At 36.0% G+C, this 103,048-nt stretch overlaps 9 protein-coding genes across 12 annotated transcripts; 7 read left to right on the forward strand and 2 right to left on the reverse strand.

Moving 5' to 3' along the window:
- The first annotated feature begins 1,329 nt into the window (after nt 1-1,329).
- LOC130463655 (uncharacterized) lies at nt 1,330-6,994 on the forward strand. Its single transcript, XM_056832851.1, has 2 exons — nt 1,330-1,624; nt 6,591-6,994. The coding sequence occupies exons 1-2, from the start codon at nt 1,330-1,332 to the stop codon at nt 6,992-6,994; spliced, it is 699 nt and encodes a 232-aa protein (XP_056688829.1).
- A 3,879-nt stretch (nt 6,995-10,873) lies between these two features.
- On the forward strand, nt 10,874-13,367 carry LOC110784910 (uncharacterized). Its single transcript, XM_056833019.1, has 3 exons — nt 10,874-11,292; nt 12,414-12,656; nt 13,035-13,367. The coding sequence occupies exons 1-3, from the start codon at nt 11,118-11,120 to the stop codon at nt 13,109-13,111; spliced, it is 495 nt and encodes a 164-aa protein (XP_056688997.1). The 5' UTR covers nt 10,874-11,117; the 3' UTR covers nt 13,112-13,367.
- A 7,580-nt stretch (nt 13,368-20,947) lies between these two features.
- Nucleotides 20,948-22,809, reverse strand: LOC110784909 (uncharacterized). The gene is made up of 4 exons (XM_021989354.2): nt 22,453-22,809; nt 21,738-21,977; nt 21,332-21,611; nt 20,948-21,203 (listed from the first exon to the last, which is right to left on the reverse strand). Coding segments are annotated over exons 1-4 (831 nt in total). The 5' UTR covers nt 22,763-22,809; the 3' UTR covers nt 20,948-21,202.
- Nucleotides 22,810-49,912: 27,103 nt separating this feature from the next.
- On the forward strand, nt 49,913-50,603 carry LOC110805585 (uncharacterized mitochondrial protein AtMg00810-like). Its single transcript, XM_022011205.1, has 2 exons — nt 49,913-50,207; nt 50,275-50,603. Exons 1-2 carry the CDS (start codon nt 49,913-49,915, stop codon nt 50,601-50,603), a joined length of 624 nt encoding a protein of 207 aa, XP_021866897.1.
- A 1,112-nt stretch (nt 50,604-51,715) lies between these two features.
- LOC130463414 (uncharacterized) lies at nt 51,716-53,037 on the reverse strand. 2 transcript variants are annotated; one of them, XM_056832543.1, is made up of 3 exons: nt 52,639-53,037; nt 52,157-52,229; nt 51,716-52,025 (listed from the first exon to the last, which is right to left on the reverse strand). In XM_056832543.1, coding segments are annotated over exons 1-3 (384 nt in total). In that variant the 5' UTR covers nt 52,949-53,037; the 3' UTR covers nt 51,716-52,024. The 2 variants fall into 2 exon arrangements, with proteins under 2 accessions (XP_056688521.1, XP_056688522.1); XM_056832544.1 differs by having other exon boundaries at nt 52,157-52,217; nt 52,639-53,035.
- A 4,986-nt stretch (nt 53,038-58,023) lies between these two features.
- On the forward strand, nt 58,024-58,773 carry LOC110805591 (ubiquitin-40S ribosomal protein S27a). Its single transcript, XM_022011212.2, has one exon. The coding sequence runs from the start codon at nt 58,113-58,115 to the stop codon at nt 58,581-58,583; it is 471 nt and encodes a 156-aa protein (XP_021866904.1). The 5' UTR covers nt 58,024-58,112; the 3' UTR covers nt 58,584-58,773.
- An 18,582-nt stretch (nt 58,774-77,355) lies between these two features.
- On the forward strand, nt 77,356-79,367 carry LOC110805600 (protein ROH1). Its single transcript, XM_022011222.2, has 2 exons — nt 77,356-78,092; nt 78,542-79,367. Exons 1-2 carry the CDS (start codon nt 77,520-77,522, stop codon nt 79,265-79,267), a joined length of 1,299 nt encoding a protein of 432 aa, XP_021866914.1. The 5' UTR covers nt 77,356-77,519; the 3' UTR covers nt 79,268-79,367.
- Nucleotides 79,368-83,194: 3,827 nt separating this feature from the next.
- On the forward strand, nt 83,195-96,347 carry LOC110805587 (monodehydroascorbate reductase, chloroplastic/mitochondrial). Its single transcript, XM_022011207.2, has 17 exons — nt 83,195-83,421; nt 83,507-83,699; nt 83,802-83,901; nt 85,909-85,986; nt 86,191-86,262; nt 91,357-91,475; nt 92,101-92,185; nt 92,885-92,974; nt 93,319-93,420; nt 93,562-93,651; nt 94,113-94,193; nt 94,627-94,698; nt 94,774-94,868; nt 94,994-95,082; nt 95,183-95,245; nt 95,361-95,401; nt 95,891-96,347. Exons 1-17 carry the CDS (start codon nt 83,412-83,414, stop codon nt 96,002-96,004), a joined length of 1,494 nt encoding a protein of 497 aa, XP_021866899.2. The 5' UTR covers nt 83,195-83,411; the 3' UTR covers nt 96,005-96,347.
- A 3,080-nt stretch (nt 96,348-99,427) lies between these two features.
- Nucleotides 99,428-101,806, forward strand: LOC110805601 (heavy metal-associated isoprenylated plant protein 39). Of its 3 annotated transcripts, none has more exons than XM_022011223.2 (3): nt 99,428-99,591; nt 100,197-100,272; nt 101,219-101,806. In XM_022011223.2, the coding sequence occupies exons 1-3, from the start codon at nt 99,580-99,582 to the stop codon at nt 101,563-101,565; spliced, it is 435 nt and encodes a 144-aa protein (XP_021866915.1). In that variant the 5' UTR covers nt 99,428-99,579; the 3' UTR covers nt 101,566-101,806. The 3 variants fall into 3 exon arrangements, with proteins under 3 accessions (XP_021866915.1, XP_056689374.1, XP_056689373.1); XM_056833396.1 differs by lacking the exon at nt 99,428-99,591 and adding an exon at nt 99,738-99,788; XM_056833395.1 differs by lacking the exon at nt 99,428-99,591 and adding an exon at nt 99,751-99,815.
- Nucleotides 101,807-103,048: the final 1,242 nt, after the last annotated feature.

Below are 103,048 nucleotides of genomic sequence, written 5' to 3' on the forward strand. Positions count from 1 at the left end.
TTCAACTCATTTTATTTAATAACACGGGGAGAACAGAATAAGTAAAACATTTAATAAAACATCATATTAAATCCATTCATAAACTTTTAATAAAAAATGTCATTCATAAACTTTTAATTAACATGCTAGTTGTCGGCAAGTACAAACCGTGAAGGAATTCTCCACTGGGCCTGGGCCCATAAGAGCCTGGGCTCATCATCGTAACATGGGTCTGGGCTCATAAACCATGGGAGCCTGGGCTCGTAATCCATGGGTGGACAGGTGTCCGTGGTGCATGCATGACCGATAGATAGGAAGATGGTAGTTTATATACCGCCAGACAAACCAGGTCTTTCACTTTCATTTATCATGTTGTATGTAATTTTACCAAGCCTTGGCTTGTATTTCAGTTGAAATAACATAACTTATTTTATGTCATAAATCATCATTTTGATCCTGGGATCAATAAAAAATATCATTTCTTTCATAGCATTGCATAAACATCATTTTATGAGAAAACTCAATCAAATCATATTATAGGAAACAATTCAATCAAATCATATTTCATCCCACAATCCATAAAACACATCAAAACATTTAATTCATAAATTCAATCATAACGTCATAATTTCATAAATCATATTTATAAGGGGATTGCGGGTACTAGCAATAGTCGTTACCTCAACTGTAGTTTTATACTTTCCTTTTGATGGATCGTTCTTCCTGAGCTCCAAGTCCGATTTCTTTCAGAATATTAAATTTATTGAATTAGTATTAAACGATAAATAATCTAAAATTAATATTTTATAAATAATAAATTTATAAGTAAATGGTTTATAAATAAAGAATTTTTAATAATAATATAATTCCATAATTTAACGAAAATATTAATAATCGAAATTTTAATCGAAATATATATATTTATATATTTCATAAATCGGTTTGCATGAAAACATTATATAAATTCGATTTTTGTTACATAAATCTATTAATTTATTTAATTTATTAAAATTGATAATTAGATATAATTTCCTTTTTGAAAATAACAAACAATTTCATTAAAAACTAACTAAATTATCAAATTTATTAAGACATGCAAATTCATAAAGAGAAAATCTGAAAATGCAATTCAGATCTTAACTTACCAAAGGCCCAACTCAATTGGCCCAACCTTAATTTGGGTTTGAGGGGAAAATAGAAACCAAAGTTTAATATTCTGAATTTTGGGTTTTTGGTTTTCTGGAATTAGGGAGCACGAACAGGGAGGAGAGCAAGGCACGGGGGGAGCACGAAGGGAGGAGAGAGGGAGGAAGAGGGTGGCGGCTGGCTGGGAGGCTCAATGACGTGGTGATGGCCGGTGAAGGCGACGGTGGTGATAGGTGGTTGGTTTGCGGCGGCGGTACAGCGAGGGAGGGAGAAAGAGGTGCGAACAGGGGAGGTTCGAGTGTGTTTCTGGGCGGTTCTGGGCGGCGTCTCGCCGGAGATTGGGGACGGTATTTGGGTTTAGGAGGTGGTGAGGTGTTCGTGGGGTGGTGGCGTGGCGTCGGTGGCGCAGGAGAGGAAAAGAAAGAGAGGGATACAGGGGAGTGGCGAAGGAGGAGGGGAGCAGGGACGATGGGTGTGGCGGTGGTTCTGGGTGGACGTGGTTGCTGATGGTGATGGTGGTGTGGTGGTTGTGGCCCTGGTGGCTCGGCGAAGGAGAGAAGAGAGGAGTAGGGAGTTGCGTGGAATGAGAGGGCAGGGGAGTTTGGTGGGGTGTTGCGGTGGCCGACGGAGGTTAGGGTGGTTTTAGGTGGTTGAGTATGGGTGGTTGGACGGAGGTGGCAGTGGTGGTGATCGGTGGTCACGGTGGTTGTAGTGGTGGTGTTTGTTGGTTCGAACAAAGGAGGCACAAGGGGGGAAGGATTCTCAGTTTAATTGATTTATTTTGGCTAGGAAACAAGATACAATTTGTGTCTGATTATAAAACTCAAAGGGAGTGAAGAAGAAGTTCATCCCTTGGGGATCAAGCAATGAACCAGGACTGATGTGAGGGAAGGGGAGGAAGTTTGACTTCCTGGTTTATACGTGGAGAGCAAGGGAAGAAAAGAAAAGAGAATTTTGGTTACTTGAGGGTATTTTCGTAATTTCACATGGTTGGACTAAAATTCAGAAATTTTGTTGCTATTTAAGGAAACTACTAAAAATAGAAATGTTTTGCTAAATTAATTCTCTATATATAAAAAAAATATCGTTAACGAAAAATAAATTTAGTTTCCGAATAAAAATAAGATCGTTAAATAATTAATTTAGTTTCCGAATAAAATAAGTTTAGAAATCCGAAAATAATTAAAATTTAAAAAAAGGTCGTTAAGCTCGTAAATATGAAATTAAATTATAAACTGGAAAAAAAAAATCGTGTAGCAATATTAAAAATTCAAGCGAAATAAAACTTCGTTAATAAAAATAAAGTTCAAATTTAGGATTTAAAACGATTTTAAGCTAAATAAAAATAATTAAGCATAATTAATTGAGTTTTAAAAATTCGGGGTATTACAGTCGTGAACCTGAGTGAAAATGGAGCTTTTTTCATACTCCGACAACGGTTGCTCTAGTGTTGTTTGATAAATGAATCAAGGAGTGTATCGCACTACAAGAATTTGTATCTTTAACGACAACCTAATTACGACGGGTCAAAAATTCCGTCGCAAAAGCCCTTTTGCGACGGGCTAACAACCAAACAAAGACGGGAACAACCGTCGCAAATGTCTTTTACGACGGGTTAACGACGAGATTTTCCATTAACGACGACTTCTTTTTATGACGGGTTTGCCGCAGGAAATCCCGTCATTAATCAACGATTATTGGCCTTTAGCGACTGGATTTCCCGTCGTTAGTGGTACAATTTTTTTGTAGTGTCGGCTATTTGTTTGGAAGAAAACAGGGATTTTGAAACTAGGCTAACTTCATTTTTTCATTTTTATTAAATAAATTGTTTTAAATTTGATATTGTTTCATAGGATAAATTTGTATTAAATTGTTATTGAGGAGAAGAATTTAAATAGTATTCAAGTAATTTTTTTTAATGTAAAACTAAATTAGTTACATAAAATAAAATTCATTACAAGAGTGAACCAAATACTAGAAATAGGATATAGGACCCATTTCAATGTTGAATCAAACAAATCCATATTGACAAGGGGTTTTCAATTCATATATTTCAATCTATTCCATTTTGTTGAACCAAACGACCCCTTAAATATCTCTTGGATATAATCTAAGTACCTCATAATATAATAATATTTTGTACTTCTCATTCCATTTTATACTAATAAAGTTAAATATTTTAGTGCAACAACTTAGGTTATCAGATTGAAAACTATATCGATAATCTAAAATGCATTAATTACTTTCGTTCACACTAATACGATGTATGGATTATGATGTATCACTTTCGTATAAATATAAAGATAGACACTATAGGAAGTCAATATATTAAATGGATTCCAATTGTCAATATGTATGTTTTTTATTATATTTTTTTTAATTTTCTGGTAAATGAGAGGGACATATCCCCAAAGAAATAGTCAATATAAATGATAATTATCTACTATCACTACAAGAAACTGTATCATTAACGACGGGAAATTTCGTCGCTAAAGGCCAATAATCGTTGATTAACGATGGAAATGCTTTTTGGTACTTATCATTCAACCTTATTGACAGACTAATTCTTGATAGCTTATTTTGGAAAAATCCTCAAGATCTTATCCATGTGTCAACTCTAATGGGTATGTTATCATAACTCATGTTGGGTTCATACTTTTCTGTATAACTTCTTAGCTTCCTTAATAGAGGCATATCAATCATTTTCTTGATAATAGACTTTAGTACTTATAAACATCAAAATGTATTCGTCATGACTAACACGGGGAGGTAACCCTAGAATCAATATCATTCATAACTTGAACACTTTAAACCTAAAATAACCTCAACTTAATTAGTGATCCATCACTCATGAAATACATCCTTGGTCTCGTTTGGTACTATAATATTTATTCTATCCTTAAAGATTTCATAACCATAAAAATTCCTCAAAACAATTCATATCCACAAAATCTTTGAGTTTGCACCGTGCTTAACTTAAATTCTTCCAAGGAAATGCTTAAACTTTGCCTAGTCTATCTAGGGTAGAAAACTCATAACATGACATGAAATCAAGGGAAGTTCGACTCTAAAGCGAGAGAGAGAAAATCAGAATAATATCAGCGTTGGCGTCATCTTTGTCCTTTATCATGTAATCTCTTCCGTATGTTGACGAGCGTGATGGATTTAGCATTGTTGTTGTTTCGTTCACGATTGGTCGAGGTTAATGTTCCGGTATTCGTTGGAGGTGGTTTAGGACAATCTTTAACGAAATAATATTTTCCTCGACATAAATAACAAGTATTCGTTTTTCGCACGATATTCGCTTCCATTCGTTAGAGCATGTCGAAAGTTTCGAGTAGTTGATAAATATGATTGATCTAGTCTTTTAAATTCCATCGAATTGGCTTGCGATCATAGATTGGTGGATTCGAAGGTGAAAACTTCTTAAATAATGACGCTTTTCCGTTCGTATTAGTAACTTTCATTTGCCGAGAATCTTTGACTAATTCAGTTGACAACGTACGTGCAGTTCCTTAATCGTTCCATCATCTCCTTGGGGTCTTCTATAGGTTGGTCGTCATAGAAATCATCATAGGAAACATCATTGTGGGAGACGTCATCGTGAATGTTGCGCTTTGATGTGAGCTTCGTTCGTGGCATCGTTGGTAAGTTCGATAATCGATATTTCGCATAACATATTCAATCAAGAAAACATCAATAATATAAGAAATGAATCCCTTTTATCCCGTGCGTTCCTACGCTCACACTCATTTCATTTTAACTTGACTTGATTTTAACATATTCTTTTTAACTTATTCCTTAAAACTCTTTGCTTAAAGCCTATTGAATTCTACTATGCGCAAAACCCGTAAGGTTTAGCACTTATGGTCCATAACCATTGCTCTGATACCAAACTGTAACGCCCCGACCTCTAATTCAATTATTAAAGCATAATTAGCAGCGGAATTAACCTAACTTGGTCGGGACATTACCTGCTGTAATCCCGTTTTGGAAATTACAAGGCAACATCATACATAAGCCATAAAAACCTCCAATTTACCTAAAATACAAGTTCATAACTTACTAAAAGTCTTTAATTAAACTATAAAAGTATTAAGCATAAACTAGGTGAATATTAATAAAGTGAAATTCCTCGCCACTACTCGTGTCCATCGTTGCCAGCAGTACCTAAAACGGAAAACAAAACGGTGAGCCGAAGACTCAGTAACGACTACCCTAGCAACGTAAAATTCATTTCAACTCATTTTATTTAATAACACAGGGAGAACAGAATAAGTAAAACATTTAATAAAACATCATATTAAATCCATTCATAAACTTTTAATAAAAAATGTCATTCATAAACTTTTAATTGACATGCTAGTTGTCGGCAAGTACGAACCGTGAAGGAATTCTCCACTGGGCCTGGGCCCATAAGAGCCTGGGCTCATCATCGTAACATGGGTCTGGGCTCATAAACCATGGGAGCCTGGGCTCGTAATCCATGGGTGGACAGGTGTCCGTGGTGCATGCATGACCGATAGATAGGAAGATGGTAGTTTATATACCGCCAGACAAACCAGGTCTTTCACTTTCATTTATCATGTTGTATGTAATTTTACTAAGCCTTGGCTTGTATTTCAGTTGAAATAACATAACTTATTTTATGTCATAAATCATCATTTTGATCCTGGGATCAATAAAAAATATCATTTCTTTCATAGCATTGCATAAACATCATTTTATGAGAAAACTCAATCAAATCATATTATAGGAAACAATTCAATCAAATCATATTTCATCCCACAATCCATAAAACACATCAAAACATTTAATTCATAAATTCAATCATAACGTCATAATTTCATAAATCATATTTATAAGGGGATTGCGGGTACTAGCAATAGTCGTTACCTCAACTGTAGTTTTATACTTCCCGTTTGATGGATCGTTCTTCCTGAGCTCCAAGTCCGATTTCTTTCAGAATATTAAATTTATTGAATTAGTATTAAACGATAAATAATCAAAAATTAATATTTTATAAATAATAAATTTATAAGTAAATGGTTTATAAATAAAGAATTTTTAATAATAATATAATTCCATAATTTAACGAAAATATTAATAATCGAAATTTTAATCGAAATATATATATTTATATATTTCATAAATCGGTTTGCATGAAAACATTATATAAATTCGATTTTTGTTACATAAATCTATTAATTTATTTAATTTATTAAAATTGATAATTAGATATAATTTCCTTTTTGAAAATAACAAACAATTTCATTAAAAACTAACTAAATTATCAAATTTATTAAGACATGCAAATTCATAAAGAAAAAATCTGAAAATGCAATTCAGATCTTAACTTACCAAAGGCCCAACTCAATTGGCCCAACCTTAATTTGGGTTTGAGGGGAAAATAGAAACCAAAGTTTAATATTCTGAATTTTGGGTTTTTGGTTTTCTGGAATTAGGGAGCACGAACAGGGAGGAGAGCAAGGCACGGGGGGAGCACGAAGGGAGGAGAGAGGGAGGAAGAGGGTGGCGGCTGGCTGGGAGGCTCAATGACGTGGTGATGGCCGGTGAAGGCGACGGTGGTGATAGGTGGTTGGTTTGCGGCGGCGGTACAGCGAGGGAGGGAGAAAGAGGTGCGAACAGGGGAGGTTCGAGTGTGTTTCTGGGCGGTTCTGGGCGGCGTCTCGCCGGAGATTGGGGACGGTATTTGGGTTTAGGAGGTGGTGAGGTGTTCGTGGGGTGGTGGCGTGGCGTCGGTGGCGCAGGAGAGGAAAAGAAAGAGAGGGATACAGGGGAGTGGCGAAGGAGGAGGGGAGCAGGGACGATGGGTGTGGCGGTGGTTCTGGGTGGACGTGGTTGCTGATGGTGATGGTGGTGTGGTGGTTGTGGCCCTGGTGGCTCGGCGAAGGAGAGAAGAGAGGAGTAGGGAGTTGCGTGGAATGAGAGGGCAGGGGAGTTTGGTGGGGTGTTGCGGTGGCCGACGGAGGTTAGGGTGGTTTTAGGTGGTTGAGTATGGGTGGTTGGACGGAGGTGGCAGTGGTGGTGATCGGTGGTCACGGTGGTTGTAGTGGTGGTGTTTGTTGGTTCGAACAAAGGAGGCACAAGGGGGGAAGGATTCTCAGTTTAATTGATTTATTTTGGCTAGGAAACAAGATACAATTTGTGTCTGATTATAAAACTCAAAAGGAGTGAAGAAGAAGTTCATCCCTTGGGGATCAAGCAATGAACCAGGACTGATTTGAGGGAAGGGGAGGAAGTTTGACTTCCTGGTTTATACGTGGAGAGCAAGGGAAGAAAAGAAAAAAAAATCGTGTAGCAATATTAAAAATTCAAGCGAAATAAAACTTCGTTAATAAAAATAAAGTTCAAATTTAGGATTTAAAACGATTTTAAGCTAAATAAAAATAATTAAGCATAATTAATTGAGTTTGAAAAATTCGGGGTATTACAGTCGTGAACCTGAGTGAAAATGGAGCTTTTTTCATACTCCGACAACGGTTGCACTAGTGTTGTTTGATAAATGAATCAAGGAGTGTATCGCACTACAAGAATTTGTATCTTTAACGACAACCTAATTACGACGGGTCAAAAATTCCGTCGCAAAATCCATTTTGCGACGGGCTAACAACCAAACAAAGACGGGAACAACCGTCGCAAATGTCTTTTACGACGGGTTAACGACGAGATTTTCCATTAACGACGACCTCTTTTTATGACGGGTTTGCCGCAGGAAATCCCGTCATTAATCAACGATTATTGACCTTTAGCGACGGGATTTCCCGTCGTTAGTGGTACAATTTTTTTGTAGTGTCGGCTATTTGTTTGGAAGAAAACAGGGATTTTGTAAACTAGGCTAACTTCATTTTTTTCATTTTTATTAAATAAATTGTTTTAAATTTGATATTGTTTCATAGGATAAATTTGTATTAAATTGTTATTGAGGAGAAGAATTTAAATAGTATTCAAGTAATTTTTTTTAATGTAAAACTAAATTAGTTACATAAAATAAAATTCATTACAAGAGTGAACCAAATACTAGAAATAGGATATAGGACCCATTTCAATGTTGAATCAAACAAATCCATATTGACAAGGGGTTTTCAATTCATATATTTCAATCTATTCCATTTTGTTGAACCAAACGACCCCTTAAATATCTCTTGGATATAATCTAAGTACCTCATAATATAATAATATTTTGTACTTCTCATTCCATTTTATACTAATAAAGTTAAATATTTTAGTGCAACAACTTAGGTTATCAGATTGAAAACTATATCGATAATCTAAAATGCATTAATTACTTTCGTTCACACTAATACGATGTATGGATTATGATGTATCACTTTCGTATAAATATAAAGAAAGACACTATAGGAAGTCAATATATTAAATGGATTCCAATTGTCAATATGTATGTTTTTTATTATATATTTTTTTAATTTTCTGGTAAATGAGAGGGACATAGCCCCAAAGAAATAGTCAATATAAATGATAATTATCTACTATCACTACAAGAAACTGTATCATTAACGACGGGAAATTTCGTCGCTAAAGGCCAATAATCGTTGATTAATGACGGGATTTCCTGTCGCGAACCCGTCATAAAAGGGGGCCATCATTAATGAAAAATCCCGTCGTTAACCCGTCGTAAAAGACATTTGCGAAGTTTTTTTCGTATTTGTTTGGTTGTTAGACCAATCACAAAAGGCTTTTAGGACGGGGTTTTTGACCCGTCGTTATTAGGTTGTCATCAAAAATACAAATTCTTGTAGTCTACTTTTGTTTTGAATGGAACTATGCCAGACGCGTTCCATTCAAAAAAAAAAAATACGTTAATTTAGACATATGGGCACGGCGAAGTTGAATAATTTGGTGTGAACGAATTAATTTTTATTAGACATGCATACATTTTTGTTGGAAATAAGACACAAGGGCAACAATAAATTACAAATGGGTAAGAGAATTCGAACTTGAGACCTATTTCATATAGACCGTTAGTATTAACCAATAGGCCAAGACATTAATAGATACGCCATACATGTTATTTATTACTCCCTCCGTCCCGGAATACTTGACCTGTTTTCCTTATCGGGCCGTCCCTTAATACTTGACCTGTTTCTAAAAATGGAAATATTCTAACAATATTATATTATTTCTCACTCCACCTTTATTAACCCACCTACCCCCTACTCCATACAAAAAATAATTAAAAATTCAACCCGTACTCTCCCCCAACCCCACCTCTTAACCCACCTCCCACTAACTACATTAAAATAATACCCCACTATCAACTACTACCTATTAAATTAAATAAGTCAATCTAAGTCCCTTAAACTCTGTGCCGGTCAAACCGGGTCGAGTATTCCGGGACGGAGGGAGTACTATCTTAAACCATGGACCCCTTTTTCCTAAAACCACTACAAGTGGTTTACTCTTTTCCGTTCTTTTTATCAAAACTATTAAAGATCCGTTTTTTTTAAATTATATTGCCGAACTAATTTTTTTTTTTTTTTTTAATAAAACAACCGAAACCGAGCAAACTTTAACGGTGCCGAACAACACCTTAGAAAAGAAATATGTTTAAGGGCGGTATACTATACCTACTTACCACGTTATATTCAACTTGATGATTACTTTAAACTTACCTCTTTAGTCTCATTCATAAGTGATCAGCTACTAGTTTGTGTTTTGCAAAATTTTATATGGTGGAACAAATAGTTTAATTATCTAAAACGCTCTTTGTTCTTACATATTACCAAGTAAAATTGACATTATACTAACCATTTTCCATCTACTTTACCGTTAACATTTTAGAAAAAATGTTGGAAATTTGTAAAAGGTCTTTAGGAATTGAAGCTTGTGAGTTGTAGTTTGCAAAAGTCTATTAGAGTACAACCCTCTCGTGTTTGACCCATCAACCATTGAAATAGTTATGTCTAATCAAATACAAAATAATCATTTTATAGAGACAAGGAGGGATGAATGAGAGGCAATTGAGTTAATTAACGGCAAATTTTACTCTGTATAAGCAATAAGGATCACCTAATGCTTGAAAATGGTGACTTTTGTGTCTGTTACATATTATTGGGTCGATCACTTTAATGGTATATATGTGGGTGACTTTGTAATAAATTTTTTTTTGTGGCACGTGTGAACAAAGCGAGTATTTTTTAGGCTACCTTTGACACAAATGCATGCTAAAGTTGAATCATTCATAGTGAATTTTTGTTAGTCACGTCATGTTCTTGTTAAATTGTTATGTTAAAACGCGTAAAATAAATTGGTTATAATAATGTATATTAACTAGCTTTTGATCCCGTTTAAAGAACGGATGATTGTATAGCGGTTATTTAGTTGTCTTTTTAAGTTATAATTTTATTGAGCCTGTGATGTTAGTGAGAACCTATGATTTAAATAGAGTCGGAATTTAAAGGTTCAAAGAATACATGAATTAAACAATGAATTAATATCGAGGGTTAAAGGGGGAGACAGAGCGGAAGATGTTGAATGAATAGGTTGGTGAATTGATGTTGTATGAGGAAGATGAAGTAGAAGATGTGGTTGAATTTGTAATATATACCAAATTGATGCAGGGAAAAAATGGATGACATGTGTCATATACTCATTTATTTGCATGTAATTTCATTTTTTAAAATAATAGGCACAGATGGTTAACAAATACTTGAATGAGAGAAGTCAATGAGCAATGTAATAAATATACTATATAAACTCGAGTGGCTTTAATCTTTAGTAATTCATAATCTAATCTTTACCCTATATTTCTTAGTCTAACTGATAATCTTTACTCGATCATATTTCTTAGTCTCATTCAATTAAGTTGAGTAAAATGAGGTCAACAACATTAATGGTGGTGAGAATCCTACTATTGATGTCATTAACAATTATGCCTTCATCAGCTCAACAACCTGCTCCTTGTTGGGCGAGCATTGCACCTTGCTTAGAAACTGCTAAAGTTGCAAATTATGCAGAGGCCGACGGTAGCGCAGTGCTGTCCAGCTATATCAAGCGCTAGGATCTTCGAGACGGCGTGCTTCTGTTCCGCCAAGGCTGATATACTTTCACAACATGCTCAAGTTTTCTTTGATAATGTTTTGGCATTTTGCGGAATTCCTGCTACTTTGGAAACAATATGTCCTGGTATGTATATATCAACTACTCCGTACTCCGTATATGTTTACTTAATACTTCACGTACTATATGTCTATATAACGAACAACACTTTCATGTGATTGATTTACTATAAGTTGTATTTTGTATGTTTTGATAATATTTTAAGACCATATCGAATTATCCATGGCGGTGCCAGAAAATTTATAGTAAACATATATAAACATCTTTTTTGCAAAATATTAATGATATGGTAGTATTGGTATAAAAGATACATTAAAAATTTAGCAACACACAAAAATATTAATGAAATTCTATTAATTAAAATTGGGGTGTAATATATTACTAAAATTAAAGGAAAAAGTTGTTATATCCTCTAAAGAATTTTCATATATATTGTACAAGTGATTTGGTATATAGGAATGAATATAAAACAAACTATTGCTAATTATGAAATTTAAGTGGAAGGTATATGAACGTAAAAAACATCAAAAAGGGGAAAGAACAAAAGAGAAATCCGTAGTAAATAGTTTGTCAAATAAAATGATATTTTGATTATAATTTACTACCTTTTAAGTTTCAAGTTTTTGTATTTATTACCTTATAAATTTATTTTATATTTACCACCTTTAATTTTATGAAATGTTTTAAATTCACCCCATTTTAACGATTTTAATCTAATTTTTGGTCCATGTAAACCCTATTTAACTAACTGCTTTACTTGAGAACCTATTGAAAAAGGGAGAAAATTAAAGAAATCTTCTTTAAATTTATTGGATTAGATTAGATTAGACTAGACATGTATCATTCATATTATATATATGTGGGCTGCTCTATACAACTCTGCTCTAAATTTAATAGATCAGGTTAGACTTAGTTAGACACTAACATGTAACATGTTCCTGTTATATATATTGTTATCTTGAAATGTAAAATCAATTAGTTATCACTATTCTACTACGTACGTACTTGGGCTTTAACTTTTTGGTGTACCCTGTGAAATACCTATCATAATTTTATTAACGTGTTAATTTTTTTTAAATAAAAAAACTTAATTAATGTATTTCTAGAAAAAAGGTTATTCCAAATCAAAAATATAGAATCTTGTATCCTAAATTCCTAATGTTAAGAATTATGGGTTCATCGATCAGCTCAACAAGCTGCTCCTTGCTGGGCGAACATTGCACCTTGCTTGGAAGCTGCTAAAGTTCAAAATTATGCAACGGCCGCAGTAGAGATGTGTTGTCCAGCTATATCAAACATTATGATCAACGACTCGTCGTGCTTCTGTCTCGCCAAGACTGATGTAGTTTCACAGCATGCTCAACCTATTTTTAATGACATTTTGACAACATGCAAAATCACTGGTACTACTTTGGACGCACTATGCCCTGGTATGTACTCCGTATGTATTTAAACATACTCCCTCCGTCCCATAATACTCGACCTGTTTTGACTTTTTGCACTATTCACATAATTCACTTTGACTCTATTTTATTTATAGTATATGAAAAGAAATGTTAGTATATAATATATTGTTGGCTTCATCTTAATATATACTTTCAAAATATTAATATTTTTATAAGTTTTTATTATATGTAGTTAAAGAAAGTGGTGGTCAAAGTTGTGCATTGGCAAGCGTGTCCGGTCAAAACATGTCGAGTATTAAGGGACAGAGGGAGTAGTATAAAGAACAACAATTACACTTAGTTATGTCATTGATTTACTATATATATAAGTGTTCTCATCAAATTGGAAATTTGTTTTCGCAGATACTCCTTCGTCACCCTCAAGCACAACTCCACCAACCCCCAACACAACTCCATCAACCCCAGGTACACCTCCATAAACTACGGGCGGCACACCAACAACGCAGCAATGGCATCTACAACTTGATATTGTATATAATATAGTTGTGGACATAAATAAATGACATTGCAATTTCCTCATTCTCGTCATCAATCTACGTGTGGAATACTGGAATGTATCCTTGTGGTGAAGTATATCTGTTTCCTTTGAGTTTGTTTGGCTTTGTAATAAATAGTGAAGCCACGTTCTTCGCTTCTATTTTTCAATAAAATTGTGTTGTTTTTTCTTATGTTTTTGTTTCGAAAGTGATAAAGGTCGTAATTTGTGTCAAAATAATGAAAATATTAATTTTGTAAAGGGATAGTAAAAATAAGTGAAGTTTAAACGAGAAATTTAAAAATAAATACACTAAGTACATTTGAAAATAACATAAAAAAAAGTTTGTAAAATGCAAGAAGTAAACTAAGAGAGTAAATAGAAGATGAATAAGTATCCTATCCAACGCCATATTTTCCTCAAAATTTTCTTAGGTCTTCCCCTACCCCTTGCAATCCTATGCCACCCTAGCTTCTAGCCTAGCTCCTAACTGGGGAATCACTTGATCTTGATCTTCTTACATGTTCAAACCATCTTAAACAATTTTCGATCATCTTAAACTCAATCGGTGCAACCCCTACTTTCTTCCTAATAATCTCATTCCTCAATCGATCCTTTCTTGTATGGCCACACATCCAACGTAGCATGCGCATCTCCGCCACATTCTTCTTATGCACGTGACAATGTTTCACTGCCCAACATTCCTATCGTATAACAACGCCGGTCGAATTGCCATGCAGTAGAATTTTCCCTTCAATCTTTGGGACATGCCTGAATCACATAGAAACCCCGTGGAACTTTTCCACTTCAACCAACCTTCTTTGATTCTATGAACCACATCCTCATCCAATTCCCCATCCTTTTGGATAATAGATCCTAAATAGCGGAACATCTCAGAACCTTGGACAATTTTCCCATCTAAGGTAATCGCATATGTCTCCCCCGTCTTTCTATTTTGGACTCCACTAAACTTACACTACATATATTCCGTCTTGTTTCTACTCAGCCTAAAACCACGAAACTCCAAAGTTTGTCTCCATAACTCCAACTTAGTTTCCACTCCTTCTTTGGTTTCATCAATCAACACAATATCATCAGCAAAACATCATGAACCAAGGTATACCATCTTGAATTGACCTCGTCAATTCATCGATGACTATAGCAAAAAGAAAAGGGCTAAGTGCGAAACCTTGATGTACTCCAATCGTAATGGGGAATTCCCCGGACTTACCAACACTAGTTCGCAAACTCGTGCTAACTCCCTCATACATGTCCTTGATGATATCAATATACTTCCTTGGAATTCCTTTCCTACTTAATTCCCACCAAAGAATTTCTCTCGTTACCTTGTCGTACGCCTTTTTCAAGTCAATGAAAACCACATGTAAATCCTTCTTCTTATCTCGATAATCCTCTATTAGTTGTCTTATAAGATGAATGGTCTCCATAGTCGATCTCCCAGACATAAATTCAAACTGGTTCTCCGAGATCATCACACTTCTCCTTAACCTTTGCTCAACAATTCTCTCCAAAAGTTTCATAGTATGACTCATTAGTTTAATTCCTCGATAGTTGGCACAATCTTGGACATCACCCTTGTTCTTGTACAGGGGGATGATAGTACTTTTCCTCCACTCCAATGTCATCCTATTACTTCCCCAAATCTTGTTGAAAAGAGTTGTTAACCATGCAACCCCTCTCTCTCCTAAGCATCTCCAGACTTCAATAGGTACGCCACCGGGCCCCACTTCTCTCTTGCGTCCCATCTTCTTCAATGCCACTTTGACTTCTCTCTTTTGAATTCTTCACATAAAGTCTATGTTAACCATATCTCGAGGGATAGTTGTATCTCCAATATCGCGCCCTTGATCCCCATTGAACAAGTTATCAAAGTAGAACCTCCATGTATTCTTTATTTCCTTATCTTCCACCAAAACTTTTTGATCAAAATCTTTCACACATTTAATCCTCCCAATGTCTCGCTTCTTTTTATCTCTCTTTCGAGCAAGTATATAGATGTCATTTTTCCCTTCTTTTGTATCCAATCTTGGGTAAAGATCCTGATTCACCTTTTCCCTACCCTCCCTTACGGCCTTCTTTTCTTCCCTTTTAGCCTCCTTATATTTCTCGTAGTTCTCATCACTTCTACATTTTCCCAACTCTTTATAGCATTTTCGTTTGCTCTTTATAGCTTGTTGCACATCTTCGTTCCACCAAGATGTGTCCTTACTTGGTGGCATGCATCCTTTAGATTATCCCAGTACCTCTTTCGCCACATCCTTTATGGTGTGCTCCATTCTTGTTCATAATGAGTCTATATCTAAATTCATATCACGGCCCCAATTACCTTCATTCGCCAACTTTTCTACGAATTTTTGTTATTACTCCCCTTAAAGTCTCCACCACTTGATCATAGTCATTAGTGGTCTTATCTTCCTCATATAACTTCTACCTCGAAAGTCAAGTACCACAAGTCTATGTTGGGTTGATGTACTCTCACCCGAGATCACCTTACAATTGGTGTAGCACTTTCTCATAACATTCCTTACTAACAAGAAGTCGAGCCGACTCGTATTACTTCCACTCATATAGCTTAATAGGTGAGAGTGTCTTTACTCAAACCAAGTGTTCATTATACCCAAGTCATAAACCAATGAAAAATCCAAAATGGCATTTCCTGCTTCATTCCTATCCCCATAACCAAAACCACCATAAATGCTTTAAAATCCATCGCGACTCGAGCCTATATGTCCGTTGAGATCTCCACCAATGACCAGTTTCTCACTTCTCACTTCTAGGGACTCGTTGCACCAATTCCTCCAAATCCTCCCAAAATTATTGTCTAGTTGAAGCATCTATTCCTACTTGTGGTGCATAAGCACTCACAATAGTTACAACTTCATCCCCTATCACAAGCTTAATACTCATAATTCGATCACTCTTTTGAGACACGTCCACTACATCATCAATATAATCACGTTCAATAAGGATGTCAACCCCATTCCTACCCCTAGATTTCCCGAATACCGAGGCTTATAACCCCATTGAGCTATTTCTCTTGCCTTGTTTCCAACCCAATTGGCAACACACCAACTATGCCAGCAATGGCATCTACAACTTGATTGATTAAATTAAATGGAAAAGCTATGATGTTGCTTTGTAGAACTATAGAAATACTTACCTCTTAGATGATTGGTAAGGGGTCGTTGTTTGAAATTCTTATACAATGTACCCGAGTCAAGGCAAGGAAAGAAGGTTAATTTTTGTCAGTATGCTTTAAGCCCGGAGTTGATCGGGTTTGGTAGAGTTCTTTATGGCTCCTTTAGTGTTATAATTAAGATTTTGTCTTCTGATAAGGTGTTAAATTTGTGCTACATGTCAATTATTATTACGAGTAGTTGTATATGTTCCCCAACTTTTTAGGATAGTTCTGTAAGGAAATTGTGCAGAATTTGCAAAACCTGACTTCTCTTGAGCTTGGGTGTTGTATGACCCATGTCTAAGTGAGATTCTAAGTATTTGAGACGGAAAAGTTCAATAAACATAATTAGAAGAAACGGAAGCCTAAAAATATTTATAGACTATAAGGAAACAAGGTTTAAATAAGCTACCTTTCAATCTTAGCGCAGCTGGCAACTCAGAAGCTACCTTTCGAGTTGCAGCTTAGGTCTTGCTACTGACATTTCAAACTTTGACCTTTTCCGGAACCAAACTCTTGCTGATGGGGCTTCAAGATATACGTTGCCAATTCTAAAAGATGAACACACTTGACTCCGTGTCTGAGTGAGAGTGAGTCAGGAAAAAAATCCGAAAATGAGCTCTAAATCTATGGAAGTAGCCAACAACTCCATCAATTCCTCTCCACCAAGCCAAAGGTAATCAATTCATCGTCTAATTTCGACTTAATTTCATCACTGATTTGTTCTTAGTTCCTGCTAATTCAATTAATACAGCCAAAAGATACCAAACACACTAACTTAGAGCATATGGACAGCTCGGGGGTAGTTTTGTTAGGGGGTCCGGTAATCCATTTACTGCATACAGGGAAATCAGAGGTTAAGATAGCAAAGCTCTAGAGAGGTAAAAGGCTATGTCATACTTCAAACCAAAGCATAATAATGGTTAACAATTTAATGTTGCAGATGCTTTTTATATTATTTTTCATCGCAATAGCGAAGGATAAGCAAAATCATTCAACTGTTAAATAACAATTCCATGCCTAAAATCAATTTTTCCAATTCGTAACCCATATTTCACAATAAATTCATATGTTGTCCATATGCTTTTTAGTGTTATAATTAAGATTCTGTCTTCTGGTAAGGTGTTAAATTGTAATTGGCATATAGTGAGATGGATGACTTCTGAATTACAATGAGCAAAGTAATATGATGGTTGATGGGCATGTATATGGTATAAACGTCATTTAGTATGATTCTACCGACGCTGATGATTGTAATTAATGATTAAAAGTAATCTGAAATTTGTTGATCAATTCAAGTCTAATCAAGAAGGATCTGTTAATGCAGACAATGCTACAGCTAAGCACAGGAGATTACCGCTAAAGTCCAACTAATGGCATGGTGTTTGAGGCAATGCAGATCCTCTTGAGCTTTATCGGGCTAACATAGGTTTCACAAACGCCGTGATCAAATTTCATCTACTATTAGCTTTAAAGATGTATTATTTTCTATCCTGTATATTGGTTGGTTTTATGTCCTGTATGTGATGCTCTCTGCCATTAACTTTTCGGCAGTGTTGATCCATTTCTTTCTCTATCGTGTTGCTAATAAGACCTCACTGTCGCAAAATATAAACTTTACGATTGATTTTTAGTGCCTAATATTTGTAAAACTCCGCACGCATCGTGTGCATATAATACTAGTAGAGGCATACGTAAAGTAAGTGTGTTTAGGAAAAAAATAGATAGCGTACGTAATAATAGAGTAGAAGAATGTTATAGTAGTGGTACGTTTTATGCACCGTATGTTCTACTTGTTAAAAAATTTAAACTTATTAATAAATACGTATCAAAAATTTATTTTAATAGGTAAATTGACTTATATTTATCCTCAACTTATATGTTCATTTATGAAGGTCAAATCTTGTAATTTTGTTAACATCATCTATATATTATACTAAAAGAGAGGAAATCAATGTAGTGATGACAAATGTCACTCATTGATTGGCCTCTCTTTTAATATGATAATTAAAATAAAAACCACTGTATATTTTCATTTTTGGCCACGAAAGTTGACTAAATGTCTTAGCTATGAATCCCTATAATCAATGAATACTTTTAAGATATTTGTTAACGCCAACATATCTTCCTTGACCTCCACATTATTTTCATTTTTACATTTTCACCTAAATAGATTCTTTTTAATATAGAAAAAGTCATGCATCCTAAAACAAATAAGGAAAAAATAACATATTTAACCTTTTCATCAATCTTTTTATTCAAAAAAATATTCCGCATATGAAAAAAATCAGATATAACTAAGTAATATCTCAATTTTTTATATGCAACTCTTTGATTTTTACACTACCTATTATATTCACACACTTTACTTTCTCTGTTTTTTGTTGATTATTAATACTTTATGTGCACATAGTCATATAATATTTTGTTGGACCGTCTTAATAGATATTTACAAAATACTACAAAATATTATTAGCTAAAATTACTTACTGGCAACCGTGAAAATAAGTGTTCTATCCTTAAAAAATATTTAGGGAGTCATAGTCTATAAAAATTTAATTACGTAGTAAAACTCTATTTAATTTCGTTCAACCTACTTTGTTTGAATTAATCTATATGAACTTATTTTATCTCAAGTTACTTCGCGTGAACTTATTTTATTCAAAATTGTCTTACTTTTGTGTGATACGTCAAAATAAGTTGAACTAAACATGATATATGATTGGGAAATTACATTTAACTTATTCATCAATTTATTTTATTCGAAATTATCAAATTAAATTGTAAGCGATCGATTGCAATATCATTATATATACTTTCGGGAAAAATTAATATACAAATGTGTATCACACCTTGATGATGATGAGGACTTGAATTTTAGATTGGATTGTTGATGAAGATAAAATAGATGATTGCCTAAAATGGATAATAAATAGAGATTTGGTGTTGGTGTGAGTGTCAAAGGATAACATGTACCGATCTTGGTGATATGGCGAGTTTGAATTTATGGTGATATGGAGAGTTTTGATTTATTGAATTTGAGAACACTCGCCTAATCCTAATAATATAGTCACTTTTAAATACTTTTATCAGTATATATTATATCTAATAATACAAATAGTTTTAATAATAAATTTATGTAAATATATTTAAAAGTTAGCCGAGAGGCCAGTAAAGCAGATTATCGATTGAATACAGAAATGTCAAATCGTCAATTGGTGCGGGTTGTTGGGAGACTTCCGCCATTGTGAATTTGTCCCAAGCGGGTGGGATTTACTAATGACCAATTGTATGCATTGTCAATTTTATTTAAAATATGTGTCCTATATGAATTGCGAATATGTATAGCAAATATATATTTACCTTTGCATTAATATTCGAAGTAGTATTTATCAAGGTTAAGTAAAACATGTTTATTGAAAAATTAATATTTAATAAGTTTGTATCTTTTCTTTCTCGAATTTATAATTTCTACTTATCCTTTTATTTAATATTTACTTAATCTTTTAAATGAATTTTTTTTAAGAGTTATTTAATTTAATTTAATTTAATTAGTCTCTTTGTCTTTTATTATTTGATAGGTAATATAATTGCCTTTATTTTACGTTATGATCTAATGAAAAATCTTTGCGCACAATTTCGGATAAAGGAAATCGATGTGGAGCTATGTTGCCCCTAGATTTGCCTTTCTTATACTTGAATTCTATAAAAATAAATTCCCAACATCTCCCATCATACATATTTTTCTATTAAATTATAATGTATAAGCTTACAATAACTTATCACATAAACTTCGTGAAAAGACTATTGCAACAATTAAATTCGGAGGAGAGAGTATATATTATAATATTTTTTTTATTTACTCAATTATTCGAATAAGACCCTGGAATTGTAGAAGACTCTATAGTATAATTTTTAAATTCAAAACTCTCTTATCAAAGAAAACAATGTTGAGTCCAGGGGTGAGTTTGAGGCGAGTGTGGATACGCGTGTGGGTAATAGAACGGGGATGAGTTTTATTTTTTACCCGTTCAGAAGGAGATTGGGAGGGGTGAGTACATTTCCTATCGTGGGTGACGGGGATAGGGATGAGAAGTTTAGAGGAGTACGAGTGTGGAGACCTCGACCAGCCCCAAATTCATGACTAGCTGAATAATGTAAATAGTGGACTAGGTGTTAAGTGAGCAGGTAATGATGTAAATATAAAATGACTATCGAAGTGAAGGGTGGACGAGGATAACACTGTGATTGACACATGTGATGAATGAAGATGAAAATAAGTTTTTTTTATGTACTCTTATTTGTTTTTCTTTTTAAAATTAGACACCGAATGAGGCAATAACAAATTTATGCATCATTAAAATTAGGAGAATATCTATAAGGTATATGTGTCTAAACTATAGTGTAACCAGACAACCAAATTGTGAATAGAGTTTAAAATTCAAAACTCTCTTACCAAAAAATAATATCGAGTCCAACCGTCTAGGGCTAGGTTTGACATATGTGATGAGTGGAGATGAAAATATTTGTAAACCGTGCGATACGGGTCCTATACTAGTAATGTCCCTAAAAATCCAAAACTAGTGGCCCAAAACCAAATTTTATTAACAAGAGCATACAACACACTTTTATTAAATTATATTCAAAAAAAAAAAAAAAAAAGCAAAGGAGCCATCACTTAGCACCCATTATTACAAAGCAAAAAAAATAACGAAGAGAACATCTGCGCCTTCTTCTCCAGAGCTCCACTACAACGATACAGTTATTTTTATGATCATGAACATGTCTGAAATTGATTTGGTTGAGACCGTTTGGGCAGCACCATTGACAGAAGTACCTGTAAAACAATATTTGTAATGTTTAAGTGTTTAACCTAAGAAGGTAGATCGCACATATAGTAAAGAAACTGGCATATATAAACTGAACTCAAAATTTATAGTGTCAATAATCAAAGAAAAGAATTACTAGTTTCCCGTTTCTGCATCTGGGATTGATGGACTTGGGCTCGGGGTTGGTGAAGGAATATCTGCATCATCTGGGATTGATGAACTTGGGCTCGGGGTTGGCGAAGGAGTATCTGCATCATCTGGGGTTGATGGAGATTCGCTCGGGGTTGGCGAAGGAGTATCTGCAACATCTGGGGTTGGCGAAGGAGTATCTGCAACATCTGGGGTTGGCGAAGGAGCATCTGCATCATCTGGGGTTGATGGAGATTCTCTAGGGGTTGACGAAGGAGTACCTGCATCTGGGGTTGATAAAAATACTTAATGTGAAGTACTCCACTTTGTAGCGTATGTTTTATTCTTAAAAACGTCTCAATCTCACTATGGAACTCATAAAAGTGTTGTTCTTAATTGAATAATATACATACCAGGGCATATTGTTTCCAATGTAGAAGTAATTCCACAGGTTGCCAAAATATCATTAAAAAGAGGTTCAGCATGCTGTGAAAGTATATCAGCCTTGATGAGACAAAAGCACGTCGTGTCATCCATAACAGCGCTTGATAAAGCTGGACAACATGGTTGTAGCGCAGCGGGTGCATAATTTTGAGCTTTAGCAGTTTCCAAACATGGTCCAATGTTTTCCCAACAAGGAGCAGCTTCTTGTGCTGATGACAGCATAAATATTACGGAGTACTACGTAAATTGTTTTGTTTAGGACTATATATATCCACATAAAGCTATAAAATATTGCTTTCCTTCTACTTCCTCCTTCCTCCGTCTTTTAATACTCGCAACGTTTGTTAGTTTCACGCATGCCAATGCACAACTTTGATCATTTATATCTTAAATTCTCTTTATGCAAAAATTATAAAAAGTTGATATTTTGAAAATACACATTGAGACGAATCTAACAAGATCCCACATGACTATATATGTTTTATCTTATATAAAAAACACTACAAATAGTCAAAGTAGATTATATGAATAGTGGCAAAAGTCCAAACGTTGCGAGTATTAAAAGACGGAGGAATTATTTACTTGCAACCAAACATCCCTAAGTTTTATTATTAATTAATTTTAAATCAAACTCATAAAGGTGATAATTAAGAGCTAGTGTTGTTCTTTATACTACGTACATACCAGGGCATATTGTTTCAAAAGTTCCAGCAATTCTGCACGTTGCCAAAATCTCATTAAAAATAGGTTCAGCGTGTTGTGAAACTACATCAGCCTTGGCGAGACAAAAGCACGATGTGTCGTCGGTCACAGCGCTTGATAAAGCTGGACAACAAGGTTCTACCGCGGCCGATGCATAATTTTGAGCTTTAGCAGTTTCCAAACAAGGTGTAATATTCTCCCAACAAGGAGCAGCTTGTTGTGCTAATGAGGGTATAATTGTTAATGACAACAAAAATATGATTCCCACATCCATAAAAGTTATTGAACCCATTTTGTTTATGAATGAGATAATTAAGAAATATAAGGTAAAGATTATGAATGAGACTAGAAAGATTAAAGGTGAGTTTATATAGGGCAGAGAAATAGAATGCAATAATTAAATAAATATAGAGTACGTAATCATCAAGTTGCAGATATATTAAGCATACTTAATTACGATGCTCATTGACTTCCTCCAATTCAAGTACTACGTATGTGTTAAGATTATTTTGACGGGGTTAATTAAGCATTATTGAATAGCTAGTTACGTAGTTATAATGTAATATTATGAATTCACTATGAATGATTTTCTTAGAAGATTCGGCTTTTCATAATGATCGTATCGGTCAAAGACAATCTCTTTGGGAAAGTAGATATTGGTTTGTTCTTTCGTTAAATCGGTAAGACTCTATTGCATGTGCACCTAGTGTACAAGATATTTTGTACACCATGCTTTTCTATTGGTTAAAATGATATACTTATTATCTTTCACTCTCAATTTTTAGTGGGTTTGATGATTGTACATGTAGCCTTTTCGAAACTGGCATAAAGGCTAGAGCTGACTAATCGAGTCTCAGCTCACACATTAGTTCAATCTTTCTTTTACAATTTACTCTTTGGAAGGCCAGGAGGCCCATGAAGGAATTACAATTTTTTAGGTTTACCAAAAGGTGGTTTACATACGCTTATTGTTGGACTCTCTTACATTAACACTATAATAAAAAGGAGAAAAGTACCAAAACATAATATATGATTATGGGTGATGATAAAGGTCGCAAGTTGCGACAACATTTAATTGTCGCAATCTTACGTGTCGCAGTTTAATTGGTACATATAAGCGCCATGTATGCTATGCGTCATCAGAATATTTTTACTATCAATTCAATATTTTTACTATAAAAATATATAAATAAGGTAATCAATGTAAAGAAGGAAGCAAATTAGAATATTAAGATTTTCCTACCTTTTTTTGAAGGTATATAATAGATCATATAAGTTAAATATTTTAGTTTCCAATTTAAACCATGACACATAAGCATGTCATGTCATCATTGTGACACGGCTTAAAGGTCGCATGTTGCGACCTTTATCATTTTCGTATGATTATATACATTATCTTTATTACGTATACGCTTTTGCAAACTACAAGAACACCGCCTAGAGTTTCCTCGAACATTTGATCGACATTGATGTTGATAATTGAAAAATTTGTCAAAAACTTCCTTATAAAATTGTACTTTTGCGAAAAATAACCTTATACTCCCTTCTTATTTGAAAAATAGATACATTTTTTTTAAATGCCTGTATTTTAAGAAGAGATACATTTTTCTTTTTTTCCAATTATTTAATATTTCTCTCTTTCTTGTGGTTCCCACACTTACTCACATAAATAATTCACCAACTATCTCACTTTTATCTTATTTTAATAAATTCAACTCACTCTTCTAAAATTATGTGATTGGAGATTCCCCTCTAATGAACTGTTGTTGGTGTTCATCCTAATAAAGCTTCTTTAAATTTCTTTCTTTTTCCCCTCTAATCACGAGTTTCATAATAATATAGATGCACTTTCGAAAAACAAAAAACAAATATTCATAATAAATGAGAAATCGTCATATTAGGATGAACTTATGTTCATACTAATATGATGTATATATTATGATGTATCACTTTCGCATAAATATAAAGAAAGAGACTATAGGAAGTCAATATATTAAATGGATTCAAATTGTCAGTACGTATGATGTCTGTCTTTTTATTTTCTGGTAAATGAGAGAGACATAGTCACATAGCCCCAAAGAAATACTACCTCCGTTCCTATATGTGCTTCACGGTTATTATTTTTACGCAAATTGAGGTAAAAGAGAGGGTGAGCAAGTGAGGTACGGAGTAGTTATATTAAACTGATATCTTATTTTAGTGTGAAAGTAGATGAATAAATTATGCAATTAAGTGGGCCAGTAAATATTGCAAGTGGGTGAATAAAAAAAGTAAGAATATAGGGTATAATTGTAAACATTTTGTATTACAAAAATAGAATAAAACATAAGGGCAAAGAACTTTCAGGAAAAAACTTAAATGAAAAGCGTAAAAAATTTCAAGAACGGAAGTAGTAGTCAAACATAAACGGTAATGTTCTAGGAAATAGTAACATTTTATCGGAATTTTACGTGGTGATGTTGTTTCTTGCATAGTTGCATGCAAAAAAAATTAAACATTAGATTAGACATACGCGCATCGGCGCATGGCAAAGTTGAATCATTCGTGGTGATCGACATTTAGTTATACATCATGTTGTTATACATTGCTATCTTAAATCATTGACCAATTTAATTAACTTACTCAGATAAGAAATTTATTATGGGCGGTATACTATACATTCAGTGGCGGATCTAGAAATTTGGTGGTAGTGCACTATCAACCCGTTTGACCATGCTAAAAACATACAAATTTATTTACGTTTACCTTAAATAAAAAGGCATCTCCATATCCAATTTACAATTAAGTATCATCCTCATACTCATTTGAGTTGTTTACATAACCAACATCAAATCGAGCACACAACCCATGTAGAATGTGAAATTAACTTTCCGCATTATGATTTCCCAGCCAAACTTCAACAATAACCAAGTAAACCAACAATAAACAAATGTTCCCTCGAGAAAAACAATAAACCAATGTAAAATTAATTATAACGACTAACTCCAAGTACGTAAACCAACAATAAACAAATGTTCCCTCGGAAAAAAAAACAATAAACCTATGTAAAGTTAATTATAATGACTAACTTCAACTAAGTTGATCAATTTCCTTTATCAAAAAAAAAAAAAAAAGTTGATCAATTTCCTCAATTTCTTGTTCTTAATCAATTATTTGAAAACTTTAAGGTTAGGCAAATACATGTTTCTTTAGATTGCAAAAATTACACTGCTTGAATATCTGAATCTGTTTACAAATTATAAAACATAATTGCACAAAATAATTCAAATACAATTTAATTAGAAATTTTAATTGAAAATACAATAATAAAACAGACCTTGCTCTGTCGACCACCACTGCGGGCTGTCAAAGCTTTTCAATGTAATAAAGGTCGAGAATTTGACAATGACCCCTTTCATAAATTATGTGAACAAAATGGGATGACTTTTCGCTTCCCTTGCACCCATACCACTCCATAAAATGGCAAAGCAGAACGGAAAATAAAAACAATCAATAATATTGTTCGCACTTTGCTTACTCCCATAAAAAAAATCCTAGGCTATAAAACGCCGACACATATTCTTTACCAAAATAATCCTTCGTATAAACATCTACGGACTACGGGTCTTTGGGTGTCTATGTTTCACTCCCTTTCCCTCTACACAAATACATAAACTCCAAGCTCGTTCTACTCCGTGTGTCTTTTTGGGACATCTAGTTGGAAAATAGTCATAGCCAGGCATGTGTATTTTGATGAAAATATTTTTCCCTTTTCATCTCCAAATTATTATGAATTTTTGGAGGAAGAAAATAATCATCTTAGAATTCATTTACTTCACCAACGTGCTTCTGACCCAAATCCACCCTTTGAAGGAAATAATGCCCTTGGTCCAAGTATGCATTCTATGTTAAGTCTAATAAATGCGGTTCAGTATTAATTAACAAGTTAATAATTCAGTGAGATCAAGTGAGCTGAATGCCTAGCTAGAGGCCGCTTCAGTTCAAGTGGAATTAATGATATTAATCCACAGCTTACTCTTGACTGAACCCGTAGGGTCACACAAATAGTACGTAAACGGATCAAGTATTTAATGGCATTGAATACTCTATCTATGGATATTCGGAATCGACGGATCTTGGTTTCAGTGGGAGCTGAGATCGTCACAGGCAAGAAATGAATACTCCGGAAACGATGATATTACCGGAAACGGAAATATGGATCGTATCGGAAATATAAATATTATCCAAGTCGTAGATGTTGCCGGAAACGGAAACATGGTACGTATCGGAAAATATTATCAGAAATGGAAATATTACCAGAATCGGAAATATTGCCGGAAACGGAAATATTGTCAGAATCGGAAATATTACCGGAATCGGAAAATAATTCCGGAAACGGAAATATTAAATATTTGTTCGAAACGGAAATTAATTCCGGAATCGGAAATATTAAATATTGTTCGTATCGGAAATGAATTCCGGAATCGGAAAATTTAATCGGAAGCGCATCGTACGAATAAGCATCGGACGAGGCCTGCCGGACGAGGCCCAGCACGAAGCCAGGCCATCGCCCAGCAAGCCAAGCGCGCCGCACAAACAGCCACGCCAGGCCCAGCGCAAGGCCAGGCCCAGCAGGCTGCGCAGCGCGCGCGGGAGCTGCGTGGGCTTGCAGCTCGCAGGCCTCGCTGCGTGGGCTGCTGCTCGTGCGCACGCATGGGCGGCCCATCGTGGCTGCCGTGTGTGCGTGTGTAAGTGTTTGTGTTCGTGCACGTTTCCTAAAACGTGCAGAGTTCGGTTAATGATTAAATTCCTAATTCTATTTGATAAATTAATTAAATTAGAGTTCTTGTAGGATTCTAGGTTTAATCAATTTGTATCTGAATAGAATTCCAATTCCCTTTCCATACCCCTATAAATATGTGGCCTGGGTTCACAATTTATAACGAGTTTTAAAAGTATTCAAAGTGAGTTTTTGAGAGAAAAATTCAGCCACACATCTTGCTCAAAAGTGCCGAAAATTCTAGTACCTTAAGGGCGATTCTAGTTGGTCAATCTTAAGGCGGATCCGGACGTGCTGTGGACTATCTACGGAGGGACGACACTTGGAGTCCTAAAGACTTGTTCTTGTTCGGTTCGGGCGCAGCTAGGGAGGGCACGCAACAAAGAGTATGCATCTAAATTATGCTATATGATTATGTGTAAATAATATGTAATCCTGGGTTAATGGTTGTTTCCGCATGATTTATGTAATATCATATGTATCATAACCTAACAGTGGTATCACGAGCCCCTTATTATTTTCATAATCTAATTTGCATAAACATGGTTAAATATTACAAATTTGCAAGAATTAAAAGGGGTGATTAATTTTCGTAATTGTTAATTAATTGCAAATTGCGTTTATTTAATTATACGTACGCAGTTTTTCGGCAGTTTCTTCGTTACTCATCCAAATCGAGTTATTTTTGTGTCAATTCCGCATGTAAAAGGCATTCTAAAATTTTGACAAAAAGAATATTTTTCTGCCGAACCCAGAATTCTCAAATTCGAAGCCTAACTATGACTTTTCGAAGGTTTTAGTTTTTCGAATGCAAAATTTCGTAAATTTAAGATGTTAAATTAAATATTTGCGATTCTTGTTGATAAATCTTGAATTTTTGATTGACCTATTGCATATGTTTAACAAGTTTGAATGCCTAGTCTTGTTAATTATGCAATCTAATTTGTAATTATGATTAATTTGTTGAAAATTAGAATAATTTAGAATTAATTTGATTTTCATAATTAATTGTAATTTAATTAGAAACCTATGATTAAAAACCACCATAAAAATTGTAAATTTATGATAAATTTTAAATTTTTATGACCTAGACTTGAATCCATAACAATCGGAAATCAATTGGATAATAAATTTTCGATTTTTCGCCCTAAAATTATGAAATTAATAATATTTATTAATTTGTCATTAATTTTATAAATTTTAAATTTTTTATGCGATTCGTTCATATAACTTGCACGCACAAAGCAATGGACGCTTCGTGTTACCCTTAAGGGGTGTTGTATAATGCGGGCATGCGACGACGAGCAAGGGAGCTCGTCGCCCGTGCGGCACGAATGCAATGAGCAAGGGCGTAGTGCACGAGCACAAGGCAGCAGCCCTGCCTTGTGTCGTGGGCCACGAGCAATGGATGAATGGGCATGGGCGAAGGGCGAGCCAAGGCAGTCGCGTGTGGGCAGCAAGCGAGCTGCGCCACAACGCGCACTGCCTCGCGCATGAGCGCGCAGCCTCGCGCGCAGCGAGCGCAAGCTCGCGTGCCACGAGCGCTGCGCCCAGCGTTGCTCGCGCGCACAGCGAGCGATGTCGCGCGCCCAGCGAACGAGCTCGCGCGCACAGCGAGCGATGTCGCGCGCCCAGCGAGCGATGTCGCGCGCACAGCGAGCGATGTCGCGCGCCAAGCGAGCGATGGCTCGCGCGCACTGCAAGCGATGGCTCGCGTGCGACGAGCGCTGGCGCGCGCGCAGCGAGCACCACAGCGTGCGGAGGCTTGCGATGGTGATGCAGCAGCTATGCGACGAGCGCATGGGCTGCGCGCACATGGCCAGCGATGGCTGTGTGCGTGCGGCTCATGGGCGTGCAATGCGTAGGGTGTTTGCGTTACGATTAGATCGTTTTGAATGTTTAATTTGAAAATTTCAGTTCACGTAATTTTAATTAATTTTAAAATTAATAATTTAAATTATTTTCTTGGATTTTAATTTTGAATATTGTAATTATAATAAATGTTATTTATTCTAATTATTTTACTAAAATTAAAATCATGAATTAATTTAACGGTTTTTTCATGAAATGCCCCTGAGGTTTCACGAAATTCACCAAATACCCCTGCGTGTTTCAAAATACATAGTATACCCCTATTTGAACTTAGAGTGCTGAAGGAAATAATGCCCTTGGTCCAAGTATGCATTCTATGTTAAGTCTAATAAATGCGGTTCAATATTAATTAACAAGTTAATAATTCAGTGAGATCAAGTGAGCTGAATGCCTAGCTAGAGGCCGCTTCAGTTCAAGTGGAATTAATGATATTAATCCACAGCTTACTCTTGACTGAACCCGTAGGGTCACACAAATAGTACGTAAACGGATCAAGTATTTAATGGCATTAAATACTCCATCTATGAATATTCGGAACCGACGGATCTTGGTTTCAGTGGGAGCTAAGATCGTCACAGGCAAGAAATGAATACTCCGGAAACGATGATATTGCCGGAAACGGAAATATGGATCGTATCGGAAATATAAATATTATCCAAGTCGTAGATGTTGCCGGAAACGGAAACATGGTACGTATCGGAAAATATTATCGGAAATGGAAATATTGCCAGAATCGGAAATATTGCCGGAAACGGAAATATTGTCAGAATCGGAAATATTACCGGAATCGGAAAATAATTCCGGAAACGGAAATATTAAATATTTGTTCGAAACGGAAATTAATTCCGGAATCGGAAATATTAAATATTGTTCGTATCGGAAATGAATTCCGGAATCGGAAAATTTAATCGGAAGCGCATCGTACGAATAAGCATCGGACGAGGCCTGCCGGACGAGGCCCAGCACGAAGCCAGGCCATCGCCCAGCAAGCCAAGCGCGCCGCACAAACAGCCACGCCAGGCCCAGCGCAAGGCCAGGCCCAGCAGGCTGCGCAGCGCGCACAGCGCGCACATCACGCGCAGCGCGCAGCGCGCGCGGGCGCTGCGTGGGCTGCTGCTCGCGCGCACGCATGGGGGCCCATCGTGGCTGCCGTGCGTGTGTGTGCAAGTGTTTGTGTTCGTGCACGTTTCCTAAAACATGCAGAGTTCGGTTAATGATTAAATTCCTAATTCTATTTGATAAATTAATTAAATTAGAGTTCTTGTAGGATTCTAGGTTTAATTAATTTGTATCTGAATAGGATTTCGATTCCCTTTCCATACCCCTATAAATATGAGGCTAGGGCTCACAATTTATAACAAGTTTCAAAGTATTCAAAAAAGTGAGTTTTTTGAGAGAAAATTAAAACACACATCTTGCTCATAAAAGTGCCGAAATTTTCTAGTACCTTAAGGGCGATTCTAGTTGGTCAATCTTAAGGCGGATCCGGACGTGCTGTGGACTATCTACGGAGGGACGACACTTGGAGTCCTAAAGACTTGTTCTTGTTCGGTTCGGGCGCAGCTAGGGAGGGCACGCAACAAAGAGTATGCATCTAAATTATGCTATATGATTATGTGTAAATAATATGTTGTCCTGGGTTAATGGTTGTTTCCGCATGATCTATGTAATGTCATATGTATCATAACCTAACAGTGGTATCACGAGCCCCTTATTATTTTCATAATCTAAATTGCATGAACATGGTTAAATATTACAAATTTGCAAGAATTAAAAGGGGTGATTAATTTTCGTAATTGTTAATTAATTGCAAATTGCGTTTATTTAATTATACGTACGCAGTTTTTCGGCAGTTTCTTCGTTACTCATCCGAATTGAGTGATTTTTGTGTCAATTCCGCATGTAAAAGGCATTCTAAAATTTTGACAAAAACAGTCTTTTTCTGCCGAACCCAGAATTCTCAAATTCGAAGCCTAACTATGACTTTTCGAAGGTTTTAGTTTTTCGAATGCAAAATTTCGTAAATTTAAGATGTTAAATTAAATATTTGCGATTCTTGTTGATAAATCTTGAATTTTTGATTGGCCTACTGCATATGTTTAACAAGTTTGAATGCCTAGTCTTGTTAATTATGCAATCTAATTTGTAATTATGATTAATTTGTTGAAAATTAGAATAATTTAGAATTAATTTGATTTTCATAATTAATTGTAATTTAATTAGAAACCTATGATTAAAAACCACCATAAAAATTGTAAATTTATGATAAATTTTAAATTTTTATGACCTAGACTTGAATCCATAACAATCGGAAATCAATTGGATAATAAATTTTCGATTTTTTCGCCCTAAAATTATGAAATTAATATTATTTATTAATTTGTCATTAATTTTAAATATAAATTTTAAATTTTATGCGATTCGTTCATAAAACTTGCACGCACGAAGCAATGGACGCTTCGTGTTACCCTTAAGGGGTGTTGTATAATGCGGGCATGCGACGACGAGCAAGGGAGCTCGTCGCCCGTGCGGCACGAATGCAATGAGCAAGGGCGTAGTGCACGAGCACAAGGCAGCAGCCCTGCCTTGTGTCGTGTGCCACGAGCAATGGACGAATGGGCATGGGCGAAGGGCGAGCCAAGGCAGTCGCGTGTGGGCAGCAAGCGAGCTGCGCCACAACGCGCGCTGCCTCGCACAAGAGCGCGCAGCCTCGCGTGCCACGAGCGCTGCGCCCAGCATTGCTCGCGCGCACAGCCAGCATTGCTCGCGCGCACAGCGAGCGATGTCGCCCGCCCAGCGAGCGATGTCGCGCGCCCAGCGCGCGATGGCTCGCGCGCCCAGCGAGCGATGTCGCGCGCCCAGCGAGCGATGTCGCGCGCGCACTGCGAGCGATAGCTCGCGTGCGATGAGCGCTGGCGCGCGCAGCGAGCACCAATGCGTGCGGAGGCTTGCGATGGGGATGCAGCAGCTATGCGACGAGCGCATGGGCTGCGCGCACATGGCCAGCACTGGCTGTGTGCGTGCGGCCCATGGGCGTGCAACGCGTAGGGTGTTTGCGTTACGATTAAAGATCGTTTTGAATGTTTAATTTGAAAATTTCAGTTCACGTAATTTTAATTTATTTTAAAATTAATAATTTAAATTATTTTCTTGGATTTTAATTTTGAATATTGTAATTATAATAAATGTTATTTATTCTAATTATTTTACTAAAATTAAAATCATGAATTAATTTAAATACGACTGAAATTAAATTAAACTTTTGGATTCAATTATAAATTGATATGAGCTTTAAATTTTAATTAAATTTGTATGTTTCCGGTTGGACTAGAAATACATTTTTATGTTTAAAATTAGTAAAGCATATAAATTTATTGGTTTAAGTGGGAGCGCTTTTTAGTCATAAACTCTTGATTAGGTCTACAAATCCTTAAGGTTAAAACAACTTGATTAGAATTAATAAGGACTGAATAATTGGTAGATTATTGGTGCCCTTGATTAATTGCTGCAAATGTTTACGTGATGCATAATGTGTTTTACTAACCAGCTATGTGGGCCATTCATGATAATGAATGGGTGAATGGTATATATTGTATATGTACTGTTTTGCAGGTTATGAAGTGACTAGTATGGCCCAAATAGGATAGAAAATATGGTCTGCGTACCATTAATTTGAATGTAATTGGTCTAAAGTACCAAAGTTATTTTTCAATTCAAATATGGTCTGCGAACCATCAAATAGTTGTAATTAGTTATAGCTTATCCTATTTGAAGAAAATGGTGCCTCCCACGGAGATTTTCAAGACGGACTTTGAAGTCAAAGCTTCAAGATGAAGTCGGGCCATACTAGATCACATTTAATCTTATGCATGTTTTAAGTTATTTATTGCTTTTAAATATGTCTTAAAATGCATGAGATCAAAAGCTTGATTATGTTGCATGATTAAGGATTTTAGTTCACTTAAAATCTAACCAACATAGTAAGAGCCTTAAGTTCCAAACTTAAAAATTGAGTTAAAAGGTGCCATGCCAAAATATACACTTGCTTGGATATCCTTTACATCAATCTAGTAATAGTTTTCGCTCAGCGAGGTGTTACTTATTGGTCCTAAAGGGGCAAGGTACACAAATAATTGTGAGTACATGTTAGTTTTGGTGAAACTCAACGATATAAGTAAGGAGTCCTTTTATGTCGTGGCAAAATCGATAGGTTTACCTAATAAGTTCTTAGACGTACCTATCAACCAAGAATAGTTTCTAGACTATTAGCAAAAGGCTTTTGCTTACCTAAGATGTTCTAGGATTAAGTCGACAAACTGTGCTTAGTTCTTCAATGATTTTAGGATCTTGGAATCATTTTATTCACACCTGCCGGAACACATAACTTGAATAAAATGCTTAATAAACATTGAATTATGCATGTATGCTAGAATTTAAGTTTATTAAGAGAAACTGTGAATGGTTATTTATTTGTTTATTCTTTTCAATTGTAGTTTTTAATATGGCAAACAACAATTCATTCAACATTCGATCAATTCTCGAAAAGGAGAAGTTGAACGGGAAAAACTTCCTTGACTGGCAAAGGAACTTGCAAATAGTTCTTATGCAGGAAGAAAAGGAGTATGTCCTGGATGAGGCGATGCCCGAAGCTGCAGGCGACGGCGTCACTCAGGCAGCCCTCAATCGTTGGATTGATGCCAACAAGGATGTGAAATGTCTAATGCTCGCCACCATGAGTGCGGATCTGCAGAAAACGTTCATCAACTCAGATGCTTTCACAATCATCAGTGAGTTGAAGAACATGTTCCAAGATCTGGCTCGAGTCGAAAGATTCAAGACTCATAGGCAAATTCTTGAGACCAAGCTTAAGAAAGGCGAGCCCGTAAGTCCACATGTTCTCAAAATGATTGGACTCATTGAGAATATGAGTCGGCTGGATCAGCAATTTTCTCAGGAAATGGCTATAGACACCATCCTACATTCTCTTCATAGCGGGTATGATCAGTTCAAACTGAACTACAGTATGAATAGTCTGGACAAAACGCTCACTGAGCTTCACGGTATGCTGAAGACCGCTGAAAAGACGCTCAAAAGTGATAAGCAGGATGTGCTTATGGTGCGTGGGGGCAAGTTCAAGAAATCTGGAAAGAAGAGGAATGCTAAGAAAGGTGACAACAAGGCCAGCCCAACTAAGCAAACTGGCGCCAAATCTGCAAAGAGGAAGGTCAGTCAACCCACTTCTGAATCCGAATGCTTCTACTGCAAGAAGAAGGGGCATTGGAAGAGAGATTGCTTGAAGCTAAAGGAAGATCAGAAGAACGGAACAGTCGTTCCATCTTCAGGTATTTTCGTTATAGACTGTATACTTGCTAATTCAACTTCTTGGGTATTAGATACAGGTTGTGGATCACACTTATGTTCCAATCCACAGGGACTAAGAAGAAGTAGAAAGTTAAGCAAGGGTGAAGTCGACCTACGAGTGGGAAATGGAGCACGGATTGCTGCATTAGCTGTAGGAACTTACTATTTGTCGTTGCCCTCCGGGCTAGTTTTGGAACTGGAAGAATGTTTCCATGTTCCAAGTCTTACTAAAAACATCATTTCAGTCTCTTGCTTAGATGCTAAGGGATTTTCCTTTTTAATAAAAGACAATAGTTGTTCGTTTTATTTTAAAGAGATGTTTTATGGATCTGCTAGATTAGTCAATGGACTTTATTTATTAGATCACGACAAACAAGTATATAACATAAATACCAAAAAGGCCAAAAAGGATGATTCAGATCTCACCTATCTGTGGCATTGTCGATTAGGCCATATAAACTTGAAACGCTTAGAAAGACTTCAAAGGGAAGGAATTCTAGAACCATTTGACTTAGAGGATTATGGTAAATGCGAATCATGTTTACTTGGCAAAATGACAAAGCAACCTTTCTCTAAAGTTGGAGAAAGAGCAAATGAACTATTGGGTTTAATCCATACAGATGTATGTGGACCAATGAGTACAAATGCTAGAGGTGGTTTCAGCTACTTTATCACTTTCACTGATGACTTCAGTAGGTATGGTTATGTCTACCTAATGAAGCATAAGTCTGAATCCTTTGACAAATTCAAGGAATTTCAGAGTGAAGTAGAGAATCAATTAGGCAAGAAGATTAAGGCACTGCGGTCTGATAGAGGCGGTGAATATCTGAGCTATGAATTTGATGACCATCTGAAAGAATGTGGAATTCTATCAGAATTGACTCCTCCTGGAACACCACAATGGAACGGTGTGTCAGAACGGAGGAACAGAACCTTGCTAGACATGGTCAGGTCAATGATGGGTCAGGCCGAACTTCCATTAGAATTTTGGGGACATGCACTAAATACAGCTGCACTCACTATAAATAGAGCTCCGTCTAAAGCTGTCGAAAAGACTCCATACGAATTATGGTTTGGAAAGCCTCCAAATGTGTCTTTTCTTAAGATTTGGGGATGTGAAGTATACGTCAAAGATTAATTTCAGACAAACTTCATCCAAAATCTGACAAATGTATCCTTGTGGGCTATCCAAAGGAAACAAAGGGGTATTACTTCTACAATACATCTGAGAACAAAGTGTTTGTTGCTCGAGATGGTGTCTTTTTGGAGAAGGATCACATTTCCAAAATGACAAGTGGGAGAAAAGTAGACCTCGAAGAAATTCGAGTCAAACAACAAACTCTAGAGAATGCTCAAGATGACATTCAGGATGAAACTCAGAGATCTTTAGAAGAATCTGGTGAGAATCATGGTCAATCTAGAAATGTTACCCCGCGTAGATCGCAAAGATATAGATCTCAACCGGAAAGATACTTAGGTATTTTGACGAACGAGAGCTATGACGTTCTATTACTTGAAAAAGATGAACCTGCGACTTACAAGCAAGCTATGACGAGCCCTAGCTCCAAGCAGTGGCAAGAAGCCATGCAATCTGAATTAGACTCCATGTCTGAAAACCAAGTATGGGATTTGGTCGATTTGCCAGATGGCTACCAAGCCATTGGAAGCAAATGGGTTTTCAAACTGAAAAAGGACAAGGATGGGAAACTTGAAGTTTTCAAAGCTAGATTGGTCGCAAAAGGTTACAGGCAAGTCCACGGTGTGGATTACGATGAAACCTTTTCACCAGTTGCAATGCTAAAGTCTATTCGAATAATGTTAGCAATCGCTGCATATTACGATTACGAAATATGGCAGATGGATGTCAAAACTGCTTTCTTAAACGGCGTTTTAACAGAAACTGTGTTTATGACACAGCCTGAAGGTTTTGAGGATCCAAAGAATGCTAAAAAGGTATGCAAGCTAAAGAAGTCAATCTACGGATTGAAGCAGGCATCCAGGAGCTGGAATATACGTTTTGATGAAGCAGTCAGTGACTTTGGTTTCATCAAGAACGCAGACGAATCTTGTGTATACAAGAAGGTCAGTGGGAGCAAAATTGCTTTCCTAGTATTATATGTCGACGACATATTACTTATCGGAAATGACATTCCTATGTTGAACTCTGTCAAGATTTGGCTTGGGAAATGTTTTTCGATGAAGGATCTAGGAGAAGCACAGTACATATTGGGCATCAAGATTTACAGAGATAGATCTAAAAAGATGATTGGACTTAGTCAAAGCACTTATATCAATAAGGTGCTTGATAGGTTCAAGATGGCGGACTCCAAGCGAGGCTACCTACCCATGTCTCATGGAATGACTCTAAGCAAGACTCAGTGCCCAAAAACACTTGATGAGCGTAGACGAATGAATGGGATTCCATATGCATCATTGATTGGTTCAATAATGTATGCTATGATATGTACACGCCCGGATGTTGCGTACGCACTCAGTGCTACGAGCAGATACCAGTCAGACCCAGGAGAGGCGCATTGGACTGCTGCCAAGAACATTCTGAAGTACCTGAAAAGGCACAAAGATGACTTCCTGGTCTATGGTGGAGATGGTGAATTAATTGTTAAAGGCTATACGGACGCAAGTTTCCAAACCGACAAAGATGATTTTAGATCACAGTCTGGGTTTGTCTTCTGCCTCAACGGAGGAGCAGTAAGCTGGAAAAGTGCTAAGCAAAGCACCATTGCGGATTCTACAACTGAAGCGGAGTACATTGCTGCACATGAAGCAGCAAAGGAAGCTATATGGCTAAGGAAGTTCATAGGAGAACTTGGTGTAGTCCCCTCCATTAAAGGACCAATAGCCCTGTATTGTGATTATAACGGAGCTATTGCACAGGCAAAAGAGCCTAGACACCACCAGAGAGTCAAGCATGTACTTCGTAGATTTCACCTTCTACGAGAGTTCGTTGAAAGAAAAGAAGTCGAGATAAGCAAAATTGGAACTGATGACAACATATCAGATCCATTAACTAAACCTCTGCCGCAGGCGAAGCACAACTCGCACACTGCAGCTATGGGAATCAAGCATATTGGAGAATGGCTTTGATGTCTCTGTTTAATGTTTTAAAAGTTTTAGAGTTTAAATCTTTGTAAAACATTATTGGTTAATCATTCACAATAAATGAAATGAATTCATTTTTCCATTTAATTTGTGGTTTATTAAATGATGAGTCCCTTCAATTTGACGATATATTCAAGATAGACTGTCAGGACCAGTCCTGTGACTAAGAAATGTCTATCAAGTGAACTTGAATGTCAAAGGTTGAAAATGGTCCCTAATCGGAGTTTTCTATAAAATTGGACGCATAGAAAACGTTAGACGATTAGAATGCAAGATGACTAGTAGTTCTGTTTCTTGAACTGTGTGGACATGGCAATGTCATAATCATTTGCATAGATACTTACTTTGGGAAGACTAGTATCGGACAAGACCTATGAAACTTTACTGTAAGAGATGAAAGTCTGTCATAAGTAAATTTCATTAAATTATTAGACACTAAATCCTCAATACCTGAGTGATTTGAGATTACTTGTTTGAGAACTGGTTGCTTTGACGTTGACCAACCGTCGCACCGTAAAAGGAGGCTATAAAGGCAACGCTCAGGTAATCACCTATCAAACGAAGTCTAATCTCAAGATCGCAAGATTGGGATTGTCCTCCCATAAATCGGGATGAGATGCTTAAAAGTTGTACAAGGCCACTCGGAGAGCTAGAAACTGTGAAATGCATGGCCGTGCTCGGATGAATCATAGGCTATGATTATCTGTTTATTTGATCAGTTGAACTCTGAAACCGAGGAACACCTCTGGACGTAATAAGGATGACAACTCTTACCTTATGTTCAAGAGCAAGCATCGAGAGACAAAGGAATTAGGAAATGCACACTTGTCCCTAAGGACAAGTGGGAGACTGAAGGAAATAATGCCCTTGGTCCAAGTATGCATTCTATGTTAAGTCTAATAAATGCGGTTCAGTATTAATTAACAAGTTAATAATTCAGTGAGATCAAGTGAGCTGAATGCCTAGCTAGAGGCCGCTTCAGTTCAAGTGGAATTAATGATATTAATCCACAGCTTACTCTTGACTGAACCCGTAGGGTCACACAAATAGTACGTAAACGGATCAAGTATTTAATGGCATTAAATACTCCATCTATGAATATTCGGAACCGACGGATCTTGGTTTCAGTGGGAGCTAAGATCGTCACATGCAAGAAATGAATACTCCGGAAACGATGATATTGCCGGAAACGGAAATATGGATCGTATCGGAAATATAAATATTATCCAAGTCGTAGATGTTGCCGGAAACGAAAACATGGTACGTATCGGAAAATATTATCGGAAATGGAAATATTGCCAGAATCGGAAATATTGCCGGAAACGGAAATATTGTCAGAATCGGAAATATTACCGGAATCGGAAAATAATTCCGGAAACGGAAATATTAAATATTTGTTCGAAACGGAAATTAATTCCGGAATCGGAAATATTAAATATTCTTCGTATCGGAAATGAATTCCGGAATCGGAAAATTTAATCGGAAGCGCATCGTACGAATAAGCATCGGACGAGGCCTGCCGGACGAGGCCCAGCACGAAGCCAGGCCATCGCCCAGCAAGCCAAGCGCGCCGCACAAACAGCCACGCCAGGCCCAGCAGGCTGCGCAGCGCGCACAGCGCGCACAGCACGCGCAGCGCGCAGCGCGCGCGGGCGCTGCGTGGGCTGCTGCTCGCGCGCACGCATGGGGGCCCATCGTGGCTGCCGTGCGTGTGTGTGCAAGTGTTTGTGTTCGTGCACGTTTCCTAAAACATGCAGAGTTCGGTTAATGATTAAATTCCTAATTCTATTTGATAAATTAATTAAATTAGAGTTCTTGTAGGATTCTAGGTTTAATTAATTTGTATCTGAATAGGATTTCGATTCCCTTTCCATACCCCTATAAATATGAGGCTAGGGCTCACAATTTATAACAAGTTTCAAAGTATTCAAAAAAGTGAGTTTTTTGAGAGAAAATTAAAACACACATCTTGCTCATAAAAGTGCCGAAATTTTCTAGTACCTTAAGGGCGATTCTAGTTGGTCAATCTTAAGGCGGATCCGGACGTGCTGTGGACTATCTACGGAGGGACGACACTTGGAGTCCTAAAGACTTGTTCTTGTTCGGTTCGGGCGCAGCTAGGGAGGGCACGCAACAAAGAGTATGCATCTAAATTATGCTATATGATTATGTGTAAATAATATGTTGTCCTGGGTTAATGGTTGTTTCCGCATGATCTATGTAATGTCATATGTATCATAACCTAACAAGTGCACCAAATACCCCTTGACTTAACGGCCGTTAGTGTTCCGTTAACGTTATTTTACCTTTATGCCCTTACTCACCCAATATTCTACATTTAACTTTTTTTTTTTTAAAATAAAAAAATTCCTCTCTTCTTCTTATTCTCTCTCCTCTCCTCTATGTTGCTCGACCCATCTTTGACATCTTGTCTCTGTTCATCTTCTTCTTCTCTCTCCTATCTTCTCTCTCCTATCTCTTCACAAAACAAAAAAATATTTCTTGCCCATTGATTAGCCTAACCCAACGCGAATTCGTATCCGTATTCCAATCTGAATTCAACCTTAAACCCTCTTCTTTGGTTTCGCCCTTCTTGTTTCTCCAATCTCAGTTCAAGCGGCGACTTATCCGACATGATATCGCCTCCGGTCAGCCCATGTTGGTCGCCAATGAGAGCGGATCTCACCGCGGCATGTCAGGCGTTCGCGACGGTGGCGGAACCGGACAAAAGTTTGGGTTTGCAATTTTCAATTTTTTACCCAATTTGATTTGTTTGAGGTTTGGAATTTTAAAGATGGATAATGCGGTGAGTCGGAGGAGGGCGATAAACGCGAGTTTCTCCAATCTACCTTCTCGTATGTTCTCCTATGTGTTCTCCTTTGTTGTATCTCCAATCTCAGTCCAATTTGTGGGCGATTATTTTCCAATTGATGATTTCAATTGTTTTTACTCATTTTCCATTTCAATTTAGGGACACCAATTTATTTCAATTTATTTCTCCATTTGGTGAGTTAGATGGGGATGTCTCCAATTCATGCTTTACAAGCCACTATAGCTCAAGGTGTTGCTTTTGGAACTGGAAGTGTCGTAGCGCACAAGGCTGTGGATGCTATTATGGGACCTCGCACAATCCAACATGAAACTGTTGGTACAGAGGTTGACAATATGATTTTGGATCTATGTTGTAAATGTAAAACAATTCATTGAAGGTTGAAGGTTGGCGGCGAATATGATTTCCGCGGATATGATTTCCAATATTGTCAATTTTTCCATATGATTTGGGATCTACGTTGTAAAAACAGCAGAATTTAGGCAGATTAGAGAGAGATTATTAGAGAGAGATTATATATAGACACTAGAATTCGAATTTGTAGTTTAGATTTTCGATTTTAGGAATTAAACTCTCAAAATTTAATATTCTCTTCTTCAATATTATGGGTTTTGTTCTTCAATTTTCACATGTGTTCTTCAATTTTGGGCTTCAAATTCAATTATTAATGGTATAAGTTGTTTGGGTATTTGGTACAAAAAACTTTATAAATAGGTGTATATTATGCAAAAAGTTTATAAATATGTGTATTTGGTGAATTATAAACATGACTTAACGGAGGACTAACGGAAAGTCATAATAGGGGTATTTGGTGAACCAGTTTGAAAAAATAGGGGTATTCTATGAATTTTGAAACGCGCAGGGGTATTTGGTGCATTATTGCAAACCTCAGGGGCATTTCATGAAAAAACCGTTAATTTAAATAACGACTGAAATTAAATTAAACTTTTTGGATTCAATTATAAATTTATATGAGCTTTAAATTTTAATTAAATTTGTATGTTTCCGGTTAGACTAGAAATACATTTTTATGTTTAAAATTAGTAAAGCATATGAATTTATTGGTTTAAGTGGGAGCGTATTTTAGTCATAAACTCTTGATTAGGTCTACAAATCCTTAAGGTTAAAACAACTTGATTAGAATTAATAAGGACTGAATAATTGGTAGATTATTGGTGCCCTTGATTAATTGCTGCAAATGTTTACGTGATGCATAATGTGTTTTACTAACCAGCTATGTGGGCCATTCATGATAATGAATGGGTGAATGGTATATATTGTATATGTACTGTTTTGCAGGTTATGAAGTGACTAGTATGGCCCAAATAGGATAGAAAATATGGTCTGCGTACCATTAATTTGAATGTAATTGGTCTAAAGTACCAAAGTTATTTTTCAATTCAAATATGGTCTGCGAACCATCAAATAGTTGTAATTAGTTATAGCTTATCCTATTTGAAGAAAATGGTGCCTCCCACGGAGATTTTCAAGACGGACTTTGAAGTCAAAGCTTCAAGATGAAGTCGGGCCATACTAGATCACAAATATCTTATGCATGTTTTAAGTTATTTATTGATTTTAAATATGTCTTAAAATGCATGAGATCAAAAGCTTGATTATGTTGCATGATTAAGGATTTTAGTTCACTTAAAATCTAACCAACATAGTAAGAGCCTTAAGTTCCAAACTTAAAAATTGAGTTAAAAGGTGCCATGCCAAAATATACACTTGCTTGGATATCCTTTACATCAATCTAGTAATAGTTTTCGCTCAGCGAGGTGTTACTTATTGGTCCTAAAGGGGCAAGGTACACAAATAATTGTGAGTACATGTTAGTTTTGGTGAAACTCAACGATATAAGTAAGGAGTCCTTTTATGTCGTGGCAAATTCGATAGGTTTACCTAATAAGTTCTTAGACGTACCTATCAACCAAGAATAGTTTCTAGACTATTAGCAAAAGGCTTTTGCTTACCTAAGATGTTCTAGGATTAAGTCGACAGACTGTGCTTAGTTCTTCAATGATTTTAGGATCTTGGAATCATTTTATTCACACCTGCCGGAACACATAATTTGAATAAAATGCTTAATAAACATTGAATTATGCATGTATGCTAGAATTTAAGTTTATTAAGAGAAACTGTGAATGGTTATTTATTTGTTTATTCTTTTCAATTGTAGTTTTTAATATGGCAAACAACAATTCATTCAACATTCGATCAATTCTCGAAAAGGAGAAGTTGAACGGGAAAAACTTCCTTGACTGGCAAAGGAACTTACAAATAGTTCTTATGCAGGAAGAAAAGGAGTATGTCCTAGATGAGGCGATGCCCGAAGCTGCAGGCGACGGGGTCACTCAGGCAGCCCTCAATCGTTGGATTGATGCCAACAAGGATGTGAAATGTCTAATGCTCGCCACCATGAGTGCGGATCTGCAGAAAACGTTCATCAACTCAGATGCTTTCACAATCATCAGTGAGTTGAAGAACATGTTCCAAGATCTGGCTCGAGTCGAAAGATTCGAGACTCATAGGCAAATTCTTGAGACCAAACTTAAGAAAGGCGAGCCCGTAAGTCCACATGTTCTCAAAATGATTGGACTCATTGAGAATATGAGTCGGCTGGATCAGCAATTTTCTCAGGAAATGGCTATAGACACCATCCTCCATTCTCTTCATAGCGGGTATGATCAGTTCAAACTGAACTACAGTATGAATAGTCTGGACAAAACGCTCACTGAGCTTCACGGTATGCTGAAGACCGCTGAAAAGACGCTCAAAAGTGATAAGCAGGATGTGCTTATGGTGCGTGGGGGCAAGTTCAAGAAATCTGGAAAGAAGAGGAATGCTAAGAAAGGTGGCAACAAGGCCAGCCCAACTAAGCAAACTGGCGCCAAATCTGCAAAGAGGAAGGTCAGTCAACCCACTTCTGAATCCGAATGCTTCTACTGCAAGAAGAAGGGGCATTGGAAGAGAGATTGCTTGAAGCTAAAGGAAGATCAGAAGAACGGAACAGTCGTTCCATCTTCATGTATTTTCGTTATAGACTGTATACTTGCTAATTCAACTTCTTGGGTATTAGATACAGGTTGTGGCTCACACTTATGTTCCAATCCACAGGGACTAAGAAGAAGTAGAAAGTTAAGCAAGGGTGAAGTCGACCTACGAGTGGGAAATGGAGCACGGATTGCTGCATTAGCTGTAGGAACTTACAATTTGTCGTTGCCCTCCGGGCTAGTTTTGGAACTGGAAGAATGTTTCCATGTTCCAAGTCTTACTAAAAACATCATTTCAGTTTCTTGCTTAGATGCTAAGGGATTTTCCTTTTTAATAAAAGACAATAGTTGTTCGTTTTATTTTAAAGAGATGTTTTATGGATCTGCTAGATTAGTCAATGGACTTTATTTATTAGATCACGACAAACAAGTATATAACATAAATACCAAAAAGGCCAAAAAGAATGATTCAGATCTCACCTATCTGTGGCATTGTCGATTAGGCCATATAAACTTGAAACGCTTAGAAAGTCTTCAAAAGGAAGGAATTCTAGAACCATTTGACTTAGAGGATTATGGTAAATGCGAATCATGTTTACTTGGCAAAATGACAAAGCAACCTTTCTCTAAAGTTGGAGAAAGAGCAAATGAACTATTGGGTTTAATCCATACAGATGTATGTGGACCAATGAGTACAAATGCTAGAGGTGGTTTCAGCTACTTTATCACTTTCACTGATGACTTCAGTAGGTATGGTTATGTCTACCTAATGAAGCATAAGTCTGAATCCTTTGACAAATTCAAGGAATTTCAGAGTGAAGTAGAGAATCAATTAGGCAAGAAGATTAAGGCACTGCGGTCTGATAGAGGCGGTGAATATCTGAGCTATGAATTTGATGACCATCTGAAAGAATGTGGAATTCTATCAGAGTTGACTCCTCCTGGAACACCACAATGGAACGGTGTGTCGGAACGGAGGAACAGAACCTTGCTAGACATGGTCAGGTCAATGATGGGTCAGGCCGAACTTCCATTAGAATTTTGGGGACATGCACTAAATACAGCTGCACTCACTATAAATAGAGCTCCGTCTAAAGCTGTCGAAAAGACTCCATACGAATTATGGTTTGGAAAGCCTCCAAATGTGTCTTTTCCTAAGATTTGGGGATGTGAAGTATACGTCAAACGATTAATTTCAGACAAACTTCATCCAAAATCTGACAAATGTATCCTTGTGGGCTATCCAAAGGAAACAAAGGGGTATTACTTCTACAATACATCTGAGAACAAAGTGTTTGTTGCTCGAGATGGTGTCTTTTTGGAGAAGGATCACATTTCCAAAATGACAAGTGGGAGAAAAGTAGACCTCGAAGAAATTCGAGTCGAACAACAAACTCTAGAGAATGCTCAAGATGACATTCAGGATGAAACTCAGAGATCTTTAGAAGAATCTGGTGAGAATCATGGTCAATCTAGAAATGTTACCCCGCGTAGATCGCAAAGATATAGATCTCAGCCAGAAAGGTACTTAGGTATTTTGACGAACGAGAGCTATGACGTTCTATTACTTGAAAGTGATGAACCTGCGACTTACAAACAAGCTATGACGAGCCCTAGCTCCAAGCAGTGGCAAGAAGCCATGCAATCTGAATTAGACTCCATGTCTGAAAACCAAGTATGGGATTTGGTCGATTTGCCAGATGGCTACCAAGCCATTGGAAGCAAATGGGTTTTCAAACTGAAAAAGGACAAGGATGGGAAACTTGAAGTTTTCAAAGCTAGATTGGTTGCAAAAGGTTACAGGCAAGTCCACGGTGTGGATTACGATGAAACCTTTTCGCCAGTTGCAATGCTAAAGTCTATTCGGATAATGTTAGCAATCGCTGCATATTACGATTACGAAATATGGCAGATGGATGTCAAAACTGCTTTCTTAAACGGCGTTTTAACAGAAACTGTGTTTATGACACAACCTGAAGGTTTTGAGGATCCAAAGAATGCTAAAAAGGTATGCAAGCTAAAGAAGTCAATCTACGGATTGAAGCAGGCATCCAGGAGCTGGAATATACGTTTTGATGAAGTAGTCAGTGACTTTGGTTTCATCAAGAACGCAGACGAATCTTGTGTATACAAGAAGGTCAGTGGGAGCAAAATTGCTTTCCTAGTATTATATGTCGACGACATATTACTTATCGGAAATGACATTCCTATGTTGAACTCTGTCAAGATTTGGCTTGGGAAATGTTTTTCGATGAAGGATCTAGGAGAAGCACAGTACATATTGGGCATCAAGATTTACAGAGATAGATCTAAAAGGATGATTGGACTTAGTCAAAGCACTTATATCAATAAGGTGCTTGATAGGTTCAAGATGGCGGACTCCAAGCGAGGCTACCTACCCATGTCTCATGGAATGACTCTAAGCAAGACTCAGTGCCCAAAAACACTTGATGAGCGTAGACGAATGAATGGGATTCCATATGCATCATTGATTGGTTCAATAATGTATGCTATGATATGTACACGCCCGGATGTTGCGTACGCACTCAGTGCTACCAGCAGATACCAGTCAGACCCAGGAGAGGCGCATTGGACTGCTGCCAAGAATATTCTGAAGTACCTGAAAAGGCACAAAGATGACTTCCTGGTCTATGGTGGAGATGATGAATTAATTGTTAAAGGCTATACGGACGCAAGTTTCCAAACCGACAAAGATGATTTTAGATCACAGTCTGGGTTTGTCTTCTGCCTCAACGGAGGAGCAATAAGCTGGAAAAGTGCTAAGCAAAGCACCATTGCGGATTCTACAACTGAAGCGGAGTACATTGCTGCACATGAAGCAGCAAAGGAAGCTATATGGCTAAGGAAGTTCATAGGTGAACTCGGTGTAGTCCCCTCCATTAAAGGACCAATAGCCCTGTATTGTGATAATAACGGAGCTATTGCACAGGCAAAAGAGCCTAGACACCACCAGAGAGTCAAGCATGTACTTCATAGATTTCACCTTCTACGAGAGTTCGTTGAAAGAAAAGAAGTCGAGATAAGCAAAATTGGAACTGATGACAACATATCAGATCCATTAACTAAACCTCTGCCGCAGGCGAAGCACAACTCGCACACTGCAGCTATGGGAATCAAGCATATTGGAGAATGGCTTTGATGTCTCTGTTTAATGTTTTAAAGTTTTAGAGTTTAAATCTTTGTAAAACATTATTGGTTAATCATTCACAATAAATGAAAAGAATTCATTTTTCCATTTAATTTGTGGTTTATTAAATGATGAGTCCCTTCAATTTGACGATATATTCAAGATAGACTGTCAGGACCAGTCCTGTGACTAAGAAATGTCTATCAAGTGAACTTGAATGTCAAAGGTTGAAAATGGTCCCTAATCGAAGTTTTCTATAAAATTGGACGCATAGAAAACGTTAGACGATTAGAATGCAAGATGACTAGTAGTTCTGTTTCTTGAACTATGTGGACATGGCAATGTCATAATCATTTGCATAGATACTTACTTTGGGAAGACTAGTATCGGACAAGACCTATGAAACTTTACTGTAAGAGATGAAAGTCTGTCATAAGTAAATTTCATTAAATTATTAGACACTAAAACCTCAATACCTGAGTGATTTGAGATTACTTGTTTGAGAACTGGTTGCTTTGACGTTGACCAACCGTCGCACCGTAAAAGGAGGCTATAAAGGCAACGCTCAGGTAATCACCTATCAAACGAAGTCTAATCTCAAGATCGCAAGATTGGGATTGTCCTCCCATAAATCGGGATGAGATGCTTAAAAGTTGTACAAGGCCACTCGGAGAGCTAGAAACTGTGAAATGCATGGCCGTGCTCGGATGAATCATAGGCTATGATTATCTGTTTATTTGATCAGTTGAACTCTGAAACCGAGGAACACCTCTGGACATAATAAGGATGACAACTCTTACCTTATGTTCAAGAGCAAGCATCGAGCGACAAAGGAATTAGGAAATGCACACTTGTCCCTAAGGACAAGTGGGAGACTGAAGGAAATAATGCCCTTGGTCCAAGTATGCATTCTATGTTAAGTCTAATAAATGCGGTTCAGTATTAATTAACAAGTTAATAATTCAGTGAGATCAAGTGAGCTGAATGCCTAGCTAGAGGCCGCTTCAGTTCAAGTGGAATTAATGATATTAATCCACAGCTTACTCTTGACTGAACCCGTAGGGTCACACAAATAGTACGTAAACGGATCAAGTATTTAATGGCATTGAATACTCTATCTATGGATATTCGGAATCGACGGATCTTGGTTTCAGTGGGAGCTGAGATCGTCACAGGCAAGAAATGAATACTCCGGAAACGATGATATTACCGGAAACGGAAATATGGATCGTATCGGAAATATAAATATTATCCAAGTCGTAGATGTTGCCGGAAACAGAAACATGGTACGTATCGGAAAATATTATCGAAAATGGAAATATTACCAGAATCGAAAATATTGCCGGAAACGGAAATATTGTCAGAATCGGAAATATTACCGGAATCGGAAAATAATTCCGGAAACGGAAATATTAAATATTTGTTCGAAACGGAAATTAATTCCGGAATCGGAAATGTTAAATATTGTTCGTATCGGAAATGAATTCCGGAATCGGAAATTTAATCGGAAGCGTATCGTACGAATAAGCATCGGACGAGGCCTGCCGGACGAGGCCCAGCACGAAGCCAGGCCATCGCCCAGCAAGCCAAGCGCGCCGCACAAACAGCCTCGCCAGGCCCAGCGCAAGGCCAGGCCCAGCAGGCCGTGGCAGCGCGCACAGCGCGCGCAGCGCGCGCGGGAGCTGCGTGGGCTTGCAGCTCGCAGGCCTCGCTGCGTGGGCTGCTGCTCGTGCGCACGCATGGGCGGCCCATCGTGGCTGCCGTGTGTGCGTGTGTAAGTGTTTGTGTTCGTGCACGTTTCCTAAAACGTGCAGAGTTCGGTTAATGATTAAATTCCTAATTCTATTTGATAAATTAATTAAATTAGAGTTCTTGTAGGATTCTAGGTTTAATCAATTTGTATCTGAATAGAATTCCAATTCCCTTTCCATACCCCTATAAATATGTGGCCTGGGGTCACAATTTATAACGAGTTTTAAAAGTATTCAAAGTGAGTTTTTGAGAGAAAAATTCAGCCACACATCTTGCTCAAAAGTGCCGAAAATTCTAGTACCTTAAGGGCGATTCTAGTTGGTCAATCTTAAGGCGGATCCGGACGTGCTGTGGACTATCTACGGAGGGACGACACTTGGAGTCCTAAAGACTTGTTCTTGCTCGGTTCGGGCGCAGCTAGGGAGGGCACGCAACAAAGAGTATGCATCTAAATTATGCTATATGATTATGTGTAAATAATATGTAATCCTGGGTTAATGGTTGTTTCCGCATGATTTATGTAATATCATATGTATCATAACCTAACACCCTTGCACGTTGATGGATCAGCTATCACTCAGCCCATTCCTCACATGGATGAAGCCCACCCTCTCCTCTTCTTTCTCACCCGCAGCAGCAGGTCACTCATGCGCCTTCCCACCAGGCCAGTTCCCCAACTGGCGGGGCCCAATATCCTTCATCTCACTCTCCTACCCTAGCGAACCAGAATGTGACCCAGGGACTTACCACCCGCCCCAAATTCGGCTTAGCCTACCTCCATCTAGCCTAGTTTTGCAATCCACGCCTACAATTAGACACATGACCACCAGAAGTCGACGTGGAATTTACAAACCGAACATCAAATATGCCAATCATGCCCTCAAGGCCACAATGCCCTCCGTCTCTCCAATTCCTTGTAATACGGTTGGTTCTCTTAATGACCCGAATTGGAAACATGCTATGCAAGATGAATATAATGCTCTTTGATTTGGGAATTGGTCCCACCTCCTTCCAATGATTATTCGGTCATTGTGGATGTTTAGGCATAAAAAGATATCTGATGGTTCTTTTGAGAGGCATAAAGCTCGTCTTGTAGGTGATGGCAAGTCCCAACGAGAAGGTATTGACTGCGATGAGACTTTTAGTTCGGTTGTCAACCCAGCTTCTATCCGGGTGGTTCCCAATATTGCTTTGGTAAAGTTATGACCCATTCACCAACTTGATGTCAAGAATGCATTCTTACATGGCAATTTGATCGAGACTGTCTATATGCATCAACCTCTTAGGTTTCGAGATCTGGCTCGTCCTGATTATGTTTGTCTTCTTCATAAGTCTCTTTACGGTCTGAAACAGGCACCCCGAGCTTGGTATCAGCGATTTGCTGAATATGTTGCATCTATTGGTTTTTCTCACAGTACATCTGACAATTCTCTATTCATTTATGGCCATGGTCGTGACATTTCTTAATTTTATTATATGTGGATGATATTATTCTCACTGCTTCCTCGGATGCTCTTCGGCTCCATTATGTCCAAACTAGGAGTTTGCAATGAAAGATTTGGGCCCGTCAAGCTATTTCTTGGGTATTGGAGTCACCTGGGACAATAATGGTATTTTCATGGTGTCAGAAATCTTATGCAGAGGAAATTTTTCATTGGGAAGGAATGTCGAATTGTAAGCCTTTCCCAACTCCAGTTGACACCAAAGGTAAACTAAGCACTAATTTTGGCTCTCCGTATGACGATTCCACGACCAAGTATCGTCGTCTTGATGATGCTTTGCAGTACTCGACCTTTACCAGACCAGATATATCTTATGCAGTTCAACAAATTTGCTTGTTCATGCATGATCTTAAGGTCGAGAACATGACTGCGTTGAAACGCATACTTCACTACATTCAAGGTACGATTGATATATTATGGTACGCATTTGCATAAATGTTCTCTTCAATCAATCTTATCTTATACAGATGCCGATTGGGGTGGATGCCCGAATACTAGACGATCCACTTATGGATATTGTGTATTTTTTGGTGATAATTTGATTTCTTGGTCATCCAAACTCCAACCCACATTGTCTAAATCTAGTGTCGAAGCAGAATACCGTGGGGTTGCAAATGTGGTATCTGAATCTTGCTGGATTCGGAATTTTTTGCTCGAGCTGAGATGTACTATTACTAAAGCAACATTCGTTTATTGGGACAATGTGAGTTCCATTTATGTTGAAAGTTCTAGTGAGATCGAAAAGCAAGAAAAAGAGTGGAAAATTTGTGTTTTGATATTTGTCCCACATCGGTAAAAAATCTCCTTTTGGCTTTGTATATAAAGTAGGAGGTTTGTTATACTCTTGTATATGAAAGTTGAGAGATGGTATGGACGGACACATAACACACACGAGTGCGTGCATCGGCCGGTCGGTTCGTACTCGAGCCACGAGCCGTGGGCCGTGGGCAATGGGATCTTGGGAATGTGATGCATGGGCTTGGGGTGGGTTTTGTTGGACTTACCTATTCTTCTTGGTACCGGGTTGTTTTGGTTAAGTCCTTGTTAAGGGAATCTTTATTGATTACGTAACCGTTGGATTAATTAGCCGTAATGACATCCGTTACAGTCGTTTCTACCCGTTTTGGACTTTTACTCTCCTTAATTCTCATCACTTAATCAGAATTTCCGTTCATTCCAAAACACACAATTCACAATTTCCGGATCCGAAACACAAAAACACTTTCTTTACTCTGACACGAAATTTCTCTCGATTTTGGGCATATGTTCCTGCTCCATTCGGGTTTGTGAGTGCACACAATTTTGAAGTTGCGCTAATCTTGGAGGGAGACGATATTCTGTTCTACTGCACCGGAAAGGTAGCGCGAAATCGTCTTTTAGGACAGTGGGTGTCCACTACGCAACAATTGTTCATTAATCCGTTCATTACTCAGATAATTAAGTTTGTTTTAATTTTTGGTATTGTCGCAACAATTTATTTATCTGGAAATCCGTTTCAACATCACATACCAAACACATTGAAATGGATATTCACTTTGTTAGCAAAAAGGTGAAATGAGGTGAAGTTTGTATCCTACATATTCTGTCCCGTTATCAGACATCTTCACCAAATGACTTCCGCGCGTACTTTTTAATGATTTTCGAGACTTCTGCGCGTACATTTTAACCCTTCGTAAACCTATCGCTTCGACTATGGGGGTGTGATAGATTATGTAATTAATGTAAATTAATTAGTTGTAATTATTATGTAATTACCGTGTTAACCTTAGCCCCTGTAATACTCGATCTTGTATATATTCTAGTATTATGGAATGAGAAAGACACGTCAAATATTCCCACAGTAAGTTCCACTTGTTAAAAATTTTAAACTTATTGCTACGTATCAAAAACCTTTGTAATAGGTATAAATTGAACTCGATCGAATAACTCATATTTATCCGCAACTTTTATATGAACATATATATGAAAACCACTTCTTGTAATTTAATTAATCATACAACACATTTTTATTAAAAAAAAAAAAGCAAAGGAGGTGTCATCACTTAGCACCCATTATTACAAAGCCAAAAAAAGAGAGAAAAGATAGATATTGAAAACGAAGTAGAATATCTGCGCCTTCATCTCCACCACAACGATACAGTTATTTATATGATAAATGGCATTAATATCATGAACATGCCTGAAATTGATTTGCTTGAGATATTTTGGGCAGAAGTACCTGCAAAACAATATTTGTAATGTTTAACTTAAGAAAATAAGAAGCTATATACCGCACATAGTTAAGAAACTGGTCGGCATAAGTCGAACTCAAAATTTATAGTATGAATAATCAAAGAAAAGAATAATTACTAGTTGCCCATTTCTGCATCTGGGATTGATGGGCTTGGGCTCGGGCTTGGTGAAGGAGTATCTGCATCATCATCTGGGGTCAGTGTCATTAATTATAACTACTACTCGTATGAAAATGATAAAGGTCGCAACATGCGACTTTTAAACCTTGTCACCATGATGACATGTCATGCTTATGTGTCATGATTTAAATTTAAATTGAAAACTAAAATATTTAACTTGTATAACATATTATATATGTTTCAAAAAAAAGGTAAGAAAATCTTAATATTTTAATTTATTTTCTTTTTTATATCGACTACCTTATTTACATATTTTCATAGTAAATATTTTGATGACGCATAGTCTACGTGGCGCTTATATGTACCAATTAAACTCCGACACGTAAGATTACGGCAACTAAATATTGTCGTAACTTGCGAACTTTATCATCGCCCATACTCGTATAAGACTATAAGTATAAATTCAATATAAGTACATACCAGGGCATATTGCTTCAATAGTAGCCGTAATTTCGCATGTTGACAAAATATTATTAAAAATATCTTCAGCATGCTGTGAAAGTATATCAGCCTTGCCAAGACAGAAGCACGCCGTCTCGTCGATCACAGCGCTTGATATAGCTGGACAACACGGCTGTAGCGCAGCCGATGTATAATTTTGAGCTTTAGCAGTTTCCAAACATGGTCCAATGTTTTCCCAACAAGGAGCAGCTTCTTGTGCTAATGAGGGCATAGTTGTCAATGACAATAATACTAGGATTCCCACCACTATCAAAGTTATTGAACCCATTTTACTCAACTTAATTGAATGAGATTAATTAAGAAATATGAGGCAAAGATTAGATTATGAATACTAATTAAGATATAATGATTATGAATGACACTGGAAAGATTAAGGGTGGGTTTTTATAGGCCGGGTTATGCAATAATAAAATTAAATATAGATCGAGTACGTATACATCAAGTTGCTGATTAAGTATACTTAATTTTGATTTGATCACGATTTCCTCCAATTCAAGTATTTGTTTAACATATACGTATAGTCATAATTTTATGTTATAAGTTAACTATGAATGATTCAACTTAATTCATGATGCATCGAATTGAAGATTATGTTCTTGAAAAACATATTTAACAGTTTAACACCAATAATGGCTAGCTTTTCAAGGTACAGAAAATAAACAATTTACTACAGAAATATTATCTTAATTCTCTTTCATTAAATCTTCAAGCTGTACGTTATAATTTGCAAGAAATTAATCTAACTTACTCATATTATAAGAATATTTTATATTTTCAGCTCCATTCTATACTAATAATGATAAGAAGGAACTTATAAAGAGGGTGGAGTGGGGATGGGAGTTATAATAAGGGACAATGAAGGCAACATAGTTCGTGCGGTTTGCCAACAGGTGAGACAAAGTTGGGATGTAAATGTTGCAGAGGCAAAGTCAATCATTCTTGGGTTGAAAATGGCGCTCCAATGCAATGCTAGTAAAGTAGTAGTTGAATGTGATTGTTTACAAGTAGTTGAGTTAATTAATAGTAGGAAGTTTGATGGCTCTTATCTTGGCATGCTTAGCCGAGAAATTAACGCTATCTCTAGTTCATTTGATGTTATTTCATATTGTCATGTTTATAGGGAGGCTAATTTAGCGGCTCATGCTATGGCTCACCTTAGCCCACCTGAGTATTCTACGAGAGTGTAGGTAGGGAGTTGTCCAAGCGTAGTTGAAGATGTAACAGCTCCATATATTTGCTTAAACGATAATGAAAGTTAGTGGCTGAGGCAGTTTCCCTCAAAAACAAAAAAAAAAAAAAAAAGAGAAAAAGAAAAAGTGAAGTTCATTCAGTGGATCCTTACTAACAGTTTTAATTTCGAAACTCGGTACCCGGCCCAATTAATTACTCCTATTCATCCTAGCTAAATCATGCATGCTCCTTTATTTTTCTTTCTTTTACCCCTCTAATCACGAGTTCATAATAGATGAACTTTCAAAAAAAAAAAGTTTCATAATAAATGAGAAATCGTCGTATTAATTACTTCTGTTCATACTAGTATGAGGTTTAGATTATGATGGAGTTAAGTTAATGTTTGGGGTCTCACCTTTTATTTTTTCACCCTTTAGGACCTACACCTTTTTTTTTCACCCTTTAGGACCTCAATTCTATTTTCCGGTAAGTTAACTCACCGTTAACTACAACATGAATATTTTTTTGAAAAAAATTACAATTTAAAGTATTAAATGATTTCTGAAATTTTGATAAACGTAAGATATCCCTTTCTGTTTAAAAAATAAATTCGTGAGAGGCTGCTGCTATTAAACTCTGTTAGTGCTCTAGTTTTCAATTTTTCATCAATCACCAACACTAAAATTCACCATAGTTATAATAACCAAACACCAAAAAAAAAAAAAAAAAAAAAACATCTGATCATCAATCAATTAAATGTCAAATTAATAACCTAAAATAAACTAAATAATCAAAAAACAAAAGATTTACAAATATAGAAGATCAAAACTTCGCAATTTCCAGCAAATCATAATTCGACAAATTGAGTTTGAATTTCTTAACTATGGAGAAAAGTAACTACAATTGAAGTTGTGACCCAGGAAATTAAAGCCGACATTACTACTTCTCCTCAACCCTAAGCTTGACGAAGCTAAAATCTCAAGTTCTCAACCCTAGCCTTCTCATTATACTCGCCATCATCGAAATTAACTACCATTGTAATCCTCCGAATTCCAGCTGGAGTGTTGGTGCCTTTGTTAATGGACGATGGAGAGAGACTGAACAAAGGAACGAGAATAAAGAAGTTTGATCCTCTAAATGAAACGACGACGTTTGTGATGTTTTCTTCTCAATTCCCATTGGTTGAACCATGTGTATGATTTAACGCCAACAAATAATAACGTGCCACGTGTAATTTAACTAAGGGTCTAACCTTTTAACTAAGGGGACTAACCTTTTATATTCTTGGGTTAATTTTGGCCGGAAATTGCTTTATAGGTCCTAAAAGGTGAAAATAAAAGGTTCAGGTCCCAAACGGTGAAAAAGGGAAAAGGTGAGACCCCAAAGTTATGCTTAACTCGATTATGATGTATCACTTTCGTATAAATATAAAGAAAGACACTATAGGAAGTCAATATACTAAATGGATTCAAATTGTCAATATAATTAATTAAAAAAAAAAAAAAAAATCTGGTAAATGAGAGGGACATAGCCCCAAAGAAATAGTCAATATAAATGATAATCTTCTAGGAAATAGTACTCCGTAATATTTTTTCGAAATGTTACGTGGTGATCTTGTGTCTTACATAGGTGCATGATAAATAAATTACTATGTATATTTTAGATTAGACATACGCGCCTGGAAAAGTTGAATTATTCGGCCGGTGATCAAATTTTAGTAAATACGCCATACGTGATGTTGTTATACGTATATTACTATCATAAATCATTGACCAATTTAATTAACTTCCTTAGAGAAAAAATATGTTAAGGGTAGTATATTATACTACCTTTTTATTTTAAAAATAGATACACTTTAACCGGTATATAGTTTTATAAGAGTCAGATAAATTTATTAAAATTAGATGAAAAAAATGGGGTAGTGGGTAAATTAATTTATTACAGTAAAAAGATTACATGAGAAAGTGTGGGGACCATAAAAAAGAGAAAAATATTAACATAATTGGAAGTGCCTAAACATGTCAAAAAAGGAAAGTATATTTCTTTTTAACACGGCCGTTTAAGAAACGTGTATCTCTTTTTAAAAAATGGAGGAAGTACCTACTTCATCTTCAACTTGATGATTAGTTTAAACTCACCAAATCTTTAGTCGCATTCATAAGTTATCACCTACTAGTTTGTGTTTTGTAAAATTCTATATGGTGGAACAAAATAGTTTAATAATCTAAAATGGTTCTTTGTTACTAACTTCGTTTCAAAATTATCTTTACATTTTCCATTTTAATCCATTTTATAATGCTCTTTACACTTTCCTTTATTCCATTTTTAGACATGAAAATTTATTACATCACCCTTCTACCCCATAATATTTGCAATTTTTCACTCACTTTTTCTTACTTTAACCTTTTTTTCTTACACTCACGGCTCACCCACTTTTTTCTACATTTCTCTTACTTTACCATACTAGTTGTTGGATCATGCGCTAGCGCGGACGATCCCCCAAGGAATCAAAATATTATTTTATAAAAAAATATTACGTAAAAGACGAGCATTTATAAATTTATGGTTAATGATAGAAAAACAATGCTAAAGTTTTATTTGCACGTGTTTGATAATACGAAATTGATTACATGCGAAGTCTTGCTATATAATGGATACTTTTCTACACAACTATTATGTCTTGTACTATTTACATTACATTGTTTATAACCACATAGCATTGATATCCAATTAAATCTTACTTTAATTCTTAAACAAAAAAATCCTAACTATAAATACATATGTTGCCGTATTGGTAGGACTAGGATATTGAAGCAATGAGAAAAGACTCAAAATGAAAAGGCGAGAAAAGGGTGTGGCAACAGATGGAAATGAACGTGGCACATCAGATTGTGATGAAATGGGAGGGGTAAAACCATAATATCACTATTACCAAGGAAAAGACAAAAAAACAAAAAAACAATGAAGGAAATGTGGGGTATATTCGTAAATCCATTGTTACATGAATAGTAAGCAATGTTCAAGCCTTTATATGTGTTAGGATATTATTATATTCAACCAATTTTTTACTTTTGTTTTAATATTTGTGCAAATAGTAACTACAAAGATCTTTATGAAACAGATGTAGTATTACATACTAGGTACTAATTACCAAGTACGATTATGGGAGCGACTTCAAGAAGAACGGTAAATGGGTTTTTGGAGATTCTTTTTTTTCTTCTGCGAATGGCTTTCTTCTGAGAATTAGTATGATAGTAGATTATTTTCTTGTGAGAATGTTTTTCTTCTCATAATCAGTACGGGAGAAGATTTTACTTTTCTTCTAGTTTCTGGAGATTTTTTAGACTGTGTTTTTGGTTTACTATGTCAACTTGGTTTAATTTTGCAAAGAATAATTTGTAATATTATTCGTTTTTTTTTTTGTATTAATTGGCTTTTATTGTAATAATTAGTAATATTATCTTTCCCTAATTTTCATTTCCTTTCCTGATTTAATCACTCTCAATCAATATAAAGTTTATTCTTTCCCTAATTTTGGTAATTGTAATAAATAAGATTTTAGGTTGTTACTGTAGTCAATTGTACATCTAATGGGCCCATACAGAAGATTTTGGGTGTTATGTTTTTGCAGTGATCAAATCAGGTTTGTAGGTGGATTAAATTGTAAAACTATGAAGGGTATTTTAGCCTTTTACGTGGGGACACCAAATGGATTACTAATATGCCCATCTCCTCTTTACTTATATAATAGAGATTAAGAGATTAATTACGAATTAATGAGTTAATTAGATGCTAAGTGGTTTATTATAGGGTCAATGACGTCATTAAAAGTATTTGATGTATTAATTATTGAAATAGTTGGAGTATTAAGTATTGAAATAGGGGTATTTTAAAAATTATTGAAATTTGATGGGCGTTTGGTGAATTATGAGAAAACTCGGGGGCATTCATGAAATTTCAGTAATTTCAATCAATAGCAAAGTCTATAATATTAACACATTAACACAAGGCCAAAAACTCGACACCAACAGCAAACAGAGCTCATTAATTTGGTGGGCTGGGCTGGGCTGGGATATGCTAGTAAATTAATGGATTGAGAAACCCAAAGCCCAATGCAGCCGAAAACCCTACTACCCCCTCATTTCTTAAACCACCCCCACATAAATACCTCAACAAAACGGAAACCCTAAACCTCTCTCCTTCACAACAACAGGCGCAGCCACATTGAAAGAAAGGGAGGAGAGAGAAACACAACCCAAAAAATGCAGATCTTCGTGAAAACCCTAACCGGGAAAACCATAACCCTAGAGGTAGAATCCTCTGACACAATCGACAATGTGAAAGCCAAGATCCAAGACAAGGAAGGCATCCCCCCAGACCAGCAGCGTCTTATCTTCGCCGGAAAACAGCTTGAAGACGGACGCACACTTGCCGACTACAACATCCAGAAGGAGTCTACCCTCCACCTTGTCCTTCGCCTTCGTGGTGGCGCAAAGAAGAGGAAGAAGAAGACCTACACCAAGCCTAAGAAGCTTAAGCACAAGAAGAAGAAGGTCAAGCTTTCTATTCTTCAGTTTTACAAGGTCGATGATTCCGCTAAGGTTCAGAGGTTGAGGAAGGAGTGCCCTAATGCTGAGTGTGGTGCTGGTACTTTTATGGCTAACCATTTTGATCGCCATTATTGTGGTAAGTGTGGCCTTACCTATGTTTACCAAAAGGCTGGAGGTGATTAAGTGTTAGTTTGTGTACTTGAGGGATTTTCTCTCTCTCCTCAAAATTTCGTTTTAATTTATGTTTGGTTAGTAGTTTTTGAAGAAACATATGAGACTGTTTCATCTTTAGTTTGATGATTATAATGTTTGTTGAGAATTGATTATATAATTGCTCTCTTGAGAATTTGGATCTACAATTTTGATTTTGTTACTCTAGTTGCTTGAATTTACAGATAATTTGTGTCATTGGGTAATTTTGCTGGTTTGTTTAGTATTTTTATAAGGATATGTATAATAACATCCCTGGGTTTTGTTTATAGTATTTGTCACGACATAACTTTCTATCAAGGTTCCTTTTGTTAAAAAAAAAAAAACTTTCTATCAAGGTGAGTTTTATGGAGTCTGTTGTCATTTAATCATCGTGAAATTCCAGACATCAGAATGTACATATCCTTATTTTCACCAAGTTAAGTTACCAGAGTTTTCATCAGAATTTACTCCTGGATACCCTGCTTATTCTTGGAGGAAACCATATTTTTAGATAAATTGACTCTGTTTGTCGAGAGTCAGCACCCAGTTCCTTTCACTCCAAAATGTCAGCCAAGTTTGGATTATGTATTTAGCTTTGGTTCCCTGTAAAAGAATTAATGAGATAGTAGGAAGAGTACCCTATAGCTAGAAATTAGATTATGGACAATTATATGACCTAAGTACCTTTAATCGAGTTATTTTAGTTTTTTTTTTTTGCATAACTTGTTCAGAACTTCTTGACTTTGTATATTTACTGACCGGTACACCATCCAGATCCGTAATTAGGGAGAACTCTTTTCCATGGAAATCTTGGCGAAATTCCTTTACTTTCATGGTATAATAGTTCCATAAGTTGGGTAAGACATCCTGGAGGAAAGCAATAAACTCGCTTGCATGCTCAATAGATTTCTATAGCTTGCACCATTCATTCTAAAGTGAATTGTTTTGATCTAATAGTGTCCGCTTTAGTTGTCTTTACATAATCTGATCATCATTTATCTCAGTGGTTTGTCTTTACATAATCTGATCATCATTTATCTCAGTGGTTAGTCTTTACATAATCTGATGTGTCAGCAACTGATGTACTGATGCAGTGAGTGAGTATTGGAGTAATATTGTTCTTTCTTATGCCCTTTTCTTGACACATTCGTATTTCGTAGTAGTTTTGGGAGCTTTTCACTCAACTTTTGAATGTCATTTCCATAAATACACTGATATGCTTCTCTTAAGCTAGCTCCCTTTCTTTGGGAGGGGAATTAGAAATACATTCTATGGAACTACTCCAAACTTTATACGATTCCCACAATCTTGTACAATCCTTCATTCTGTATGGTGGTAAACAACAACCAATTCACTTCCAGGGAGATGAATATGTTAAAACATAAACATTCATTCATATCTTCTTTGCTTCTAGACTGACATCGATCTTATCCATCAAACATACTTTCTCTTGTAAGAACACTTTTGTAGTCCGACATCATCGATTGGCAAGGGTTCTTCAGGAAACTGACATTCTGTCATATGATCTGCTCCTTGATTGGCCAAGCATCACAAGGATTAGGCGATACACCACTCGAAACCCCAGAAACATCAGTACAAGCCCACTGATTTTTCATTGGTTTAGCAGCCAAAGATCACATTTGATATATAGATTTCAGTGAAATGATCGCCTGAAATCCCTTCTAATCTAGCTGAGTAGCTGCCATTTGCACACCATCAGCTATCATATCTCTGTAGTTTATGCTTTATATGGTGGGAAGAGCCTTAGAGCATGAGCAATGGTGAGGTTGTTCACAATTCTTTGTAGTTTATGCTTTGTATGGTAGGAAGAGCCTTTGAGCATGAACAATGATGAGGTTGTTCACAACCATGCATAAGGTTATCTCTCTATCATATCATTTTCCACATCACGTTCTATTATCTTGAATCATTATTATGAGTCACCTCTTTTATTGTTCTACAATAGTGAGGTTACTTGCTACTCTTAATGTGCAAAAAAGCCAAAATTATGTGACAAGTGTCACTTTTTGCTTGGATCATAAAAAATTCTGCTTGTTTTTCCATCATAGCAAGGCTTGTGGGCCAAGGTTGTCAGTGACTCGGCAGTCACTATAGCCCCATCCCATTGGCAAGCTAAGAGTCACCATCTATTCATCTACAATGAATAGATGAGAGAGAGTGTTGTGAGTAACCACAAAATTACCAATGCTCATGCTCGTAGGATCATACTTGTCATCAGGGTGTGACTCGTAATTTCCTGACATCCAAAACGCCCATTTCATTGTATGCATTGTAAACCTTTTACATATATACCCATCCAAAGCGCCCATTTCTTTTTTTTCTTTTTTTTTTTTTTTTGACAGCTAAACAATCACAAACTATAACCCAAGACCTTTTCTCTCTTGCTGGGCAAGATTATGGGCCTAAAGCGCCCATTTCATTGTATGCATTGTAAACCTTTTACATATATACCCCTTTTGTTTCGAAGTAATGGCGAACTTTGACTTTTGACACTATTATAAATTTCAATTTGACTATCATTTGTGATTTATGCGTAATAGAAAAATATAATCGCTTGTGGCTTTATTTGATTCGTCTCGATATATGTACTTTAGTTTTTATAATTTTTACGAATACAAAAATTACTGATGTTAATGTCCAAATATTTTGCAAGCGTGAAAAGGTAATAGTCTCCATTCTGGATTATCCTCTTCCTTCTCCATTCTGATTCTCACCCTTGATTCTGAGTTTATTATAGCCAATCTCTGCCTTGACATTTTGTATTTCACCCAAACACCTCGCGAGCTAGAGCTATCACAACACTGGATGGAGAGATGTGTGTCAAATGACGGATCATAAGTTGCTTCGTGGGGAAGGAGATCTCGTCCTTGTTCCACCCACTCTTGACAGACTGACAGTAGAGATGGCCAATGTGGCGGTTAGGGAATTGGGTGGGCACGGGTAGGGAATAGTTGTCACACGACCCATCACAATTAATTTAGCGTGGGTTGAGCCGTTTATTGTGTCGGAAAAATGGACATAGTATATGATGGACGATGGGTCATGGACTCGTGGTGGGTCGAGTGTGTTTGGTGGGTTCGACAGGTTTAGGTGCTTGGGGTGACTTTGATGGGTCAAGTGGATCTGGACGATTTCTTAAGCGTTAAAATTTATAAATTTTATATGACTTTAAATAGTAATTATTTTTTGTTTGTTGACATACTCGTATAAATGTGGTTAATGTTATTTAACCATAAAATTAAAATTTATTAGCATTTAAGCATATAAAATAATTTAAATTAGGATGACGGTTATGTGGGTTGAGTTCGTGTGTTGGATGGATTGAGTTCTGTGTGTGTGTCTTGGGTGGGTCGGGTGTGCCCTAGTAGGTGGGTTGAGCCAATGGGGTGGGTCTAAAAGGGTTGTATTGAAAAAACTCATCCCACGATACATTCAAGAAAAATATCTGGATTGAGCGGGTTATGTCATGGGTCATAACTAGGTCCGACCCATGTGACCCATTATGGACTGTGTTAGGATGTACTTTGTCATACTATACCCGACCCACTAACCATCTCTATTTGACAGCAACACAATCATTCTCAAAACAATGTATCAATTTTCAATTCTTGTGTTTGTGCAGGAGTCTGCATAAGACAAAAACATGTAATTAGCTAAATAGAAAAAATATTATAGATAAGTAAGGGATGGGCATGGGTTCAGAACCCGGTCCAGACCTGGTTGGACCCAGCCCATATTTAAGTGTCTGGGTATAATTATTTGAGACCCAATTGATCTGGGGCGGATCTGGATCCATGTGTTTAAAAATGGGTGTGGATCTGGGTCCAATATTCTCAGACCCAGACCCGGCCCAGATCCGTCCCATGGACCCGGTAAATTATTAGAAATAGTCTATTAGATACATGCATGCATTAGTATTTTGACACTAATTTGCGAATTGTGATATTTTATGTATCGAATGTGGATATGTGATGGTAAATCGGTTAAATTAATGGCGCGGAGAATTTTCTAAGAAAAAAATGTTTAAAATAAACAAATAACACTACACCCATTTTTAACCCGAGATCCATTGGATCTGGGTATGGGCCTGAAGTTTTCAAACCAATGGATCTGGGGAGGGTCTGGATCTAAATCTCACCAGACCCAGTCCAGATCCGGCGCATGCTCATCCCTAAGATAAGCCCTTGGCAGATACCAAAACTTGTACCATTCAACCATCATTTAGGTTTTGTTTGTTTCATCAAAAAACAGTTTCAAAGTAAATGAATTTTCATGAAAAATAATTTTTCTGGGAAAACGTTATTGGAAAATACGGAGTAGTTTTCTTTGTTGGTTTTTTTACAAGCAAAATTATAAAGAAAAAGAACATAATAGTGGAAATGAAAAGAGAGAAAAATAGATTTAAGGATCATAGTGGAAAATGTGGCATTTCTTCTTTTCAAAATAAAGTTGGTTTTCCCCTAAATAAAATTGTTTTCACATTTGGGAGAAATGTTTTCCTCCCTTGGTAGTGTTCTTTTCACCTGAATTTCACTTATCTTATATTATGTTATCTTATTTGCCCTGAACTTATCTTATTTTAGATTCTTATCGTATCTTATTTTATCTTATCTGAACTTATCTTATTTTAGACTCTTATCTTATCTTATTTTATTTTATCTGAACTTATTGACACATATCTTATCTTATCTTATCTTATCTTATTTTATTGAAACTTAGAGCAAGATTAGCGTTAGTATAAGCTAAGATTTTCACGTCATCTTTTTATTAATTCTTAATTAATCAAATTTTTTTTAAGACCCTTTCAGACTTACTTAATTTTTCCACTTCACCCCCTCGTACTCATTCAAGACTTCTCAAACTTATGAAAATAATAAAATAAAAAAGAATAAATAATAATAATTAAGATTAAATGTACTGTTTAAACGTCTTAAGAAGAGTCTTGGAATTTCAAGACTCTTGCTCAGATTTTTGTCATACTCTTCCACTTAAATGGTGGGAGGTCTTAAGTTAATACTCAATAAGACTATTGCTCAGACTATTGTTCAGACTACCGCTAATCTTGCTCTTATAGAATGACCTTATGTAATATTTATCTTATCTTATTTTATATTATTTATCTTATCTTATTTTATCTTATTGACCCTGAATCTATTTTATCTTATCTTATCTTATCTGAACTTATTGACACTTATTTTATCTTATCTTATTAGACTTAAAATAAGTGAGAATAAGGTGAAGAAAACAGAGCTTTAGCCAAGCAAAGAAAATATTTTTCCAAAAGGTGCTATCCGCCAAAACAAACGAAGTATTAAGGTACGGAGTATTACGGTAACTATCTGGAATACCACCATAACCGTATGACATACCACCACCACTTTATTCTCTATTCGATAATAGGACATTAATATACTGGAGAATTATCTATACTATTAGTCTATTACTAGTAACGTTACATTTTCTAATCGGATGGATTTGTGTTGGTAAATTCGGATCGTTTAAGCCCATTTTTCTGAAGAAGACTTGGGTTTGAAAAACTTGAGGTGATACTTCATATTTGGATCATGAACAAATAAACTATGGGCCCTTTGAGACGCTGTTGCTGTTGGCGTGTTGCCTTGCTTTTAGACAAAACATGAGACTACATACATGACTAATTGTTTCGATGCCTAGTTTGTTTGACCGATCTCTCTTCATTGGTAGTCTGCCATGAAGATTAGATCTTTATCTCAGTCGGTGGTTCATATCCACCGCTGTTGCCCCGTGTCAAACGTTTGTTAAGAAGCCTTAGTTTAGTTATTTTACTTTCTTTTTTAGTTTAGTTTGTTTTAGTTTCTTTTTATTTTTATGTATTTTGTTCTTATCTATTAGCTTTTCCCTGAGATAGGGAGTGGCTTTTAGATCATTTGGTCTTTCCCTGTGATAGGGAGACCTTAGAAAACGTGTACCTTCTATATATATATATATATATATATATATATATATATATATATATATATATATATATATATATATATATATATATATATATATATGGTTAGGATCCGGTGAGAAGTGCCTTTATAGAGAGAAACGTGAGAAGTAATTATATCCCTTAGATTAAATAATTCACGGTCAAGATCCTGTTTGAGTTTCCTTTTTAGTTTTCGCGTCATCCTCTTCTTTCTCCCAACTTTCAGTGAGTTCAACTGCTTGATTCCAATGGCGACGAGGATAGAAGTCCCACAGTTAATCGAATTAATTAACTTCCCTCTCTCTCCTCCCACACTATTTCTCATTTACTCGTTTCTCCGCTCCATTTATCTCTCCTCATGAACCAGTCATCCATGTCTGCGATTTATCACACTGTAACCGTCAACATTCCCACGAAACTCGATCAGTTCAATCTCTTAATTAACACAGCTCAAAATCAGTAGAGATAGAAATACCACGTATTAGGATTAATTTGGTGGATCGAGTTTTTAAATTAGATTAAATTAATTGAGGAAATATGATGTACATTAAGCGTGTATTGAGATACATCAGTAATATACTAGAGGTACATTAATGGTGTATTTGAGATACATCAGTAATATACTAGAGGTACATTAATAGTGTATTTGAGATACATCAATCAAAAAACATCAACAATGTGAAAGACATACATCGGTAATATACTAGAGGTACATCAATGATTATTAATAGTTTTTTCCTCAAAATTAACCATAACTGCATTTTAAGAACTAATTTTACTTCACCTTTGTTCACCAAACTTTCTAATTTTTACTGAAGTTTACTATGTAATTCAATAAAAACCAGTAACTTCAAAAGCAAAAACACGAGAACTCGGTAAAAAAAGGTTTATCACTAAATATAAATGTAGTTCATCAAAAATCAAGTGAATGGAGCAAGGTCTTGGCCCACACTAGTTTAGTTCGATAGAATGCATGTCTGTAAAACCCAATTGTGGCCCTTGTGTAATTTTCTTTAAAATATTGTCGAGGGGTTTGGTTGACATAAAAAAAATGACAAGAAATATAAAAATCTTAAAAAGCGAGATAATATTGATTAGCTTGATTGGTAAAACAGGAACAATCACAATCTTTAAGAATAGAGAGATATGGTTGCCCCTCTTGAAATATCTAGATCCTCAATTTCTTATACACGGTAAAATTTCTTATTGGAAGTTCCATCTCCTAAATTCAACCTAAAATCATAAGAGAGAGATGGGGTCTTTTTTTTTACTAATGGAAAAAATGAAAAATGATGAGTGAGAAAGTGGGTAGAGAGAGGGGAATGGTGATTTTTTTTACACAAGGTTAACGATAGTCTAAGGGAAAAATAGGAAATTGTCTCTATGGTACCATGAAATATGGATAAATTGTAAGAAAATGACCTTAAATTTTAATAATATCTACGAGATACCCTAAGGGGAAAAAAAACCTAATTTCCCAATACATTTTACAGTTTTTACTTTGTACACTTATTTTGTTTTCATTAAATTTATGACCCCATTTTTTGGATTATCTTCTAAGTTGAATGGATCCTTGATCGGAAAGGGAAAAGTCGATTGGGCCCCAGTAATAGTATTTCAATTACTAATAGGGAATCTTGAACTTTAAATGCATGGGCCAGGGTGGTGAATAAAAACGAAGTAGTACTAATCAGATTATATAATTACAAAGGCTTTACTTGGGCCGGCGATGGGGCCGCAATCAACGTCAAAAGCCAAGGCGTTTACTCGTTTACTATCGTGCTCCTGCGCTCTAGACAATCAAAATCTTTCACGACACGGTCAAATTTAAAAGGAAGCTTAAAATCGAGCTACATGTTTTTTGCTTTAAATATTCTTTTTTATTTCCAAAATATAAATCTTACAAAAGATAACGCGCTAGTGTCGCGAAATTGTAGGGCGTCACTTGTTGATTCAATTTTTGTGCAATTGTCAAAACTGCCCTCTATAATATCCGAAGTGTTAGAATACAACCTTTCTTTATTTAAGGATTTTTTGTCATTTAATACCTTAAAAAAACTAGTTTTTGTAATTTAACACCTTACTTATTTTTTATTGTTTTTAAACACCTTAAAAAACAAAAAAAATATAGAAATCAACATGTTGACCCTAAAGTTTTGATGATGACAAAGCAAACTCCTGACAATTGGTTAAGTTATGTTGCATAATAGGTTCCGAGATCCTTAGAGGGATAATGCTAAGTTAAGGAGATCCTGAGTTGGATAAACTAAGCAACGTGGAATATAAGCAAGTAATTGATCCATGTCAGACACTACATTGAAGAAATAATCATTAAGCAAGGCGAGATCCTTAGGCGAGTTCCTAAGGCGAGATCCTCATATATTATGTGGATCCTCGATGTTCCAGAGAAGGAACAAATTGGGAAGTCTTCGAGTGAAGCTTCTAAAGGTGCAACATGAAGACTACAACATATGAGTTTATGTTTAGGATTTATGTAAGTATTTAATATTGTTTATGCGTAATTTGGAACGAAAGGAACCTAAGTATTTTGGTACGTTTTAAATGAAATATGTTAACTGTAATTATAAAAGAGTTTTAACTTGGAAAATCTTTTTAATAAATAAAATGAATTTAATTAATAAATGAAACATAGGATTCTGATTTATTATCCTTGTTTCTCAAGTAAAAGATTTTCCATGTTCCTTGAAACTCTCCCCACGTATTTCTGTTTAACGTACATTTAGTGTTTTGATTTGGTCTCCCTTGTTTCTCTCCAACTATGCCCATGTTACTGAGCAGTAACTGTTAGTGGGTAGTTGAGGAGAACATGGGTACCCAACCCTAAGTAAAACTCTCCTATAAAAGGAGAAGAGTTTTGGCTTTTCAAAACACAACTGATTTCTACAAAATCTATCTTAAAGAGCTTAAACGTTTTAAAAGAATCAGTTGGCAAAATAGAGTGTTCCTTGAGTTCCTTATTACTATAAGCTTTATTACGTAATAGAATCTATCTATCATATTGTATTTTGGGTTTAAGGATTGAGTGATCCTTGAGTGACTTAGAGTTAAGTCAAAGAGAGAAAGAGCGACTAAGAGTTTAGTCAAAGAGAGAAACAGTGACTTAGAGTTAAGTCAAAGAGAAAAGGAGCGACTTAGAGTTAAGTCAGAGAGAGAAAGAGTAGCACAGTAATCGAAGGGGATTGCTGTGGGGAACTCGTGTTCGAGAGGAACTCGAGTTAAAGAGTGTATTTGTAATAGAGTTATTGCATTAATACAAAAGAGTAGTGAGGTTCTTCTTGATTAGGGTCAAGAAGGTTCCTCCGTTTTATATCTTTCTTCGCTCATTGTTCTCAGTCTCTTTATTGTTTAAATTCCGCAAGAAACTTACTCAAGTTCCCAAGAAACAATTCACCCCCCCTCTTGTCAAGTGTTCCTACTGAACTATCAGTTGGTATCAGAGCAGGATCTCACAAAAATACAGGAAACCCTGTTGAGAAAAAGTTCCTGGAAAGTATGAACGCTTACGAGAAACTCGAGGAAGGTTATTCCACTCAAAGACCTCCAATGTTCAACGGGAAATTCTACACCTACTGGAAGAACAGGATGGAGATCTATATCAAGGCAGAGAACTATCAAGTCTGGCGAGTCATAGAAGTCGGTGATTTCAAGGTAACAATGACCAATGCTCAAAATGAGGTAGTTCCTAAACCCATGTCTGAATTTACTAAGGAAGATTTTGAGAAATTAGAAATCAATGCAATGGCTGTGAAAATCTTGCATTGCGGCCTTGGACCTCACGAACATAACAGAGTTATGGGGTGCAAGAGCGCAAAGCAAATCTGGGATCTCCTTCAAATAACTCATGAGGGAACTAATGAGGTCAAACGTTCTAAAATTGATTTATTAATGTCTAAGTATGAACGTTTTGAAATGCAACCAAGAGAAACAATCCAGGAAATGTTTACTCGTTTCACTAACATTACTAATGAGCTAGTTTCTCTTGGAAGAATTATTCCCTCTGATGAACAGGTTAGGAAGATCCTAAGGAGCATGCCACAGGATGATAGATGGAGAACCAAGGTCACTGCATTGTTTGAAACAAAGGACTTCACCAAATTCAACATTGAACAATTGGCGGGATCCTTGATGACTCATGAATTACATCTAGGAGCAGCTGTTCCTGAGAACCGAGGCCTTGCTCTCAAGGCTGAGGAACAGGAGGACTCATAACCTGATGAAGATGAGGTTGCTACGTTGGTCAGAAGAATGAAAAGATTTTACAGGAACTCTAAACCTGGAAATCTAAGAGGAAGGAACTCAATGAGAAAACCAAGCGGTTCCAAGTCTGACCAAGGATGTTTCAAGTGCGGTGATTCTGACCATCAAATCAAATACTGCCCTCAGTGGGAAATGAAAAAGGGAAAGGCAAGGGAAAGGATCAATATAAGGAAAGATTCAACAAATCCACCTTTGCCAAGCCCAACTTCAAGAAGGCAATGATCGAAGCTTGGGAAGAAGCCACTGACTCGGAAGAAGATGAGGATCAACCAGAAGAAACAGCAAACCTTTGTCTTATGGCAAAGATCGATGAATCAACACAAGATCCATCAAGTGAAGTAAGTTCCTCAACTCTTCAATCTCTGTCTGTAAATAAATTAGTGGAATTATTGATAGAAACTCTAGACATTTTTAAAAAGCTTATCGTAATAAAGGCTCAAAGTGACAAGGCAATGGAACTTAGCAAAGAACACACAACCTGCCTCGATAATGTTAAATCTGATGTACATGGTAGGTTCTTTCAGTTGCCTGACAGGAACACCTCTCTTAAAGACTCTTTTAAAAGTGTTGAAAATGTACATATTATGCTTGATGAAACTAATGAAGTTCAGGAACAGAAGGATTTCGAAAATGGTTTGATTCACTTCACAGATAACAATGAGGAAACTTCTCCAGCTAGACAACATAAAGAGACAGTTGAATCAGGAGTTCAAGAAATCAAAGTGAATCAGGGAGTTCCTACTCAAGAGGAACAAGATCTTAGAGTTCATGATCCAGAAGTTCCTGTTCCTGAGGATCACCCTATTATTCAACAGGAACAAGGAACTCGAGGATCTCAAGGAACTCAAGAAACAGAAGTAACTGAGGAAAGTTTGAATATTCATGTGGCTCAATCTCAACCTAAGCCATGGAAACATCAGAGTTCCTCTCCAATGGATCTGATCGTCAGCGACATTGAAAGAGGAATTGTGACAAGATCTGAACTCAGGAACTTTTGTACTTTCCATGCGTTCCTCTCCATAATCAAGCCAAATAACCAGAAGGGGATAGAACTCAAATGGATGTACAGGATCAAGCTTGATAAATGTGGAACAATGGTCAGGAACAGAGCAAGGTTAGTTGTTAAAGGCTACAATCAACAGAAAGGTACTAATTTCGAAGAAACTTTTGTTCCTGTTGTTAGATTAGAAACTATAAAAACTTTAATTGTTTTTGCAGCCTTTACAGAAATTAAGTTGTACCACATGGACGTCAAACGTGTCTCCATAAATGAATTTTTTAAAAAGGACGTCTGTGTGGAACAACCTCCCCATTATAAAAATCATGAATTTTCAAATCACATCTATAAGCCTGACAAAGCTCTCCATGGGTTAAAGCAAGTTACAAGATCGTGGTGCGAAATATTATCTAAAATCCTTCTGAAAAATGATTTTAAACGAAGCAGATATGACAAAACTTTATTCTTAAAATCAAAAGGAACTGACTCACTAGTTGTACAATTTTACGTTGATAATATACTGTTTGGTACAACTAATGAAAATTTGTGCAAGGAACATGCAAAGTAAACAAGCAGAAAGAAGCACGGGAAAATGAGATTGGACCTCGGGATGATCAAGCTGAGATAAGTAAGCAGGAAAGTTCCTCACAAGGTATTACTTTTATAGATTTATGCATAACTACTATATACCATTATAAATACATGTGCGTGAAGCATAACTGAAGTTTACCATTGTTAAGGAACAACTAAAAGTTTAAAATTAAAATATGTATTTAATTAGTCAAGCAATATGAGATACGTAATTAAAACAGTTCCACTAAAATAGGAGGATCATGGATATATTCTTTTTGTTACAATTTTCTTCCATCTTTTATTTTTTCCACAAATTATTTTTATTATTTTTATTTCTTTTTATATATCCATATTTTTATTTATTTTTTTTCATTGAATTTTATTTTTTTCAAAATTAAAAGCTAATGGATCACACCTATGGATCTCTCATACCCAATTCCACCACCAAATTCAAATTTCACCAATTCAAACAAAAGAAACCCTAAAAATTAAAAATCCCCAAATTCAAACCCTAGCCATGAAAAAATTCCCAAATTGAAAACCACCACCACCATCACCGGCGGCCGGACCCAACAGGCCACGACCACCGGCGACCTCGGCTCGGCGACCGGACTCAACCCGGCCAACCGACCGAGCCCAGCCACTAGCCTCGAGCCCAGCCGCGAACCACCTCTCTTTCGCCCTTACTCCCAGCCACGACCCACCACCTCTTACCTCCACAAGAAACAGCGGCGGTGGCTCCTAATCACCGCCCTCCCAGCCGTCCGACACCGCCGTCATCGCCGAACCTCACACCCCCACTTTCGACACACAACCACCCAAAACCCTCCACCAAAACCCGTCCACGACCACAACAACTTCTACCCTACCTACTGTTCTGGTCGCTGAGGATGAAAACGGGGCACACCACCGACCCGCGAAGAGAGCGGCGGTCGGGTGGTGAGATTATTGCAAAACCGAAAAAAAAAATAATAAAAAAAAAAAAAAAAAAAAAATACGGATTGTTCTAAGGGGGAAATTACCTCGGTCCGTGTTCCTTCGGTTGTTGATGCAAATATGGTGACGAGGTTTACAATTAATATTGAGGATTTATGGTTTATGTATTATTTTTAAAGGGATGCCGTTGTTATACCGGAAAAAAAAAAAAAAAAAAAAAAAAAAAATAGAAGAAGAAAAAAAAAAGAGTATGACAGGGTTCACAAAGTGGTTCCAAGGTGAAATATTCTCTGTTGTTTGTTGATATATCTTATGCTAATGAGAATAATGATGAAAAAGTGGGAGAATTAAAAGGCAGCAATAGAAATCGAGACAGGGTGTGGATCGATATGAAGTTGAGAAAGGACCAACCTAAACTTGCTACATACCCAAGCCATCTTTCCTGATCCTATCCATTTGTGTTACATTACGCTTTTGATTTTTTTTGGAACTTTTTATTTTATTTTTTTATTTTTTTTTGTATGTAACCATCTGTTGGGAAACATACAATTTCTCTTCCTTTATTTCTGTGGAACTCCTAAAAGATCGTATCTCTAAAAACTTGGCTTGTTAATTATTATGTTTTATATTCGAATTTAGTACGTTGGAACTTAACTTTGAGGCTAACTTAGTTTGCCAACTGTTGATCGGAGGGCGCTATAATCGGTATATATTAGTATTGTGTATTTCTACTTTTTGTTAATGCCAACAGGGGGAAATGAATGCAAACTTAACTTAAATTGATCACTTGAGTCCGTCTCACTACTCTCTTCTCGATGTAAGTTTATAAAATTTTATTTCTCGTTCTTAATTTTATTTTCGTTTATTAAAATTAATTTCAATTTTCCTTAATTTCATTTAGGAAATTTAGATTAATTTTTATAAAAATACTTTATTTAATTTATTGCTTTATATTTATGCTAATTGATTATTATTGCATTTAGTGAAAGTTTGCTTATGTTGTCATCACCAAAAAGGGGGAATATTGTTGACCCTAAAGTTTTGATGATGACAAAGCAAACTCCTGACAATTGGTTAAGTTATGTTGCATAATAGGTTCCGAGATCCTTAGAGGGATAATGCTAAGTTAAGGAGATCCTGAGTTGGATAAACTAAGCAACGTGGAATATAAGCAAGTAATTGATCCATGTCAGACACTACATTGAAGAAATAATCATTAAGCAAGGCGAGATCCTTAGGCGAGTTCCTAAGGCGAGATCCTCATATATTATGTGGATCCTCGATGTTCCAGAGAAGGAACAAATTGGGAAGTCTTCGAGTGAAGCTTCTAAAGGTGCAACATGAAGACTACAACATATGAGTTTATGTTTAGGATTTATGTAAGTATTTAATATTGTTTATGCGTAATTTGGAACGAAAGGAACCTAAGTATTTTGGTACGTTTTAAATGAAATATGTTAACTGTAATTATAAAAGAGTTTTAACTTGGAAAATCTTTTTAATAAATAAAATGAATTTAATTAATAAATGAAACATAGGATTCTGATTTATTATCCTTGTTTCTCAAGTAAAAGATTTTCCATGTTCCTTGAAACTCTCCCCACGTATTTCTGTTTAACGTACATTTAGTGTTTTGATTTGGTCTCCCTTGTTTCTCTCCAACTATGCCCATGTTACTGAGCAGTAACTGTTAGTGGGTAGTTGAGGAGAACATGGGTACCCAACCCTAAGTAAAACTCTCCTATAAAAGGAGAAGAGTTTTGGCTTTTCAAAACACAACTGATTTCTACAAAATCTATCTTAAAGAGCTTAAACGTTTTAAAAGAATCAGTTGGCAAAATAGAGTGTTCCTTGAGTTCCTTATTACTATAAGCTTTATTACGTAATAGAATCTATCTATCATATTGTATTTTGGGTTTAAGGATTGAGTGATCCTTGAGTGACTTAGAGTTAAGTCAAAGAGAGAAAGAGCGACTAAGAGTTTAGTCAAAGAGAGAAACAGTGACTTAGAGTTAAGTCAAAGAGAAAATGAGCGACTTAGAGTTAAGTCAGAGAGAGAAAGAGTAGCACAGTAATCGAAGGGGATTGCTGTGGGGAACTCGTGTTCGAGAGGAACTCGAGTTAAAGAGTGTATTTGTAATAGAGTTATTGCATTAATACAAAAGAGTAGTGAGGTTCTTCTTGATTAGGGTCAAGAAGGTTCCTCCGTTTTATATCTTTCTTCGCTCATTGTTCTCAGTCTCTTTATTGTTTAAATTCCGCAAGAAACTTACTCAAGTTCCCAAGAAACAATTCACCCCCCCTCTTGTCAAGTGTTCCTACTGAACTATCACAACACCACTTGACAATTTTTGTTAGAAAAAACATTACTCCCTCCGTATTTTTTTAAGAGATACACTTGGCCGGGCACGGGTATTAAGAAGAATAATTGAATGAAATAAAATAATGAAGCAAGTGGGGTTGGATAGATATTTTAATAATTAAACATGTGGGGACCATGTCATTTTGGTGGGTGGAAGGTGGGGTGGATTTATGAAATTATTTGTTTAATAGGATGGTGGGTGATAGGGTAAATTAGATGTATTATTTAATTAGATGGTGGGGTTGATAAGTTACTAAAAATGGCAAGTGTATCTCTTAAATAAATACGGCCGGAAAAGGCAAGTGTATCCCTTAAATAAATACGGAGGGAGTAGTTTTTAACTATGCTAAAGTTCTCAAGCTATGATATGGTGGTAAACAACTCCTTCTACCATTAAATTATGCTAGCATGATTAAAAATCAACGTTTTTTTCTTATGGAAATCGTTAAGCGGTGTTGATTTATAAATTTTTAGATTTTTAAGGTGTTTAAATATAATAAAAAATAAGTAAGGTGTTTAATTACAAAAACTATTTTTTTTTAAGGTGTTAAATAACAAAAAATCCTTTATTTAATGAATGAATGAATTCCTTCTTCTCACCAATTGTTGTCATCGCTTTATTGCTCGTGTTTTGTTGTAACCTTTATAGATATTGTGTCATCACTTGCTCTAAAACATCCCAAATCCCACAAAGTCCCACAAACAGATAAATTATCGTCGTTGGTCCCGCTTGTGCCTGCTGTGCGCACACAAGAGCCCCGGTTGACCCTCGTCCCTTGCTCTTGTCGCCATTAGGCAAGAGAGCCCTATCAGATGCAGATGCTTACTCGTGCCCCTACGAGTCACAAGACACTCATTCCGCACAAGGCTCGCATCCTTGCCGCCAATAGGCAAGAGTGCGCCACACGGTTTCGAAGTCAAAATATTCGGACTGTGACACGAAGGCTCCGCTCAATACTTCTAGTGTATACGGAGTACTGCAGTTGATAATCTTGATATTGCAGAGTATGGCCATGTCCTTCTAATATTAATTGGCTGAATTAAATTAAACTGAGCTGAACTGAACTGAATGGTGTTGAACTAAATTGAACTGAATTTAAATACAAAATGACAGGATCTTTTTGGAAAACTATTACTCCATCCGTCTCTTTTTGTTTTTTACGTTTGGTATTTTGCACGCGTTTTAACGATTAATTAATGTACACTGAGATTCTTCTAAGTTTTTATGTAAATGAGAAAAAATACGTTTATTTATAATGTTTTCATTCTTATCAAAATTCTGATATTGGAAAAATGAGAAAAAAGTTAATGTCCCGATGGAAAAGTGTGAGAGATTACATGACCCAATGGATTTAATTGGTTAAAATAAAAATTGGACACAAATTTTGATGATAATTGTAAAGAACATTTTGGGACATCCAAAAAGGAAAACGTAAAGAACAAAAAAGAGACGGAGGGAGTATTTAAATACTTTACTTTTAGAAAATTCAAAAAATATTTTTCGTCAAAATAAACGGAGCTTAATGTATGCTTGATTACTAATCTTTCAATATTAAAGTATTGTATGTGAACATTTTTTAAAACTTTAAGAAATCTTCCCCTCTCTCTCTACCACTATCTCTCTGGTTATATGTGAACTTTAAGAATATTAAAGTATTGTATGTGAACATTGGTTGGCTCTTTAAAATAGCTCTTGGAGGACTCTCCCCTCTCTCTCTACCACTATCTCTCTACAAGACACACTCAAGAATTCATTCTTAAAAACACCCAACATTGGTTGGTTACTCAAATGAGCTCTCCATTATCATTTTTACCATTTGGTGGTCCACAATTAATTGTGTTTTTAACCAAAGTTACTATCCAATTTTAAAAGTTACTCCCCACTTTTCAACAACAATCAACTCTTGAAGGGCTCTTGGGCAAGAGATACCTTGAAGTAGCTCTCCATGAAGAGCTACTCAAGAGCCCCTCAAAAACCACTCAAGAGCCCCAATGTTGACCAAGAGATAGTTCTTGTTGGAGAGCTACTGGAGAGCTACTTGGAGAGACACTCCAAAAGCCCCAATGTACATGCTCTTAGAGCTTATGTATAGGTGAGACTCCGACCTGAAAAGCTCCGCTCAACAGTCTTTATTTTTTGGTTGTTGTTGGCCTTAGCCTTTGACCCAAAGTGTAACCTGACATGACCTTCCTGCATTTTGTATGAGCCAAACCCTATAATATCAGGTGATCAACTCCAAGTTATCAGTTGTTGATATGAACTTGTAATTGTAATGGTATTGTTATATATGCAGTAGTTGTTATAGCTTAATTATATGCAGTAGTTCTGTAGTTGTTATACAGTACTCCGTATTAAGTAATGTAATCCAACTACCATTTACAAATATACTTCCCAAAAATCAAGTTAATAAGATGATAAGAACGACTATAATGGTATCAAAAAAATTCGATCATCAAATTTATTCATAAGTAACTAAGTTATATATTGAATAATTTTGTTTGGATTTGGCATACTACGTGTAGTACGTCGTTGTAAATAAAGTCAAAACAACAATCGAAAGTCCAACGGAGAAGAGCTTGTTACCACCATTTTGGTTTTTAAGTAGTTGGCTTTTAGTTTTTTGGTTCTACTACGAGGAGTTCCCACCGCTTTCGGCGAGTAGACATATCTCCTGTGGGAGTTTGCATGAGTACCTCGATGGGCAGCATCCCTCCCAGTTGAGGTTTTATCCATTCCCAAGGCTCGAACCTGAGACCTTGGCTAAGGAGCAAGAGACCCTTAACTACTCATGCCAACCTCAATTAGTGTAGTTCGCTTTTAGTTGGTTATGTAAGTTGTGTAAGGTTCTTTAATGTTTCTAGTTTGAGTTGTAATTTTTAAACTTGTTTATTATGCAATATTAAGCCTATGTCAAAAGAAAAAAAGAAAAAAAAACTGAGTTATTGAATTATTTGTTGATTTAGCGTTTTTAAGTACGCATTCAGTTGTAATCATCGTGATTAATTAATAGTTTTCATTTCCGAAGTCTTGTTCATTAGGACAATTGTTATTCCCTATCTTGATTTTTTTAATTCTAAACCAGTATGTACTCCGTATTTTTTTAAAAACTTTCTATACCCGTATAGTAGAAGAGTAAGTATAAGAGTAAGATAACTAATCAAATACGGAGTAAATGAAATTAGCTAAACTGCTAGCATTGCAATCACAACTTCTATGAGTATGATTAAAAAAAAAATCTAAAAATGGCATAAATTATCCACTACTCTTCAAAATGCTTTCAATATAATTATCTAACGGTTACAAAACAACGAAACTTTTGCACAATTTACTCCCATCCAGTGCAAACATCCTCAACAAAAATCTCTTATTTTCCACCACGACAATTTGATGGATTATTTTATTTTATTTTTATCATAGAATTGTGTTCCATCGCTGATTCGTTACACCGTATCCACGCACGAATATAGGGTGAAAGGGGTAGTTCAGGCAATCCCATGAACAACAAAACGAGCAAATACCAAGTCATCTTTGAAAGGGAAATATAGAATACAGATTACAGAGTAACAAATTTTAGACAAGAAAGAAACAGTCGTTGCCCTCAAAAAGCAACCTAGACCATCCACTCCCAAAAACAGTGGGTCCCCCCTCCAAATACCAACTCATTTAACTGTCAACCGCATTCTTTTATCTTACAACACTTTTCTTCCCTATTTTCCCTCTGTTTTCATTTTCTCTCTGCTTTTCTCTGTTAACCCCCTGTTCTTTTCTCTGTCTTTTGAAATTCTGATATCAAATAACAAAAAAAAATGTGGCCGGGAGGGGCAGATAATAAAAAAATCTGGGCAGGAGGGGCAGATAATCAAGGCCACTTCCTCGGCCGGATTAGTATACGCCGTAATCAAGTCGCTTCCATGGAAGGAGAAGTTGAAGATTTGGAGCTTTTTCAAAGGAAAATTTCCGATCGTTTTTCCGATCTTTTACCTCCTAAAAAGGAATCCTACCATTCGTCTGGTATACCTTCATCGATTTCTATCTCCTCCGCCGCGAGTGATTCTCCTACGGCGGGGAGTATTGACGGCGATTCTAGCCCCTTTTCGGGATGTGAGACGTTCCTTTCAATTGCTTGGATAAGGAAACTTCTTGATGCTTTTCTATCTTGTGAGACGGAATTCAAGGCCGTGCTTTTGATCGGGAGGGAACCGTCTCAGGTTGCGAAAGCGCCTCTTGATCGTTTGATTCCTGATTTGCTGGATAGGGCGGTTAAGGGTTTGGATATTTGTAATGGGATTACTCATGGTATTGATGCTGTTAAGTTTATGAAAAATCAAGCTCAGATTGTTGTCTCTGCCTTGGAACAGAGGCCCTTCACCGATGGCCAGGTAAAAATATTAAAATTCTCAAAAAAAAATTCTTTTTTGGTTGATTATGAACATTTTGGATTATGATCATTTGGGCATGAAATGGGTATGATTGAATTATTACATTTTCAAGGTCAATTTGAGAATTTTGACGGATTGAATTCAAATGGGTATTGCATGATATCATTAATTTTGGTCAAACAAGAAATTCATATAATTGTATATATAAAGAATTTCATCTTTGAATGAATAAATTGACCGGTTAAATCGAAAATGGTCGACCTAAATTCATCCAAAATATCCAATTTTTTTTTATATATTTTAAAATCAACCTTTAAATTGGTTAATCTATTGAATTTGTTATTTTAAAATGATGGAATTCAATTAAAAGTAGAAGAAATCATGCATTTGATGGAATAATAAAATTAATAAATAATGGAATAATTGAACTTTGATGGTTTTGTTGACAGATTCGGAGGGCAAGAAGAGCACTTGCAGCACTACAAGGGTCAGTTGTGATGGATGAAAAGGAAAACACAGGCAAGTCGACGGAGCGATCATGGTCTTTTGGCAAGCGCACAAGCGGCGCGTCATCAAAAGACCGCCACCACGGGCTGAGCTTCAAGTCTCTATCGTGGAGCGTGGCCAAGCATTGGTCAGCTGCCAAGCAAGTCCAATCAATCTCCTCCAATCTCAACGCGCCACGCAGCGGGGAACCAACAGGGCTGGCCCTTACGGTTTACATCATGAACGTGGTCCTGGTGTTTGTAATGTGGGCCCTTGTGGCTGCTATTCCTTGCCAGGACCGGGCCGGGCTCGGGACCCACATCCCGGTCCCTAAACAATCAAATTGGGCCCACGGCATATGTGGGGTCCAGGAAAAGATTGCTGAGGAATGGAAAAAGAAAGAAAAGAAAGGGTCAGCTGGACTAATGGAGGAGGTGATCAAGATAGATAAATTGGCTCATTCCTTAGTGGAGTTCGCCGACAATTTTCATTACCCAATGGAGGAGGAGAAGGAGGCTGAATTCGCCGCCCAAGTCGCCGAGCTAGCGGAGATATGCCGGAAAATGGATGATGGGCTCGGGCCGCTACAGTCACAGATTAGGGAGTTGTTCCATAGACTTGTAAGGAGTCGTGCAATGATACTAGATGTCCTTGATCAAGCAGGCAAATCATCTACCCCTCATGTATAGGTTAGAAAGAAAATTTCTTATTTTTTATTTTTTGGGTTATTCTTTTCATTTCATGGAACCGTGTAAATTTTATGTTATCTGGGAATTTCTTGTTTCCTAAGGATGTGAAATGTTTCACACAAAAAAAATATATATAGAAAAAGAAAAAAAAGACCAACATTTAGGGTAGATTAGTGTTAAAGTAGAGGTTTTCTATTAGGGAGTTTCTGTGCTATTCATCCACAAATGCTTGATTGGGTGCTTAGTTTCTCTCATTTGAGCTTTAGATTAACTGATTTGGGACATTAACTTTCTATATATAGAATTATAGAAATATACTAAAACTAGTGGGATGTTTATTCTTTGGCGTTAATCTTTTGGAGTGAGTTTAAATTTTTAAGGAATCCGTATATATTGTATGCGCACTTAGGATCTTTTACCAAACTGGCTACTTTTAAAATTTTATTTACCAAAATGGCTACTTTTAAATTCTATTTCCCAAACTAGCTATTTCGTATTATTTATTTACCAAAATGACTATTTTGACTTTGAGACAAAAAAAAAACCATTAAACTGGTTTGGTTTTTATTTTTTAATATATATGTAAACCAGTTTTATATTTTTTTTATTTTAGACAAAAAAATAATTAATAAACACTAAAACCTTTAAACTTAAATTTAAAAACTTCGTAAACTTAAATATGATAACTCCATAACTAACCATTGTCCCTAATATTCGTCCAAAGCAACATGTATTCCCAGTAGAACTCGATACTCAGGAAAAAAAAAATGACATAAATAGGGTAATGAACGAAAGAAGGTACAAATTCAAATATGCTCAAGTAGACAATTGAGGCTATTTAAAACCCAAATCAGTTTAATATTTTGTTTTTTAAATACTCAAACCAAACTGGTTCACTATTTAAAAAAAATCAAACCGGTTCACTATTTTTTTTAAAAAATATCAAACCGGTTCACTATTAAAAAAAATATGTATCAAACCGGTTCACTATTAAAAAAAATATGTATCAAACCGGTTCACTATTAAAAAGAAAATCAAAGCGGTTCACTATTTTAAAAAAGCTCAAACCGGTTCAGTATAAAAATAAAAACTTAGACCGATTCATTGCTTTTACTTTAAAGTCAAAATTAAAATATAGCTAGTTTAAAATCTAAATAATAGCTAGTTTGGGAAATAAAATTAAAAGATAGTCATTTTGGTAAATAAAATTTTAAAATTAGCCACTTTGGTAAAAGATCCGCGCACTTATCATTTTATTTTATTTTACAAAAAAAGAGAATAAATATTTTACATAGATTTTCAAACGCGCTTTCTTCATCTTGTATGCATGTAAAATTAAATCGATTGACCTTGTATACATGCAAATTTCACATGTTTAAATTTTTAAAACGGTTTTTTCATGAAATGCCCCTGAGGTTTCACAAAACGCACCAAATACACCCGCGCGTTTCAAAATACATAATATACCCCTATTTTTTAAAAAAATGCACCAAATGCCCTTAAATATCTTTAATGACTAACGGTCGTTAACTCCGTTAGTATTAACCTCTAATTGCCTCTACTTAACTCTAGCTAACAAATATAATTGAATTTGAAGCCCAAAATTGAAGAACAATAAATCTGAAAATTGAAGAACAAAACTCATAAATTTGAAGAAGAGAATATGAAATTTTCAGAGTTTAATTCCTAAAATCAAAAATCTAAACTACAAATTCGAATTGTAGTGGCTCTAATCTCTCTCTAATCTACCTATATTCTGTTGTTTTTCGTGGCTGTGGCTGCTGCTGTTGCTATTCTATGCTCACGAACTCAACTCCAAAATCTAAAATAGGAAAACAACAAAAATCAAAATCTGAAAAACATAAAACAAATCCTGCTGCGCTATTCTCTTTCTCCTCTAATTGCAGTTGCTCCCTCAAACCAAAAATAAGAACATATCTGCTGAAGAACGATTCGAGAACGACGTTTTGATTTGAATTGGGCGAGTTAGAATAGCAGCAGTTGCGATTAGGATAGAAAATAGCGCAAGGTAGTTAGAATTAGATTAGATAATCAGAAACAATTTGTAGATTACAATGAATTTCGTTTTCATATTTTAATTTCCGATTTTGTTTTCTTATTTTTGTTCTTGGGGCTGAGTTCTTCTACGGGAAGAGATAGCAGCAGTAGCAGCAAATAGATGAGTAGAATAGCAGCGATTGGTATTAGAGTAGAGGGAGATTGAATCGAATTTGTAGTTGAAAATTTAGGATTCAAATTAAACTCTCAAATTTCAGATTATCTTTTCCAATTTTCCTGGTTTATTTTGTTCTTCATTTTCAGGTTCATTTTGTTCTTCATTTTCAGATTTTTCACGATTTCAATTCACTTGAAAATCTGGGTCCGAATATTTGGGGGTTTGAGTTAGGAATTGATGTGTGATGAAGATAGTTTGAAGAAGGAAAAATGTCGATGGGTTCACTTTGATGCCCAGAAAAAAGCAGACGTGAGATTGAGAGGAGAGAGGAGATTGAGAGGAGAGAGGATATTTAGAGTTAATTAGGGTTCATTAGGTGTTAATTAGGATTAATTAGGCTAATCAGTAGTTAATTAGGGTTAAAGTAGGATTAGTTAGATTAATTAAGAGTTAATGTTAACGGAGTTAGACTTCCGTTAAGTCTAGGGGCATTTGGTGCAAATAAGTTTAAATAGGAATATATTATGTATTTTGAAACGCGCGGGGGTATTTGGTGCGTTTCGTGAAACCTCAGGGGTACTTCATGAAAAAACCGTTTTTAAAAGTATCCAAACTTTCAAGTCTCATAGAACCAAAGTATGGACTTATTCTAAGAAGAGTTGGAACCTTCTATAGTAAAAATGTAAAATCATTGTAAGCTTTTGACTATGAGTTATGACTTTATCATAAGAGATTGACGATTTCCACTCTAACATGTTAAGTGCAAATCATGTAAGGGATTGACTATTTCCTATCTCATACTGTACGGAATGACTTGCAAGTGCAAGTTTGCACTACATATCTTTCACTAGGACTGTGATGGGAACTGGGAAGAAAGTTTTCTAAATACAAAAGGAAAGTGACCCTTTTGAAGGAAGTTGAGAGTGCTATTTGGTAGAAAAAAAAGTGGCCCATATTGAGCGAGAAAATAACTATGGGCTATATTTGGGCCAAACATCTTGTTCCCTGTTTGCGGTTAGAGTTGTTAAATCGGGTTGACACGTGGTTATATATCGGGTCTAATCGTTTCTAATCATATAAAATAACGTTTTATAAGGGAATTGTAGTCCGTACATAATAGATAGCATAAATAGTATTTTCCGTGTTGATTCAGTTTTTGTCGGATTATGATAGGTCCGCGTCAGTTTTTGACAATTCTATTTCCAGACCCCATAAATCGGAACTGACCGAATCGGTCTGAGTAAATCTACCCAAACTTGGATTTCTTATGAACGAAAGCATGTTCATCAGCTTTACTGCTCTAGCATTGCCTTACTAATTAGTATACCCAGTACACCTAATAAAAAATTGGTCCAAGTCGAGCCAAGCACAACGTGGTAAATATACAATTGTGTTCGAGTCAGGCCAAATTTTGTGAGTGTTGTGCCGTACCAAACGCGGTCCTGATCATGACCGATTTTTGTTTATCCATAATCCGAACATAAGCCGAAAAATATAACCGTGTTCGAATCGTGTGAGTGTGATCGTACCAAACACAACTATGACCATCACCGATTTTTGTTTTGTTCATCCAAGATCCGAACTCTAACCCAAAAAATACGATGACATAGAAACCACGAAAATGTGTGTGTTCGATTGATTCGTCTAACATTACCAAAAACGATGCGACAAAAATAATTTAACTGGAGCTAATTTATCAAATGAAGCCCATAATCTCATGATTCATGCCCACTTGAAAAGAAAAAGTTAAGCCAATCGCTAAAATTAGGCTAAATCGTTGAAACAGTTGCAGGATATTTTTAGAAAGTACACACAGTCGACACAGACAGACAAATCTCTTCATTTTGTCCAATTCTCCATTTTTTTTCTCTCTCCTCAACAACGCGACTCTTGGCTCCCGGTTAGAGACGACTTCAATAATTATACTTTTATCCAACAAACAAATACCAGTATAATACTGCACTTTCGATGTCAACAGGTTCATTCCTCAACTTCTCTCTCCCCTCCTTTTACCAGATTTCAATTTCTGCTTTTCTGATTCGATTTTGATTGCTGTTCTTCAGTTGGAAGATTCATGGCGACCATGTCAAATTCACTCTCACTCAAACATGGCGTCTCACTTTACTCTTCTACTTCTTCCTCATTTTCTCTTTCCAAACTCCACTGTAAACCTTCACTTGTCGCTTCTAGACCCTTCTACAATCGTCGATGTTTCTCAATCTCTGCTTCTTCCAGTTTCGCCAACGACAATCGAGAGTATGATTATCTCATCTGATATTAAATTATTGTTGTTTAGAATTCAATCGATTATTTTGGATTGATTTTGATTTTCTATTGGTTGATGAAAATGAAAATTAGGTATGTGATCGTTGGAGGTGGGAATGCGGCGGGGTACGCAGCTCGGACATTTGTTGAACATGGATTGGCTGATGGCAAGCTCTGCATTGTTACTAAAGAGGTATAAATTATAATTGATTTGAAACATTAGTTAGTACTCTGGATTTAGTTGTCGCTAGTTCAAATTACACTGTTCACATGACTATAAAGTTCCGAGGGAGGAAGTATATAGCAAATAGTGTAGGACATTAAACGGAAGCACTAGCTGCATTTGTGGCCAAACTTATGAAATTATAGTTTTCGTGGAGTATGGTGAATTGGTGAGATTATATCATTTAAGTTTACTAAGCTTTCTTGTCAATACATTTTTATCTGCGTACAACATTTGTCTTTGACTCCATAATGAGATTTTTCTGGCTCCACCACTGTTCACATAGGCACATTAGTATATAATTGTGCTAATGATCTTATCCTTATGAAAGTGAGCTCATTCTGAGATCGGGGTATTTATTATGGGGTACATTCTGGCATGGCAGTTTCATTTGTTATATCATGTTTGTAGTGTATTTTATAAATGGGTTAACGAAAAAATGGAATGGTAACAAACTTTGATGTGCTTCTGAAGTACCTCAATCCGTGGTTTTTAGGGAATATCTAGTAATATGGGGCTTACTTTTTATTCAATGTCAAGGTTTTTATTGCAGCATACCTAGATTTGGTGTCTTGGATTAGGAAAACAAATCACCCTATGAATGTGAAAGAATGGATGGATCATTGCCAGCTAGTTCATCCTGACATTACTATTTCTGAATTTGCATCATCTGTTGAATCCTGCTGTGTTGTCTGTGCCTCATATTTGCCAAGGTCGAATGGAGGTGATTGGTGTGAGAATTTGCCATAATGTGACTGATTTTGTTGAGGGGTAAATTATCACCAGGTTAATGGTGCAGTGGTGCATATGACATATGGGTGGTAATTGTGGCATTGTGTATGTGTTCTATCATCTAACTATGTGAAGGATGATTGCCATAAGCCCTAAGCACCTATTTATGTGGCTGATTGAGAAAATGAGAATGCAATATAGGAGGTTAAAGTAACTATGTAGTTCCTCTGTTCCATTTTGTTTGCCTCATTTTCCTGTTCGCAATGTCCCCAAAAGATTTCCCCATACCAAAATTTGAAAATGGGTGACCACTATTTGCTCTCACATTCACTATGTTTTGTCATACCATATTAATCTCTTATTAACTCCACTCAACCAAGTATAGAAATAGTAACCCAACTCCAATGGGGTAAACAAAAGGGGACGGAGGGACTAGGGAGTATCAGACTTCTTTTGCAGATGTAATTACTTGTGAAGTTATAATCTTAGCTATCATCTCATGTGTCAAGTTCTAGCGCATTACAAGTAGTTAAGTTCAAGAGAATTGAGGAAAGAAGAGCAAACACAAAAAGGCAAAAGCTTTAGTATGTTAGCTAATCTATTTCATGGACATCTTGTTATTTGTACTTTGTGAACACATAGAGGTCTCCACCAAGTTCTTGGTGGTGGTATTGTTTTTGTAGTAGGGACACAACGGGTTAGGAGATGACATATAGGTGGCATGAAACTCTTGAGCTTTGAAAATGTTGGGAAAACATTCTTGAAAAGTGAGTATGACTATTAGTGATTCCTTACACCTTTACCTTTGAATAAATTGTCCAAATTCCTATTTGACAGGATGCAAGGAAAAACATGTGGAATACTCTGGGTAAATCTGTTTAGTGATGTTTTTGTTTTATTGTTTATCGGTTTAACCTGTTGGTACTTGGCTATATTATTTCTGTGGCCTGTAGGGTACTGTGCTACTGGTGTTAGTTGCCAGGAAGATTCTATGTTTTAGTAGGGCAAATAGGCCTCTGTATTTATTATTTTTAAACACTGGCTATGGTTGACTCCGTTTAGGCCGGTCGACTACTCAATTACCCCCTTCCCCTGGGGAAAAATCCCAAACAACAAAAACTGAATAGTTAGAACTGAAGTTTCACTTATAAAGCTATACATTATTACATTTGTTGTTTGCTTTAGTTTACTCTTGATATATCAACATAGTGATGATTCGATAACTTACTTCTGATGCAATATCAGGCATACGCACCATATGAGCGTCCAGCTTTGACGAAGGGCTACTTGTTTCCATTGGATAAGAAGCCTGCACGACTACCAGTAAGACATCAGCTTCATCTTTTAATTTGGAAAACCTTTGCTAACTTTTGGGTGTCTAGGTGTAACTTAGTTATTTGAGACTTGGTAAACTGAAGTTATCAACGAGTATAATTTCTTATGATTTCCAGTGGTTGAACGTTAGATTTCATGTATATACAATTTAGCATACATATGGCACTAACTTGATTCAATTTAATTTTGAAGGGTTTTCATACTTGTGTTGGAGGTGGTGGTGAAAGGCAGACTCCGGAATGGTACCAGGAGAAAGGAATTGAGGTATGCTTAACAATCTTCTTTATATGAGGGTAACTAGTTGGAAAAGTGTTAGCCTTGTAAGAGACTTTGTGCTAAATTGTGCAAAAAATGTGGAGATAGAATTGGAGAGAAAATATTAAAGAACAAAAATGTGTTATGTTTATATTCTCTCTTACGACATATATATATATATATACTACATCAATTACTTAAAGAAATAAAGGTAGAGAGAAGTTTTCTCTCTACACCTCTTTTAAATGAGAGATAATTTAACACTAATAAGAGTTTGAATTATATAGTAAATTAATATGAACCTATGCTTATTAAGTGAGAGGAGAGGTCATTATTTTAACACTCCTCCTTGGAACTCTTCTCTCTCATCCCAAGCATGTTTCTTAGTATCTCGAATCTACCCTTTGGAAGGGGTTTGGTGAAAATGTGTGCAACTTGATCATCTCCCTTGCAATGAACAAGTTTAACTTCACCTTCATTCTCTACTTCTCTTATGAAGTGATACTTCACTTTTATATGCTTGGTTTTTCGATGAAAAACTGGATTTTTAGCAATGGCTATTGCTGACTTATTATCACAATGAATGATAGTAGCTCCTCCTTGAAATTCACCAAGGTCCGACATAATCTTTCTTAGCCATATTGCTTGATTCACAGCTGCACAAGCTGCAATATATTCTGCTTCAGCTGTAGATTGGGCAATTGTGTCTTGTTTCTGAGATAACCACGAAAACACACCATTTCCTAGTGTAAATGTGTAACCTGAGGTGCTTCTCATATCATCTTGAGAACCTGCCCAATCACTGTCGGCATAACCAACTACTCTTGGATTGTTAGAGGTCTGAAATTGAATGCCATAGCATGTGGTTCCTTTCACGTATCTTAAGAGTCTTTTAGCAGCTCCTAAGTGAAGTTGGCTTGGATTCTGCATAAATCTAGAGAGGAAACTTGCTGCAAACATAATATCAGGTCTAGTTGCAGTAAGGTAGAGTAAGCTTCCAACTATGCTTCTGTAGATTCTCTCATCTGCCTTCTTGTGCCCATCATCTTTGGATAACTTCTCATTAACTTGAAGTGGAGTTGTCACAGGATTGCAATTCTCCAACATGAATTTCTTTAGCAAACCTTCTGCATATTTCTTCTGGCAAATGAAAATTCCTTCTGAACTCTGATTAACTTCCATATCGAGGAAAAAACTCAGAAGTCCTAGATTAGTCATCTCAAATTCTTGCAACATTTTTTTCTTGAAATTTATAATCAATTCCTGATTATTGCCTGTGATGATTAGATCATCAACATTTAAGGAAAGGATAATAATTTCCCCATTCTTATGTTTCTTAACATAAAGGGTATGCTTACTTATACTTCTTTCGAATCCTTCCTGAGTGAAATAATCATCAATTCTGCTGTACCAGTGCTTTAAACCATATAAGGCCTTTTTGAGCTTCAAGACTTTGTCAAATTGCCCGTTCACTTCGAATCCAAGCGGTTGTTGAACATATATCTCCTCATTCAAATACCCATTGAGGAATGCTGATTTGACATCCATTTGATGTACCTTCCATCCCTTTGAGGCAGCTAGGGCTAAAACGGCTCGAATAGTGTCATGTCTTGAAACAGGTGCGAAAGTCTCATTGTAATCGATGCCGAATTGTTGAGAATAACCCTTGACAACAAGTCTTGCTTTATACTTTAATATAGTGTCATCGGGATTGTATTTGATATTGTAAATCCACTTGACTCCAATGGCTTTCTTATGAGGAGGTTTCTCAACTAGTTCCCAAGTTTAATTTTTTTCAATCATTCGAATTTCTTCTTTTATGGCAGCCCTCCATTCTGAAAATTGAACGGCTTCATTATAATGAGTGGGCTCAATGTTTGCTACTCCCACCGTCCCAGATTAGTTGTTACACTTACATTTTCACAAAGTTTTAGGTGATAAGTGGTTGTTTGGTTATCAATTATTATTTTATTGAAAAAGTAGATGTGATAGGAGTTAGTGGGGGTATTTTTTTTAATTAAATGTGAGAGAGTGTGGGGACAAAAAAAAATTAGTGGGAAGAGAGACAATATAATAATTGTGGGGTCATTCCTAATTTAGAAGTGTAACAACTAATCTGGGACGGACGAAAAAGAAAAGTGTAACAACTAATCTTGGACGGAGGGAGTACATGACAAGATTCTGAATCTCCAATATCATTAATCTCGGGAAATCTTTTATACAACTCTGTGATGGACTTCTTTCCTCTTGGACCAGTGACATTCATATTATTTGGTGTAATCTAAGAAGAGGGTGGTGCTCGAGTTGAACTTAATGGTGTATGAGGTAAATCAACTTCGCTTTCATTTTGTAAGGAAGTTGTTCCTATTATTAGAATATTTATGTGTCTTTTTTCTTCTTTCTTTGTTTCCCCATTCCACAATGTATCCTCGTCAAAAGTAACATCTCGACTTAGGACAACTTTCTCATTTTCTAGATTGAGAATTCTGTAACCTTTTGATTGAGAACTATAACCAATAAATATTCCTTTCTTAGCTTTAGCATCTAGCTTGCTCCGTTTCTGACTTTGAACGTGAAAATAACATATGCTCCCGAGCACATGGAACTGTTTTATTGATGGCTTATACCCAGACCAAGCTTCTAGAGGTGTCATGCTTTTCACAGCCTTGGTCATTCCTCGATTTTGTATATAAACCGAGGTGTATACTACTTCTGCCAATAACTTCTTTGGAAGTCCTTTCTCTTCAAACAAACATCTAGCCATTTCCATTACAGTCCTATTTTTCCTTTCGGAAACACCATTTTGTTGGGGTATATATGTAACTGTAAGTTGATGCTCAACTCCTTCATCTTGACAAAATTTATCAAATTTTTTAGAGGTATACTCCGTGCCATTATCGCTTCTTATGGATTTTAGCGAATATCCACTTTGATTCTCCACAAGATTTTTCCATTTAAGGAAAATAGAGGACTTGTGACTTTTCTCTCATAAAGTATACCCAAGTCATTCTTGTCAAATCATCTATAAAAAGAATAAAATACTTACTTCCATCCATTGAAAGGACCTTCATAGGGCCACGAACATCTGTGTGCACGAGTTCTAATTTTCTGGCCGCTCTCCATGCTCCATTCTTAGGAAATGAAAATTTGTGCATCTTCCTAAGCTGACATGTTCCACAAAGATCTTTACACTCATGTAGTATTGGAATATCTTTGACAAACTGGTTTTTGGATAAGACACGGAGAGATTCAGTATTGCTATGACCTAACCTTCGATGCCATAACCAATATGTCTCATTGCTTTCAGCTTTGTAAGCATAATATGTTGAATATGACCATTTCACGGGGAAACTCTTGCTTGTCATTGGCACTTTTGCAATCTCCTTATCGGAAGGATCAAGAATCTTACAAGTGTTACCTACAAAGTGCACGGAATATCCATTGATCCATTCTTCATCATCTGAGGAACACTGAGCAGGTTCTTGTCTAATTTGGTAACATACAAAACATCTTTAATTAATCTTCTTCCTTTAGTAATTTCTATGGCAGTAGTACCTTTACCGTCTTATTGGACAATTGCTCCATTACCCATCCTAATAGGGATTCGTACTGAATTATCTAGACTGATGAAGCAAGATGAATTCTTTGTCATATGATTACTACATCCACTATCAACCAACCACACATCATCATTAAGGGTTTGTGTTGCGTGGTGTGCACAAAATAGATGATCTTCATCATCACACTCAGAAATTTGGGCTTTAGCTTGTTTTGGCTTCTTTCTGCAATCCTTCTCGATATGCCCAAACATCTTACAAAAGTTGCATTGAGGTTTTCCTTTCCATCTACAATCTTTCTCCAGATGGTTAGTTCTCTTGCAAATCCTACATGGAGGGTATTTTCCTTTAATCCCTCCTCCAGAATTGTTAGAACTATATTTTCCCTCAAATTTTTTGCTATGTCCTTTTTGGTTTGCTTGAAAAGCTTTGTCGGATGAACTATGATCCAATCTACTTTTATCCCTTTATTCTTGTGCTTTAAATAAACCAATCATTTCCAATGCACTCAACGTTGATAAATCTTTTGTACTTTGGATAACACTAACAGGAGTGTCATACTTCTTCGTTACGGTACTGAGCATTTTGGAAACAATTCTTTCCTCTAACATCTTCTCCATATATCCTCATTTGATTGGCAATGCCTGTAACTCGTGAAAAATATTGATTAATATTTTCATCATTAGACATTACCAAGTTTTCGAACTCTGCTCTCAAGGTTTGAAGCTTTATGCCTCTAACTTGGGCACTTCCTTGAAATTCGGTGTTAAGCGTATCCCAAGCCTCTTTTGCCGTTTTAGCGGCCTCGGAAATATAGCATCTGTCATAGCATTTTGCAGAATTTGCAATGCATTTCGATCCTTGATGATTTCCTCCTTAGAAGGTTCACCATCGCTTGCGGAAGTTTCTGAGGTTGTATGAGCACTTTTTGCGGGGCCATTCTCTACAATGTCCCAAAGATCTCTTGACTTAAGTGTTGTTTTCATTTTTACAACCCAAAAGTCATAGTTTTCACCATTGAAAATAGGGACGAGTTGATGATTAATTCGTTGAGTTGCCATGCGGAAGCTGGTGGAAAATGTTGCTCAAAGTTTTTTTAAAAAAATTTATTTAAATGCAGGATCAATGGCTCTGATACCAATTGTTAGCCTTGTAAGAGGCTTTGTGCTAAATTGTGCAAAAAATGTGGAGATAGAATTGGAGAGATAATTTTAAAGAACAAAAATGTGTTATGTATATATTCTCTCTTACGACATATATATATACTACATCAATTACTTAAAGAAATAAAGGTAGAGAGAAGTTTTCTCTCTACACCTCTTTTAAATGATAGATAATTTAACACTAATAATAGAGTTTGAATTATATAGTAAATTAATATGAACCTATGCTTATTAAGTGAGAGGAGAGGTCATTATTTTAACAAAAAGCTTTACTTAAATTACAATTTGTCTGGACTTAAGTCCTTACTCCTTGCACATTATCTTTCTCGGCGCTTGCCTTGTGAGTTTGTGAAATCCACGTGGTAAATTCTTTTTCTCCACAGATGATTTACGAGGACGCAGTGACAGGTGTTGATATAGAGAAGCATACTCTACAAACTCAGTCAGGCAAATCGCTTAAGTATGGTTCACTTATAGTGGCAACAGGCTGCACAGCTACAAGGTACTATCTGTTTCTTTAGGTGACATGATCTCATATCCTTTTAAAGCGTGAACGTTATTCTTCAATGAAATTAGTGGTTATATCCAAGATTTCTTTCCTTCAACAAAGCTGATAACATGACTCCTAACTGAGCAATTAGTCGGAGCTTTCTTGCATGGATTTGAAAGGCTATGTTTTTGGGGAACATCCACACGTTGGTGCCCGTTGGTGAGTTAAACCATGGTTGGTTTAGTCTGATTTGTAGCTCATAACTTTATGAGCATATCAATCCCTGTTGATACATGACATCTAGGCTATGCTTAAACCTAAATGTCATGTTATTGAGACACTATTCAAGTACGTAATGTTAATTAATAACTCCCCATTTTGTTAGTAACCATATTTATTAGAGACTCATAACGTGAAGCACTTGAAGTAAAAAAAGTTGTGTCAGAAAAACATAACCTGTATTTCGCATTTCTTTATTTTGAATGCTGAACCAACTACTCTGTATAATTATTTTATCCCTCCTTTGTTATTTCTGTCGTATTTTTTAATCTATTGCATTTTTTTGTTAATTGGGTCATCTTGTTATTTCTAGGCGTTACAAAGTCTGAGAGACTAACTTTCATATCTTTTGTTGCAGGTTTCCGGAGAAGATTGGCGGTAACTTACCCGGTGTGCACTATGTTCGAGATGTGGCAGATGCTGACTCCCTTATAGAGTCATTGGTAGTCACATCTTATCTGATAGAGTAGTTATTTTATAGTGCTCTTATGTAGACCCAACAGCTGCTTCCTTGAAGCAGTATTTATTACCTTGTACATCAAGCAATGGATCGAATGCAAATTGTTTTCAAGATTCATGGGTGATCTCTGGAAATTTAGTTTATTTGACTAAAATATTTCACATCGTGACTCTGAAGTTCTGCATAACTGCTTTTCATGTGGATTGGTAGTCACATCTTATCTGGTAGAGTCGTTATTTTATAGTGCCCTTATGTAGACCCAACAGCTGCTTCCTTGAAGCAGTATTTATTACCTTGTACATCAAGCAATGGATCGAATGCAAATTGTTGTCAAGATTCATGGGTGATCTCTGGAAATTCAGTTTATTTGACTAAAATATTCACATCGTGACTCTGAAGTTCTGCATAACTGCTTTTCATGTTAGATTTTTAAAGAATGTCAATCATTCTATTTATCACTGAATTTTGAGCTTTGCCATCTTGATTTAAACCAATGTCTAGTCACTTCTTGATCTCTACATTTATGGCATTTTACATTCTCTTTATCTCGATGACTATTTGTTAGTATTCACTATATCCATGTTTTCATATGCAACATGGAATGAGTTATGAGGTGCCACTAGTATATGAATTATGATATATCTGTGCCTGAAGATTGAATAGAGTGTCTTTCAATATGCAGAAGAAAGCAAAGAAGGTGGTGATTGTGGGCGGTGGCTATATTGGCATGGAAGTTGCTGCTGCAGCTGTGGGTTGGAACCTTGATACCACGGTATGTACAATATTCCATTTGGTTTAAGGTGGACATTTCAATTTTTAAGTGCAAAATTAAGTTTTAGGAAAAGAAGTGGAGAAAGTAGGATTTGTTACTTGTGCAGTTGCGTTTGATATGGAAAGCTAGTTGAGATGCCAAGGATTCTTTTGCAAACTTGCTGTGTTTCCTTTCCAATTTTGAAGATAGAAGTATAGAACTCAATATTGGGCAGATAAACAAATATTGTGTCAACCTTCTCTGCAAGCTTCTTTTATATTTCGTATATGTGGAAATTCACTTTCTAATGTTTTGATTTTGCACTGATATCTCTCTCTTTCATCTTGTCTGCTTCTATTAAGTAGGTCATATTTCCTGAAGACCATCTTTTGCAAAGACTATTTACTCCCTCACTGGCCAGGAAGTATGAAGAGCTGTATGAGCAAAATGGGGTCAAATTTGTGAAGGTTGGCAGTCTTGGCACTTGGTCGATCACCCATCCCTCATTTAACTTAATCCTTGATTTTATTATGGGTTCCGTCCTACTTTAGGTTCAATTCTAAATGAATTCAGGTATATTTAACACCCTGTGATTATAAATTTAACAGGGTGCTATGATTAAAAACCTAGAAGCCGGTTCTGATGGAAGTGTGGCTGCTGTCAATCTCGAAAATGGTTCTACCATAGAAGCTGACACTGTGAGTTTGCTCTAATTGAATTTGTATTATTTGCTTTGACTTTTTCGCCTTTGCATTTAGCTCAAGTCATAAAACTCTATTTCCTCCGTTTCATAAAATTAGCAACAATGGACCTTCACAATTGCCCTGCACAAGTTTGACCTTTAATATTCCTAATTATTTATTAGTAAAACTTATTTTAAAAGTTAATATTTTGATAATATACATTGATACCAATCCAACTATTTTTTTTTATTTGATAACCAATCCAACAACATTTTACAGAATACCATTTACGAAGTACCTTTTATTTATTGGAAAAGGTAGTAAATGAATAGTGCAAAACTCAAATTGTTGATATTTTAATGAGACGGAAGAAGTATTACAAAATTGATTTAGTTACTTGGCACTTGGCAGTGGTTCTTGTGTAAAGAGAAAATGGAAGTTTAAGTTGACAAATCTTATTATTTTGGATCATGCAGATAATTATTGGTATCGGAGCTAAACCTGCTGTCGGTCCTTTTGAAAACGTTGGCTTAGATACAACTGTTGGTGGTATAGAGGTAACTGTGCGAATTCTTTTTTGGGAACTGCTCCTTCCATTTCATCAGGATGTACACTTGTAAACTGCAAGTCACATCAATATAAGTCATAATTTATGCAGTGGGCACTCTTTTATAGATAGAGTTTTTTGGAGCAATTTGGTTTCCGTAGTTTTTCTTTCTTGTAGTTGTCAGTATACATGGGGTGTTCACGCATATGTTGTACTGGTTTCGCTGCATCAACCTAGTTTATGAAGCATTGTATTCCTAGATCTTTAGGCCTAAAAGGCTAAAAAGGCATCACACGCTACATATGAACTTCAATTCATATGTAGTCAGGTCCAGGCCTCATTAAAAATGAATACATTATGAGTGCAATTCTCGTTAACGGTTATAGAATCTATATAGTGAACCTCATCTTGTCATTTTGATAAATTTGTGAACTTGGTGTCAGGTTGATGGTCTGTTCCGCTCCAAAGTTCCTGGAATTTTTGCCATTGGAGATGTCGCAGCATTTCCATTGAAAGTATGTTAGGAATTCTCACTCTTTAACATTTTCCCATTAAGTGCTGCTTTCTCACTACGGGTACATGTTTGGTAGATGTATGACCGTGTTGCTCGAGTTGAACATGTGGATCATGCCCGTAAATCAGCTCAGCATTGTGTCAGTGCGCTTTTGAGTGCTCGAACTCACACGTAGGCTATTCAATTTCAAACATCCTGTTTCTTATTCAGTATCTTCTTTTTAGATTGGTTGATGTGGTCCTTCATGACAAGTTTCCGATCATATCTTGATAAGTTTTATCGTTGCTTGATTGTAGATACGATTATCTCCCTTATTTCTACTCAAGGGTATTTGAATATGAAGGGAGCCAAAGAAAAGTATGGTGGCAATTTTTCGGGGACAATGGTAATAATGACTCGAAATAAATGCATTTCACTGCAGCAGATTTACACTTTTGACTTATTCATCATTTACTTGAATGCTTATGATGATCACTTTTGAACAGTTGGAGAGGCAGTTGAGGTTGGAAACTTTGACCCCAAGATTGCTACATTCTGGATAGATTCTGGTATACATAAATAATATCCTTATCTTCCTTCCTGGTTGTTTTTATTCACGTCTCAGACTCTCAGATCAATTTTATTTGAGCACTTCTAACAAGCCTTGTCTACTATACTAAACAGGGAGACTGAAAGGAGTTCTTGTTGAAAGCGGGAGTCCTGAGGTACCCATTACTTCCATTGTTTTCTCACTGTTGCATTTCCAAAGTTGTTATTTATGAGGAATATGAGTAGTATCATCTTCGGGAATCAGGAATCATTTACAAAGTCTTGAAGGCTAGAAAAATTACCCGTGCTTAACATGCGTGATGCATTTCACAATCTATTTCTGAAAGTCAAGAATGGTGCACTTGTATAGTTTACTACTTTGTCTTAGAAGTGTACTTCATATACTTGGTTCATGATGCCTCAAATGTTTGGGACTACATTGTGCTGATAATATTGACTTGAGTATAATACCTTACTCTTTAGTGGAGATTTACTTTGCCTGTGATTTTTCATGAGTACTACCACCTACTCCGTATACTATTGCCTGTAGGATCTTCCAGCAAGCTTCATAATATGCATGTATGTTCAAAGTGTTAATAGTAAGTTATTAGCTGATTTCCATAAAAAAGAAGAAGTAATTAGCTGACATCTTGTGGTATTTTCAGGAATTCCAACTTCTTCCCAAAATTGCCAAGGCTCAACCTTTGGTTGACAAAGCCAAGCTGCAAAGTGCATCTTCAGTAGAGGAGGCCTTGGAAATCATTCATCAGTCAATGTAGGCTGGGGCGACAGTCTAGGTAGGGCGATTAGCTGATTGATTATATACTCAGCTCAGCCATTTATGGCTTGTTATAAAATCTTTTGGACATGTAATAAATAATCGAAAATTTTCACTTGATAATGAGGTGAGGGAAAGGGAAAGATGAATAAGAGAAAATGTCGGTGGACAGGCCATAGCCCATACTCCATAGCTTGTATTCTACGGAGTATCGAGTACATCACAATCTAAATAAATAAAATAAACTAGTTTTAGACCCGTGCAAAGTGGGATGCTTTCTGCTCTTCTATGTAGTTTCACTAACATGAAGTTGATAGTACGAGTACATAATATTTTCTCTTAGATCTCAAGTATTCATTTATCACAAAGATATACAAAAGATATTGACGTTGATGGTAATCGAAAGGTAAGTCTAAGGTACAACATTTCACAACTTTACCAAATAAACAGAAACTTTTCAAATTTTGTAGATATTTTTTTTTTCTTTGATGGAAAATCTGAGATCTTTTAAGAATACAAAAAGTCGGTAACTTTTATGTTCTGATCATAAGAATAAAAGTAGGTTTGTTTCATCTAAGACTTCATAAAAAATCTTCATCAATATACTCATCTTGAGTTTTAAAATTCAGACCTTAAACCCATCATTAACAAATTCAAATCTTAGCATCACAAAAGCACAAACTTTTCCAATAAGTTCGTTACAATATCATCATTAGTGAGCCTCTAATTGCAGCTTGAAAACCTTACATTAATATTTTACCCTTTTATCACCATCAAGTCATCAACAGTAAGTCCAAAACCAAGAAGAGTAAAAAAGATTGTAAGAATATGACTTAAATGAAGCATCTTGCTGGATGTCAAAGAAGAAGCAGCTAGAAGCACACATGATAGTGACTTTCCATCAGTATCTCCAAAATATGATCCATATTCGTATATTATAAAATTAAATTACCTATGATTAACTTAAAATTAAATTAATGTGAATTGATTTTAGATGAATTTGGGCAACCTAATCATGCTCTAAAACCTGGTTATGAATAATATATGTAAGAAATTGATCAAACTCTTCAACTCTTATCTCAGCGTTGACTATCCTCCTGTCACTGGTGAGCTCATTTGATTCTAGAGCTGGTAGCCATGGCATGCCCACGTAGGAAGTCATTGATAATTTGATAACGATTTAAAAATACAAAGGGTTAATTTTATTTTTATCGCAATCTCTTTATATTGCACACTACTATAGCAGATTAGCAGTATAGCCAACTATCCACACTTGGTAAGACACTAGTTTGACCGTAATTATACGCATTACATATTACTCCGTACTAAAAACTTACCAAAATTGATATTTGAAAAATATACATTAAAACTAAACCAACAATGTATTACACAATACCATTTGAATTTTTATATATTAGTAAGAAAAAATGGTCAAAGTTAATGGATGGATAGTGCAAAAGTCAAATCGATGCAAATTGTGTTCAAGAACAGAGGGAGTATTATATAAGTTGTCATATATGTTTCATAAAAGTATACCGACATTTTGACTTTAACTACGGAGTACATTTTTTACCAAAATATTAAAAAGTTAAAAAATTTACGTACAATGAGGAACGGAAGAAGTATTTCACTATAATACTATACTCATGGAAGAGACGAGTCCGGGCGAGACGATGACATGAAGTTTGTATTATGATGGATAGTTCGAGGAAGGAGTCATGGAAGATGACATCAATTAACTAGTTACATCAATTTGGTTACCTTAAGAAATGAAACTCCTAATGCAATTTGACCCAAAGTGGAGTGTAATTGGGGTCCTTGATTTGTGCCCCCCACACTAAAAAATTTAAGTGTGGATCAAACTCATCCAAATGAATCATTATAAATTTGGAATTGGCGAAGTGGACATATATAAATTATAAAAGATCCTAAGTTCCTAACTACATCCATGATACATTGATATTACATAATCGCATCATTTGTGGTCCAATCTAGATGATAGCATCTAAACATAATTTGGCAAATGCTTATATATGGAGTATTTTTAGTGTAAAAAAAGTCATATATATACACGGCCGCGACCAGTACAAGTTGGTGGAGTTGGTGGAAAAATGCGAACAACACAAGTCACAAAGTTGAGCCACATCAGCTGCGAAGTGCTTGTAAGTGGCTCAAGAGTAGACCTACAATGCTGGACTGACTAACTTGTAGTAGGCGTTGGCTTAATATGGTCTCTTGACTCTCTTCTTTGTAAACGATATTCAATTTCATTTTTGAGTAGTTGCGTGTAACTCCTATGTGTTATGTCCCACAAAAGATAACAAAACTAGATTTTGGACTCGTGTTCGAAAACCAACCAATAATAGCTATTACTTGTAGTTGACAGCTTACGACAATTCCGACAGACAAAACTATATATAGAAGCTATCAAAAAGTTAGAAAGCTAACAAGTACGCTAGCTTTGCCGAAGGGATCGTCCTATTAATTTCCCACAAGTATGGGTTAGGGTTACGTTGCTCGCATAGCTAACAATTACCATAAATCCAAGTGAAAATACAGAGTGATATTTCAACTTCACTTAAAAGATTTGATGGAATCAATTTGGAAAGACACGAGCATTTGGCATGAAGGACACATGCATGCCATTATTGGTTTAATCATGTCTTTTTTTAAAATTAGGGAGCATCTTCATCTAATCACCTTCCATCCCCCGGAACTGTTATCGTAAGGCAAACACATGTCATGTCATAGTACTAATACAAAGTTATGGCCGGATATTGTTACGTAAGCGCACCTGATAATTCAGAGCCTACTAGTCTCCGACTAATTCAAATTTAATTTGGGTTAAGCCTTAATTTGAGTAATGTTCTTCCAACAAATGTAGTAACATTCCCAAATATCCGACCTAAAACCTTAAATAGCTAAAATAACTCGCTTATCTACTCGTTGGTTATGGATGTGTTAAACTTGAACTACTAATCCTTAGGATCATTTTTAGTCGTCAAGAACAGTACGAGGACTCTACTTTGAATACCCAACTAATGTCATTTACATGTACGTTACTCAAATTAATGAATTGGTCGTTAGATGCAACAAATCATAGCCCACCTTATTAGTTATTATATACCACATATAATTGATGTATAACTTTTGTTAATATGATTAGTCTCTTCATATCTATTTTATATTAATAAAATTATATGTTCCAAAGACTTTCTTTTTGTGCCAAATACTTCCAAATTGACACCGTGTTCACGATTTGACTTCAAAATCAATACATTTATTGATAAAATAATCCATAAATGAAATAAAATAAAATAAAATAAAATAAAATTGAGTGGTGACCTTTTTGTATTAACTTGAAGTCCAAGGAAATTGTGTAGAATTTTCCCCTCTTTAGCCTAGCTTGGTTGAATAATTCAAGGTCGTATCACATTATAAGTTCTCTCACTTTCTCATCTCTCTCTCTCTTACAATTTGTGGTTAAACAATACAATTCTTTCCTTTCATAGTCGTGATATCACTCTTAATTTCTTTCAATTTCTTAGTCAAACACATCTTTGCAGAAGCAACCCCATGGAAATTAAGGTAATTAATACTCTAATATGCATGCTTAATTTAAGTTTATTGGATCATATAGTTGTGATTTCTTATTATGTTGTTGTTATCAATGAACTCATCGAGTATATCTAATCGAGTTTTTCGTATAAAATAATGATCTCTTCCTCTATATATATACGTATACATTTTAATGTTTATTTTGGGCAGTATATGAAGCTCAACCGGTAAGCTACCTTAGGAGCTAGCTAGGGGTATGTCGTATACTTGTACCACCCCGGTCCTAAATATGATAATTAAAGTCTTAGTCTAGACCGGCTATATATATTAGATGGCAAATGGTTGTTTTTAGAAAGAATTTCAATTCTTTCACGGGAATCAGCTTTGAGAAATGATGATTTCCTTGAAAGAACTGAAATTTTTTCTTGGAATTCTTCCAAATTAGATAGGTGGATTAGACTCAAAATAAAAACAAAGCGATTCTTACATGGTGGTCTTGTGTCCAAGAGAAAAGGATGTGATCATAAAAAGAAAGCTTTTGGCTTGATTTACTAATTTGTTTGGATGAGTTACATGAAGAAATTTATGAATATGATAGAATAAAAAAGCTCATATTTTTGTGGTTGATTGTGTAGAAAGTGGTGGTGAAGTTGAACATCCATGATGACAAGGACAAGCAAAAGGCCATGAAAGCAGTCTCTTCCCTAACAGGTTAGTTGGTGGTTCTCCCCTGCCTCTCTAACCCCTACTTCCCCGTATTTTTCAAGAAATAGTCATTTCAAACAATAAATATAGGCGGTTATCGGTTAGTAATTACTTGTTCCTATAGCATGTGGGTACTAGCTACGCACCGGGCGGAGCCACGATTCTTAAATCAGGATGTCGGCATATTAATAAAATAGTTATCTATCTGTATAAATTTCCTTTTTCTAATAAATACAAGGTATATATGTTTTTTTAAAAGAAAATTGAGTGGTCGGACCCTTATCTCATACTGGCGCCACCACTGTAACTACGTAACTTGTATGAAAAAGGATATCGGAAAATGAGTTAGTTGTGCACTGCCTTAGACTTCAAAAACTGAACAACGATATGATCACCTAGGACTGAACAATGATGAATGATCATTAATTAAGTACTAGGTGATCCGTGTCTAGTTTTTGTGTAAAAACTACTTGATCAATGATTGTTGTTTAGTTTTGTGTAAAGCCACTTGATCCATGATCGTTGTTTAGTTTTTGTGTAGTTTCTGTGTAAAGCCACTTGATCAATGATCGTTGTTTAGTTTTTGTGTAGTTTCTGGGTAAAAAGGTCATTTTGTTTAAAAAAAAGTCAAGATGATTACTTGGTTATGATAAAATGGTGATCGTTACAAGCTATATCCCAACACGAGGCATTTATTTAATTTTTTTGAATTAATAACGGTTTGAAGATTAATATATTATATAGTACGAGTACCAAATATGATTGGTAGGGATAGGAAGAGAATATTTGGTATTTGTGCTACTATGATTCCATGTCCTGATTTGATATAATAGTACAATCAATAAGTTGTTGATTTATTCAAATATACCTTTTTCCTAGTGACCAACAAAACAGAGGAAAACAGAGCAAAGCGATGCTAATTGAACAGAATTTTGGTGTTTAATGAATGCAGGGATTAATTTAGTGGAAGTGGACATGAAGGAAAGTAAAATGACAGTAATAGGAGAAGTAGATCCAGTTGACGTGGTCAGCAAGTTAAAGAAGCAATGGAATGCACAGATTGTTACAGTGGGGCCACCACCAAAGAAGGAAGAGAAAAAAGATGAAAAAAAAGAAGAAAAAAAGGATGAAAAAAAGGATGAAAAAAAAGATGAGAAAAAAGATGAGAAAAAAGAAAAGGAAGAACAAGAGAAACAAATTGCTGAGCTTCATAGGCTATACAGGGCATATCATCCCCCAATGTACTATTCTTACCAAACCATAGATGAATCCCCTAATAATAATTGTGTTATTTGTTAATCAACAAGATTCGAACACGAAACCTCCATAAGTTGTATACGAGGAGGACACGAGAAGATTGATCAGATCGAATGTTGTTTTGGTTGTCACATGATGTATTTATGTACAATATTATAGATAAATTACTAGGTTGCCATTTAAGGTAGAGCGTACGTATAAGAGTAATAAACTCTTGACATTGAGTTGCTTCTCCTTTTGAAATGTAACCGCATTACATGAAGAAACATATTTTCTAAAACAACTTATTATGTTTGGAATTATGTCGAATATGTACATTTGAGTGATTAATTAATCCTACGGTTCATTAGCAAAATGTTTGACCTGCGTTTTCCTTAGATGAACTAGTCTTATATGCACGTGGTCTTAATTCTCCTTTTAATTAACTACGCAACTGCCAATTTGCCATTAGTCCAACGTAATTCTTACATTTCACCTACTTTTTTGTGAATTATAATTTGTTGTTTCCCGGGAAAAATGAGACGGAAAGACAATCTTATTTGTTGACTTATAAGATGTCATCTCGCCAAAAATTAAAAAATTTGGTCTTAATTAAATAGGAGAAAGTGTACGTATATGTCTAAAGAGAATGTGGGTGTTGGATTTAGCGACCCTGAAGTTCCTTTAATAATTCACTTTTTAAGAAGCAATGGTGGAGATTTGGTGTCTAATCCTAACTCCTTTCTAGTAACAATTTGAAAGGTAAATACTTTTTCCGATCGGCCTTCTACAAGCTAAAATCAACAAATGCGACCTGCACATGGATGTCGATCTTATCGACGAGGGACATGTTTGCTAAATGGTTGGATATATTTGGTGATGTGTAGTGGGATCACAATGAGATTCTTCAAAGGTAAATTGTTGTTACTAGTAATATTAGCAGTTGTTTGCCCTCTAACCCTCATTTCTTCCACTTAGGATTGTGTAGACCATACGGTTGCATAGTGAAGAACAAGCGGTCAAGTAACTTGGAGAGAAGCGGAATCGGCCAATGTGATAAAAAAAATGCCAAAATTGATGTCATTAGAAAGGTGAATACGACAGGGAGTACGTAATTAGCCTAATTTCCTTACTTTGGTGCCGTACCAATAATGGTAAATTTGATGAAAAAGGAAAATGAGTAGAATTTAGGAAAACGGGGAGAGTACTAATTTCTCTCTAAATTTCACAAAGATATTACTCTTATTAGTGCGGATATAAAGTAATATAAAAATGAATCCATGGCAAATTCCGTGTAATACTCCAGTAATAATCACAATTTTTTATTTTATTGTATGTGTGAACATACAATAATTATGGTAATAAATCATTATTTGAATTGTAAAATCAAACGTGTTTACACTTATCCTTGTAACTTGATAAAATGATCTGCATTATAAATTCACGTTGAAACTTATACTCAGTGTATATAATCCTTAAAATTTCTCTTCCAAAACACAGGTTTTCTCGTGCATTATAATTAAGAAGAAAAGGAATAAAAAAATGG

The sequence above is a fragment of the Spinacia oleracea genome, chromosome 6, assembly GCF_020520425.1.
Source record: "Spinacia oleracea cultivar Varoflay chromosome 6, BTI_SOV_V1, whole genome shotgun sequence".
NCBI classification, from domain to species: Eukaryota; Viridiplantae; Streptophyta; class Magnoliopsida; order Caryophyllales; family Amaranthaceae; genus Spinacia; species Spinacia oleracea.

Coding starts and splice junctions, on each gene's coding strand:
- LOC130463655 (XM_056832851.1), top strand. CDS start 1,330: ATGGCCGGTGAAGGCGACGGTGGTGATAGGTGGTTGGTTTGCGGCGGC. Junction 1,625..6,590: donor GGTGGTTCTGGGTGGACGTG/GTTGCTGATGGT, acceptor TTCTGGAATTAG/GGAGCACGAACAGGGAGGAG.
- LOC110805601 (XM_022011223.2), top strand. Junction 100,273..101,218: donor AGCAGTCTCTTCCCTAACAG/GTTAGTTGGTGG, acceptor TAATGAATGCAG/GGATTAATTTAGTGGAAGTG.
- LOC110805591 (XM_022011212.2), top strand. CDS start 58,113: ATGCAGATCTTCGTGAAAACCCTAACCGGGAAAACCATAACCCTAGAG.
- LOC130463414 (XM_056832543.1), bottom strand. CDS start 52,948: ATGGGTTCAATAACTTTGATAGTGGTGGGAATCCTAGTATTATTGTCA. Junction 52,230..52,638: donor TATTGAAGCAATATGCCCTG/GTATGTACTTAT, acceptor CACTGACCCCAG/ATGATGATGCAGATACTCCT.
- LOC110784909 (XM_021989354.2), bottom strand. CDS start 22,762: ATGGGTTCAATAACTTTTATGGATGTGGGAATCATATTTTTGTTGTCA. Junction 21,978..22,452: donor TTTTGAAACAATATGCCCTG/GTATGTACGTAG, acceptor TGCTGTCATCAG/CACAAGAAGCTGCTCCTTGT. Junction 21,612..21,737: donor ATTGGAAACAATATGCCCTG/GTATGTATATTA, acceptor TATCAACCCCAG/ATGCAGGTACTCCTTCGTCA.
- LOC110805600 (XM_022011222.2), top strand. CDS start 77,520: ATGTGGCCGGGAGGGGCAGATAATAAAAAAATCTGGGCAGGAGGGGCA. Junction 78,093..78,541: donor GGCCCTTCACCGATGGCCAG/GTAAAAATATTA, acceptor TTTTGTTGACAG/ATTCGGAGGGCAAGAAGAGC.
- LOC110805585 (XM_022011205.1), top strand. CDS start 49,913: ATGGTATTTTCATGGTGTCAGAAATCTTATGCAGAGGAAATTTTTCAT. Junction 50,208..50,274: donor CATACTTCACTACATTCAAG/GTACGATTGATA, acceptor TATCTTATACAG/ATGCCGATTGGGGTGGATGC.
- LOC110784910 (XM_056833019.1), top strand. CDS start 11,118: ATGCAGAGGCCGACGGTAGCGCAGTGCTGTCCAGCTATATCAAGCGCT. Junction 11,293..12,413: donor TTTGGAAACAATATGTCCTG/GTATGTATATAT, acceptor TTCATCGATCAG/CTCAACAAGCTGCTCCTTGC. Junction 12,657..13,034: donor TTTGGACGCACTATGCCCTG/GTATGTACTCCG, acceptor TTGTTTTCGCAG/ATACTCCTTCGTCACCCTCA.
- LOC110805587 (XM_022011207.2), top strand. Junction 92,975..93,318: donor GTTGGAACCTTGATACCACG/GTATGTACAATA, acceptor TCTATTAAGTAG/GTCATATTTCCTGAAGACCA. Junction 94,699..94,773: donor TCGCAGCATTTCCATTGAAA/GTATGTTAGGAA, acceptor CATGTTTGGTAG/ATGTATGACCGTGTTGCTCG.